The sequence below is a fragment of the Hyperoodon ampullatus genome (genome assembly GCF_949752795.1).
Source record: "Hyperoodon ampullatus genome assembly, chromosome: 9".
NCBI classification, from domain to species: Eukaryota; Metazoa; Chordata; class Mammalia; order Artiodactyla; family Ziphiidae; genus Hyperoodon; species Hyperoodon ampullatus.
The window spans coordinates 22,405,549-22,527,444 of NC_136922.1; the positions used below are offsets into that span (position 1 = coordinate 22,405,549).

Genomic DNA, 121,896 nt, shown 5'->3' on the forward strand with positions numbered 1-121,896 from the left:
CTCCATTTATCAGAACTCATGGAATACAGACATTTCCTCTAAATCTGGAGGCTGGAGAGTTCTTTGTTTTACCACCAGAGAAGGTATATTTGCCTGTGCCAGACTGAATGGAACCTAAAATAATGAAAATTAAATTACTTTTCAATTTAATTTCTGCGTAAGAGTTGTTGGCTTTGTGGCACAGCTTAAAAATATGTACATTAGAAAATACCACAGGAAACAGCCATCAATGTACCTAACATGAACTCCTTATTAAACCTATTTAGTTAATACAACATTTTTTTCAATATATATCAATACATACATAAATGTGGTAGGCCATTTAATACTGTTGAGATTTTTTTAAACTATCAAAAAATTTCAAAAGGATGTATGCTAAATTATTTAACAGTAGTTACCTTTAAGAAGTGGGTTTGGAGAAAGAGCACATTCACTTTTGTTTACAGTGATTCTCTTCTGTTCACATTTGTTAAAATAAGTATGCATTAATTTTTTGAAAAATATTTATTTATTTGACTGCGCTGGGTCTTAGTTGCGGCACACGGGCTCTTCGTTGTGCATGTGGACTCCTTAGTTGTGGCATGCGGGAATCTAGCTCACCGACCAGGGATTGAACCCGGCCGCCCTCCGTTGGGAGTGTGGAGTCTTACCCTCTTGACCACCAGGGAAGTCCCTCTTCATCTCTTTTTTTTTTTTTTAGACAATTTTTAAATTTTTTTATTTATTTATTTTTGCGTTGGGTCTTTGCTGCTGCGCGTGGGCTTTCTCGAGTTGAGGCGAGTGGGGGCTACTCTTCGTTGCGGTGTGCGGGCTTCTCATTGCCGTGGCTTCTCTTGTTGTGGAGCACGGGCTCTAGGTGTGCGGGCTTCAGTAGTTGTGGCGCGTGGGCTTAGTTGCTCTGCGGCATGTGGGATCTTCCCGGACCAGGGCTCGAACCCGTGTCCCCTGCATTGGCAGGTGGATTCTTAACCACTGCACCACCAGGGAAGCCCCTCTTCATCTCTTCTTGATGGAAGCACGAGCAAGGAGGAGCACCTACTGGACCTGGTCAAAGCCCAGTGCTAGTGCTCACTATCCGTGTGAGCCTGGAGCCCATGCCCTGGCGATGGAACCTCGCCCCTCCCAGGTCCTAACTGTATGATGAGAACATGGACCAGGGCTCTGAGTTGATTCTCCTACTCCTTCCTTCCTCTGTCCACCTACGCTGGGCCCACTTCCTCCCTGGAGTCTGGGGAAGCGACTTCTCAGGATTTGAGATTGCACAGAGGTGTTTTACTGAGGAGGGAGATGTCTAGTAAATTTGAGCTGCAACCCATCCTAGCCTCCTGGAGACCCAGGGTCACGTAAACCAGGACTTTTGAACCCTAAATATACCTCAGCCCAATGTGACTTAGTTCCTTCTAGTTCTTCCTAAAGGCTTTCTATTCTTTCTCCGGACAAAACTGTAAGTTCCACTCGGACCGTGGACCATATTTTCTACACCTAGTATAATACATGGCATATAGTTGCTACCTAATAATGAACTGAATGAATGAATTTAAAAAGGGTATGACCTCACAAAGGTTATTTAAAAAGATTTCATCACTGACCACCAGGTGGCTCTCATTTTCTTGAGAACCAAAGGCTTGGCTTGTCTGGGGAAACTAGACACTGTTGTAGGACCTTAGGATTTTTAAGTGTTAAAGATACTAGCTCAGTCACGCTATTAGTTTATGACAGATTCGGGGATAGAACCTAGCTTACAACATCCACAATACCGAAACTATGAAGTAAAACCCCTATTCCTTGAGGCGCTGGCTCCAGTAGAACTCTTCAGGTTATAGCCTGGCTACATCTAGTCCTTAAATTTGTTAGGTGACAACTTCATTCCAAGCTAAAAAATTCAGCGGGGCTATGGCAGAACTGATGCATCAGGGTAAAGGCTTCCTGACCTCTGTCGGTTGGTGGCAAGTGAGGTAATTTTTACCAGAACTTTTGTGATTTCTGCAGCGAGTCTCAAAGAGTGATCCTCATGTGGGTGGGGGAAGCCGAGCCCTGCCCCCTTTTCCTTGGCGATGCTGCAGCCTTGAGGGATGGACTTGGCTGTGGTACCGCATGCCTACCCCTGCCTTCTTTTCTCCCCTCTTCTTTCCCTGATTGGCTGATCCCCAGTTGCTGCCAGCCTAGCCTGGGGACAGCGTCTTTACAAAATAAAAGTGATCCTCAACTAGCAGCATCAGCATCACCTGGGAACTTGTTAGAAATGTAGCTTCTCAGGTTCCACCCAGATCTGCGTACTCAGAAACTTGGCAGGGTGGGTGGGTGGGTGGGTGTAGGTGGCTCAGTAATCAGTTCTCCAGGTGACTCCAGTGCACACTAACGGGTTCTCTGTGCTAGTAAAAGCCCCAGATTTCCCCAGTGAGGGGGCTACCAATACAATGCTCCATAATTCCATTTGCAAACTTTCCCCATGATTAGTTATTTGGGGGTTTAAGTGGTAGTGCGGGTAACGTGGGCAACAGGAGTCACAAGGGGAAAGCCATATGTTCAGGGAATGCTCTGCCATCCTGAGTTTCCTTTTTTTCCCCTCTAGCAGAGATTCCCAGCCTTTCATCCCTTTCTCTTCGTACCACAGGCCACTGGTTCTCATCTCTGACTGACTAGACTCCCTTGGGGGAGCTCAGGAATTAAAAAAGGTAGAACAGAACACACAAAACACTGGGCTTAGGTCCCCCAAATTCTGATCCAGTTGGTCTGGATGGTGCCTGGGCATGAGTATTCAAGGCTCTCCAAGTGATTCTGCAGGCAGCATTGAGCACTGCCAGGTCAAAGAAGTGGACAGTCACAGGAAAATTACTTATGTGTGTGGGCTGGAATGGTGATAGGAGTAATTTACATAAGACCCTCTAATACAAAGAGATCATAGGGAGAACTAAAGGATTAAGCTATCTTAGGTCTTTTCCAACCCCACCCCTTATCTTCAGAAAAGCATGATTTACATACCAGTCTACTTCACTGGTTCTCAGAGGGTGATCCAGAAACCTCCAGAGGCCCAAGACTTTTAGGGAGTCCAGAAGTCTAATCTACTTTCCTAACAACATTGTTAGCTGCCTTGTTCACTCTCTCACAAGTTTTTAAGTTTTCCAGAGGCTAAATGATGTGAGGTCATTGCTCTATAGCAGATGGAACACGTACTTATGTTGTTTTTGTCTCGAAAACAATTCAGTTTCTAATATGATAGGTATCAATTGATAAAGCCCTGAAAGATAGAAGCTCCTTGAAGGTCTTCAGTAAATTTTAAGGACGTAAAGGGGTTCGTGAGACCAAAAAATTTGGAACTACAGCCAGGATGTATGGACATAAAGTTTTTATTTTTCCTTTAGCTTGGGGTATAGGAGACTGGCCTAATCTACTCTCTAAGCAGTCAGTTATGATAAATGAGTGAACACATGGGGTAGCAGTTTCTTCACAGCCATTGGAAATGATAGGGCCTAAAAGCAGGTAGAATAGAAAGAAATTAGGGGAAGCAACAAGTGGCCCGTCTGGAATATGAACCAAAGCATGAAACTATGTGCAACTTTGATTTACTCCATAGATTGCTTACTAACTAGAAAAGGGTTATGGGAACCCAGAGGGTCTAGAACTGACTGGTATTTCAGATGAAATGTGCAACAGCTTTTAAGTCATTTCAAGTGGGAACTCACCCAATTCCAGACCCATTTACAAACCCCCGCAGATGGTGTGTGGTATTTCCCTCCTGGTCACCACGTAATCCCTTAAATTAGAGACACCAGCACAAGATTATCATTCACTTTTTCGCATACTTTATTTGTTACAAACATACAATTTTTTAAATATAGACTGTAAAACTCCATCTGCAAAAGTCTGCTATTGTAAGGAGTGCACACCAGCAGTAAGGATTCTTTTTCCTCTGTGAGTTTTTCTGTCAGTTTTGCTAGTTAGTGGTAAATACGGGACCCGCCATTTTACAGACCTGACTGAAGCTTCTGGTTGTATTCACATTGCTCTTTTGAAGCAGCCCTGCTCATCTCTAAATTGACCAGAATCTGAGCTTCAACCTCCAGGCAGTGAGATCAACAGCCCATCTACACTCTTTGAAGTTTCCAGGAAGTATGATTACTGAATGGGTACTGCATTTCACGGATTTGTTTGAATTGCCCATGCAGCTCTGTGTTTGTTAAAGTGCATTCTTCTTTTAAAAAATAAGAGGAATAATCTTTACTCTTTAACCAAGGTACTTAAAAAAATGAACTTTTTGGTCTCTCAGCAGATATTCCCAAATTGATCCTATCACTACAAATTTTAGTGTTCTATTTACAAATATTTATAGGGTAACAGGTGTAGGGGACCTTATAAAATTAAAGGTGCATCTTCTCTTGAAGCAGAAATCAGTTCTATAAATTCATACATAGGAGTACACACTTGGTTTACAATGCGCAAGCATGTGGATATTTACAGAGACTGAAGACATCCCCCAAAACCCCCTTTAAAGTAACTTCTAAAACTCTAGTTGTACATCTAGATCAGGAAGCTCTGTCTCCTGCTATCAGGATTTGGTTTTAATTCATTCAAATTACTTCTATAGATTCTCTACTGGCAGGACATCAGTCCCAACTTCGGAGTGAAGAAGAATCTAGTCTAAGGAAGCCCCTGGTAGATATGACTGGCAGTGAAGGTTACTATAGAAAGTGTGTCATCTGGAAATATATATCAAGATGGGTAGACTTCTAAAAATGGTCTTGGAAAAACATCTGCATGAAGGTGCAAAAGGAAGAATAAATTCCTACTAATCATTCTAGAACTTTAGAAAAAAGAAGTCCAAATACACTGATAACTTTAGTTATTATTCAAATATTGATAATCATCGGAAAAATACTCAAATTTACTTGCCTGCTACCGTAACATGCAAAATTCTTTTTAAGTGTGCCCTGTACTGATTTAATATCAGTTTCTGGACTTTTCCCAATGTGTTAGCGTCTAGGAATCCAGAGAGCTTTTGACACAGAGGTAACATGGGAGAAAAGGGTTTAACGCCTCATATCTGAACAGTTTAAAATGAAACTCTCAAATTCCTACGATACAAACGTACTTGTTTTTCAAGTTTCTTGGGACTCTCCCTGCAGTTGTATGTCCCTGAAAAAGGAATTTTAAAAGGGAAGAAATCTACTACTTGCCACTCTATTTCCAAGTATGTGTAAAGATTTTTCGAGCCAGCCTGATCTTGAAACATAGGGCAAGACTGGGGATAAGAGTTTGCCTTTAAGAAATAAGGGATGATCTAAATCAATTTTCTTGAAAGGTTTACCCACTGATGTCTTTGAAATAGGGAAGAAAAAAAAAGACAGACTCCTTCTTTTGCAATATGCTAGTGGACAATGAATAGGTCTATTGCTTTCTCTTCAATACTCTGGGCCCACATTTCATCATACTAAAGGTATGATCAGTCCTCTCTTATCCATGTCAATGGATATTTTACATATAACATAGGGAAAATGAAATATGTTCCTAGACGCAAAATCCCACGTTAATCAAAAGTACAGTCATAGTCTTTCATCAAATCATTTGTTAGAATCACCTGTGGAAAAAAATAACATTTTTGCATCAAATAAAGCTCTGCCCTCTTGTTATTAGAAGTCCTACTGAGCAGTGACACTATCAATTTGGCATTTGCTATTGTTTTAACATGGCTTTACCTATCCCCACTGGAATGTCTAATTTGAGAGGCGTGAGTTAGATTTTCAAATGAGAAGTAAAAGATTGCAAATAAAGGTGATTACATTGATGGCATATTCTCTATTTCATTAGGAAATATAAAATATATTCATAAAGGTCTTACTTAGATCAGGGGTACAGATATCAACTGGAAATTACTAGAGTAGTAAGTCTTCATGATGTAGTATTTTCCAAATTTAATTTTCATACTGACAATTGGACCACATTTACTGAAATAAGAGTCTGTTAAATTCATCAGTAATGAAACTAAGTTTTAAGACTGAGGGCTGGGAACAGCAACCTTAACTAAATAGCAGACAGATATTGATATATCATGAGAAGTCATCGTTCAGTCTATCTCTTGAAGCTTCTGGGGGCTAACACTTGAAAATTAATGACTTTGCTTTTCTAGATTAAAAACAGGGAAATGAGGTTATAATTTGCCATTTCCACCTTATGTCTGGAATTTCAAATGAGGCATTGTCATGTACTTCTTTCGTGTCTATATTTTTCTTTAGGTAAATCTGGTTTTTTTTTTCCTTTTTTTCTTTTCTACAAACAACCCCCCCCCGCCCCACCCACATACCCATTATCCAGTTTATTCAATGGGAATAGTAACTGTTTAGGAAGACAGCTAATTGATTTACAGTACTCTAAAACCAACCCTGAAAACTGGTAATCTCATTCATTTACTGTAACTTCAGTGCTGTTATTGACAGAAAAAAAAGTTACCTTAAGGCTCAAGGGAAAGTAACTTATTATATTGTGAATGCAGCATTATTTACTCTCCCATCCATTGGAAGCTAGCAAAATGCATTCTAGATCAATAATACAAACTTTCTAACATTAGCAAAGATTTCCACTTTTCTTACACAGTTAGAATGATATTTATAAGCAAATTACCTAGGGGAGCCTGAGAAACCATGATCCATATCACACAAAGATTCCATGTATTTCATGATCAAAAAGTGCTTTATCTTTGAGAAATATGTCAGGGTTAAAATGGAAATATACAATGTAAAATCACGCGACACTTTCTCAAGTGAAGTACAAAGTGGAAAAGGAGCAAAAAGATGGGAGGCTCTGCTCTCTGAACAGGCCTTATGCAGGTGACATTTAGGGTGTACTAAATTAAAATTGTTTTAAGAGTTAACAGTGGAATTTTACACCACTATATATATTCTAAAACCTGAGATTGGACATCAAAGCAGTCAACTTTTTTATCACAGCAATTCTGATACTTCCTAAAAACAGAAGACAACTCAATTGAATTAATAACTCCAGGGTCAAAAACATTAACTTTCCCCAATCAACAAGGAGACTGATCACAAACGCATTAGACACTAAGGGTGCTGCAGAATGACTCTCGGCAAACGAGTCATTTTACATAAGCAAAAAGTCACTTGTTTCCTTCCCCTTCTCACCGATCAAGGCCACACTATTTTCAAATGAATATCTACTGAGAGATCAGTTGTGCATTGGACAAAGTACCATAATTGGGTTAAAAATGAAAACAAAATTTACAGTGAAGAATACCTATGTGCATGGCTTACACACTCAAGCTTTTTAATTTCATCCACCTCAAGAGCAAGGTAGACTCAAATGAATAGTTACCTTTTAATACCTTGTATAGAGCACATTCTACCCCCTGTAAAGCCAGTCAAGGTCACATTTAACAAAGCATCCTCAGCAACTATAGTGCCTGAAGTGTGCAGCCATTTACAGACCACTCAATATGAGGGCATTATTATAACCAGCCTCTTTTGCCCACAACCCTGCATTTTCAGATAAGCCAGGAAAATTGTTTTGTTTTTTGAGAAAACTGAAGCTTGAATCTCTTAAAAGACCTGCAATTTATTGCAAAGTGATTGAGAGGTAACAAAGGAAGTAGAAGGTTAATAGGCTGCCTGCACCAAAGCCTCTCAATCATTTTGCAGTAAATAATTATGGAAAGTGACTTGACAAGTAGCCATGTGTGCATCACAGCTACAGTCATTTACACCACCTACATGCCTCCCATAGTAACATAGGGTGTCTGGGTTTTTGGTTTGGTTTTCACTTTGATTTTTTGGTGCCATACAGATTTACATTTTGTACTGTGCAACATATGCACTGAAAATTTTCTTTGCTGACTAGAACTGCCATTCTACTTGAATGATAGGTAGGGACAATAGAAACCAGAAGGGAAGAGGAGTATCTTGACACAGATTTTTGCTCTTTTGATTCTGTTCCTTAAGTTTGATTTCTCATGTCTGTAACTGCAGTAGTTTGAGAAACAAACATTCTACCAATTATCTGAAAAGGAATTTTAGTTCCCTACTTGTCTGGAATATGACTGTTTTGAACATGTGATTAGCTGGGATGTTTGCCAAAGCTGAAAAACAGCCCTAAATCACTGTTCATAATAGTGGTTGAAAGACAAGACAAAAAAATTGGTTTCCCATAGTCTGTACGAATGCCATTTTCTGACTGGAATTAACAAAGATCATTTCCTTTAATAAGCAATATTTTGAATGAGTTCTGAAAGCTAGCCTGTTACTATCACCTTGTTTAACAAACCACACACCAAAAGTGTAGTCTCTATGCTCTGCAGATTTCTATTGTCCCTAGTACTGGAATGAGGATCAGTGAATGCTACAATTAATCCACATCCTCCTGTAATCTTCCTGCAGTGAGAAGAGGCCATGAACCACCCCCTGCAGGAGAAACAAACCTTTGAGATTGGTTAAGACTTAAAAACCCACCACTATGACGTTTACCACTTAATCTTACATAGGCAGGTCAAAATTTTAATATAAATTACTTTTTCCAACACATAGCTTTATGCATTCTTTGCTCCTTTTTTTGGAGGATTCTCAAATTGATATCTAAAGATTTACATATGATATACTACTGTTATATGGTCTAATGACTAAGAAAATTTCTCTGGTAACCAAAGCTGATGCCATATATGGTAGTGTTCTTGGCATATACTCTATATGCCTCAGACCACTTCCACATTCTTTCTGTTCAGCTAATTATAGCTTAGTAGCCACTGGTGAAGGACTGTGAAGACCCTGTCATTTCTACAGAGTAGAAAGGGCAAGGCTAGTTACTGCAATTCAGCCAAACAAAAAGAAAAGAAAAAAGAATAAACCAACCCCTTAGAAGGAGAGGTACCGCACCTTTGCAAAACTGAACTGGCTCACGGCAGCTGAGCAACAGAACCACCACTGAAGCAGGAAAACAAGTTGGTCTCTACAGGAATTATACATGTTTTGAAAATGAAAAAGTTACAGCAATCAACTAAGAGCTGCAACCTTAATTTTCATTGCTGCCTCAGAGTTTGAAACTTAAACAGTTTCTGCAAACCTAATAACGCTAGCTTCTCAGCTCCTTTACTAAAACTATTTAGGGATTTGTTCTCCGCAGCAAAGAAATAAACACTCAAAACACATAGGTAAATACAGCAGGACATTATTGAAAACAGCTGCCTTGTAGTACAAAATACAGTACAAGTATACGGATGTCATTAAAACATCAAAAATACTATTGCTCCCATACAATTTAGGAAACATTCTTTGCAACGGAGAAAAATTTTAAAAAAAAAAATGCTTTAAAAAAATCTGTTTAAAAAGTCTACTGTGGATGATGAGAGTAGAGGAATAGTCTGAAAAGGGCACCAATGTTTGTGGCTCTTCCACTATTTTTTAAAAATCTAAAATGAGATATTCTGAATCAAATCTAATTTTTAAAAAAGCCTAATTTTATATACACAATTATTCCCTCCCTCTCAGCCACTAATTCATGAAAACGACCTTTTTGTATATTACTCATTTCCCAATAAATACAAAAAGATTGTATAGATTGAATACCAAAATAAGATAATAAAAAGGGTATGCAATAAATTAAAAGGCAGCTCAAATAAAGGGCAGGCATGCAGTTAAAAAAAAAATACTAAGATTGTGGAAGTGGGGTTACTTGCCTCCTGGTTGAGAAGGTGTTGCACAAAGTATACCTGAAAACTTTGGAAAGAACATTAGCTCCCATTCAATTCAGTTACCTAGGTTCTGACACTTCTAGGAATACCTTTTGATGGGGTGGGATTAACTTGATTAGTAAAGATCATACTGAAAATCCATTTAAAATATAGAAGAGGCGATCCTTGAAAACCCCAACTTTTATTCTTGAAAGACAGCTGGATAAACTGGCAAAAGGCAGTTTGTTGAAATTTCAAGATGGTATAAAAATGCTTCCAGGATAGTCAGCATATTCACGTTCACTTCAGCTCCATTCAGATGGATTTCAGCTTCCAAAGGGCACGCTGCCTGAATCACTCATCCATCGTTTGCCAACTTTGATTGTGAGGTACTGATACAATGGATCAAGTTCTTAAAAATTTATTTTAAAAGAATAAATGTTGCTGGAATTCTGGACCTGAGGATCTTTAGTGTTTAAACAAATCCACAGATTAAACTGAAGGTAGATGAAGACTTCAGTTTTGGTTATTTCGAACTTTTCTGTGAGGACTTATATTCCATTAAAGCTCAGGCTTGTAGCCACTGTTCCTTTTGTAGATATCTTCAAGTTTTACGGTTTAAAATCCAGCCAACCAGTGGCTGAAACTGCCGAATTAGCCATAATTCACTGGCTCACACGGTGGAGCCACGGGGATCTGGCTCTCATTCATATCTAAGACATGACCTCCATATTTGGAGATCGGGGAAGAACTTTAGTGAGCAGCAACCAATCCACTCAAACAGTTTTCCTTGTGCTTTATGCCTGATTTCTTCTTGTGCCTACCTCAGCAACCCCCAATGTAAAACTGCTTTTATCTTTGAAAAAATTTTGCCAACTTCCAAAATATTATAATAACGGATTCTAGTTCAAGGACTGACATCTGAATCCATCTGCATCCTGGAAAATAATTCTGCAAAGACAAGACATGGGCCTTGTTCCAGGTTCCATGCAAAACCATTTATAAAAAAATGGATCCGATTTGTTTCTGTATTCCCTGGTGGCTTCTTGAATTCTTATTTTGCCCTGTCTATGATTACTTAAAGTTGCATTCCTTTTCATAAAATTTGTACCCTCAGAACTGGGTAACTGCAAATGCCTCTCTTCACAAGAATTCCATGAAGATCTAGATCCAAAACGCTGATTTCAATGGAGGTGAAGGGATAGACACTATCTTAAGACCAGGTTACCCAGGTATAATACAAATTCAGCTGTCATCAGTGGGTCTGGGTAACTCAAGAGGTGTTAGTTGGCCAATGTGCAAGGATCTACCCCACCCAGGATTATCCTGATGGATTTAGAAACCTCAGCTGGGAAGCAATAGAAGCTGAGACTTTTGCTCAGGTGAGGAGGCGCTGTTGTCCTCTCTTTGTAGGTTGCTGTCAATTCCTTGGAACTTTACTGCTTTTCTCTAATTGTCCGTGACTGTTCTCTCTTATGGTTATTTCTCTTAATTAACTATATTATTTTAAATTTTGTTTTCTCCTTCTGGGGCCTCCCTTGCTCCCCCTCCACTAGCTCACTGGGATGAACAGGAAGGGGGGCTCTCTAGTGGTGGGGTGGGGAGGCCCGTAGGGGAAGCTAAGCGTTTCAATCCTCATCCACCTCCTCTCCCTCTGACTCGTCTCCGCCGCGTCGCTCATAAAGCTTATCCCTCTGCCGCTCCTGGATCTCTTTCATCTCATCCGCATACCGGCAAAAGGCGCCCCCGAACTTGCCCCAGGCCTTGAAGGGGACGGTAATGGCGTTGCGGTAGGACGGCTTCACCTCGCTCACGCGCAGGAACACTCCGTACTTGTTGCAGCCCACGTCGAAGAAGAAACGCTTAGAGTCCACCGTGATGGAGGTGCCTTCCGGGAGCTCCCCGTACAGGCCGCCCCCGGGGCCCCCGGCACCGCCGCCCGGGCCCCCAGCCAGCTCGTCGTCCTCGCCGCCGTAGTCGTCGATGAGCTTGGCCAGCGCGTCGCGGAACTCGATGAGGCCCTGCGCGGGCAACGCGATTGTCTGGCCGCTCTGCAGGCCGCCGGGCCCCGGGCCGCCGCCGCCGCGGTTGACCGTCTGGCGGATGCGCAGGAAACGGCCTCGCTGGTTCTCCTTGAGGTCCAGGTAGTACTTGCGGTTCTCGCGCACCAGAAACTCGCTCTTGAGCGCGCGCCGCGGCCCACCGCCCTCCTCGGCGCCCGCTGCCGCTGCCACCTGCTCGGGGCTGCTGGGGCCCAGCTGCGCGTAGTGTTCGATGAAGTCGCCCAGGTAGTCGCGGAACTCGGCGGCCACCGCCATGGACAGCGTGAGGCGGCTCTTGGAGCCGCCCGCGCCCACCTCGGCGATCTTGAGGAAGCGGCCCTTGGCGTTCTGCTTCACGTCCAGGTAGAAGCGTTTGTTCTGGATGTCCAGCCGCTTCGAGGCCAGCTCCTGCGTCTCCTGCTCGCCGCCGCCGCGGGACGCGGGCTGGAAGCCGCCGGGCCCGCCACCGCCGCCGCGCTCGCTGCCGCTGTCGCCGTCCGCCATCTTCTCGGCCGCCGCCGCGCCCAGGCCGCCGCCCGCCGCCCGCCGCGCTCGCGCCCCCGCCCTCCGCCCTGCGGCTCGTTCTCCGGGGCCCCCCAGCCTCGCCCGCCGGCCCGCTCACGCACTCCCGCTGCTCATCGCCGGCCGCCGCCGCCACCCCCCATCGCCCCCGCGCCCCGCCCCGCCACTTCCGCCGGGCCCGCTTCCGGCGCACGCCTCCGTGACGCCATCCCGCCCCGCCCCCCATGTCCTCGCTGCCGGAAGCGCCGCGCACAGCGGCGGCGGGGCGCAAGGCAGTGACGTCACGGGCCCGCGGGGGCACGGGGTCAGGGCGGGCTAAGCTGGGAAGGAGCTCGGGAAGTTTATGAGCGCGGGAACAGTCTGCGTCCTGTTTGTGGTGGTGGTTTCACAAGTATGTCAAAACTCACTGAAATGTACGCTTTAAATAAGTGCGGTTTATTCTAGGGAAATGATACAGTTATTATTTTTATAAGCAAAGAGGAATTAAAGGAGGGAGGATATGGGGGTCATCTGTACTCAAAACAAAACTAACTTATAGGATTGCTGGATGATAAGCCGTGAGTGATATTTAGCGTAATACCTGAGTTATAGTGAGTGCTAAATAAATGTGCACTCTTATTTTTAGTTCGTGGAATACCGTACATAGTGCTTGGAGCATGCATGATAACATCGTCACCGTCACAGCAGCATAAGAAAAAATGATGGCCTGAACTAAGCAGTGGTAGTGGCGATGGAGCGCTTAGGAAAGGAGTTAACTTTTAGCAAACACCTATGTACAGGGACTGACAGCCATTTCACAAGAAGAATACGTGTTTCATGTGTTACATTGTGTGAAGAAACTGGAATGGATTTTAAAAGTAAAAAAGTATGTCTTTCGGTGGGAGGAGGTGTGTGCTGAGAGTCACTCTGCCTGGATCTGAATCCCATACTAGCTGTGAAGTCTTGAGCACTTCAGTTAATCTCTTAGTTGCCTCACGTTTAAAATGGGAATAATAGTACCTATTTTGTAGGGCTGCTGTAAGAATTAAATGAGATAATGCACATAAAGCACATAAACTGGCACAGAAGAAGCATGCCCCGAGGTTTTTTGGGGGGGGCAGGTTTTTTGGCCGGGTTCGGCCACGGTGCAGGGGTCGATCCCGGGCCCCCTGCAGTGGAAGCCCGGAGTCCTAACCACTGGACCACCAATGAAGTCCCTCCCCAAGTATTTAATCACCCTTTCTCCTGTTTCATAAAAAAGACCCAATCAAACAAAATTATATAATAGCTATCAACCAAACACAGGAGAGTCCAGGGGAAAACATCACATCTGGGGCCTTGACCATTTCAATCCTGGAGAGGATTTGGACATTTCAAATCCCTAGGGAAGGAATGTGATGTCAGGCATCACTTGGCCTTCGTAAAAGGTGTCCATGAAGCTCCTTCTCTAATTTCTTGCTAACCAGACCACTTCCCTGAATAGGGGACCCCAACAGTCAGTTCATGTGAAGGACTCTCTACCCCTCTGTTCATTTCTTTTTTTTTCTTTTTTTTTAATGAGCCTGCCCACCCATTCCTTTGTGAGCCTTTTTTTTTTTAAATTTATGTATTTTATTTATTTACTTTTGGCTGCATTGGGTCTTCGTTGCTGCGTGTAGGCTTTCTCTAGTTGCAGCGAGCAGGGGCTACTCTTCGTTGTGGTGCTCAGGCTTCTCATTGCAGTGGCTTCTCTTGTTGCAGAGCAGGGCTCTAGGTGCGTGGGCTTCAGTAGTTGTGGCAGGTGGGCTCATTAGTTGTGGCTCGCGGGCTCTAGAGCTCAGGTTCAGTAGTCGTGGTGCATGGGCTTAGTTGCTCCGTGGCATGTGGGATCTTCCCGGACCAGGGCTCGAACCTGTGTCCTCTGCTTGGCAGGTGGATTCTTAACCACCTCGCCACCAGGGAAGTCCCCCCGCTGTTCATTTCTTATCAGTTTGGTTTTAATGAGTCCGGTTCTATTTAATGAGTTAAATCTATTGCTTTGTTTCCTTTGAAATTTCATTCTTGGCTTTTAAGCGGAGCATCTTCTCCCTTTTCATCTATTCGACAATCATACTTTTTCAGACTTTTTACAGTTCAATTTGTTTAATACATGTGATTATATCATATATTTCTATTGAATATATGATACTCGATATTTTATGTTTAAGTCTAGTTTATCTAGAATACATTTTGGTGGATAGTATGAGGTAAGGAATCTAAAAAATTTCCTCCCAGTGACCAATTGTCCCAGTCCTATTTATTGAATAACGCTTCAAGGACAGATCTCGACAGGTGGAGATGAATGTAGGTTATTTTGGGCAGAGGGAACATGTGTTCCCAGATGGCGAGAAGTCTAGTTTGGCTGGAGCCCAGGGTGTGTGAGGAGGGGGTGGTGAACAAAGGAGTGGGAGGCAGCTAAACCCGGGCCCGGTGGGGAGACCTTCACCTGGGGGCAGGGGACTGGGCTGGAGTCGAGGGCGAGCCCCTGGAGCCATGTGAACAGGAGCGTGACGCCTCCCCTCTGTGCTTGGACGAGGTGACCATGGCAGAGGACAGCATGGGTGGGCTTGGTCAGGAGGCAAAGACCACACTGCCCACCCAAGCCAGAGGGGACTGGACGCAGCTGGTGGAGCGGCAAGGAGCCAGTGGGGCTTTTTGGGGCACGAGAAGGATCCAGCTTTAAAAACCGAACGTGGGGGGACTTCCCTGGTGGTCCAGTGGTTAAGACTCCGTGCTCCCCATGCAGGGGGCCCAGGTTCGATCCCTGGTCAGGGAGCTAGATCCTGCATGCCGCAGCTAAGAGCCCGTGCAGCCAAATAAATAAATATTAAAAAAAATAAAACATTAAAAACCGGACGTGGGGATGTGAGAGAGGAGTGAAGAGTGGTTTCAGAGTGTGTGCTCTGAGTGACTAGAGCCGAGGCCGTTGTTGGAGATGACAGGGGCACTGATGTGAGACTGCAGAGATCCAGATGCTGCAGACGTTAGGTGCTCCTCCCCTCCGTAATTCACAAGAAACAGTACCCAACAGGAAGAGCTGCTCTGATGCATTTTGGGAATATCAGCTTCTTCCCCCGGAAATTTATTACTTCTTGGTGGCTTTAAGCACTTGCTGTGACTGCCTTTTGGCAAATCCAGCACGAGTGAGTGTGAATCTTAAGTACCGGCATCTTAAGTTTGAGGAGCCAGCTGGGTGCCGGAGGAGGGGTGTCTAAGCCGCTGTGGGACCCAGAGAAGTGGAGTTGAGAAGAGGGGCCACAGCGGAGACGCAGGTTTGGGAGCCACCAGCAGACAGCGTGGACTTGACAGCAGCTCCCAGGAGGCTGCATAGAGAAAACAGGGACAGGTGAACAAATGGGCAGGGAATGAGGCCAGGGGTTGGGTGTCACAGTTCATAGGGAACCTACACAAACGCTTCCCACCGTCCTGGAAACGTGCCTAGAATCGCAAAGCTCTGAAGGGGTGGAGCAGAGACTGCAGCTCAGATCTCCAATTCTGAACTCTGTCTTTGACGCTGCCACCTTGGGGGGAGCATGGAAGCCATTTGTCACAGTTTGAATGAGGGCAGGAGTATGGGTTGAGGGGCTGCCCCGGTGACAGAGGGGCTGGTAACTGGCAAAGAGAAGCACGAAGCTGCCTTGCCCAGAGATACCTGAGGCAGCTCCGAGGCTGGGGGAGCTTTGAGGGGGACAGGTTGTTGAGTGAGGTCCTGGAGGTGGGTACGGCGTTGGGGGGAGTTGGGGGCTGGCCCTGGGAGGCGAGAAGGCATCCTTTGGCTTGTGATACCAGGGAGAGTGGAGGAGGGGCACAGGAGCTTCTGGTGGAGAGGAGAGCCGTTGGAGCCATTCCTGCGTCTGCTCCAGGGCCCAAGAGTGAGGCCACGTGCTGAGAAGGAGGCCGTGAAGACTTGGAAAGCTTGCACAGGGACGAGACTCCCTGAATAGCCCAGGATCCCGCTAAGGCCGGGAAGAAGCACACTTTCTCGAGTCACTTAGAACAGCTTGGAGGCTGAGCAGGAGGCAGCAGATGGGAGCAGGCCTTGCCAGGGCTGGGGAGACCCCTGAGGTAGTGGGGGACAGGGGCCAGTGTCCTCAGATGACCAGAGCCTTCTCCTGGTTTCAGGCCAGGAGAAGGAGGAAGCGGTCAGACATTGTAAGGCGCACCTTTGTTTTCCTGTTATTTTTCCTATTAAGCTTAAAATTGAAACTCAGGACAATTGAAGAACAATCCTTCTCACCCAGATCCCCCAAATGTTAATATTTTACCATATTTGCTTCATCATCTCTCTGTATAGTTTTTCTTCCTCCTGAACCATTTGAGAATAAGTTGCAGACATGATGCCCCTTTACTCTTCAGCATCCTTCTCCCAAAACAAGGGCATTCTCTTGCCTAACCAGAGCACAGTGATCAAAATCAAGCAATTAACAGAGATCTGATACTCTTCTCTACTCGACAGACTTGAGTTAGATTTTGCCAAATGTCCCAATTATGTCCTTTGTAGCAACAGAAGGTCCCGTTGCATCCAGTGGGCCCTCATCCTTCTTTGCTTTACTCTGGAGCCGCTTCTCTCTCAACCTGTCTGTGTCTTTCCCAGAGTTGACATACCCGAGGGGTGAAGGGGCGTTATTTTGTAGACTGTCTCTCACTTTGGATCTGGAGAAACTTCTTGACTTCAGTCTGAAAACCCGCCCTGCCCTGGCTAGCTCAACTCCCCACAGCAAGCGAAATGCTTCCTGCCACCCAGATGAGCCTTGGTGCCAGAGCAGGGGGGAAGACGAGGTGGTAGAAGGTTCCAGAGTCAGCAGGGAAGGCAGGAGTGGCAGGCGAGATTCGGTGGGGGTGGGGAATCAAAGTGTGTTCGTGACCAAATCTGCAGTGGAAACTGCCCGCAAGCCTTCCTGCCACGCTGCTCGGAAGCTGCATGACCTCCTCGCCTGCTCCGTCTTTTCCCATCCAGAAGGAAACTGCACTTAAGGGAGGAAGGCGGTCTGGTGGCTTAGGAGAAACTGGTATTGAGGGGTGCCATCCCCGAGGGCACTGGCACTGGGATTCCCGGGCCGGGAACCCAGCCCTGCAGATGCATCTCAGCTTGACGCACTGGGGCCAGTATCCAGCTGGCGTGCGTTGAAACCTCCAGTGACATTTTCTTGGGTTTGCTGGAAGCAAGTATGTTCTTCTTGCACAGTCTAAAGAGATTGCCTCATTTGGCCTGGGCAGAAGGCCTGCACCTGCTGTTTGTTCTAGGGATTTTTGTCTTCCAAGAGGTAGAAAATCAATTCCTTGCATTGGTGTTGGGGTCCAGGGGGCACAGTTTCTCAGCCTTGGGACTTAACTCAGTAGCCCTACCTCCCTGCCCCCCGCCATAATTCATAGCTCCTCTTGGCCTTAAAAAATAAAACTCTTGGGACACTCCCAGAGGCTGGGTGGCGGCTTTAAGCACACCCATCAAGCCCTCTTTACCCCACATTCACCACCTCCCACATGGCCCCCAATTCCCTGGAAGGGGTACGTGTTCCTTGGAACATTCCATGCCTCCACTGCTTCACTCCAGTTTCCCAGCTGTGAAATGTGTGCAGACCACTCGGTGGGTGCAGGTGGCACGCGAGAGCCCCAGACAGCATTGCCCCGTAGCTGTAATTCATGGGTGTGGCTGAGCTTCCTGTGGACGTTTCCCTCAGGCTCCATGTTCTGCAAAGACCCAGTGTTGAGTTGAGAGAACATGAACACAAAACCCAGGAGGACTTCTGTCTTTCTTTGGGAGGCACATTTGTTGGACAAGAGAGTTGAAGCCCCAACACAACAATCTTAAAAGGAACAGGATCCCTAGAAATAGGACAGTTGGAAAACGTATCAGCTGATAATGGATAAGAAGGCCTGAGGAGGCTGTAACTCAGGTCACTAGTGTTTGAACCCACTCACGTCTTAAACAGCAGGGGGCCGGCCTCCACCCCCATGGTCTCTCCTCAGTGACAGGGGCGTGTGAGGGGCCTCCTCCCAGCTGCCCTGGCGGCTCAGTCAGAGCCAGCTGTGCCCACAAAGCCTCTAGTCAGGCCTCTCCTCCCAGCTGCCGTGGTGAACAGGTTTGCCCTTTCCAAGCGCCTTTAGGTCACTTGTGGTCTTTCCATGGACTGGACAACAGCCATCTGTTCTGCTTCTTATTTCGTCCAGAAAATCCCAGTGTTCTGCCCCCCGCCTCCTCCTAGGGGTTCTGTTTCAGCTCCCCTGTCCAGCCTTCCAGAAGGCTGTCTGGCTCTGAACCGGGCCCCTGCTGGGTTCCTCCGTCTGCCCTTTGTCCAATTAGACAAAGACTGGTGATGCCCAAGTCCATGCTGAGCACAGGCAAGGCCATATGGTCTGGAGATGAAGGTTTCTGGGGCAAGTGGTAATGAGGATGACCTGAACTGAATCCGTAGCTTTTAAAGAACCTTTACCTGGTAGAAGTTAGGAACATGGCCTGGGGAAGATGAGAACAAGCCCTATGGGACTGGATTAGAATTGGAGGTATCAACATGAGCTGGTGGTTTCACTACACAGACTTGTGTGTGTGTACATGCATACACACACAGGCAAATAAACATAGAAACACACACACTCACATATAGATGTAGAAATATATACACACACACAGACATATAGGTATGTCTAGCACCCAGACCTTGGTTTCTTAATACCATTCACTACTAAAATGATTCATGATTCACCCATGATTCATGGGTGTCATGAAATGACACCCATGGAGAAATGGCTGGTTTCAGGGCTGGAGGACAGAAAGCACAAGCTGAGCCTGGAATATCTTGTGTCAGAAAGTAAATAAATGCTCAAAAAATAAGGGGGACATGTCAAAGGACACCCCTGTTGGCCAAATCTGAGACAATTTAAGCATCAAGTAAAGAATGATAGTAACAGACTATAAGCCACTGAATAAAATAAGGTTCCATGTATACATGCTGATATAAATGACTAACTGAGAGAAAGGAAAGCTCTTCTTTTTCTTTAATATTTATCTTTTTTTATTTCATTGCACTGGGCCTTCATTGCGGCTGGTGGGCTCCTTAGTTGTGGCATGCAAACTCTTAGTTGCGGCATGCATGTGGGATCTAGTTCCCTGACCAGGGATCAAGCCCGGGCCCCCTACATTGGAAGCATGGAGTCTTAACCGTGGCGCCACCAGGGAATTCCCAAGAAAAGCTCTTTTCAGTAGAAAGCAAAGTGACAAGTATAGAAGAAATGATGGAATCTGACAAGCATCAATAACAATTATCATAGTAATAATTGATTCCGGCAAGAATCAACAGTGGATATTAAAAACAGTGGGTGAGGGCTTCCCTGGTGGCGCAGTGGTTGAGAGTCTGCCTGCCGATGCAGGGGACACGGGTTCGTGCCCCGGTCCGGGAAGATCCCACATCCTGTGGAGCGGCTGGGCCCGTGAGCCATGGCCGCTGAGCCAGCGCGTCCGGAGCCTGTGCTCCACAACGGGAGAGGCCACAACAGTGAGAGACCCGCGTACCGCAAAAAAAAAAAAAAAAAAAAAAAACAGTGGGTGAAAATTTGCTGGGTAAACTGAATATTGACCTAGTCTCAAAGAATCTCACTGTAAGTACATGTTAATTACAAAAAGAAAAACAGTGACTCTGCAGTGGAGAAACCTGGCAGCCACCACCCTAAGCTGAGTGATCGCGGGTAACATCACCAGGAATGAGACAAATCGACCTCAGGTGTCTCCTGATATGATCACAGAGAGGGACACATGTCACCTCTGTAGTATTCCTACCAAAAATGCAGAACCTTCATCTAGTGTTGAGGAAACAGCTGACAAACCTACACTGAAGGAACATCCACAGAATCACAGACAACAAACTAACTTCAAAAATGCCAATGCCGTGAAAGGCGAAGACTGCAGAACCGCTTCAGGTTAAAGGAGAATGAAGAGATGTGACGACCACGCTATTTCTTCGCCATAAAGAACATTATTGGTGAGATCTGAATAAGGTCTGTAGGTCAGAAAATAATGTGGTGTTAATTTCCTGATTTTGATAATTGTGCTTGTGGTTGTGTAAGAGGTTATCCTTGTTTTTAGGAAATACACCCTGAAATACTTAGAATTAAAACAGGCATCATGGCTGCAATTTACACTCAAAGGATTCAGAAAAAGACGCACCTGTACAGAGAGCAACAAAGCAGATGTGGGAAAACTTTAGCAGTTGGAGGATGGGTGAAGGGTATACAGGAGTTCTTTGTGCTAGCCTTGCAGCTTTTCTATAAGTCTGAAATTATGTCCCCCGAAGTTAAAAATACATCTTCAAGTTGTCAAAATGTTTTAAAAATCATCCAAAATAAATTGTGTTGGCCCTCCTTGTCCCATTGTACCCTTTTCATATTCACTGCCTACTTCAGCATGCAGTCCTCTGGGACTGGTCACTTGCCCATTTAGAATCTACGTAAAGGTTTTCAAAGCCTTTCTGGGCAGCAGGGAGTCCTCTCTAGGCTGAAACACACAGCTCACGGGGTATTCTCACAGCTCCTACATGCTCTGCCCTGTGGTCAGTTATTTCCCAAGGCTTATTTTACTGCTGGTCTGCAAACTCCTTAAGGGCAGGGACTATGTCTTATCTTTGTGTCTCCTTTACAGTGAATACTTAGTAAATATCTAATGGAATTAAGTTGAAAGGAAGTATGCATCTTCCGACTCTCCGTGTCTTTGACCACTCGGTAAAGCATGAAAATAGCACACAGTGAGCAATTACAATTGAGTTACAACTGGGCATCCTGGTGATGTTACTGTGTTTTCCCTCCTATTAGAAAATGTGTTCTTTTGAAAAATGTCTTTATTGTAGAAAATTTGGAAAATACAGAAAAGCAAAAGTAAGAATGTAAATGATTGAGAGATGGCAGCATCCGCTCTTCCCTGATGAAGAGCCACCCACTACCCGAAGATATCAGTGTCTGTCCTTTCGAGCGTTTGCTATGCAAAATTTTAAATGCGAACTTACACATAGGTGTGTATATACATATATTCATATTATGCATACTGATGTCTGACATTAAGTTTTTGGGTTTTTTTGGCCATACCACACGGCATGTGGGAATCTAGTTCCCTGACCAGGGATTGAACCTGCGCTGCCTGCATTGGAAGCGTGGAGTCTTAACCACTGGACTGCCAGGAAAGTCCTGACATTAAGTTTTTATTTTATGCACAGAATTAGATTGATCAAAATCTGGTTACCATGTATTTTTATTTAGTCCATGCGTCACAGCTCTCTTTTATCATTCATTCATCAATTCATTCAATAATAATATTGTAATAAAACTCAAGAATTAGAACACTGACAATAATTGAAATCTGCCCTATGTATTCCTCCCAGGGTTTATCCCCCCACCTCTCAGAGGTGACTGAAATCCTAAAGTATAAAAAATACATTGTTTATTTTTATTTTTTTAACTTTACAAAAAGGGAATTATACTGTAAGTTGTATAAGTCAGGGTTCTCAAGATAAACAGAACCAAAAGGATATATATATTCCTAAAAACAAGGGGGTTAGGGGTGCCAAGCTTCCCCGTAGTTGAAAATCCAAGTATAATTTAGTCTGCCCTCTGTATCTGTGGGTTCAACAAATCATAGACAGTGTAGTACTGTAGTATTTACTATTGACAAAAATCTGTGTATAAGTGGATCCATGCTGTTCAAGAGCCAATTATATATATACATGGAGAGAGAGAGAGGAGAGATTTTAAGGAATTGGCTCACGCTACTGTGAAGCCAGCAAGTCTGAAATCTGTAGGGCAGGCAGTGGGCTGGAGAGCCAGGGAAGAGCTTGAGTCCAAAGGTCATCTGGAGGCAGCATTCCCCCTTACTCAAGGGAATCCAGTCTTTTTTCTTAAGGCCTTCAACTGATTGGATGAGACCCACCCACATTATGGATGGTAATCTGCTTTATTCAAAGTTGACTGACTTAAACGTTAATCTCACCTAAATAATACCATCACAGCATTTAGACTGGTATTTGACCAAATATCTGGGTACTGTGCCCTGGCCAAGTTGGCACATAAAATTAGCCATCACATAAATAGCCTCCTGGACTTGATCTTTTTCACTCCACATTATGTTATGAAGATTCACACACTTTTTTGGGTTTGCTTGCTTAGCTGGAGTTGATTCATGTTCACTGCTGTATAATATTCTGTCGTGGGGAAATGCTCTCACCCTGTTCCATCTTCTGCTGGTGGGCATCAGGGTCATGGCTGCTGTCACAAACAGCCTAGGGGACCCTCTGGCACTTGTTTCCTGGGGTAGATGTGCAGGACTTTGTCTTGGGTATATACCCAGGTGCGATTTCCTGAGCTGTCAGGCACGTGAATGTCCAAGTTCATAAGGAAAAGCCAGATGGTTTTCCCAAGTTGTTACACTGGTTTCACTCTCCTCGGCCGTGCTTAAGAGGCCTCTGGTTCACAGCCTCTCCAGACCGTGGCATTGTCAGATTCTTCATTTTTGTCATGAAATGGATGCAAAACTCTTCTTTTTTACCACCTTGGTTTATGTTTCCCTGATTAACAAGGCCAGGCATCTCTGTGTGTGCTTCTTGGCTGTAGGCGTTTCCTCATTGGTGAAATGCCTATTCATGGCTTTTGTCCATGTTTCTATTGGGCTAGGAGTTCTGTATATGTTTTTAACACAATTATTTGTGCTTCTGCCCTGCTCACCTCCCACTGCCACCCTTTTGGGGTCCCAGTGGTCCCTCACGCCTTGCCCTTGAGTGTTGAGGGACTCTGAGCTCTCACTGCTTCCCAACGGGTCATGTCCTCACCACAGCCCTCGACCTTCTGTCTCCTTTGGGTTCTCTCACTCGCTCTCCATACGGGCAGCTCTAGCTGGCCATCTTGCCTGCATCCTGGACTCCATGTGGCTGACACCAGCCCTGGCCCCGGCTGTCCCCACTGTTGGAGTCTCAGCCACACCATCTGCCTCCAAGTCACCGGCTCTAGCTGAAATTACCCTGCAGTGGAACCCGACACTGAGAGTCAGAGCCATGGGTCAGAGCCTTGACTACGCTTCTATTTCCAAAGTCTGGATCCTCCTGTTTTCAGAGTACAAAAGGGTAAACTTGAGGTCCAGGGAGGGGGTTATAACTCTCTCTCTCTCTCTCTTTCCAAACAATTCGTGTTTTCCTGCCTGCCTAGTGGGTTAAGCAATGAGACATCCCCTTTCTTGTCCTCGGATTGAGTTGCTTCTTTGTTTAACACAAGCTTTAGTTCAAGAGATAGAAATACTTATAAAGTATCATTTATTAAAACTTTACTAAAATATTAAAGGAAGTTTAAAATGAAAAAAATGTCATACATAATCCTACCAATTCCCTCCATTTTCATTCTTCTGGTTCCCTTCTAGTTTCTATCCACATACGTATCTATTTTTATGTTGTAATTACTGTGTGTAGTTATATATAGTATATTGAAAATGAAATAGTTTCTCCTCCCCCCCCCCCGCACTTTACATTACTTTTACATGGCTTGAACATGTCGCCATATTTTTATTGTTATCTTAGTGATCACCAGTTTAAATGAGCCGGTAGAATTAAGTGTCCTGTGATGGGGCCTCTAGGTTGTTTCCAGTTTCGTGTTTGTTATAAGCAATGCTCCTATGAATAGTTATTTTTACTTGGGAAATCTGCAGGGCTGGCCCACTGGGTCAGAGGTGGCACTCGGACGTCTGCATTTCCAAATCGGTTTCCTCCACATCGGTGGCTTACAGTGTAGATTTCTGAAGCTGCTTCCCCACAATTTGTTTTATCGTTTTCGTCTAAATATGGCTTTTAAGAGACTGGAAACTAATCACTTCAAATGGGAAAACTTAAGAAGAATGAAGTACACGCAGGACCAAGAGTCTGTGACATTGGCTCACCAGTGCCCCTGGCCCACTCCTCTTAACCTCCTGGATGGAGCTCGAATTGCCTCCTCCCTCCGTGGGGGGCTCCGCGCCTTGGGGGTCCATGTGCCAGGCTGGGTTACCTATGTCTGGTGGTTGAGGACCAGCCAGGGCTCCCAGGAACTTCAGTGGCCTCTGGGAAACTGGGATAGTGGCTGTGGCTGGACACAAGTCAGAAGGAAAGGGCCACCTCCCACGGGCGGGCCAGGCAGTTTGAATGGAGTGTGGGACGCTGGGTGTGCGTCTGCAGAACGCCGACCCCGGTGCAAGTGGGCTGATGTACTGCCTCCATCACAAGCTGGAAAGAGGCAAAGAAGAGACGCGTCCACACATGCATGCTGGGGAAGGCGGAGGCTTCAGGGAACAGAGGGCGGCCGTGTATTAAGCAGCTCCGGCCGCTGTCATGAATACCACAGACCGGGGGCAGGGGGTTTAAACAACAGACCTTTAATTCCCTCAGAATTCTTAAGGCTGGAAGTCCAAGATCAAAGTGTCGGCAGGGCTGGTTTCTCCCGAGGCCTCTCTCCTTGGCGTGTAGATGGAGGCCCTCTCCCTGTGTCCTCCCATGGTCATCCCTCTGTGCGTATCTGTGTCCTCATCTCTTCTTATAAGGACACAGGTATGGTTGAATTAGGGTCCACCTATATGACCTCATTTTACCTTAATCACCACTTTGGAGACCCTATCTCCAAATACTGTTATGTTCTGAGGTCCTGGGGGTTAGGGCATCAACATGGGGGTTTGGGGGTCAGGGTTCAGCTTAGCAGCAGCTGTAAGTCTGGGTGCTCAGTGTAGTTCTGAGCCTATGCCCCCCGGGGCAGGGACTCCACTGGCTGCAGAAGCCACACAGCAGCCTCCCACCAGCCTGGAGCTTCTGCCATTGGCTTACACAGGTGCGGTGGTGGGTAGGGGCCTCCCTGGCCTACATCTGTCCTAACTCACCTCTGATTTGACCAGCCAGCAGCCTCCCAAGCTCCCACGCAGGGTCACTGCTCCTTCTCCCACCTGGGAAGGCTCATCAAGGGTGAGCCCCGCCCCTGGGGTTTTGGGGATGAGAAACGAGCCTCACCAAAGAGATTTTCAACCAGGTTCCTCCAAAAAGCCAGGGCTGCACCTGCAGGAGTCTTGGAGCCAGGCTGTGGGAAGCATGACTTGAGCATGACTGCGTGGGGCTCACAGCAGCAATTTCAGGACGCTCCAGTGGGAGGGAGGGTTGGCCTTCCCTTCAGCGCACCTCCCCCAGCCTTGGCCGTGTTGGGGAGGAATCTTGGACCAGAGATGCCCCAATGAGAGCCCCTCTGGGACTGAACCTCCAGAGCTCCCTACTCACGAGAGCCCCACTTCTCCGTGTCCTCACCCAGCATGGCCTGCCCCTTGGTCTCCAACCCACCTCGGTCCTGGAGCCGCCGTAATTGGGTTTATCCCCTGCAGTCCGGCCGGTGTCTGTCCTCCTGTACTGCTGGCCTGTGGCAGGGGTCTGCTCTTCATCTTGACATTCTTGCGCCAAAGCACGATGTTTGACACAGAGCAGTTTCTTAATAAATGTTTGCTGAAGGAATGACGGAATGCGGGAAGATAGTAGCCAAGTAGCCTTCAGAGCGCACAACTCTTCATGAAGGAGAGGGTCACTGAGAGGGAGAAAAGGACAAGTTGCCAGGGCCACCTTTTTGGGTTAGGAAGACGACAGTCACTGGCCTGGGACCCACCATCTGAGCTGTAGGCTGCCTGCTGCAGCCAGGACTTAAATGAAACACTACTATAAAATGTGCCGGTGAACTAAAACCAGCAGGAACGGCTAATAGGAGAAAATAAAATCAGGATTGGAAAAGACCTCTGTGTGTGGTTCACCTGCACCCTCACAATGGTTGCCAGAGTTCATCTATGAACATGGATAAGACTTGAAGGCAGCACAGAACATGAACAATTTTATTTCATTGAATTCAGGTGTAGCGGGTGACTTTTCCCTGTTATTTAAAATTTCCATAGTTCTTTCCCAATATATCTACTCTGCAAATACTAATAATAGAAGGATCCTTTGCAGAGGGCAAGACTGGAGAAGCTAGCTTGACAGCAGCTCATCAGAGGGAGGTTCAGAGTGGCCTGTGCTCAGTCCAGCAATATTCTGCTAAAGAAGTCAGCCGGGCCTTGGCTCCATCCCTGTGGGCAGGGTGAGCAGAGCAAACTCAGAAAGATAAGAGCCTGCACACAGGAGAAAAAATAAACCAGTTGGCCTTTGTTAACGTTAAACCTTCTGTGCACCAAAGGATACTGTCAAGTGAATGAAAAGACAACTCACAGAATGGGAGAAAATATTTGCAAATCATGTATCAATAAGGGATGAATATCCAGAAAATATAAAGAACTAACATTCAACAGCAAAAACCTCAAGCCAACCCAATTTAAAAATAAGCAAAGAGTTCCCTGGCGGTCCAGTGGTTAGGATTCAGCGCTTTCACTGCTGTGGCCCGGGTTCAATCCCTGGTGGAGGAACGAAGATCCCGCAAGCTGCACAGTGCGGCCAAAAATAATAAATAAATAAATAAATAAATAATAAAAATGCTCAAAGGACTTGAAGAATAGATGTTTCTCCAAAGAAAAAAAATATATATATGGCCAATAAGCACATGAAAAGATGCTCAAAGTCACTAATCATTAGGGAAATGCAAAACAAAGCCACAAAGAGATACCACTTCACACCCATTAGGATGGTTATTACAGAAAAAAAGGAAGGAAAATAAGTGTTGGCAGGATGTGGAGAAATTGGAACCCTGTTCTTTGATGGTGGGAATGTAAAATGGTGCAGCCCTTGTGGAAAACAATCTGGTAGTTCCTCAAAAAACTAAACCATAGAGTTACCATATGACCCAACAATTCCACTTCTAGGTATATCCCCAAAAGAATTGAACGCAAGGTCATGCAGAGATATTTGCACACCTATGTTCATAGCATCATTATTCACAATAGCCAAGAGGTAGAACCAACCCAAGTGTCCATGGACAGATGAATGGATAAACAAAATGTGGTATATACACACAATGGGATATTATTCAGCCTTAAAAAAGAAAGGAAATTTTGCTACATTCTACAACGTGGATGAAATGTGAAGATATTATGCTGAGTGAAATAAGCCAGTTACGAGTATAAGTAAGGACAAATACTGAGTGTTTCCAATTACATGGGGTCCCTAGAGAAGTCAAACTCATAGAGATGAAAAGTAGTATGGTGGGTGCTAGGGGCTGCGGGAGGAGGGATGGGGAATTAGTGTTTAATGGGTAGAGTTTCAGTTTGGTTGGATGAAAACGTTCTAGAGATGAATGGTGGTGATGGCTGCACAACAGCGTGAGTGTATTTAACGCCACTGAACTGTGTACTTAAAAATGGTCCAAATGGTAAATTTTATGTTATTTGTATTTTACCGTAGTTAAAAAATATTTTATAAAAAGAGGAAAAAGAAAGAGAGATAAGAGCCCATGAGCTGTGCTGGTGAGACCACGTGTATGTGTTGGTTGGACAGAGCCCCGAGGCCACATTTTCAATGGTTTAGTGACAGGTAAACCCTTGAAGGAGCTTGATGAGGCTGGAGAAGGGCCTAGAACTTTGAAGGAAATAGGTTAGGAGTTTTGGCCCAAATTTGGAGCTGGGTAGGGGTGGGAGGGTGGAGAGGATGACCGGCCAAGGTAGTCCCAGACATGGAAGGACAAACAGAAAGGGGCTTCTGTGTTGGGTGAGGTGTGCATTAGCCCAAGAAAGGCTGATTTCAGCTCAGTAGGAAGGAAGACTTCTTCACAATCTTGAGCTCTGAGTCATGAGAGAGTTGCTTTGTGGCACAATGACCCTCCCGATGTGGTCTAAATAGGACCCGGTGACCAGCTGAAAGCCCCACCCCACCAGAGAGTAACCCCCTGCCAACCACGAACACCTCTGCGGGGCCTGCCAGACGAGTCGCACCTCCAGTCCCTGCAGGGCTCTTGTTCAGCAGGGCTAGAATTCCCTTAGTGATCCCAGGGCCTCGGCACCTCTCAGAGGCTGAACTACAGCCAAGCAGCTGTTTTCACCAGGCCCTGTGTTTGTTTGTTGGTTTTTTTTTTTTTTTTTTTTTTTTGCGGTACGTGGGCCTCTCACTGTTGTGGCCTCTCCCGTTGCGGAGCACAGGCTCCGGACGCGCAGGCCCAGCGGCCATGGCTCACGGGCCCAGCCGCCCCGCGGCATGTGGGATCCTCCCAGACCGGGGCACGAACCCGCGTCCCCTGCATCAGCAGGCGGACTCTCAACCACTGCGCCACCAGGGAAGCCCCCTGTGTTTGTTTTTTTCTGACATCAACCAATTCTCCGACACCAGGTGGGTGTCAAAGGATTCAATTCATTTCTCACATTCACCTCCCGAGTGAGCACAGACCCCACAGGTGGAGGGCTCAGTCCCACAAGGCTACCCACACCCTGAAAGCAGTTGCTGCAGGCTGCCCACACTTCTGCCCAGCTGACTACAAATTCAGGGGCTCCTACAACCCTTCCTTTCATGTTCCACATATTGCTAGAATGACTCACAGAACTAGAAAAGCACTGTACTTGCAGTTGTAAAGGAAATAAATGAACAGCCGTATGAAGAAGAACATAAGGGAGGTTTGGATCCTCTGCGGGGGGGGGTGGGGGGTGGCAGAGTGCACCACCCTCCCAGCACGTGGGAGTGTTCACCAACCCGGAAGCCTGCACCTCACTGTCCAAGAGCACTATGGACATTTCATTACGTGGGCCTCAGTGATGAAGTCACTGCCATAGACTGAACTCCAGCTCCAGCCCCCGTGCCCCCGGGTGGGAGCTGATAGTTCCAGGTCTTTCTGGTGACCAGCCCCCCATCCTGAGGCGAAGTGAATAACAGTAGACACTCCCACCACTCAGGCAATTCCAAGGGTCTTAGGAGCTCCATGCTGGGACAGAAAGTATACACCGAATACATATTTTTACTATGTTACACTGTGGGTTCAGATCCACTGAGCGCACCTGGTGGAAAGTGGATTGAGGCAGGCAGGTGGTCTCAGGGGGGTGGCTCATCTCCCTTCCTGTCTCCCCAGGGTCCGCAGGCAGACAGATCCCCACTTCCCTCAGTTGAGAAATGAGGTCATTCACTTTAAGGTTAGCTGTGAAGATCAAATGAGGTGTGTGTCAGAGTGCTTTAGAAATGTCAGAACTAGTGTCTGAGGCTGCCTTCGGGCCATTTCTGCACTTGTGCTCAAATACTGAGATTGGGCTTAACGGCAGATGTGGAAATCATTCATTCATTCCATCAGTGCCTTTGATGAGAATCATTCATTCATCCCACCAGAGCCTTTGGTGAGAATCGTTCATTCATCCCATGTGGCCTCCCACTGAGCATGGCCTTCTGTTAGGTTATGAATACCTGCCCACCACCTGCTGAGTGTGGCCTTCTGGAAGGGTCCTCAACTTTAAGAAGGGGAGTTCAGAGCGGGCAGACCACCTCCAGATGTCTGGGAGTTTTTCTTCGGGTGGAGATGCCACCAGGGTATTTGCATAAGAGCTCCCCAGCCCGGCAGAGCGCCCGCGCCCCCTGGTGGCCTCCGGCTGCACCTCGCTCCTTCCCGGATAGGATCTGCGGCCCGGCAACCTGGCTCTGGGTTCCCTCCCTGGTCCGTCCATTCACTGGTTGTTCTTGAATGGCTTGCGAGTGCCTGCGGGCCTCCAGAACTCTCGGGCTGTGCTGTGCGCCACCAGCCACAGGGCTCTGAGCACTTGCAGCGGGGCGAGTCCAAAGTGAGGTGTGCAGCCAGTGGCAAACACACCCTGGGTGTCAAAGACAGTACCCCAAAAGTAAAATGTGATGTTGATAATTTTATATTGGATGCCTGTTGAAATAATAATATTTTCAATAAATTGTGTTAAATAAAATACGATTAAAATGTATTGTGGCTGTTAGAAAGCTTAAAATTCCATATGTGGGGTGGATAGTGCCGTTCTAGACCCTTGGTTCCCAGGCTTTGGGATTTCACGGGTGAGCAAAAGCCCCCGCCCCCCCGCCCCACCCCAGGTCTGACTACCAGTTTGATACTTTGCTAAGTGATGGTGTTTTAAAAAGTACTACCGCCGCTATTCCCGTGAGGATGGGCGTTCTTTTACCAGAGAGGCAGGATGCCACGGTCAGAGTAGAGAGCCCGCTGAACTGCCCATTCATGGCCCATTGATTCGTCTTCTCACTGAGTGGGGAGAGCTCTGTCAGGCCCAGAGTGCAGGGCGGCTCTCCGAGGGGCCTCTCTTGTGAATGCGCACACGGTCTTGCCCTCTCCCTTCTCGGCGTCCACGCCTTCTGCAGCCCGATACCTGCAGGAGCCCTGCGAGGCGCGGGGACCCGGGAAAGGTGAGGAGGCAGGGGACTGCCCAGCCTCGGTCTGTGGGTGTCACGTGGTCCTAAGAGCCACGACCACTGTGCGAAGCTGAGCGAGACCCGGGCAGCTGCAATCAATCCCCAGAAGAAAGGGCAGGCTCAGTCCCTAGACCTGGCCCTTGGAATCCCATCACTGTCCCCTGATCCCTGCTGCCCACCCTGCTCTGCTGAGGGATGGAGAGAAATATGCTAGGGAAGGCCGCATTCCAGGCCCACATCCTTAGGCTCACTGGCGTAGTTCCTTGTCAAGGGTGTGATTTGGGCTCAAAATATTTTTTTTTCTTACTGCAACATAAAATACGTTCAGAGCATAAACTTCAGAAGATAGAGTTGACTAAAAGGAGATAAAGACACACAGTGACATCATACAAAAGATAGCACCGTTAGCAGTAAGATCTCTCCTGTCCTGCCCCCTCTAATACACACCCATATATTTTTCAAAACTGTAATTAGGGACTTCCCTGGTGTCACAGTGGTTAAGAATCCGCCTGCCAGTGCAGGGGACATGGGTTTGAGCCCTGGTCTGGGAAGATCCCACATTCCGTGCAGCAACTAAGCCCATGTGCCACAACTACTGAGCCCGAGCCTGTGCTCCACAACAAGAGAAGCCACTGCAATGAGAAGCCTGCACACAACAACCAAGAGTAGCCCCTGGCCGCAACTAGAGAAAGCCCGCACGCAGCAACGAAGACCCAACGCAGCCAAAAATAAATAAATAAAATTTTAAGATAAAACAAAAATAAAAATAAAAAAATTAATCAGCAATCATATTAGGTACAATTGTATTTTTTTTAAAAAGGGGAAAAAAGGACTTTCCTGGCAGCTCACTGGTTAAGACTTTACGCTTCCATTGCAGGTGGCGCGGGTTCAATCCTTGGTTGGGGAACTAAGATCCCACATGCCTTACGGTACGTCCAAAAAAAAAATGGGCAAAATACTTGAATAAACATTTCTCCAAAGGAGAGACACGAATGGCCAATGAGCACATGAAAAGTTGCCCAATGTCATCAGTCATCAGGGAAATGCAAATCTAAACCTCAATGAGATACCACTTCACACTCTTTATGATGGCCATTAAAAAAAAAATAAAAGAAAGAAATAGGGCTTCCCTGGTGGCACATTGGTTGAGAGTCCGCCTGCCGATGCAGGGGATGCGGGTTCGTGCCCCGGTCCGGGAGGATCCCACATGCCGCGGAGTGGCTGGGCCTGTGAGCCATGGCCGCTGAGCCTGCGCATCCGGAGCCTGTGCTCCGCAACGGGAGAGGCCACAACAATGAGAGGCCCGCGTACCGCAAAATAAATAAATAAATAAATAAAAAATAAACAAAAAACAGAAAATAACAAAAGGTTGGCAAGGATGAGGAGAAATTGGAACCCTTATACACTGGTGGTGGGAATGTAAACTGGTGCAGCCACTTTGGAGCCATCTGGTGGTTCCTCAAGAAAGTTAAACTTAGAGTTACCATTTGACCCGGCAATTCCACTCCTAGGTATATACGAAGAGAATCGAAAACTTACATCCATGCAAAAACTTGTGCACAAATGTTCACAGCACCATTATTCATAGTAGTCCACCAAATGTCCATCAACTGATTAATGGATCAACAAAATGTGGTATATGCAAACAATAGAATATTATTTGTCTGTAAAAGAATGAAGTTCTGACATGTGCTACAATATGGTTGAACTCTGAAGACATTATGCTAAGTGAAAGAAGCCAAACGAATGAGATCACACATTGTATGATTCCATTTATGCTAGGGGTCCCCAGGCTGCGGACCGCTGGTGGTCCGCGGCCTGTTAGGAACTGGGCTGCACAGCAGGAGGTGAGCCGCGGGCTAGCGAGTGAAGCTTCATCCGATGCTCCCCATCACTCCCCATCGTTTGCATTACCGCCTGAACCATTCCCCCCATCCCTGTCCATGGAAAAATTGTCTTCCATGAAACCGGTCCCTGGTGCCAAAAAGGTTGGGGACTGCTGCTTTATGTGAACTGTCGGAATAGGCAAATCCATAGACACAGAAAGTAGGTTAGTGGTTGCCAGAGGCTGGGGAGAGGGGAACGGGCGTGACTGCTAGTGGGCGCCAGCTTCTCTTTGGGACGATGAAAAGTTCTAATATTAGATAATGGTGCTGGCTTGTTGCACAACCTTGTTAATGTACTAAAAACTACCGAATTGCCCATGTTAAAATGGTGAATTGGGGGGACTTCCCTGGTGGCGCGGTGGTTAAGACTCCACGCTCCCAATGCAGGAGGCCTGCGTTCGATCCTTGATCGGGGAACTAGATCTCATATGCCACAGCTAAGGAGCCCACCTGCCACAACTAAGACACAGTGCTACCAAATAAATAGCGTTTAAAAAAAAAAGTTACTTTCTTCTTAAAAAAAAAGTGGTGAACTTTGTGTTGTGTGAATTATACCTCAATAAAAAGTGGCAGGAGTGTACGCAAGGATAATTGAAAGAATTAATTAAGTCTACGCATTTTTTGAGGGGAGACCAGTATAACTTTACTTTTTTTTTTTTTTTTTTTGCAGTACGCGGGCCTCTCACTGTTGTGGCCTCTCCCGTTGCAGAGCACAGGCTCCGGACGTGCAGGCTCAGCGGCCATGGCTCACAGGCCCAGCCACTCCGCGGCATGTGGGATTTTCCCGGACTGGGGCACGAACCTGTGTCCCCTGCATTGGCAGGCGGACTCTCAACCACTGCGCCACCAGGGAAGCCCTACATTAAAAAAAAAAGGTAAAAAGGCCACCTTTAGGGTTCTGTTTCCTCATCTGCCAAATGGAGACGGCTTTTCCTGCTCCTGTGTTTCTGGAGGGACCAGACATGCTGAGGGAGCCACCGACTAAGGCACACATGGAATTTTCATGTCCCTGCATCTGGATAAGGCTCACCCCGGCATGCTAGACATCTTCCCTAGGGCCTCATGTAGTCCTCGAAACAACTTTAGGAGGATGTTCTAGCAGACTTGTTCTGTTGATAGGAAGCTGAGAGGAGGGCCCGTGTCTGGGTTACCCGATCCTAACAGGAAGAGCTGGACTTTTTGTTTTTAAGAAATAGACCTCACATATACAGTCAATTGATTTTTAAAAATTAAGTAATTAATTAATTAGTTTTTGGCTGTGTTGGGTCTTCGTTGCTGTGCGTGGGCTTTTCTCTGGTTGCCGCAAGCGGGGGCTACTCTTCGTTGCGGTGCATGGGCTTCTCATTGTGGTGGCTTCTCTTGTTGTGGAGCACGGGCTCTAGGCGCGCGAGCTTCAGTAGTTGTGGCATACAGGCTCAGTAGTTGCGGCTTGCGGGCTCTAGAACACAGACTCAGTGGTTGTGGCTCGCGGGCTCTAGAGCGCAGGCTCAGTAGTTGTGGTGCACAGGCTTAGTTGCTCTGTGGCATGTGGGATCTTCCCGGACCAGGGCTCGAACCTGTGTCCCCTGCATTGGCAGGTGGATTCTTAACCACTGCGCCACCAGGGAAGTCCAGAAGAGCTGGAGTTGAACCCAGTCTGTGGAGCTTCGGGGTGGGTGCTCCAAACCCTCACCTCAGCTTCATTGTAGTGAATGGCCGCAGTCTGACATGCTCAGAGCTGGCAGGTTTGCCTTGTGGGTACATGGCCCTTCTGGGGGGAGTGTGTATTTTTGGCATGGAAACTCTCTCTGTGTGAACACTTCCCATCCTCAGTGGGAAACCTCAGCAGGTCAAAACACAAGACTGCAAAAGTGGCCCCTTCTGTGGAAGGCGGCCCTCCTGAGAGACAAACCCTTGACAAACCCTCTCTAGACCCAAGCCTGTTTGCTTTTGCTTTCTCACTGACGGGAGCTTTCTCTGCCAAGCTGCCACTCAGCAAACACCTCCTGTCGTTGGTCAGTGAGTGTCCACCAGGGCCAGCCCCGCACTGGAGCCAGCAGCTGCGGTGGTGAGCAGAGCAGCGTCCATCAAGGCCGCCATGACTGGCAGTGAGGACTGACGCAAACAATGACAGAAACCAATGAAATGTTTGCAGGTGACCTGCGTGCTTCAAGAGAGAAGTACTGTGTGTCTTACTAGCTCAGGACAAGGTGCTCCGCAGAAGGGGGCCATGAGGGTGGGGTGGGAGGGGAATTCAAGGAATAAAGAGCATGTAGGAGAGGACCTGAGGAAGGAGGCTCAAGCAGGTGAAGAGGGGCAACGGGGACACTCCTCCCAGAGGTAGAAGCATGTGCAAAGGTCCTGAGGATGGAAGGCACTGGGGTCCTGTCACCTGAAAGCGCTCTGAGCTTGTGTGTGGGGATGATTCTGGAAGGCCAGCAGGCCCATCTGATTGGGATGTTGGCGTCTTCCTAAGTGCGGTGAGAAGGGGGTGTTAAGCCGGGTGGCATTCTCCACGGACGACTGGTAGCCACAGGGAATTAGACCGCAGCAGGTTAGGATTTGTGAGAAGGCGCAAGTCCAGGGTGAGAAGTGTGCTGATCCCACAGTTACTCAGGGGTAGAGCCAGCTTGCCTCGGCAGGGGCCCCAAATAATGGATGGAGGTGAAGGGAGGCAGCAGGGACAGGAACACCGGGAGGAAGGGCTTGTCCCAAAGCCACCAGAGTCACCAGAGCCGGGGAGAGATGCCGGAGTAGGCCATCTGGGGGCTTTGGGGGCCTCAAGGCCGGGCTTAGTCAAGCTGCTCTTCCAGGGCAGGAGCAGCCAGACACAGACCTGCATGGCGGGAGGTGATCCCCCCACCACCGCCAGGAGAGGAGAGGTGACAGTGACAAGGGGAAGCCTCAGTAAGTTCTCAGCCCTTCCATGACACACCCAAAGGCCACGGCAAACAGACAGCGACCTCTCTCCACACCAACAGGGCACAATCAAACAATGATGCCCCCAAACTTATGGTGCCCCAGGAAGAGGAAGAGAGCAGCTGTGGGGGCAGAGAAGCCACCTACTGAGAGAGGAGAGGAGAGGGCCTGGGGCTGGAGGGGGTCGGGGCAGGGGCAGGGGCTGGGGAGAGGCTCTGCTAGCCTGAGCGGGGGCGGGTGTGCTCACTCTGGCCTTCCTTGGGTTGGCTTCCTGGAGAAACCCCAGGCACGGGAAGGGCTCCCAGAGTCTGGGGCGTCCTGGCTACCGGTGTCCCAGAGGTAGGGTTCCCAGGCCGTGGGATGCCCATACCCAGCACCGACACAGACAGCAGCTGGGACAGTGTGTGCCCCCAGTGTGTCCTCTGCCCAAGGCCCGTCCCAAGACGGCCCTGGGACCCCCAAGCTTCCCCAATGGCCCAACAGGAACAATGGAGTCCTACAGGAGGGGAGGAGAGAGAAAGAGACCAAGGCTCTGGGGACATTCAGAAACCCAAGAGGGGCAGCCTTGGATGCAGGGGTCAGCAGAGGACACTGGGGTGACATTTGCCAAATCGGCGGTGGCTGGAGACTGTCCACCCCCGGACACAAGCCTACGCCCATCACAGACTCAGCGTCCTTTATTGCACAGCGAGACTGCGATCTTTCCCCGGTGTGGGCGCGGGTGGAGAACCCCTCGGCCAGGCCCCGGTGCGGGCGGGTAGGCCGGCTCAGCAGCCCGGCCACAGGAGGGTGAAGGCACCGCGGCTGCAGCGGAAATCTGGCTCTGGCTGCTCCGGCTTGGGCTCCACGGAGACCAGGCGCCGAGCCCCGCGCTGGATCAGCGGGATGCAGTCGGAGACGCGGACCTCCAGGGTCCGGCCCTCCCTGAAGGAGGGAGGTCAGGGTCAGGACGGGCAGGGCTCCGCAGCCCCGCAGCCGCCCCCGCGCCCCGAGACTCACCCCTGGCAGTGCGCGGCCAGCACGCCCACCAGCTCCCCGACGCGGTTGTCCAGCGGCGGCCGGGAGCGGTGCAGACACACCACCAGGTCGTCGTAGCCCCGCGCGTGCAGCACCACCAGCTGGTCCCGCCCGCTGGTCACGCTCAGCCCGGTCACCTGAAGGGGGCGGGGTCTCAGGGTCAGGGGCGCGGCAGGCCCTCCTCCCCAAACCCTCACCTCGGCCCAGCAGCCCAGGAGCACAGGCCCGCCCGCCCGCCCGCATGCATCTTCCCCTCCCCAGCACCCCGCCCGCCCCCCTCGGCCTCTCCCGAGCTCCCCTCCTCTCCCCCAGGCCCCAAAGCCCTGCTGTCCCGTCTAGGTCCCCTTCCTCCCTCTCTGGTCCTGCCCATAAAGGGGAGGGTCGGGCAGGACGCACCGCCCACGAGGGCTTTTTGCCCTGATGGAATGTTCTAGATCTGCACAGTCTAACGTGGCACCACTGCTAACCTGTGGCTCTCCAGCACCTGAATGTGCTGGTGCCACTGAGGAGCTGAACTTTTACTTTTCTTTCCTTTTCATTGCATTTAAATAGCCGCAGGGGTCGTGGCCACCATACCAGATGGTCCCCCACCCTGACAGTTACAGGGACCCCCAGCCTCAGTCCCTGCCCTGGGTCGCCCCTTGGCCTGTGGGAATATGAGCTGCGACTCCAGGGAGCAAGTGGGTCACAGAACTGGACAGAGGGGTGAAAGGGGGACAGGGTCCCACGGGTGGCAGCCACACACTGCAGCCAGCTCCATGCAGTCCAGTGGTGGAGACCCCCGGGCAGGCACTGGCACAGATGTGGGGAAGAGGGGCCATTTGGCATTTCGGCCCCTGCAGGCTGTTCAGCAGGGGCACATGGGGTGGGGGAGGAGTTGCCATCCTGAGCTGATGCTGAGTTCTAGAAAGCTCCAGCCATCCCAGGTAGGCATGAGGGGAGGGGCCCGGCAGTGCCCAGCAGGACACCGGGCTAGCTGGGGCCGCATGGATGCCCCCGCCCCCGCCCAGGGCTCACCACATCCAGGGGCACGGCCCGCATCACCCGGTACTGCCGGCCCGGCTCCAGCTTGTAGAGGTGCCGGTCTGTGAGCAGCAGCGCCCGGTCCCGGCTTTTGTTGAAGCGATTCACCTGCGGGAGAGGTGCTCTCAGGGTCACTTGCCTGCCTCAGGGGGCTCCCCAGCAGGTGTGGCCGGTGGCCTCGCCTCCCTGAGGCCACTCTCTCACTGACTGGGCCGGAGCTGACTACTTTTGAAGTTTCAGGCTCAGCTGTGAAACCTCTAAGCTAGGCCTGGGCCGGGGCTGCCACGGGCCTGCAGCCCTGCATCCACTGCTCACCTTTCGGACATGGCTGGAGAAGAGAACGGCCCCGAAGCCGTCCTTTTCCCGAAGCGTCTTCAGTCGCTGAGCGAACAGGCCTGAGGCTGTGGGGTTGTCTGTGGCCTGAGGACAGATGGGGGCTGCTTGGGATGGGGTCTTGGGACCATGCTTGACTGACAGCAACTCTCAGGGAATTGGCACAGTTATCCTTGACCTCAGAGAACCTCGTCAGGCCATGCGCCAGCCTCCTGGTGGGTCCACCTGCCACGCTGGCTTCCCTGAAGGCCCACCGCACAGACCCCCTGCAGCCCTGAGGTTCTAGGCACACATGTCTGTGCGCCCCACACCCACCCCCCAGCCCAGCTCCCCACGCCAGGCCTGGGCAGGCTGAGAGATGGAAGGGGCTGGGTGGGACCTCGCTCCTCCATGCCAAGCCACCCACCTGGGCAAACCTCGCACCCCTGAGGCTTCATCCCCTGCAGAATAGGGCCGGGGGGCGCTCACAGCACCCGTGTGGGCCAAGGGGGGCCAAGGCATGGAGTCAGGGGGCTGTGCCTAAGAAGGGGGGTCTGTGCCAGAGAATGGGGGGGCTGACCTGAAAACACAGGAAGGCAAGTGGAAGTAGGGCAGAGGGGGAGGTGCTGAGTAAAGCCCCGGCTAGCTGGTTCTGGGTGAAAACCCTTGAACTTCAGAGGCCAGGGGCAGGAACAGAGGGGTACAGCCCACAGGACAGCCAGGATCAGGGAGAGGACAGCTGAGGCGGACATGGGCAAGGTTTCAGCCTTGAGCCCCTCCTTGGCCCCCAGACCCCACAGCCCTGACACTTACGGAGGACAAGTAGTCCCGGGCCCAGGCCCGCCGGCAGCCCCAGTCCTGTCGCAGCTCCTGCAGGGCCGCCATGGCGGCCACCTTGGCCTTGATCTGAGCCATGTCTGAAGGGGGGATGTTCTTCACCAGCTGCCGGGCCCGCCACCTGGAGAGGGCCAGGTGGTCAGACAGACCCCCGTGCAGGTCTCACCCTTCCCTACTCCTGGTTGTGCCCCTTTTCCTGAGAACACACGTTAGTGCCTTTTCATGTCCCTTCCCCCACAGGATAAGGCCAGGCCCCTCAGCCAGGCACTAGCCACCCTCTGTGTCCCAGCCTCCCTGGTCTCAGTGGAAGGTGGCCTCTCCTGCGCTGAGCATGCTGGTTGCCCTTCCCACCTCTCCTAAAGAACTCCTACTCAGCCTTCAAAGCCCTGCTCAGTTGCAGTTTCCCCCACTTCTAGCTCTGACCCACCACCCTCCCTGCAAGCCTCTAGCAAGGAGATGGAGGCCTGCATCCCCTCCAGATGTCCAGAATGGTGCTGGGGACATTAGGAATCTTCCACCGGCTGTGGGGTGTGGGCAGCCAGTTGATGTGCACAGCCCCCTGTTTTCCTGCTTATCCAATGGGACCACCTGTCTCCTGGCTAGCACCAAGGGGTTCAGATGGCCCGGTCCGGGTGTTCAGTGGGCTCTAGCTGAGTGGAAAAGAGTGAGGGGCGGTGACAGAGGGCGAGTACCTGCAGAAGAGTGCCTGGCAGGTGTCCTGGAAAGGCTGCAGCACGGCAGGGGGCAGCGGCCACACAAGGTCACGGCCGTAGAGCGGGGGCTGCCGTGCAGCCTGGAATCGCCGCTGCATCTCTGCCAGGTGAGCGCGCACCTTGTGCCTCCGGAACCAGCGCATGATGGTGTAGACGGCCCTCAGTCGCCGGCAGTGCCGCCTGGCCAGCGTGCCCCGCCATGCCTGGGGGCCAGTGGGAGGTGGTGCTCCGTTAGGCCCTGCCAGGCCCCACCTCCCTCACCTTAGGAGACCCCAAAATGGAGGGGCACCCGAGAATGTAACCATCAAAACCCAGACTGAAGATCCTACAAGGCAAGCGGCCCGGCGAACCCACAGATTAAAACAGACTTAAGCAACGTATAGACCCTGAGTTGAACAGACTGAGGACACAACTGGGGACGTGTGGTTATTGACTGGACAGGACAGCAGCAAGTCAGTGTGAACTTTCTAAATCCTGTTTCTGTGATGGTATTAGGTCATGTTCTTAAAAAAACCCTGTGTGTTACAGGAGATAACAGAGGTAACAATGAAATGCAGTGTGTCATCCTTAGTTGGATTCTGGGTTTTTAAAAGATGTAACGGGGGACTTCCCTGGTGGCGCAGGGGTTAAGAATCCTCCTGCCAATGCAGGGGACACGGGTTCGATCCCCGGCTCAAGAAGGTCCACATTCTGTGGAGCAACTAAGCCCGCATGCCACACCTACTGAAGCCCGCGTGCCTAGAGCCCGTGCTCCGCAACAAGAGAAGCCACCGCGATGAGAAGCCCGTGCACCGCAATGAAGAGTAGCCCCCGTTCGCCGCAACTAGAGAAAGCCTGTATGCAGCAGCAAAGAGCCAACGCAGCGAAAAAAAAAAAGACTACTCTACCATACCATTTAAAAGTTAAAAAAATTAAAAAATAAAAGATGTAATGGGTCATAGTGGTACCCTTTCAGAAATTTAAATATGGCCTACATATTAGACATTCAGATGTGTAGAATATATTTTATCAGTGTTAGGTTTCTTTTTTTTTTTTTTTGGCCATGCCCTGCAGCATGCGGGATCTTAGTTCCCACACCAGAGATGGAACCCGTGCCCCCTGCAGTGGAAGCGCAGAGCCCTAACCACTGAACCGCCAGGGAACTCCCAGTGTTAGGCTTCTTGAATGTGCTAATGTCAGTGTGGTTATAAAGGTGGATGACCTTGTTCTTAGGATATGCCTGCTGAAGGATTTAGGGGTGTCATTACTTTATATGGTTTGGGAAAAAATACAAATATATGCATATGTGGGTATCTGTATGTGCGTATGGAGAAAGAGAGATAGAGACAGAGACAGAGACAGGGTGTGCGGGGAGGGGAGAACATAATTGGAGCAATCCAGGTGAATAGTAATCATTGTACGAATCTTTCCACTTTTCTGTAGGTTTGAAATGTTAGAAATAAAAAGTTATGGGGAGAGGTGGGAGAATCCTTATCCTTTGGGAAGACATACTGAAATGATTATAAATGAAATGATTTGCTTCAGAATAACTGGGATAGAGGTGCGATGTCTACCCAAAACCACGTTGGTCATGTAACATGGTTGACACAGGGCAGTAGGCGTGTGGGAATATAGCACACCATTCTGCACGCTTTTTTCCAGGCCTGAAATCTTTCAGAATAAGTGGAAGAAAAGAAGGAAAAAAGAAAGGAAGGAAGGAAGCCAGATTCCTGAATGTCTTGTTTTGAGCACCTGGGCCTGAGGCTGGTGGCCACAGAACAGAGGTGACCCGAACAACATCCACACTTTTTGCTTAAGTCAATTTCCGTGTCGGTTTGTCACCTGCGAGCGGGGGCTCCCCCGGTACTTGGAAGTGTGCCTGTGCTCCCCTCAGTGCACGCACATCCCCCAACTCCGAGTGGTACACATCCATCTCTCCCCTCCCCCCAGGTAACGCACACAGCTCTCTCCTTCCCATCCTCCCACACCCTCCCTGGTGGCCGTCCAGCCCCGCCGCACCTTCTGTAGCAGCAGCACGATGATGGGGATGAGACACGCGCGGCTCTGCTCCAGCGTGACCAGCGTCCGGGGCGAACGGATGAAGAGTTTGCTGTGGCCGAAGGCCACGTCCCCCTGCAGCCCGTGCTGTTCCAGGAGGGCGCTCACGGCCGCCCTATCGGAGCCCAGCAGGTGGTTTGGCCACGTGTACTCACAGGTCATCTTGTACCTGTCACAGAAGGACCGGGCAGTGGGCGCCAGACCCTGGGGAGGAGTGCGGACCCGTCCCGCCTTGACTCGCCCCGCCCCCATGCCCCCCGCCCCGCCCCGCACTCCAGCGCCGCGCCCACACCCTCCCTGCCGATCCCACGCAGCCCATCCCCGCCCCGTCCCACCCCGTGTGTCACAGCAGCGTGCAGGCTCCCGCCTTGAAGTCTGAAAAGCGCCCGCTGCTTTGGGCACCCGCGCGGCCCGCTGCTGGAGCCCCTCAAGGACACGCCCCCGGGGGAGGGGCCGTACCTGAGCAGGAATCGAGAATAGGGCTGGCGGGAAGCGAAGCCGGCCCTGCGGACCCTCACGTTCTCCAGCAGCCCCAGGTATGCGACCTGGTGGCGACAGTGGCCCTCGTCCAGCTTCGCGGCCACCTTGTCCTCATTGGGCTTGATGCAGCGGACGTAGAAGGGCTCCTGTGGGGACAAAGGACACTCGGAGAGGCCAGTGTCATGGCCCTACAGTCACCCGGCAGGGGCAGCAAGCGAGCTGTCTCCATCCTGCCGTCTCCATCCTCCCAAGCTGCCGTCCCGTCTGCGTGGGGAAGAGGCTCTCGGGGGAGGGGGAGGCTGAGGGCCCAAGGGCAGGCCGAAGGCTGAGTCCAGGAGGAGACTGGGGATGAGGGGTGGCGGGCAGCATGGGACCTGGGAGCCCAGTGCTGGGTGCGGGCAGGAGGCTGGCCCAGAGCCAGGTTCTGACCGGGCAGCAAAGCCCCTTAGCTTTTCCTTTCGCTTCCCAGAGGCGCTGCTGAGTCTCTGGATATTCTGTCCTTCCACTGCCCCCTCTGACTTTGGGCCCCAAGCTCTGCGAGGTGCTCGTGCCACTTTCCTGTCCCTGTGGCCCCAGCTTCCAGAAGCTAACCCCGTATCTGGGCAGGACCAGGGCTGGGCCAACCCAAGCTCTGAGCAAGGTCTCCCCCAGCCCATCCCCAAGAGGCAACGAGGCCAGGGGAAGGCTGCTGGGACCCCGCATTTACTCAAGCCTCGGCCTGGTCCAGGGCATCTTAACCTGTGCAGCGGTCGGTCCCTCCCTGCTGGAGGGGGTGTGGCTCGCAGCAGACAGGAAACAGAAGGATCCGGAAGGATCCAGACTCAGGGTGGGGTTGGGGGGGGTGCCGTACCTTGGAGGCCAGGTTTTCCACCAGGGCCACCATGGAGTTCTTGAAGAGCGTGCCGGCCGTCAGGGGGCGCTTGGTCACCTCTGTGATGTCCTGCTGCCCATCTGGCCACATGGCCCGCAGGGTGGGGTCCGTGCTGTGGACACAGGCTGCATGGCCAGCCGCCCTCCAGGACAGCCCACACCCCAGCCTGGCCATTTGTAAGCTTCATGGCCTCAGCTGTGACCCTCAGGCTGTCTGTGAGGGTCAGACCGGAGTGTCTGAAGGCCCTTCCAGCCAGAGCCCCTGGGACCTCGCCCTCTGGTGCCCACACGCATGCCCACAGAGCCTGCTCACCTGTTGTACAGCAGCCGCTTGAAGTCCTGGAAGAGGGAGTCTCTGTTCTTGTCAATGAAGCCCTCCGCCGAGTACCTGGTCGGGGGGGACACGGCCATTGAGGAGACGGGGCCCTCGGACGGCCCCCAGCATGCCCCTCCCCTTCCTCCCACCTGGTCAGCCTCCCTTCCTTCCTCCTCACGTGCTCCTCTTCCTTCCCCTCTCCTTTCTGTCTTCCCTCTCATCACATAAGCCCTCCTCCCTCAGCAGTTTCTCTCCTGAGAGATGCCACATGTCGCATCACTGAACCCTGGCCCTAGCACATACATGCGGTGTGACCTGACCTAGGACAAGTTACTTAAACTCTCTGTGCCTCAGCAGAGACCACGAGCTCAGAACAGTGCCTACTGAGTTTCCAAAAACATCGGCGATTGCAGTTACAACCAGGAACTCCTGAGTCCTTGGTCTATTTTGTTCCGGTGGCCCTGAGAACCTCAGATTCATCGTCTCGTCCTTTGACTGTTAGAAAGCTCAGCGCTAAAATCTTGGCTTCCCTTGCAGCTCCTAGAAAGGCTCAAGGCCATGGGATCTGACTTCTGGTGGCTTCGTCTTTTGGACTCTTATTTCTTCACCTTGTGAAGGACACGTTGGACACTTGTGCCTCTCTCTGTGTCACCTCAGATCCACTTCCGGGTGAGGTGAGTGACAGGGAAATTAATAATAATCATGGCCACTCCTGGAAGACACCTGGGGCCTCGGTACTCGGTGTGTGGCCCGAGGACCCGCAGTGTCCGTCTGGCCTGGGAGCTCGTTAGGAACACAGCCTCTCGCCCCTCTGCCACTCCTCGCTGGCCCGCACCTTGATGTGCAGGCTTTGCTCAAAGCGTGACGAGAACTGGCCCTGGGCTAGGAGCAGAGGTCCACCCTGGCTGCACCTCGGAATCTCCAGCCCCTCTCCCAGGAATGGGCATTTTTTAAAAAGCTTCCCAGGAGATTCTATGATGCAGCCAGGGCTGAGAATCGCTCTCTTTTTTTTTTTTGCAGTACGCGGGCCTCTCACTGTTGTGGCCTTTCCCGTTGCGGAGCACAGGCTCCGGACGTGCAGGCTCAGCGGCCATGGCTCACGGGCCCAGCCGCTCCGCGGCATGTGGGATCTTCCCGGACCGGGGCACGAACCCGTGTCCCCTGCATCGGCAGGCGGACTCTCAACCACTGCGCCACCAGGGAAGCCTGAGAATCGCTATCTTAAAAGCCCCATTGTATGCCTGTGAATCTGGTGAAGGGCCTATTTTCAGTGCCTTAAAAAGGGGAGGGGGCAGACGCTCAGTGGGGGGCCCTTACATGACATCCCCTGCATAGTGCTTGATCCGGAAGTCTCGGCCAAACTCCATGGTCTTGTCTGTGGGGCAGAGCTATGGGCGGGGGCAGGCCCGGTCAAGGCACAGAAGGTGTGGGGGGGATCTGGGGGAGGGGGGACAGTCCTGCAGAGAAGGCTGAGCCACCGCCAAGGACCCCCCCCCCCAAGACAGGCAGCGTGGCACCTGTGGCACCCTTTCCAGTGCTGGGACCAGCCGGGGGTGCACAGGGCGGGGGCGACCGCAGGGGCGGAGGGGCACCTGGCGGCTGGTGTAGTGCGGGTGGTGGCGGTGGTGCGTGTCCAGGGTCTGCAGGAAGATCCGGTCAGTGATGGGGCCCGCGCTGCTGCAGGCCTCATCCAGCACAGCCAGGATGCCCCGGTGAGGCCGCTCCACCAGGTCCACGATGGTGGCGTTGTTGAAGTACTCCACCTGCGGGAGGGCAGGCAGGGCAGCTCCGGAGCCCCGTCGGCCGGCCTCGCGCCCAAGTGCCTGCCTGGCGCCCGCTCCCCCGTGCCCTCCTCTGCACACACCCGCCCGCCCAGCGCCATGCCTCTCCCTCCGGGGCCCGCGGTGTGCAGGACGGGCCCGGCACTCACGCTCTGCCAGGCGATGCCCTCCCGCTCGTATTCCTCCTGCTCCTGCTTCAGGATGAGCTGGATGAAGAGCTGCTGCAGCTTCTCGTTGCAGTAATTGATGCAGAACTGCTCGAAGCTGAAGGCGGAGGGGCCGTTGAGAGTCACGCCTCGACCACCCACCTCAGGGCTTTGGCTCCATGGGGAGCGAGCGCAACATATGGCAGACTTCCCCGCAAATAGATCCCCTGAAGTTTGCCTGAGGGGGCTGGTGCCCGGTGCCCCAAGTGGCCTCTCTGTCGGGGAGCATCTCCCTCTCCCAGGCCACCCTTTTACCCGCCTGCCCCCAAGTCCAGCACGCACGCCCTGGAGTGGATCTGGGAGTCCCAGCGAGGGGAAGTGAGCCGAGATCTTGCCTTCCCAGGCACCAGTGGACGGCGGCACAGCTGAGGCCGGCTTGAAGGCACGAGCCTGGGGCCAGGGACCAACCGGCACCGACGCCAGACCGCCTGCTCCCCAGCCCAGCCGAGCTCCCCAGGACTAAGGCGGCCTTAGAGGGTGGGCGGGGTCAGGGTGTGGTGGCAGGGCTACCCACCTGTTGACAGGGAACACCTCGAAGCCGTAGATGTCCAGCACGCCGATGACTGTGTCCTTGCCGTCGCGCCGGGGGTCCCGGTCCCGGGGTTCCATGACACGGTTGATCCGGTCCACCACCCACTCAAACAGCCGCTGGTACACTGCCTGGGAAGAGGCCAGGAGCCAGCTGCCTCTGACTGCCTCTGGCCTCGTCTCCTCTGGGAAGGCCTCCGGGTTGCCTCCCCCACCTCCAGAGCACCTTGGCACAGGCGTCCCGGGCATAGCTGGCCTCGGCCGCAGTGTGGCCCTTCTCGATGAGTTCCCTGCCTCCTGAGGCCACGGTGCGAGCCAGCAGGCAGCGCAGCGCCATCGCCCGGGGTGTGGCCGTCAGCTCAGCCACGTGGTCCACCAGCACCTCATCCGTCACCGCCAGGCGCCTCTGCTCCAGACTGCCTTCCTCCAGCTCCACAAACTCGATGTTTCCCTGGTGACGCGGGAACCATGAAGTCAGGCTCCGCGTCTCAGAGGAGCCTGCTGCATGCACCCCTCTGCCCCCGGCGGGGCGGGGGGAGGCAGGGGCGCAGGGTACAGTAGAGCTTGGCTTCTACCACATACACAGCCAGAGAGAGGGAGGGGAGCGCTTCCTGGAGCACGCCAGAGCCTTCCCCAAGGCTTCCCACCCGAACGTCATGTGAATGGTCCCCCTGCATCCTTCTGCAGCTGGCTACGTGCTACCCATTCCTCATGCTTCCTCAGAGAGAACTAAGGCTGAGGCGCTGAGTAACCTGCCCAAGGCCACACAGCTCTTAGGTGACGGAAGCAAAAGGCCGGTCTGCATGTGCTCAGCTTTACTGAGCCCAGACTGCCCTTGCCTGCTAAGTCTGGGCTGATCTACCAGACAAGGACCAGGCCCATACTGGGCATGCAGGGCCCACTGCTCAGGGTCCGGCCTGTGGGAACCCATAGCCAAAGCAACTCAGTTTCAGCAGAGGGAGAAGTGGGCCAGTTACATGGCTGGGTTGTCAGAGGCCAGTCTTCTCCTCCAGGGGAGGTGCCCGGCCAGGGCACCCCATGGGGAAATGGCCGCAGAGCCCACAGCCAGGCTCACCAGGTGCAGAATGGCGGCCAGGATCCGGTGCACGGAGGCCACCTCCTCAGGACTGAAGCCGATCACCCGCATGGCCTCCGTCACCGCCTGGTGGTGGCTCTTCTCGTCGCTGTCCAAGACCTGGGGGAGAAAGGGCTCAGCACCCCGGTGCCACCCTGAGCCTCGAGTCCTCTGTCCCGGGGCGCGTGCTCACCCACTGCACCCCCATCCCGGCGCTGAGCCCCGATTCCTCCAACTGAAAGCCTGCCGAGTCAGGGCCCCACCAGTCCCTCTGAGCCGTGCACACCGCCCTGGGCCCTGCTGAAGTCACTGGCCACCAGCACCAGGGTCCTGGGACTAAGCATGATTAGAGCCTGGGCTCCCTGCCCCACTCACACTGAGCCCCGCCCCCTGGCGGGTGAAATTATAGAGCGCAGCGTTTCTCTGCAGGTGCAGTTCTTGCAGCTCCTTGTCCTCACAGCCCCGCAGCACCTGGAGGACCCGACACCCCTCCGTTAGGCCCCTGAGCTCCAAAGACCCCACCCACGTACGCAGGACAAACAGACGCGTCCTTCAACCACCGCTGACCCAACAGATTCATGGTGTGGGTCAGCACAGTGATGGTATAGACACCGCCTGAGCCCAGGGAGAACCTACTTCTAGGTCAGATACTGTGTAGACACCACGCCTATCCAGGGAAAGACCACTTCAGTGGTCAGACATGGTGTAGATACCACCTGAGTCCACAGAGACCCACTTCAGAGGTCAGACACATTGCAGACATTGCCTGTTTCCTGGGAGGACCTGCTTCAGTGATCAGACACGACGTAGACACTGCCAGTGTCCAGGCAGAGGCACTTCGGTGAGTCAGAAAGAATGTAGATACCACCCAAGTCCAGGGAGACACCACCTCAGTGGGTCTGACCCAGTGTAGACACTATCAGTGTCCAGAATCCACCTCAGTGTCAGACATGGTGTGGACACTGCCCTGCCCGCATCCAGGGGGACCCCACGTCAGAGTCAGCTGAGGTGCACACACAGCCGTGTCCAGGGAGCTCCCACCGCAGTAGGGGTGGGGCCGGGGCGATGGCATGGGGGGAGAGGGGAGGGCAAGGGACTGTGGGTGGGGCAGTCAGAAGGCCCCCTCCCTGCAGGTCTCCCCCTGCCGGCTTCGGCTCACCTGGTAGAAGGCGTGGAAGTTCCTCTCGCCCACGTGCTGCTTGAGGACCCGAGACTGAGGAGAGAGGAGCAGCTGGACCGAGGCCTGGATGCCGGCCCCACCCCAGGGGACCCGTCCCAGAGCCCCCGGGGCAGTGCAGGTGGGGGTGGTGGCTGACCTGGCTACAGGGGGAGCCCCGCCCGGTGAAGCTGGGACATCTGAGAAGGTAGGTTCCTGCCCCCAGGGTGCCAGGCCTGGGGGGCTCAGCGTGGTGGGGCAGCTCTGCCTGGTCCCCCCGAGGGAGGCCTTTGTGTGGCCCACCTGCCCAGGGTCTCGGTAGTAAGGCCCACCTTCTCCAGCAGGTAGCTGTGGATGTGTCCCCCTACGGGGTCTCCTTTGAAGTCAAAGTTGATGTCCATGTACTTGCCGAAGCGGCTGGAGTTGTGGTTGCGGTTGGTGCGAGCGTTGCCGAAGGCCTCCAGCACGCAGGTGGACTTGAGCAGCACGTCCTTGACTCTGCGTGGGGCAGAGGGGCCGAGGGGCTATAACGCAAAGACCTCGCGCTGGGGACTGTGCCCAGGTCCAGCATCCCTGTCTGAGGCTTCCCCATCACAGGAGGAGAGGGAGCCTGAGGGCCTGGCCTCACCCTGCGCTGCCCCTTGCAGGCCTTTGACTCTGAGATGCTGGGAAAGGCACCTGCAGGGGGCTCACGCCGGTTGTGCTGTAAAGCCTTGAGCCTAGAAAGGCATTAGCCCTGCCTTCCCCGACCAAAGCTGCAGCCCAGTGAGGAGCTGGGTCTGGACGCTCGGCGCTGCCAGCCATGTGTGCTTGGGAACTTCCATCGCTGTTCCCACCCCACTCCTGCCCCAAACCCCACCTTACCCCACCTCAACAGGAAGCGCCGGGGCTCCCACACAGGAAGCTGCTCCTACAAATCCCCCCTGGTGAGCAGCTGGCAGGCAGGTGGGCCCTGGGTTCCGGGTTCCCGACGCAAACCCTGACACCCGGCCTGGCATCCTGGGCCTTCCTGACGGGCCAGCCAACTTCTCCACTTCCATCAGGTCCCGGTGAGGGCCCAGCACCCGTCTGTCGGCCCGCTGCACCTCACTCCCTTCCTGTCCCTAGAGGAAGGGCACCCACACGCTGGGCCTCACCTCTCCTTGGGTCGAGAGGTCCGGGCTGCGGCTCACCTGGGGGCTTGCTGACAGCCACTGAACTTGGCCTGAGCCGGGCTGCATTGTGTCTCTTGCCCCCCATCAGGCATGAGGCCCCTCCCCACGCCCTCCCCGCCCTCACCTCTCCACCTCGGCCCTCTGGCTAGGGTTGGTGACGGCAGCGATGTATTGCATGATGTGCTTGCTGGCTTCCGTCTTCCCTGCCCCGCTCTCCCCTGCCGGAAAGAAGGACAGTCAGACCGTTTCTGGCTGTTCCCCCTTAACCAGCTCCCGGTGCCCATCTCCACTCCCAGGCGCTCCAGTCACCTCCCCATCTTTGACAAATGAAAACACTGGGGCCCAGGGAGGCTGTGAGCCAGAGCCTGGGCCCTTGGCTGCAGGGCAGGTACCTGAGATAACAATGCAGGTATCCCTGGACCGGCGCTTCATCGCCCTGTAGGCAGCGTTGGCCACGGCGTACAGGTGGGGCGGCCGCTCATAGAGCTCGCGGCCCTGGTACCTGGCGATGGCCTCGGGCCCGTACAGGGGCAGCTCCTGGTAGGGGTTCACGGACACCAGCACCTCACCGATGTATGTGTAGATGCGGCCCTTCTCGAACCTGGCACAGGCAGGGCCAGTCCTCAGTGCTCGGGGCCTCGGGGACACACACCTAGGTCCCGGGGCGCTGGGCCCAGGCGGGAAGCCTTGGGGCCCTGGCCCACCCACAGGGCTGAGAGTATAGACGAGGGTGTTGGGGTGAGAGGGGGTGCCGGCTGACTTGAGCCTTCCTGGTGCTGTTTGCCGGGAGTCGCACCCCACACAAGGCAGTGGTGGCATCTAAGCTGCTCTCCACGGGGATCCTGATGTCCCGGGAATCACGACTACCCACTTTATTAAGGGACTGACTTGCCCGAGGCCTTGCTGGCCAAGGCAGAGCTGGCAGTGTGGGAAGCTGGGTTGAGGACCGGGAGCAGATGGGGGCAGGAGGCGGAGGGAGGGGCCTCCAGCTGTTTCCGTCTCAAGACCTGGGCGGGGACCCAGAAGCAGAAGCAGCCCAGCCCAGCCCCACCCAGACAGCAGGGACTGGGAGGGGTGCCACCACCCTCCCCCCGGGCACTTCCTCAGACTTCTGGACCCTTCCCTTCAGGAACCTAGTCACCCAGAAGGGTGCCTGTGTCCATCGTCCCTCTCTTGACTCTTCTGCCCTGGGAGGAGCACCAGCCCGCCTGCTGCCCTGACGGACCCGCCCTGCCCCTGACAGCCTGTCTTCTTCCTCAGCTGCCTCGGACGCGGGAGTTCCCTGGCCTGGCTCCCTGCACACCCGGGACCTGCTGGAGACAGACTCTCCCATCCACAAGCTGTGTGGCCCGAGGCTCAGGGTTCCATCGTTAATACGGAGATGGTAATACCTCTCTCAGAAGTTACTTTATAGGAATGAAGTGAAATCATGCTTAGCTCTCTGCCCCATACAAAAGAGAAGCTCATTTCCTGTCTGACTCTCCATCCCACAGCCCTGGCCTTGGCTCAGGGCCCGCCCGTGCCTGACTTCAGCAATCTGGGGTCAGTGGGACCTGTCCCCAAGCTCTGCACAGTCACCTTCTGCTCCCCCTGGCTGTCCAGGGATGAAGCCAGCTCCTGGTGCCACCCCATGTCACCACCAACTCGTCCCTGCCCTCTGCCCTCTGGCAAATAGGGCCCCGTGTCACTTCTACCAGCCACGCCCTGAAGCACCCCACATGCCCCCCTGAGAGTGTCATCTCAGCTTGTCCACCTGCACCCCCCAGGGTGTGCCCTGACCACTTCCCTTGGAGCCCCCAGGGCCCAGCACGGCCCCACAAGGGGGATGGAGCATCCACCCAGCCCGGGGGCCTGGCACCTGCCAGGAGGAGGGGTCAGGAGGCACCTGGGCTGTGTGGGAGGCCCGGGTCTGGGAAGCCTGCTCTAGCACTGGCTGGTTGCCCTGGCCCTGAGGCGGGGATGGGGAGAAGGGGAGCCCCTGCCCCTACCTGAGCTTCAGGTTCTCCATGAAGTCCTCCATGGTCACTTGGTCCAAAAGCACGAAGTCGGGCTTGCCGCACTCAGGGCCTTCGTCCTCCATCCTGCCGGCGGGAAGCACCCAGGCCAGGTTGCCCCGACCTTCCTGTGCAGAGCAGCTCAGGGGAGAGGTGCTTTCGCACAGGCCCAGCCCTCCCTCCTGCAGCGGTGTGGTGAAGTAGGAAGTGGGTTCTTGTGGCCCCAGGGAGGGGTTGCCCTCCCTGCTTGCCGTCCCCTCCCAAGGGGCTCTGACCCCTGCTTCCTGGTTCCCCTCAGGGCGTGCCTCATGGTCGAGGCGGTCGAGGAAATGCCGGCCCTCTGTGATCTCACCCTCACCCCAAGCAGCCGCGTCTCTGCAGTCCCCGGCCCTGCTGCATCCGAGCCACGGGGGGGACCGTGAGCAGGGTTTTCTTGACGTGGCGGTGGCCACAGAAGCCGTCAGCTCTCAGACCTCAACACTAGGCGGATTTTCGGGTAGGTACATTGCACCTTGACAAAAGGTGAACAAATGCCGATACCCAGGCCCTTGGGGCGGGAGCCTAGGCAGTACTCCTTCCAAGTGTGACCACGCTGCGATGTGAACCACAAAGCCAGCTTCCAGGCTTAGCCCGCCACAGCCACGGGGCTGGTGGTCTGGGTTCGTCATGCTGAGACCCAGTCTTGCCACTGGTCCAGGCTTCCGGTGTTTCCCGGAAGGGCTCTTTGTGTCCTCGGGGCCCACCTGCCTGTCCCTCTAGTAGTGAGGACCAGGAGCTGCACCAGGGGCCCTCCTGTCCCACCTTGGTCCTCACCTCCCAGAGGTGTGGCCTCACTCCTCTCCCTGGAGCAGGCGGGCCCTTTACAAGTGGCCAGACGGGCCAGCTCAGACTTGGACCACACGGGTTGGGGACATGGGGCAGTTCTCTCTCATCCCTCCCCTCGCACAGGGAGGACAGCGCATTTCCCAAGTTTGAGGCATCCGTGTACTACCTTTGGGATTCTCTACTCAAAAAGCTACTTTATTTAAGAACTGTCTTTCAGTCAAGTCACTTTTTTTTTTTTTAACCTGAATGAATAAAAGAATTTATTCTGTGACATTTAGGGTCTAGACTAGAATAAAATTTTTGGTTCATTTTAGCTCGAGACTAGAATAAAATTTCTAACCAAGCGTGATCAAAAGTCTCTTTTTTTAATTAAGTTTTATTGGAGTATAGTTGCTTTATAATGTGCTAGTTTCTACTGTACAGCAAAGTGAATCAGCTACACATATACATATATCCCCTTTTTTGGATTTCCTTCCCATTTAGGTCACCACAGAGCATTGAGTGGAGTTCCCTGTGCTATACAGTAGGTCCTCATCAATCAACTCACTTTTTAAACTCTGAAACATTGTTTGATATGCAAGGGTTTTTTTCCTTCAAATACTTTAAAACGAATACATATCTAATGAAATTGTAAACTGCTTATTTTCAAATGCCTGATAAAACCAAGCCTCACAGCACTGCACCCCTTGTTCTGAGGGGACCCTCCCTTCCGGACCAGGCTTTGGCTCCACCCTGCGCCAGGCCTGGGGCTTTTCTTGAGCAAGTTCTGGTCAAGTTTCATCCTCCCAGTCTCTGAAGACCCCCCCTTCACACCCCCTGCCTCTTTGGCTGGTGCTTTTGAAGGGTTTTCCAAACCAAAGCTCAGGAGTACCTGGGGAGTTCTCACGGAGCCTCAAAGTTTCACTTCCCCAACCTCTGGGCCCGGGGTTTGCATTAAATTAACAAGTGAAAAAAATGACGCGGCTGTTCCAGTGAAGCTTGAGACATTGAAACCTGAACTCGATAAAATTTTCACGTCATGGGACTTCCCTGGTGGCACAGTGGTTAAGAATCCGCCTGCAGGGGACACGGGTTCGAGCCCTGGTCCGGGAAGATCCCACATGTGACGGAGCAACTAAGCCTGTGCACCACAACTACTGAGCCTGCGCTCTAGAGCCCACAATCCACAACTACTGAAGCTCACAAGCCTAGAGCCCGTGCTCTGCAACAAGAGGAACCACCGCAGTGAGAAGCCCGCGCACCACAACGAAGAGAAGTCCCCACTCACCACAACTAGAAAAAGCCTGCATGCAGCAATGCAAAAACCCAACACAGCCAAAGCCAAAAAAAAAAAAAAAAAAAAAAAAAGCTTAAAAAAAAGAATTCATGTCACAAAATAGTTTTCTTTGGGTTTTTTTTTTTTTTCCATGTAAAGATGTCAAGACTGTTCTTAGGTTGGGGGTTGGCCCGTGGGTTAACCAGTCCCAGCTTTAGACCCTGCTACTGTGTGGCCCTGCACGTAACTGCAGTCAGGACTGTGCTCTCCACTGACAGCTGGCACAAAGGATTTGCCACCCAGTGCCTCATTTGTCTATGAGGCCAATGACAGCTCACCAGAAATCCTTCCCCGTCCTGGGTCTGGCTGGACCTCTGGGTCCGCTGGTCTCAGGCAGGACAAATGGTGGCCCTAAATGCAGCTTCCCCAGGGTAGCGTCTGACAAGTTGGGGCACAGTGACAGGTGGAACAAACAGGTGGTCAACTGAGGACGGGACAGCAGGGAGGTGCCCCTGGGCGCTGAGGGTAGCAGTTTCACTCTCATCATCTGACCTAGGTCGATTTCAAGATGCCGCCCTCTGTCCAGTCCCTTCGATGGCCCCTCACTCTGGCTCCCCTTGCTGGTGCCATTGCCCTCTGAAGCAGGTCCCCAGTCCCTTTGTTTCTCAGTTCCCCTACACAACTGTACCCACCTTAGGATTTGCTCTTACTTCACCTCACCTCAGAGCATACATACTGTTGGGTTAGTTGCAGGGAAGGGCCCTGCCAAGGTGCCCTGGAGCGGCATGTACCCAGAGGCCACACAGCTCATCCTCTGACGCTCGGGAGGCTGCCAGGAGTGTTTTCCCTGGTACCTGGTGCGGAGCTGTGAGGCTTTCGGCCCCCGCCCCCTCAGGGTGTAGCTGCAGTGACTCGCGGGGCAGGGACCTTTGGCTATGTTTCCACTCACACCATCACTAACAAACTGAATGTAAACGCGGCTCACTGAATCTTTTCTAGCTCAGTTGGCCTTGGCCTAACCTGCTGACATTCCTTGAAAAGGTCACAGCGTTGAGCTCAATGGGCTTTTATTGTGAAGTTATTTATCACATGAAATAGATCACGAGGGTGCATCACTCATCCTACAAGTATCAATCCACACACTGTGGACTCAGCACTTTGGTGTGTATCCGAGTCTGACCCACACTGGTGAAGAGGACAAAAGGCAGAGAACGCCATCAAGCCAGTGGAAGCTACTCCAGGACTGGTGCCCTACCACCCACTCGGCAGTCTCAAAAGCAATGAGAGTGGGAGACACCCCAGGGGCCCCCTCAAACTTGGCTGAAACTCCTTCAAGGAGGAGAGGCCCTCCTCCTCTCTGTACCTAACGTATGGAAAACAGAAACAGAGGCTGGACTGAACTACAAAGTTTACACCGTTTTATTAAATCCATTGTTTCTCATTCAGGAGATGTCAGAGGGGCCTGGGTCCTGATGTACAGTGAAGATCCTTGTTCTGGAAGCAGACAACACAGCACCGAAACCTGGGGTCAGAGAAGGACAGTCAGACATGCAGACATGCACACCTGGCCCTGAGCCACCCACACCTCAGCTGGGCCAAGAACCAGAAATTCCTGACTCCTGGAAGGGGAGCAAGTGAGGACTTGAACCTGCTCAGAGAACTGTGGTGCAAAGGCTTGGGTTCAAATTCTGCTGCACCTTCACCAGGTGTTTCAGTGTGGGCACCTCAGTTCCCACTTCCTCATCTATAAAAAACGAGGAAGGGCTTCCCTCGTGGTGCAGTGGTTGAGAATCTGCCTGCTGATGCAGGGGACACAGGTTCGTGCCCTGGTCTGGGAGGATCCCACATGCTGCAGAGCGGCTGGGCCCGTGAGCCATGGCCGCTGAGCCTGCGCGTCTGGAGCCTGTACTCCGCGACGGGAGAGGCCACAGCAGTGAGAGGCCCGCGTACCGCAAAAAAAACAAAACAAAACCAAAAAAAACCCACAAGGAAACAACTTGGAGGCCTGCTGTTAAAATAAAGCGACGTGAGGATATAGCCAGGGATTGTTGTCATTGCCAACTGCTACTGAGTGGCAACAAACAGAAACGAACCTGAGTTCCCACTCCTGACTCCACCATGTGCCAAGAGGCCCTTGTGATGGAGAATTCATAGCTGCCCACCCTTTCCAGGCTGACACACCACTGACCTAGGAGATTCTTGGGGAAAAGGCTGCAGGTTGAATCCCAAACCACAGAGGCAATCACAATGCCATGCCGAAGAGTCAGAGCTCCACGAGTCTAGATAGTACACAACTATCTGTCCACAAAACAGTCTCGGGAGCTTAAAGACAATTCATCTTTCTGAGACTCAATCACCCGACTTACAATATGGGGAGGTAAGAATAAATGGATGGTTTTGAACCTCTTGACAAGGGGACTTAAGGAAAATTCACATATAAAATGGAAGTGAAGTGATTTGCTAGGCCAGACCCTGCATACTTACCACTGCAGAGTCTCCAGAAGAACCTGTCATCCACGGAAGGGATCATCTCTCCGGTGTCTCCTAGCTCTCACATCCTGGGATTTCTGCTGCTGAAGCTGGAGCAGGAACACAGGGCAGAGTCTGTTGGGGGTTGGGAGGCTGTGCTGTCAGGAACTGTGAATGGTCTGACATACCCCCCCAGCAATGGCACGTGACAAGGTAGCCCATCGGTTACATGGAAGCTGGTAGGAGACACAAAGCAAAGACAGTTGGTTATTCACCGCAGCAGTAGGTAGACAGAACACCAGCGTTCTCCACCAGCCCCATTTCCCATCGGGTGACACAAGGGGAGCCAGAAGGCACTCACAATGCAGTGGGCTGCATCACAGAAAAGGCACCCTGAGCACAGGAAAGCCAAATCTTTTACAGTCGACAGTGGGCAGCCCTGCTCTCTGCTCTGGAAGTACTAGCTCGTACATACCCAGGCTGTCTATTTGAACATCTTTGAAAAGAAAGTCAAAGGGCAGCCAGTGCCTCGCTCCTAGGATTGCAGAACCATGAGACTCACCGACAAGTGTCCCGACGGCAGCCCCAGGAGACTGGTGTGTTCAGCATTTGCACTTGGACTGAAGAGAGAGATCTGAATCTGCTAGAAGCCTTGACCTTCAAGGGAGAAGGTGTGGTGTGACCCCCGCTGTGCAGGAGCATAGGAGCTGTGCTGCCCTGCTATGACCATGCTGGCCATATCCCTGCCTGTACCCAACAGCCCTCACCCCAAGGCAAGGCCCAATGGCATTTCCCTAGAACCAAAACTTCCTACCCGCTTCTGGATTCCATTCCTCCCTCCCTCCATTCCACCGCTGCAGAATTTAGCCTTTGGTTCTCTTTGGTTTACCCGCAAATGGTAATGTCCCAAAGGGCAGGGCCCATCCCTATCATTCCTTTCTACTCTTTATTCCCTGTTGCTGGTCTAACTTCACCTTTACCACTCCCTCTGAGCTTCACTTTCAACTTCTGTAAGGCTTCTGTTTGAACAATATAATAAAATAATACAATAAAATTTACCACAAGCCTGGAACAGAGCAAACAACCGAAATCCAAAAGGACTTCGGCAAAGATATCAACGTTCTCTAATCTGCACGGTGCAATATAGTAGCCACTTGCCAAATGTGGCTACTGAGCATCTAAAAATGTAGGTAGTGGAAATGAAAAACTGAGTTTTAAATTTAACCATATGTGTCAAGTGGTCACCGCATCCGACAGTACAGATCTGTATGCTGCCCAGCACACCAGATAGGGAAGGCAGCAGGCAACTGTCTGAAATTTCTATAACCTTGCTCTGGATGCAGCAGGGCAAGGCCTCAAACCGTTTCAAAATTTTTCTTGCAAGCACTGTAGGAATGCACAGGGTCACTGCAGACCCAAGCACGCTGGAGGCTTGCAGCCCACATTCCTTCCAGCCCCTAAAGCTCTGGACAGACGGCCGTACTCCTGCTGAGCACCAGCCGGGACCAGAAACTGGGACAAGAGATCACGGGTTGAATTAGGCCTACTTGGGTTTACCCACTGGACACAGAGAACTGACAAATAGTAGGAAGGGAAGGACTCCAGACAGCAATCCCTTCTGGCTCAGGGAGTAAGGGAAGGAGCCTTGGGAGAGGCAGCTTTGTCAAGCAGTTGAAAGGACAGGAGTTAACTTTAACTTCATTCCTTAGGACCCCGTAAATATCCTTATCACCACCTCATTGCACAAAATCGCCTTTTCTTCCACAGTCTTCTCAGAACTGTAGACCATGACACAAAAGTTGACTCGATCCGCATTTTTTCCCATGAAATAATGGTGGAGAAGAACTGCGGGCCCAGTTCCGGGAACGGGAAGCTGGGGCCGGAGCAGTGTCATTTACCAGGCCATCTTACAGATCATCTGCTGCGGAGCAGTCAAGGGCCGTCCACCTGGAGGGGGCACGGGGTCAGCTCAAGCAAGGTCTCGTGTCGCCTCCTTAGATCTCGCCCCTTGGGAGGCTATACCCACGAGCCCATTCCTCCCGGCGCTGCCTGCCAAGGCCGCATGTGTACTCCGAACGGGACCCTCAGAAGCTCGGTTAGAACCACCCTCGCGTTTCCCCTCCAACCGCAGGACGGAACGGCCCGGGCCGAGCACCCGCAACGATCACTGGACCGACGGGGCCAAGCGCGGAATAACGTGGAGACGGCGCGCCCGCTCCAACTAGGCCCGGCGCCCCGCACCTCGCACCCCAGCAAGACCCGCACGCCCTACGACCCTCACCTGGCCTCAGTAGATGGCAGGCACCGCCTGGGACCCTTGATGGCACTGGATGGCCACGACCCCCAGGAGCACCCTCATTCCAACTGCCAGCCATAGGTGCAGCCGCGCACACTCCCGCCGCCCGCTGGCAGACGCACGTGGCGTCACGTGACCTGCGCGGCCCTGGGAGATGACGTCACGAGGGCGCCAGGGCGAGGCTGGGTGAGCGTTAGGTGCGTCCCTCGGTAGTCCCTTGTGAGGCCGAGAGCAGAAGTCTAGTAAACTGGTGGAGGCGGGGCGCGCGGCGTTCCTGTTACCCCCGGGAGGCGCTGGGGGACCCAGGAAGGCGGGGAAGCGGGCCTCGTAAAGGAACCGGAGGACGGCAGCCAGCGGGGAGCTGGGCGCGGCAGGCTGGTGCAGGCGGAAGGTCGCACAAGTGAGAAGCTGGACGCTTGGTCCCTGTTCAAAATAGGGGAAGACACCCCCTTTGCTTTTAGAATTGAATTCTCTGCCCTTTTCAAAGGAATGTCAATCCCTAATGGCTAAATATGCCCACGGCTAGTCTCACGACTCAGGATTGTTTCCCAAGGGCCTGGGAACACTCTTTCTGAAATGTTATTGTCAAGGGGGAGAAACTCTGATCTCCCAGTGTCCTGGGAGGCTAAGGGCCCACTTGTCACCTGACTCCAAATTGCCCTTAACTATATGGAAGAGTGGGGTTTCGTTCTGTGTTTGCGTCCCTTTTAACTGTGATGCGCATTCCACATTCTGGCTTTTTTTCTCTTCTGTCTTTGTGGAGAGGGTCTCTGGGTTGGGAGGAAATTTGGGGTTTAAATATACTTCTTCCACGCAGGCAGAGGAAAGCGCATTGGAAGGTACTGAGACGGGAAAGGGCGTGGCTTGTTGGAAACACAGCTAAGTATTAACAGGATTGTAGAGTCCTCTCCATGAGGAGCAATGGATAAGAACTACATAGTCAAAGGTCTTGAATATAAGGCTACGAAAGCAAGAACTTGGCTCTGTAAAGAAAAGCAGAGCAATACTTGAAACTCATATTTTATGTATAGCACCTAGTAAGTACATTCAAGCGGTTTATAGTATACAGATTCCATTATTTTGTTAAATGTCATGAGACAGATAGGGTGGGAACAGATTGCTCACATGGAGACTAACATTCACCCAAAGAGGTTAAGTGGCTTGCTCAAGATCTCATAGATGGCTAGGGCTTGTTTTATCTCAGATCACTGCTCTGTCCATTCTGTCACTCTGCCATGATGTAATCGAGAGAACCAGGAACGTAACTGGTTATGGAGGGTCAGAACATGGGTGACAGTGTGGGTGTCTATGTGTGATCAAAAAAGGTGGGCTTGCCAAGGACTAAAATAGGACAGCTTTTTTCTGAGATGATAACAAAATTCACTAGAAAGGGGAAGATGTTCCATGGAAACTTTTATCCAAGTAATAAAAAAGGATGCCAAAACATTAAAAACCACATAATCAAAGCTCAATTGCCTTATACTAGGAGGCTGCATGAGACTGGCACAAAGAGAGACAGACCTGTCAGCAATTTCTTAAGTACTCATCAGAATATTGAAAAGAACTTCTTCTAAAACCACATCTCCAAAGAGTAACTCCATTATTCTTCCAAGCCAATTGGGATGTATGCCTGGAAAGAAAATCAGAGATTTGGCTCTGAAAGAATACATAGAAAGCAATAGGAGCTTCCCCAGTGGCTCAGCGGTTGAGAATCCGCCTGCCAATACAGGGAACACGGGTTCGATCCCTGGTCCAGGAAGATCCCACATGCCACGGAGCAACTAAGCCCATGCACCACAACTACTGAGCCTGCGCTCTAGAGCCCGCAAGCCACAACTACTGAGCCCAGGTGCCACAACTACTGAAGCCCGTGCAGCTAGAGCTCCGCAACAAGAGAAGCCACCGCAGTGAGAAGCCCGTGCACCACAATGAAGAGGAGCCTCAGCTTGCTGCAACTAGAGAAAGCCTGCGTGCAGCAATGAAGACCCAACGCAGCCATAAATAAATAAATAAATAAAGAAGGTAATAAGCAAGGAGGTATCAAAGTAGGGCTTACAAGGTTTCTTTCACCGGAGGCACACAGGGTGGCTCTACTTCCAAGGGGTCATCATGATTTAGCGTTGGCTTGGTCTTTTATCATTTACAGGCCTGGAAACTGGATATTATAAATGCATTGAGAATTCGCTTGAATCAACTATAAAGAAATTCTTTTCTTCACTAATTAAGTCAATACTGGATTTGTCACATGCACAGCATGGTATGAAGTATTGCATGGCATATGTCGAAGAACAACTCAGCGACATCCAGGTAGTTATTTGCTAGCTATTCAGTTCTCGATGGGTGAGAGGGACAAAAAGGAAAAGGCTGCAGTCCGCCTTGGAAACAGTGAAAAGATTCACTTAAAAAGAATAAAGAGCTGGAATCTAGTAAAGATGTGAGTCCAGGAAACTGTCTTCGAACAGGTCAACTGAGGGTAAATTTTCAGTCGTTCAGGGATTTTTCGAAAACTCTAGCTCGGAAGCATCTGTACAAAGGTGTCTCCAGATGGTGTCGGTGCCTTTCCTTCTTAGTCTGGCCTGGTGCACATCATTCCTCTCATTGGAACTCTCAGATACAATGAGGAATCCCACACAGTCCCTATCTTTACAGGAACTTAACGATCTAGTACAGGAATGTCCTAACGTGGTTAACATCAGAGACATATGAATAAAGTGCTTTGGGAGCCGGGGAGGAAAAAATTTCATCCAGAGATTTAGTGGAAGAGGTGATACTTGAGTTGGGTGATAAAATCTAACAGGTAAGTCCATCAGGGACAAACCAGGTGTCCAACGAAGTTTGTTTTATTAATCTGCTGCAACAAGGGAGAATCCCAGGGAATTCTGGGCTGCCTCTCATTACAAGAGTAGAAAAGGGGTTTTGTAAGGTTTGGGATTGCACTGAATAATTTTGAGGAGAGGAGAGGGGAAGTGAGGATCAGCTCTAGATCGCGGCTTTCATGAAGTGCAGGCAGTTTAGTAACTGGGTCCCAGTCATTTTTGTTTATGGGATGGGGCCACAGAGCAGGCTAGGGAAGTAAGTGGTAAGAAAGCAGTAATCACGACAAAGAAGGAGGTTGTTGGGACACTTTACAGTTGAGGTGTGACCTTGGCAGAAATATTGTTCTCAAGTAACACTGCAGCTAGCCTTATGTCTGTTACGAGAGACTGACTACACAGACAATGGTCCGACCATTTACAAAAATAGCATTCTGACCCACAAACCGCAGCAACCAGCCCAGGGAACCAACCCCTTCTCTACAGTAGCCAGCCCAGGAAGCTGGCTGTTGTTAAGTCAGACTTGGGGGGAGTCAGACTGCTATCTCTAGTGACGATCCAGGAAAGCAAATGATAACCTCCAAGCAAGCCAAATGGCCAGAACTTGGCCAATAATTTACAGCTTCCCTAATTTTTGTTCCCACTTCTAAATTAGGACCAACCAGAGAAAGCCCTACACAGTCCTCCAGTCGATCGCATGGATACCCCACTTCTAGGTAGCCCACCTCCAGCCTCCCCAGGCCACACCCCCGACTTTTTCACTTGGAAGCTCTCCCACTCCTCTGCCTGCCTTTGGGTCTCTGCCAGATGCACGTGATGGTGGCTGACTCCTTCACTATAGCCAGCTCTGAACAAATAGGCTTTGCCTGTTCTCATTTAGTTGGTCCTCCTTTATTTCCAAAATTATCACCATCTGATTATTAGTAGGCAAAATTTTACTTGAAGCCTGGACTTGTGTGTGTGGAAATGAGGCAAAGGCGTTCTAATGGGTAGGAGCAGCCTGAGGAGAGTCAGCCTAGGATCAGGTTGTGAAAAAATAGCAAATACCTATATTAGCCTTTACCCCTGGTTCCTAGCACAGAGCTCCCACATCGCTTGAAATTTCCTGGGTGAAAGGAATGTCTTTGTTCTAACGAGGCAACTCTGGGTGGGCTCCTGGTTGGTTCCTGGATGGGAGCTGGTCACCAGAAAGACCATGATTAGGAGCTTGAAATTTTCAGCCCCACCTCCCCATCCTCCAGAGACAAAAGAGAGTTAATAATTGCTCATGCCTATATGATGAAGTCTCCATAAAATTCCAGTAGTATGGGGTTCGGAGATCTTCTAGGTTGGTGAACACGTGGGGGGTGGCTGGGAGAATGGTGTGTTCAGAAGACAGCTCTATACCCCTTCCCACATACCTTACCCTAAGCATCTCTTTTATTTGTCTGTTTATCTGTATCTTTATCATATCCTTTTATAATAAACTGGTAAACAGTAAGTAAAGTGTTTTCCTGAGTTCTGTGAGCCATTCTAGCATATTAATTGCACCCAAGGAGGGGGTCCTGGGAACCTCCAATTTATAGCTGGTCAGAAGCACAGGTAACAACCTGGACTTTCAGCTGTCATCTGAAGTGGGGGGCAGGGCAGTCTTATGGGACTGAGCCCTTATCCGGTGAGATCTGATGCTCTCTCCAGGTAGATTTTTGTCAGAATTGATTTAAAGTGTAGGACGGGACTTCCCTGGTGGCGCAGTGGTTAAGAATCCGCTTGCCAATGCAGGGGACATGGGTTCGATCCCTGGTCCGGGAAGATCCCACATGCCGTGGAGCAACTAAACCCGCGCACCGCAACTCCTGAAGCCCGTGTGCCTAGAGCCCATGCTCCGCAATAAGAGAAGCCACCACAATGAGAAGCCCGCGCACCGCAACTAGGGAAAGCCCACGCGCAGCAATGAAGGCCCAATGTAGCCTAAATAAATAAATAAATAAATAAATAAAATAAAAACAAATAGTAGGTGTAAGGAGCAGCTACTGTTCTGAGGGCTGAGTGTCTAGGGAAGACCCCCTCCCCCTCTGCCCAGGGCTGAGGGCCAGACTTTGTTGGAGAGAGAATAGCTCACCGAATGGCAGAGAAGTGCTGGCAGAACTGGCTGAAGTCCACCCTCTGGAAAACTGTTCATGGAGGTGTCTTGCTGACCACTCGGATATAAAACTTCCCATGGGCGCTGGAGGAATCTGCCAGCTGCTGGGTACTGGGTACTGCTGGCAGCCCCGCACTGCAGAGCCAGGTGCTTCGGAGAACCCAGAGCTGGAGAAGCTACCCTTGATGTAGGGAGGTAGGCGCTTCAGAGGCCTCTTTCTGCAGGTGCCTGCCGAGAAAGCTCACTGGAACCAGGTGGCAAAGCCCCTTCCTCCTGCACTGCCTCCCAGCAGTTTCTCCTGGCAAAGCTTCACACTGGGCCACCTGGCAAAGGAGGAATGCTCAAAGGGCCCAGCTCCATCCCGCGAAGAGAAATGAGAGTGAATGTGGAGCTGAGAGACAATATATTGACCACTGGCACAGGAGACAGTACTCTTAAAAAAAAAAATCAATTGAGACAAAAACTGGTTTGGTGTCAGTTTACATTCTAGCTGTGCTGCAAAGTTCTTACTGCCAGCTTAGTCTAGTGGCAAAATAGTGGGGCTGCTGCTGCTGACTCCAGTTTGCAGTGTGCTTTTGGGCGAACCAACCCATTGGGACCTCATCTGTAAAAGGTGGCAGTTATTTCTAAGTGACTGTTAAGGTTCCACGTTTTATTCTGATAGGGTCCGGACGGGCTCGCTGTTGTATTTAAACTTTCCTGACGGGTTTGCCTAAGGAAGTCTGACATTGGAACAGACGAAGTCTTAGAAAAAAGCTTCACTGTGGCCGCAGGAACGGAAGGCAAAGGGAGAAAAGAAAAGGGAGTGGGTCCTACGCCCCTTCCCCAAGGCCCCGCTCCTCCAGGAGGCCCCGCCTTCGGTTTCTCGCAGGCCACGCCCTTCTATTCTCGCCGGCCACTCCCATCCACGGCCCCGCCCCTTTTGTCACCCCGCCTTCCCCTCCCACAGGCCCCCTCCTATAGACCCACACCCCACCCTCTTCCCGTCCAGTCCTTCCCCACAGGTTCCACCTCTCCCACCGGCCCCGTCCTCCGCTTCCTGTCGGCCTGAGCTCCCTCTCCCTGAGCGCCAAAGTTGGCTGCCGTAAAGATGGCGGCAGAATTGAAAAGCTGGAGCAGCTCCCTTGGCCCTGAGGGGACGGGAGGGTGGGCTGAAGGCGGGGCAGGCGCGCTCGGGCCCTCCCTGAAGGGCGTGGGGCGGGATAGGGGCGCGACAGGCGCGCTCCCGCGGCCCTGAAGGGGTGGGGAGGGCAGGCGCTTTCTCGGTCGCTCACAAGGGTTGGGGGCGGGGCGTGTGGGCCGAAGGGGCGTGCGCACGCGGGGAGGGGCATGCTCGCGGGGGCGGGGCCGCCCCCTCGGCCCGGAAGTGCGGGGTGAGGGGTGCGGGTGCAGGGCGCGGACGGCCCCTGGCGGCCGCGGGCGGAGACTGCGGCCAGGCAAGCGGCGCAGGAGCGGCAGCAGCCGCGGGGCCCGGGCGAGCATGTAGCGGCAGCGGGCGGCGCGGGGCTCCCGGGGCGGGCCGGGCCGCGGGGGCCGCTCGCGGCGACATGGAGGAAGAGGGCAAGAAGGGCAAGAAGGTGAGCCTGCGGGGCGCGTCCTCCAGAAGGCCGGGTGGGGGGCGGGCTGGACCCCAGACCGAGGCAGGCGGAAGGCGGAGGGGCTGGGGTTCGGGGGGCGAGGGGAAGACGGGAGGGTCCCCCGGGGCCGCCCGTCGGTCTGCCGGTGCGGGGCGTGGGAAAGCCTGGCTTGGGGAGGTCCGTGGAGGGGAGTTCTGATTTGGGAGGTTCGGCTTGGGGAGGCTAGGCGTGGGGAGGTCCGGGACAGGAGTCTGGTGGGACTCCAGCGTGGAGAGGTCCCGGGCGGGAGTCCGGCGTAGGGAGGCCCGGCAAGGGGAGTTCCGAGGTGGGAGTCCGGCGAGGGGAGGCCCCAGGTTGGAAGTCTGGCGTGGGGAGGCCCGGGGGCGCACACTGTTGGAGGTGAGCGTGGCGGGCAGACCGGGGCCCCCGGGTGGACGGCGCACGGTCAGGCCCGGGACAGGGTCGCTGGAGTCGGTCTCCGCGCGATGGAGTAGGAGGCGAGCCCCTGGACAATGGGGTTAGGTGGTCCTTTGCCGGCCGGGCGCGCGGGGGAGGAAGGAGCCACGCCTTTCCGCCCCTTCCGGTCAGTGACTCTCCCCCAAACCCAGGCTCTGCACATGGCCTTCCCCGCGGGTCAGTGACCAGGGGCTGCAGAGGAGCTGGACCCCGTTATGGACCAGAAAGTTTTCCAGGGTTAGCATCTTGAGAAAATGGGGTGTAAGATTAATGTAGAAACATTTGCTGCTTAGTTGACTTCAATATTGGGGTACCAAGTAGAAGCAAAAACTTCATGGTACAGCCCGTTCACGGTCCGGTCCGGCCGGCGCGGGCTGAGTAATACCAGCTGAGTGATTTCAGTGACGTTACATTTGGCAGTTGGATTTAGGACACAGTTCAAGAGGCTCCTTAGTCTTTGTAATTTTTAAAATGTGGCTTTAATTACAAGCTACAGTAATTGATAAAGAAACTCAGCATTTTAAGGAGACAAATAACCATGTGAGATAAGCTATCATTAAAATGTAGAATGGATTTCAATGAAATCCATTTCAAATAGAGGCTTTATAATCGAAGTGTCTTACCTGTTATTTTCGTTTTAATGAATGTGAGTGCACTTTTATGTGCAAGTTTAAAACAGACCTTGATAAATCCTCTGATCTGCTCTTCAGAGCCAGCTGTGTCCTTCAGTTGACGATTACTCATCACAAGGTGTCCCATTTTACAAAGGTATTTGAAATGAAGTGTAGCCAGGTGGTCTTCGGGGGATTGTGCAGTGCTTCTTCTGTCACTTTCTTTATTCATTGTTTTGTTAGGTTATTAATACACATGTGTAATTTAAGTGCAGTATCAGTTGCAGTTACCTACAAAGATGGTTTAAGTCTGGAAAACAGCTCAAGAAAGTGATTCAGCCTGCAAGCATTAGACCACAGAGGGATGCTGCCCACCAAAAAGGGGGAAAGCTGAGTTCAGTGTTTCTACCAAAGCTGGTAGATGCCTTCACAAGAAATGTAGTCAGTTGCATCCTTTCCTGTCACAGATAAGCAGGTGGGCCAGGGCCCTTATAGGAGAAGCCCTGTCACCAGTGCTCTTGGCTGCCAGCATTCTGTAGATAAGCTGGCTCAGTCCTAGCAGAGGACCAATCCTAGCCACACGGTATCTTCCACAATCAGTCCAAATGATGCCTGCTAAGGAGAGTTATTCCCTTCAAGTGGCTACTAGCCTATCTGATGGGGAGGGATGAGAATGAATTTTTCCCAGAACTTTCAACCAGCTCTGGAAGAAACATTTGAACATTCAGCATATTGAGTGAGACAGAGAAGTGGTAAGACATTCCTGAGCTTTTGGAATAGAACCAGTACATCTCTCAAGAATTTTATAGTGGGGGCAATGGAAAGATTCAGCCATAGAGAAGATTAATACATTTCATTGTCTCTATTAGAGGAGATAACCAGTTAATTCCACAGTTGCCTAAGCCAGGAGGTTTGTGTTTTCTGTGTACTCTGCCGCTGCCGTATCTCATTTTCCTACAGGCAGGCTAGACAGAGAGCTCTGGGGCATAGATTTCTATCCAGGCCACGACTTAGCACACTTTACCTCTTGCTCTCAGCCAATCACAAGCCAGTAGAACCTTCCTGCTCTTCTCCCCCATTCAATGTGAGGTCACCTCCAACTCAGTCAATTTGATGCTTAAGTTGTTCTCATTATCGTAAATTAACTAGAGCTATCGATTTTAAAACTTACACACAAATTCAAGTTGAAGCGGCGAGTAATGACTTAATAGTTTTATGAAAGTACCATTTGGACATTTAAATTCTCTTTCCAAGTTAGCTTCCTCAAAAAGTGCAGATTTAAGCCTTTAAAAATGTAGATCGATAGGCTCTTCAGGTCTTCAGATGCTTGTCTTGGTGTTCTGTCAAGCAGTTATTCAGGCTTGTTCTAACGTGGCCTATTTCCTCAGGACAGGACTCATCGAGCTGCCAGAGAACCAGTAGACCAGAGTGGATTTCATATAAAGTGCACAGGTACAGCCCTGTCCTTTCTCAGGCTACCTTGGCACATACGATGAGGGTGACAGGAGCCAGTAATGTCCCGTGGAAGGTGCTGGGTGATGGGGTGTGGGAGGAGCTGATGAGGAGATGGGGAGGTCTGGGGTATGGACGTGTGGACAGAGAAGTCCACTAGCTGCCAGAGGCCTGGGACCTGGGGAGTAGGAATGACCATGGAGGTCACTCTCCTGCCTGAACATCCCCAGAGTGACTGGTACCTTTCAGGCCACCATTCCTGCTTGGGGGTTTGGAGAATGAGGCTTCCTCCTTACAGAGCAGACCCAAGTTCCATGCATTTTGATACTCTTCTGTTAGGATGTAATTCCTTTTTGTAGGAAGCTTAGGTGTACACTTGAGTTGGATTATGTGCATTTTTATAAAAACACTTGACTCAGATGCGGATCACAGCCTTTGCGAAGACACAGTTGTGGGAAGTCACCCTTGGCCCTCAGCCTTGTTCAGGTCCCGGTTTCTGCTGCTTCTGCTGCTCTCGGGGCATAGGTCGCACCACAGGTAGCCATGATTTCAGCCTGAACAAAGTTAAATAGTTTTACATTGGTCGTTTTATTTGTATTCTTTAAATGAAAAAAAACAAAGGTTATAAAGTACCCTAGAAATGTAGGACTTGGTGTAAATGATAATGAGGCATTATTATTAATTTTGTTGGGTGTAATATTTGTAATGTTTTGTCAAGTTCTGATCTGATAGACATATACACTGGGGTATTTATAGGTGAAACAATATGATTTTGGAGATTTGCTTTACTCAGACTAGAAAAAAAGGGGGAGATAGCTGAATGCTTTGGCAGTGGTTATTCATTATTCATTATTCTGCTTACTTTTGTGAATTTTTGAAGTTTCCGTAAGAAAAGAGGGGAGAAAAAAATTCCTCTAGGTTATGGGTCCCCAGTTATCAGCCCATGTACTTGCCAAATCATCCCTTAGCTAGTGTCTGTGAGGAAGTGGGAGTTTGAGCTAGACCAGCCCTCAGGCAGCCATACCTTCTCTACAGGTATGTGTGCATATGTGTAAGTATTTGTATAGCTGAAATGAAAGTTTAAAGAAATGATTATTACTACAAGCAGTGCACTCTGATTTTTTTATTCTGTTCTTTTTTTGTTTTTTGTTTTTTTTAAACTGTTGGTCATGACCTACTAAATTGCTTTTATAACTATATTGATTCTGTAGGTGTCACAGCCATAATATAGGTTAACAAAGTGAATTTGGGCCCCTACACCTTGTTTTCTTTCCTCTCGGATAGTTGTCACAGTGATTCTTCGGTGGCAGTGTTGCACCCTGGGGTGAGGAGGCCGGAAGACCACTGCAGGAGGTATCTGGTGGAGACCAGACGTCAGGCCGTCAGTAGATGAGTCCAGAATAACTGGCAAACATGAGGCTCATTCCTCTTCTGGTTTGGAGAATTACCGTTTACATAGTATCATGTATTTATTAATTTTCTGCATTAGGAACTGTAAATTCCCTGGTCTTCTTCAGTCAGATTGATAACCCACTGATCCTGATAATTTAGGTTCAGAAAGCACATCAGAATCTTCTAGTACTTTTCTGTTTCTGCTCTGAGCATCGTTTGAGAGGAAGACTTTTTTTTTTTTTTTTTTTGCGGTACGCGGGCCTTTCACTGTTGTGGCCTCTCCCGTTGCGGAGCACAGGCTCCGGACCTGCAGGCTCAGCGGCCATGGCTCACGGGCCCAGCCACTCTGCGGCATGTGGGATCTTCCCGGACCGAGGCACGAACCCATGTCCCCTACATTGGCAGGCGGACTCTCAGCCACTGCGCCCCGAGGGAAGCCCTGAGAGGAAGACGTTTTTATGACCAATAGTACTGCAATAGGGGGCTGCTCTGGAATGGGAAGGGCTGTCAGTGTTCTGCCCTATGAGGTCAAGGACAAGTGCCTTCTGTACCCAGTAGATTTGGTCACTGCAGTTACTGTTAGTCTTTTATTTCTTCATTTCTGTCAGCAAGAATGACCCACCTGCTCCATCCTCATCACCACTCTGTGGTGTGATGCAGTTAAGTACTGTAGATTTAGCCGATTGGTGTGAAATCATCCTATTTATTTATTTGGGTGCCTGTTACATGCTTAGTACAGTGAGAAGGGCTGAGGCCATCTCATTTTATTTGGAGAGTAAGCTGCTCACACCATGTTAGAGAATGAGAGAAGGCCCGTGCCCTCATATCAGGAGAGACAGGTAGGCATCAGCCTTTTCCACCTGGGAGACCATGCATGTGATGTACAGAAGCAGGCCAGGTGGGGACTGAGGCCCTGAAGTGCTGGGAGGGCTTGGAGCCCAGGGTGTGTGTGTGTGTGTAGGGTTGGTTTTGGTCCCGGGTGCAGCTGAAGCCATTGGAGGTTTTCATTCATTGCTTTAAGAACTGTTCATTGGCACTGACTGTGCGCCAGGTGCAGATGCTGGGGAGACAGATGAGGTCTGTGGCCACAGAGCTTGAAGCGGAGCTTAGAGGACAGACGAGGATGGATCTTAGGAAGTGTGATTTGATAAGAGTGAATAAGGAAACCTTTTTGTTATGAAGACATCAAGTACAAGTGTAGAGAAAATCTTCTAATGCAGATTCAAATGCCACAATGTCAAATATCATCAATGCATGGGCAGGTTGTTTCAGGTACACTTTTTCCTCATCCACTCCTGCTCCCCAGGTGTTATGGGCTGAACTATGCCCCGTGCCCCCAACTCATATGTTGAAGCCCTGACCGCCCCCAGCACCTCAGAATGGGTCTGCATTTGGAGATAGGGCATTTAAAGAGGTGATGAAGGATAAGTGAGGTTGGGCTTCCCTGGTGGCACAGTGGTTAAGAATCCGCCTGCCAATGCAAGGGACACGGGTTCAAGCCCTGGCCTGGGAAGATCCCACATGCCGTGGAGCAACTAAGCCTGTGCGCCACAACTACTGAGCCTGTGCGCCACAACTACTGAGCCCGCGTGCCACAACTACTGAAGCCTGTGCGCCTAGAGCCTGTGCTCCGCAACAAGAGAAGCCACTGCAATGAGAAGCCTGTGCACTGCAACAAAGAGTAGCCCCCTGCTTGCTGCAACTAGAGAAAGCCTGCATGCAGACCCAGTACAGCCAAAAATAAATAAATAAATAAATTTATTTAAAAAAAAAAAAATGGGTAAGTGAGGTCACTAGGGTGGGCCCTAATCCCATATGACTGATGTCCTTATAAGAAGAGGAAGTTTGGACAAAGAAACACCGGGGATGTGCATCCAGTAGAAAGATGATGTGAAGATCAGGGAGAAGATGGCTGTTTCCAAACTGAGGAAGCGCCCTCAGGAGAAACCAGCCCTGCTGACCCCTTGGTCTCGGACACCCAGCCTCCGGGACTGCGAGAGAATAAATAACTGTTGTTGAAGCTGCCAGGTCTGTGGTGCTTTGTTCAGGCAGATTAAGGCAGTGGGTTATTTTGAAGCATACCCTAGACATCATGCTGATGTGACAAGAGTCTAATGCAGTCAGTCCTCTGCTAGGACTGGTTCGGTGGGACCTGGTCTCATTCTAGCCTGGAGGTTCTGAGGACCTGGTCTCCACTGTCGCCCTAGACGTGGATGAGCTACTCAGAGTGGCGGGACCACCTGCATGTGCTCTGTGTGGGCCGCAAACCACACACTCAGTGTGGTCATGTGACCTAGGGTCTGTAGCAGGGGATTGGGCTGAGCCACATTTGCCCAGCCTCCGTGCCATTGTCCTGCCCCGTGTTCTTTGTGGGCACTTTGACTGCTCCGTTCGCCCTTTCTTATCCCTCAGTCCAAGGCCAGTGGCCGTTCTTCAGATGTGACACTCAGCATTAATGGTTATGCAGTTGCGACAGAGTTTAGATTTGGATTTGTCGATTTAGTAGAAATAAAAAGGACATTTTTTCTTAGCTGTGTGCTGGTCCCAAAAATGTTACAGGTTTTCCTCTGAAGTGTGCCTGAACAGTAGCAGTTTTCTGCTGGATTGCATTAAGAATTAGGGCATTTGATCACAGGCATTAGATGTGTTCAGTGCCATGAAAAGAAATCCTCTTTAATGAGTGCAGTAGGAAGTTGGAATTTGGGCTTTTGTTTGAGGCTTAGGATGGCGAACTGCGGTGTGTATCTTGTAACCCAGGAGGCGGAAAGAATATTTGAATTCTGAAAGTGAGAAAAATGGTCAGTCTGACCCTGTTGTGTTACGTGGTGTGGGAGATGCTGGCTCACCTGTGTTGTTACTTGTGACTCTGAGAAGAAGAAACTTTTATTTGTTTGAATCTTTATTATTCATTCTATAGTTTGAAATGACATGCAGTTTTTTCCCCAGATCTCTAATATGCTTCCTGTGTGTCGTTACCATTAACTCTACAGTCAGGTGTGGTTTAGAATATTCCATTTTCCCCTTGCCGTTTACACGATGGGGATACAGTTTTATTAGTTTAAGGCCTTGGACAGACCTACGTGTCAAGTATGTTATCCTACTTGTCAATGTCAGGAAATGTTCTGGGTCAGACTGTGTCTAAGTGTTTTATTACTGCAGGTAGAGGTGTCGCTCTAAATAGCTCTTACATTTTATGTTCTGAAACATGCATAGTAGCTGAAGCAGACCTGCCCATGGTACATCCAATGTCAGACCTATTTCAGGCTGTGTTCTAAGCCTCCACATAGAACATGTGCATCTTCAGTGCCACTTCTCGGAAGAGGAGTCTACAGCCACAGTCTGCTTCCTCCGCCCCCCCATGCCCCAAGCATTTTATTATGAAAAGTTTTGAATACACCAAAGTTGGAAGAATTTTATGGCAAATACCCATATACCCACTGCCTAGATTCTACCATTAACGTTTGGTATATTTGTTTTATCTCATGTCTACCCATCTCTTCATCCTTCTACCTATCGGGTAGAAGGATGGGTCTATCCTTCTACCAATGGGTCTATCCATCGACCCATTTTATTTTTCTGATGCATTTCAAAGTAAATTGCAGACATCAGTTCACTTTGATCTAAACACTTCAGCATGCGTATCATTAACTAGAGTTCAGTATTTGTTTACAGTTTTCTTTCGCTGTAAAATTTATGGTGAAATGGACACATCTTAAATGTGCATTAGCTCAATTTTGACAAAAGCGTACACCTGTGTAACCCAAACCCCCTGCCAAGAAATAGACCATAATCCTCAATCAGAAAGGTCCCTTCCTGCCTCTTAGGAAGTCCCTTTCCCAGGCAACCACTGTTCTGTATTTCCACTATAGATTATTGCTGTTTGGATTAATTTCCAATATACATTAGTGCTGTCTGAATTAGTTTTATCTGCTCTAGAACTTGATACAAATGGATTCACACAGTCCACTTGTGTGCAGAACCTCTTTACTCAGCATAATGTTTTTGAGATCCATCCATAATGTTGTGTGTATCAGATATTACTGGGTAGTCATCTATGGTACGTATGTACCACGATTTGTTTATCTGTCACCTCTTGTCGGACATTTGGGTTCTTTTTAGTTTTGTATTATAATGAAAAGCTGCTGTGAACATCTGTGAATGACCCATTGTGTGGACATATGTTATCATTTCTTTTGGACAATAACTAGTAACGGAATTGCCCAGTTACATAGGAACTATATATTTAACTTTGTAAAACACTGCCAAACTGTTTCCCACTGAATTTTTGTATGCTAATTCTGTCAGTTATTGAGAAGGGGGGTGTTAAAGTCTCCAGTTACTGTTTTAGATTTGCTTGTTTCTCCCTGTAGTTCAGCTCATTTTGGCTTTGTGTATTTTTTTAAAATAAATTTATTTATTTTTTAAATTTATTTTTGGCTGCGTTGGGTCTTTGTTGCTGCACGTGGGCTTTCTCTAGTTGTGTTGAGCGGGGGCTGCTCTTCGTTCCGGTGCACGGGCTTCTCACTGCGGTGGCTTCTCTTGTTGCGGAGCATGGGCTCTAGGCTTGTGGGCTTCAATAGTTGTGGCTCACGGGCTCTAGAGCACAGGCTCAGTAGTTGTAGCACGTGGGCTGAGTAGTTGTGGCTCGCGGGCTTTAGAGCGCAGGCTCAGTAATTGTGGCACGTGGGCTCAGTAGTTGTGGCTCGCGGGCTCTAGAGCGCAGGCTCAGTAGTTGTGGCACGTGGGCTCAGTAGTTGTGGCTCGCGGGCTCCAGAGCGCAGGCTCAGTAGTTGTGGTGCACGGGCTTAGTTGCTCCACGGCATGTGGGATCTTCCCAGACCAGGTCTCGAACCTGTGTCCCCTGCACTGTCAGGCAGATTCTTAACCGCTGCGCCACCAGGGAAGCCCCCCAGTACTCTCTGAGTTCTTGCTTACGTTTGCCACAACAAGATGCTCCAGGTTCATCTGATACTTTCTTGTCCAGCCCTGAGCTTGACGTTTGTCCAAGGAGCACTGGTTGCGCTTGGTGGAAATGATATTTAGCAACCAAGATCTGGTCAGTAGATGTGCTTATTGCTACTGGGGTGCTATTACTTCTGCATCCTAGAGTTCATAACCCTGATTGGTGAGAAAGTTATTCTGATACAATCTACTCCTCTCTTTTGCAAATAGGAACCTCTTCGGTGTTATTTTTTCTTGACAGTATTTTCTGGAGCTCTTTCATTATGGGTATGTAGTTTCTTTATTCTTTTTTAGAGCTGAATGGCATTTTCTCCTGTGGATTAATATAATTCATTTAAACAGTAGCCTGTTTATGGACTTTTAGGTTGTCATTTTGCTCTAACAAAAAATGCAGATATTAGCTTTCTACCAACCTTTCACATGTGTGTAAATGTATTTATAGGATTAATTCCTGAAAATGCAATTATCAGGAAAGCATACGTACATGTGTAATTTTATAGATATTGACACATTGTTCCCCATAGTGATTGTTCCAGGTTTTCTTTTTCTTTATTTTTAAAAAAAATATATTTGTTTATTTGGCTGCTCGGGGTCTTAGTTGTGGCATGCGGCATCTTTAGTTGTGGCATGTGGGATCTTTAGTTGTGGCACGTGGGATCTAGTTCCCTGACCAGGGATCGAACCCAGGCCCTCTGCACTGGGAGTGTGGAAGAGTCTTAGACACTGGACCACTAGGGAAGTTCCTAGTTTTTATTCTTAACGGCAATTTATGATGTTTTTTTAATTTATTTAATAAATTTATTTATTTATTTATTTATTTATTTATGGCTGTATTGGGTCTTCGTTTCTGTGTGAGGGCTTTCTCTAGTTGTGGCAAGTGGGGGCCGCTCTTCATCACGGTGTGCGGGCCTCTCACTGTCATGGCCTCTCTTGTTGCGGAGCACAGGCTCCAGACGCGCAGGCTCAGCAGTTGTGGCTCACGGGCCCAGTTGCTCCGCGGCATGTGGGATCTTCCCAGGCCAGGGCTCGAACCCGTATCCCCTGCATTGGCAGGCAGATTCTCAACCACTGCGCCACCAGGGAAGCCCTATGATGTTTTTTAATATCTTGTTTTTTAATATCTTTGCCCACATGGCATGTTTCCAAGCTGTTGAATATTTGCCAAGCTGGTAGATGAAAATGGCATTTGCTAATAATTTTGGATTTTATTTTCCAAAGTGCACTTAAAAGTTGGTTTTTAAAAAATTAATTAATTAATTAATTAATTAATTAATTTTTGGCTGCATTGGGTCTTTGTTGCTGTGTGCGGGCTTTCTCTAGTTGTGGTGAGCGGGGGCTACTCTTTGTTGCAGTGCGCAGGCTTCTCATTGTCGTGGCTTCTCTTGTTGCGGAGCATGGGCTCTAGGCACGCAGGTTTCAGTAGTTATAGCACGTGGGCTCAGTAGTTGTGGCGCACGGGCTTAGTTGCTCTGTGGCATGTGGGATCTTCCCGGACCAGGGCTCGAACCCATGTCCCATGCATTGGCAGGCGGATTCTTAACCACTGCGCCACCAGGGAAGTCCTGGTGCTTTCTGTTGGTTTTATTTATTCACTTATCCATTTTCTTTGATTCCCCAGTCCTCACTCTTTCATGCCTCTCCTTCATTGGCAACCATCCTTAACCTATTTGATGCAGGTCCTTTTGTTTGTGTGCCCTTGTAAAATGTTTATTCTTTTAATGTGTGGTGTTTTTGTTTGTTTGTTTTCTTTCTTTTGTGATATGCGAGCCTCTCACTGCTGTGGCCTCTCCCATTGCAGAGCACAGGCTCCAGACGCGCAGGCTCAGCGGCCATGGCTCACGGGCCTAGCTGCTCCGCGGCATGTGGGATCTTCCCGGACCGGGGCATGAACCTGTGTCCCCTGCATCGGCAGGCGGACTCTCAACCACTGCGCCACCAGGGAAGCCCTGATGTGTGTTTTTAAGAATCTTTTTATTTTGAAATAATTTCAAACTTAAGAGAAATTTCAAAACTGGCCCAGGAACTCCCACTAATTCCTTAGCAGAATTAGCGCTGAGGTGGTGGCCTCTATGGAGGTGGAGTTGCATTTGCACTGCCCATCCCTTACGCTCAGCAGGTGCTCGGTGTCCGTGTACGCATCTCCTGTGTTGCTTCCATCACATTCCTGACTACGTGCTCACCAAGGATGCGGATAGGTTTCCAAAGCCCGTCCTCTTGGCTGCACCAGTCTCTTCTGGTCGCCCATCACCAGGGGGTCAGGCTCTAGTGGAGATGCTTGTTGGCTTTGCCCATGGCAGCGCTTCCTTTGTGGGTGCTTACGTGGGGTCCATGAAGATTCGATGCATGGATAGGTTGTCACATCTGTCCTGCAGCCGGGAACCTGGATGTTTGCCCCTTGGTCAGTGTGTCCAGTGCGTTGGACTGTGGGACACTCATGATCAGTCATGCAGGCAGCTGCAGCCTTCCATGGATCATGCACCTCAGAAGTGAGGCAGGCTTTACCCTCCGTGACCTGGGTCCAGTCTGGTGGGCGAGGCTCTACCTGAGTCAGCAGTGTGGGTTAGGTAGTGGACCTTGCTTCCTCTGGGCCCAGACCACGTGCAGCCTCCTGTTTATGGAAGTGCATGGGTTTTACCTTTAAGTGGAGGTGTTCTTTCTGTTGGGCATGTCTGGGCCGGGTCTCACCTTATGAGAATGCAGTTGGGAGAGAACTTGTTCGAATTGTGGTCGAGCTGTCATCATTTTTCCTTCAGTGAGTGTTCCTCCCCATCCCATTCCCACCTTGGGTGCTCCTGTCCTTACAGGAGAAGCGCCTTCTGTATCCCAAGGGGCCATCAGGGATTGGCATCCTCTCTGTTAGTGGCTGTGGGGTCAGAGTGTGACGTGCTGTCCGTGAGGCTGTCCAGATGGCCCACAGGTGACCCGGGGAAGCCAGGCCTTGGGCTTTGCTCTCCTCATGACCTGCCCCTTTAGACAGAGGTGGGTGGGTGGCACGTAACCCTCGCAGGTGGTTCTCTCTGGGAGCCATCAGTCTGCTGCGACTCCCACAAGAGTGAAGTCCCACCATCACTTGGCCGGTGCTGGCTGGGCAGCGATGGAGAGTTCAGGCAGTAAAGTCTGCTGTTCACTTTGCCAGGTGTAGGCAGACTGACTTGTTTTCTTCCCAGAGGACACAGCTTTCTTTCAGAAGGCACTGGTGGTGTCTGAGATGGCACATGGGGAGCCATCAGTGGCAGCAGCATATTCAGGCCCGGTTGCCATGCCGGGTGGTATGGGGACAGCGGCCCTGCTGTTTGAGGGCTCCATGCACCAGTGGCTTCTATTACCCTGACTGGGTGGAACCTCGGGCCCAGACATGGATTCAGTAGTGCGTCTTGGCCCCTTTAGGGGTGGCAGCACCTCTTGCCGTGCATTTGGCAAAACTTGCCGTGCAGGGTCACCTACACCAGCCTCCAGGCCCTCCCACCAGTGCCTCTGTAGCTTCTCGCCCAGTTACACGGGCCGATGGAAACAGCTGGTGCAGCTCAAATGCAGAAACCACAGTCAGCGTTCAAGTCAACAACACAGGAATATGTGGGGCCTGGGGGTCCTCGTCCTCCTCCCCACGTACCCCAGCTCCCCAGTTCCCGCACCCCAGGCTGGGCTCTTGTATCAGTTGCCGTCTCCTCCCGCCCAGTTGCTCTACAGCCCCTCCAGCCAGCTTGGCTTTTCCCTTCGTCCTGTTGGAACGCCAGCGTATAATAGAAGATCCTGTTTACGATTACAAGTACCTACCTTAGGGTTAAAATGAACAGAAATATCCAAAATCTCTATAAGAAAAACTCCTGCAACACACAAACATGGACTTGAAGAAGTGGAAGACACCTGTGTTCGGGTGGGATAGTGGCATCATGACTGTGTCTGCTCTCCCTGAATTAATTTTTTTTTTTTTTTTTTTGCGGTATGCGGGCCTCTCACTGCTGTGGCCTCTCCCGTTGCGGAGCACAGGCTCCTGACGCGCAGGCTCAGCGGCCGTGGCTCATGGGCCCAGCCGCTCCGCGGCATGAGGGATCTTCCCGGACCGGGGCACGAACCCGTGTCCCCTGCATCGGCAGGCGGAATCTCAACTGCTGCGCCACCAGGGAAGCCCCTGAATTAATTTTTAACGTGATCCCAATAACAATACCGTCAGGCTTCTTAATGGAGTGAGACCACTTGACTTAAAGCTCATTTTTTGTTACGAACAAGCAAGGACAATCTCTGAAGAAGAAGAACAATGAGGGAACAACCCCAGATCGGGTCGTGCTGTGTCGCCCCCGATTGAAGCGGTGGGGTTGTCCCGGGGTGAGCTGCAGGAACAGAGGAGAAAATACAGAAACAGACCGCCCTCCATGGGGAAACTTGAGTGCCAGTAAAATGGTGGTTCATAGCAGTGGGGACATCTGAGTAATGGGTGATATTGGGGTAACTGGACAAACGTGTGGAAAAGGATGAAATCAGATCCATCCTTCCTAGTGTACACAAGGGTGAACAACAGGTGGTTCAGAGATTTAAATAAAAGCAAAAATAATGAAGCCATAGAGGTACTAGGCAAAAACATGGGTGAATCCTTCAATGATCTGGGAGATGAGGAAACTTTTTTTTTTTTTTTTTTTTTTGCCGCATCGCGTGGCTTGTGGGATCTTAGTTTTCCGACCGGGGATCAAACCCGGGCCCTCAGCAGTGAAAGCATGGAGTTTTAATCACTGGACCACCAGGGAATTCCTGAGGAAAGTTTCTTAACTATTATTCAAAATTCAGAGCAAGGAGGGGAAAGACCAGATCTGACAACATAAACATAAACAAAGTAAAAAGACAACAAATTGAGAAAAAAATATTTACAACTTATAAAACAAAAAGTAAATATCCCATATATAAGGTGCTTCTAAAAATAGGGAAGACAAAGGCTGAGGACCTGAGAGGAAAAAACAAGTCAAGAGATGGGAACAGACAGTTCACTGAAAAAGAAACTCAAATGGCTTTTAAATGTGTGAAAAGGCAACTCAGACTCTTGCATAATAAGAGAAATGCAAATTAAGAGCACACTGAGCTACCTTTTCTCACCTTTCAGGCCAGCAGACCATCCCTACTTGGTCGGGCATGAGGAACCGGCCAGCATAGCTCCTGACAGGGCATAAGGGGCTATGTCTGGCTGAACTCTGGTTCCGTGACTGACCCAGCATCCCACTTCCCGAAACCTCCCCCAAGGAAACATTGGCAAAAACACGAGGCAGTTTGTGCACCAGGCTGTTCATTTTGGCCTCATTCCATCCCTGGGGTGCAGGCTCGCTAAACCGTGCTGCAGCCTCACAGCGGGCCAGGGTGGGAGGGTGAAGCGTGGAGCCCTATCTTAGATGATTATCTAGAGGGGAGGGGCTCACCTCTCAGCATGGGCCTTGTGAGTTTGGATTACAATTGAATCCAAACATTAAAAAAAAAAATTACTTAAAAAGATCAAAAGCAAAGGATTAGTAAAAATGGCAAAAACAAACAAAAGACATAACCCCACAGAAAAGAGTTATTTCAGGTAATGAAATCATAGAAATTCGACAGCAGGCCGGCAGTGGGACATGCACTAAGGACAAGAAAAGCAACAAAAAAACTTGAAGCAAATTGTTTTCAGTAATCATTTTATTAGTAACAATACTGGTATTATTGTCACTGTTCCGTATGTTTTAGGATGAAGTGGAGCTGTAGTTACATTAACAACATGACACACTGGCTTTCACCGTAGGAGGAGTGGGTGGGTGCAGATAATACCAAAGTATGTGATCAATAACCCTGTCATCCTACTTTGGATTGGAAATACCACTGTGAATTCATGAGGTTTTTCTCTTAAACACAAAGTGCTTATTTCCTCACTCTCTCTGGTGCCAAGTCCCAGGCGCAGTGAACGCCCTCGGTGAGTGGTAGTGGGCCTGAAACAGCACTTTTCTCTAGAAGCAGCAGTGGCCAATTCCAGGTCTGAGGAGCCCTCAGCAGCTGCCAGGGTCCACTGAAGAGGCCGCCGCTGGCCGGGGCGGGACAATTGGATCGTCCATAAGATGATGACTAATGGATTGTTTAGCTCCGGCGATTCCAAGGAAGCAGCATTGCTGAAGAGGAAGGATGATGCATTTAACTTGACTTTTCTGAATGATCTGTACCTCAGGGTGACCAAGTAGTCGAGGTGGGAAAAGGTCTCTTTATGTAAATGTTTCCACTAATAAATGATGAAGGAATTGTGGAACCAGACTGTTGAAAAATATCCAACTGTGAGACAAAGGGGCCAGGCCACAGCCGTCAGTGACAGGTCACTGCCCAATATTATGTGCCCCCTGATGGAAGCATTCTTTTTTTTTTTTTTTTTTTTTTTTTTTTTTTTTTTTTTTTTGCGGTACGCGGGCTTCTCACTGCTGTGGCCTCTCCCGTTGCGGAGCACAGGCTCCGGATGCGCAGGCTCAGCGGCCATGGCTCACGGGCCCAGCCGCTCCGCGGCATGTGGGATCTTCCCAGACCGGGGCACGAACCCACATCCCCTGCATCGGCAGGCGGACTCGCAACCACTGCGCCACCAGGGAAGCCCGGAAGCATTCTTGAAAAAACATCACACTTGAGTTAAATAAAGCCTCACGATCTAACCACTGGTCTACAAGAAATGCAGGGGCTGAGAAGCATCCTCAAAGTTCTGACAGAGATACAGCCTGAAGGAGCCAGAAAGTGGGATATTATACAGGACAACCTGCCCTGGCTATTTAACAAATGCATCAAGAGACTTAAGAATTGTGTCGGCTCAGGGCAGTCTATTGATGGACCTGATTTGCATCTTGATTTGAACAAACTATTAAAAAAAAAAAAGTGAGTCTGTTGGTGAAAAATTTGAACACCAATTGGATAGTTGAAGATTAAAAAAAATTCCTGTCAAGTTTTAAAGCAAAATAATGCCACTGTGGCTGTTTTTTAATCTTTATTATTATTTTTTAATTTTTAAAGAAATTTATTTATTTATTTATTTTTGGCTGCATGGGGTCTTTGTTGCTGCACGGGGCTTTCTCTAGTTGTGGGGAGCGGGGACTACTTTTCGTTGCGGTGCATGGGCTTCTCATTGCGGTGGCTTCTCTTGTCGCAGAGCACGGGCTCTAGGCGGTGGGCTTCAGTAGTTGTGGCACGTGGGCTCAGTAGTTGTGGCTCACAGGCTCTAGAGCGCAGGCTCAGTAGTCGTGGCGCACGGGCTTAGTTGCTCCGCGGCATTGGTATCTTCCCGGACCAGGGCTCGAACCCGTGTCCCCTGCGTTGGCAGGCGGATTCTTAACCACTGCACCACCAAGGAAGTCCCAATATTTTCTTATTTTTCATCTTTCGCTTTATGTTCTAGGATAGAGTTGGCAAGTTTTTAATGTAAAGGACCAGATAGTAAATGTTTTAGGCTTTATGGGCCAAGAGGTAACATTCAGGGTTTTAAGTAGGTATCACATCAGAAGAGAGAAAACAAATTTCCACATTTTCATTGATGAAATTCAAAGTATGATCATCACTAAGTACAATTTTTTTGTGACTCAATCCTAATAGGAATGGAATTCTTTTGGGGGCGCTAACATTTTGCTTAATTGGGGTTCAGAGTTAGTGCTGTCGATCATCAAGTTGATTGGAATGTTCATTTGTAAAAGTGCCACCGTATTCCAGGTCACTAATTTGGCTTTCAGTTACACCCATTTTATTATTCAGCCCTTCTATTGAACTCTTTATTCTGGCGATCATATATGTAATTTCTAAGATACCTTTCTTGTTTGCTCTGTCTGTCTCTGTCTCTCTCTCTTGGCTGTATTTGTGGATGCTGTTCTCCTCAAATGCCTCTAAACCCTCTAGAATTTAAGCCCCCATCCAGTCTCTCCTTTGCCCCCTGTGCTCCCTGCCCTTTCTCTTCCATGCTGACCCTGTTAATCATTGTATCTGTGAAAGCAGGACAGGTTGGCTTGTATGTGCAGCTGGTGGGCTTCCTTTCGTTTCCTGTGTTTCCCCGGGAGGGGCAGCTCTGGGACTTTGGAAGGGTGGGCTGTGTGTTGCATGCAGGGGGACCTGATGGGGAGCAGGCAGTGGACTCAGGCCCCACAGTCACCAAGATACGTCCTGGGGGCTGCTCCACCTCCTGAGGCCTCTGAATCTCACTCCTGGTTCCCTTTCCCTCAGGGCTACCTGATCCTGCTCTGCAGGGGCAGCTTTTAGAAAGAAGGAGGAAGCGGAGTCCAGACAGTACCCACGGTGCCCTGTGTGTCTAAAGAGATAAAGGGATAGTCCAGTCAATACCAGATGTTTATTCACACAAATCTAGTGCAGTACTCCTTACCCGGTTTACTGTGCTTTCTACATCTGCGGCATGTGTAGTAACTGAGGCATGAAATTATTGGTCTGAACCAGTCTTTTCTGAATCAAGAAATACTAAACTTTGTTACAGTTTCAATTGAACCATATGAAATAGCCATTTTTATGGGCAGAGAACTGTTGAAAATTAACACTTTGATCAAATCAAATCTAATATTAATCTAATATTAATAAATCTAATGTCAGTAAAATTGTATTATATTTGTTATGTTTTGAGCTGTGAATATGGTCACTCTAAATCATCACTCTAATTAACCAGAACAGTTAATTAAGTAGCCTCTCCTATTTGCAGCCATTCTGGAACATCTAGAGAGTGTAAGGGTCTTCAACGTCAACAAACCCAACTTCTCCTTTTCAGGATCAGATTTGACCCTGAAGAAGTTAAAGTGAGCTTGCTCAAGGACATACTCTTTAGTTTCAAAGTTGCATCTCAAACGCAGGAGTCCTGGAGGCAGGTAGAGGCTTTTGTAGGCTGACGGTCATGGAGAAGGTGTGCTCTGCACAGGCCCCCTGGACTGCTGTGCCCTGAAGCAGGCAACAGCCGGCCGGAAACAGCCAGGTCGGTGGGTCCCACCACACAGGTGACAACGCACGTCGGGAGGGGGAGCCCCAGCAGTGCTCTCAGCTTGCTTGCTTACTCTTTCTAACTTTGTCGTTTGGATTTGCAGAATGGTCGGACTTGCAAAACAATGTCCTTCAACTGACTACACAGTATTGGCTAGAAATGTGGGGAGGCCACCCATGGGCTCTGCGTACTAGAGGTAGTAAGGAAGATGCACTGGTTTAGTAAGAAGATGGGCTGGTTTAGTAAGAAGATGCACTGGTTTAATAAGTCTGTGCACTGGTTTAGTAAGAAGATGCACTGGTTTAGTAAGTCTGTGCACTGGTTTAGTAAGAAGATGGGCTGGCTTAGTAAGAATATGGGCTGGTTTAGTAAGAAGATGTGCTGATTTAATTAGAAGATGTGCTGGTTCATTAAGAAGATGGGCTGGTTTGCTAAGAAGATCTGCTGACTTGGTAAGAAGATGGGCTGGTTTAGTAAGAAGATGGGCTGGTTTAGTAAGAAGACGTGTTGGTTTAATTAGAAGATGTGCTGGTTCAGTAAGATGTGGAGGTTTAGTTAGAAGATGTGCTGGTTCAGTAAGGAGGTGTGCAAGCTTAATTAGAAGATGGGCTGGTTCAGTAAGGAGATGCGGAGGTTTAGGTAGAAGACGTGCTGGTTTAGTATGAAGATGTGTGGGTTTACTTTACGTCTTTTCGTGCATGCAGCCTGTTTGGATTTTGCCAGCAGTTTTAGGGTGTTGCCTGCCTGAAACTTTTTTTAAAAACTGTAAACAGCTTCAGTGGGGTTTGCAGAAGGAAGCTGTGGTTTCTGGTCTTCCTGTTCATTCACATGTTTTTTTCAGAGGGAGGGCTAACATCTGACCATATTTTTCAACAAGCTCAGAAGTGAACAGAGGAGAATGCACAGTAACTGTCGGCAGAGGGGGAGGAAGCAGAATTCCTCCAGAGAAATTCCTCCTCACGCAGCCTTTCCAGCGGGGTGGTCCATGGAGAGCGAGGTAGGTGCAAACCCAGCGTGGAAAGAGCCATCTAGGATGACTGTTTGGGTCTTGTGACCTTTGCTTTGGGAAGGTGGGGTGGAGGGTTCCTGCTGGCTTCCGGGTCTGAGAACGGGCAGCCCTAGTGGCCAGCGAAGTGAGCAAGATGAGGAGCTGTTTGTAGGTTGCTGGGTTCGTCCATCTTCACTTAAGGAGTCAGAGGCTGCGGATGTCAGGGCTGCTGAGGAAGAGTGACGTTCATGTAGATTTGTAGTCAGGACCCAAGGTCTGAGTTGGAAAATGATTTAGGGAAGAGGTCAAAAAAGAGCACGCTCACAGTGCAGACTCGCGCCTGGAATTTCACCCGGGACGCCTGAGGCAGGAGGAGGGGCGCCGCGTGCCCGGCAGGAGTGGCCTCGGCCGCCGTGTGGACGGTCAGGCGCAGTGTGTGTCACCGGAGCAGACCGCTGCAGTGGGGGAGGTCAGGTTCACGCCTAGTCCTGAGATGGGGAACTTGAGGTCTGTAGGAGGTCCTGGGGCGCGGGCTGTGTCGTACTCCTTATTTGGGCCTCTGCGGCACCTAAGAAAGGCTCTTTTTCTGTTGGTAGGCGCTTAAGTGCTTAACTTTCTTTTTAAAAAGATAGTGAATCTGTTGACTTGCGTTACAGGGAGTTGGAGTTAAGATAGGCAACATTGAGATGCAGTTTTAAACAGTGGTGCTTATAGGAGAGGATTTGTCGGGGTGCCTCGTGCACCTGGGCAGGGGTGAATCTGGGGAGTAGCCGCTGCCTTGCCCAGCTGGACAGTTGGACAGTGGCTCTGCCCAGCCCACGCTTTGGCCTGGATGTCTCTCCCTGGTGTTGTCCCGCAGCCCTCCAGAGCCTGATCCCCGCCGAGCAGTCCCCCTCTCTCTCCCTCAGCAGAAGGGGCCCTGGGGCAGGGAAGGGGGTCCCTCGAGGTGCAGCCCCAGTGCCGGGTACATGCCAAGTGCCCATTAGACGTTTGCTGAATGCCGAACTGAAGGACCCCAGGGCATTGCACTTGAAGCCTTTGTTCTGGGGCAGTCTTGTGTTATTAACTAAAGGAGTAGGTAAGGGTGCCTGAACACCATACTGAGGCATTCGAGGTGCCCAGTGCGTATTTCCTTCCTTCACTGCCACACGCTTTCTCTAGAACGCGCTGGGCTGAGCGTTGTGCACATGGAGTGACTTGGTGTATGTCACCTTATTATTCACTTTGGTCCGCAAGTAGAGGCCACTGTCCCGTGAGCAGTTGTGCTGGTTCCTTCAGCACACGCATTTCTTATTGTAAATTAATAAACAGACACTCTGACGGAGAAGTTAGCCTCTGTGAATTTGTTTAGGAGATGCAGTTACTCGGAGCCTGGTCACCCCAAGTGAGATGCTAAGTCAGGCTTTAATCTAACAATACCCAAGGCCAGCCTGGCCCCTGCTCCCTCCTCTAGGAAAGCGCTAAGTGGGCCAGAGTTTGTGTGTGTGTGTGTGTGTGTGTTGAAGAGCTGCATTTGAGGTTTCCAACTTCAAAAGTTGTTTCAAGCATAAGATGGAACGTATATTGGAAGAATACTGTAAGCCTCTAGGGATCACTTCTGAGGCAGTTCAGAAGTTCTGCTCAGTTCTAGGAAGCAGCGTGTGTTCCGTGTGAGAAGTCTGCAGATGCCGGACAGCGCCGCCGGGGCCCCGCATCCCCTCCCTGGATCTGTGCCTCGGACCCTCGGCTGGTTCCTTCAACACTCAGGGCCCCCGTTTCTTCACGAGAGATTCGGGCACAGGTGGATGCCGGGTGGCACTCGGTGCCAGGGCTCCATTCACGAAGAGAACCCGTGCTTGGCATTGTGCTCCTTCCAGGGGCTAAATTGCTCCTTTTGTCTTTTGGGGTCAAAGATGGCAAGATCATTTCGGTGATGATGAACATGGGCGCTCAGTGAAAATACCTGTTGAGTGAAGGATGAACAATTGCACGGGTTAAAACCACTTTTTAAAACTCTGTATTGATTTGGAGGCTATTCCAGTGAATTAAAGAATCCACAGTCGTTTAATGGAATCCTGATTCTGTGCATCAGAATATTCTTTTTCTAAAATTAATTAATTAATTAATTAATTTTTGGCTGCGTTGGGTCTTTGTTGCTGCACGTGGGCTTTCCCTAGTTGTGGCGAGTGGGGGCTACTCTTTCTTGTGGTGCGTGGGCTTCTCACTGTGGTGGCTTCTCTTGCTGCGGAGCATGGGCTCTAGGCACGTGGGCTTCAGTAGTTGTGGCACGTGGGCTCAGTAATTGTGGCTCGCGGGCTCTAGAGCGCAGGCTCAGTAGTTGTGGCGCACGGGCTTAGTTGCTCCGCGGCATGTGGGATCTTCCTGGACCAGGGCTCGAACCCGTGTCCCCTGCATTGGCAGGTATATTCTTAACCCCGCTGCACCACCAGGGAAGTCCCAGAATATTCTTAATTGTTCTCAGTTTATTTTTTTCAAGCAGAACTTTCTTTTACATTTTCATGTTTAAAAGCAACATAGGCTCCAAAATCCTGAGGTGCCCTCTTGTTCATTGTGTTTCTGGAAAAGCTGAGGGGCCCCCACTGTGCCTGCCATCCCCCAGCTCCCAGCCGTGTCTACTTTCCAGCTCCTGCAGCGGGAGTGGGGCGCGCACCTCCTGTGTCACACGCCTGCTGTCCTCGGGTGGAGCAGCCGCCCCCGTTCTGCGCTGAAACAGGGCGAGGCGACAGAGGAAAGCTGCAGGTTTGCTGGGGTGCATCTCTTTACATAATGGTTTCAATATTCCACTTTCTAGGGAGGCTCATCCACCGGTTGAACTTATTTGGGATGTTAAAAAAAAGCACATGATGCCTGGGGTATGCAACACTGAGGACTGAGGTAGGGAAGCTGTGTCTGATGCCAAGTTCATGCTTGGCCAGGTGGTCTCGTGTGCAGCCTGGGTTCTGGGGCGGCTCCTCTCGCCTCCGCCAGCCTGTGAGCAGTGGAGGGCAGGCGCCATTATTCGTCACGGGGCCTCACGGGGCCGTGCCTTGTTGCCAGGGTAGCTCCTTTAAAAACAGGGCATTTGGGCCCTAAAGTACACCTTCGAGGCACCTGGCTGGCAGTTCTCATCATGGATTCAGTCCCTGTTCATCTGCTCTGGGCTTATCTCCCCCTGCTCGATGGTGACCACCTTGAGGGTGGGAATTCCGTCTCACCCCCCCACAGGGCCTTCCTTCCTGATGCTGGCTGGCACAGGCATCCCCTGTAGGGTGCTGACTCCCAAGAGGTAAAGGCAGCAGAAGGCGGAGTGGGGCTCAGCATAGGGAAAGCTGATCCTTGAGCAGTAGGAGGCGTCTGCAGTGGGCGTCCTGGTTTCCTTGTGCAGGGGCCAGACATGAGGCATATGGGCTGGCGGAGGGTCTCTCCTTAAGGTGGGTTGCAGGACTCGGGCTCTGGGTCCTTGCCACACAGACTGATTCTGTGTGCGGACTGTGACTTTACGACCCGTCCCTCAACAGTAAAATAACGGCATGGGTTGCATGTGGTCTGTGGACCTGGCGATTTGGCACGGGCTTCTTGGTAAGAGGCTGACCTTGGCAAACCCCTCGTCTCAGAACTGGTTTCCTGTTGCTCCCAGGTGTAGAGGGGTAGCGAGGTAGAGCAGCAAACAGGTCGAGCTGGGCTGTTGTCGTGCGCCGTCAGGCCCAGGATCAACCGTGGGCTGCGCCCGTGCTGGTTATGATTTGGGAGAGTGAACTTTGTGAGGTTACCAGGTAGACATGGTGTAGGGACAGAGGTTTACTCCGGCCACTTTGGGACGTTGCACCGCGCATCTCAGTACTTGCACAGCCCTGGGGCAGTGCCTTGCGCGTCACAGGGGCTCGGAGGTTCTCAGTGCAGATACACAGTCCAGCAGAACAGGACCGAAGAGGCGTCTGTGTGCCCTTGACCGCCTCGGACGCCAGCCAGCGTGGCAGTCACGGTTCAGGGCCGGGCCTGACCTGCCTGCGTCACGCTGGCGAAACGTGATGTTTACGTTACTCAGCTCTCAGTGTCAACTTTACCCTCGGTGCTTGTCTGGCGAATGGCGGGTGACAGTGTCCCACCGTTTGCACGTGAGTCCTACATCGTGGTCACCTGGTCCAGACCCCCCCGCCCCCGGATTTCACCTGAAATGCCTCACCCTCTCTTCCACTCCCCGAATCTGTGCTGGGGCCGACAGCTCCTGTGGGATGGAGGAGAAAGAAGCCTGAGCAGGCCCGGGGGCGGGCTGTCTGAGGGCTGGGATCAGCCGTCTCGGGCTCCTCCAAGGAGCCGCCTCTCTCCTCTGTAGTTCATCTGAGACGGTGGAGATGATGCTCTCCTTATGATGGTGGGCTTGATTATCTTGTCTCCCTTAACCTTTCGTGCTGTTATCTTGTCTCAGCTTAAGTGTAAGCAGTTGTAGGCAGGAACTGTACTCATCCTTCAAAAACAAAATCTTACGGATGATTTCAAATGTAAACAGGAGCAGAGAGAAGTAAACGAAGCCCCACACGCACGTCCTCTAGCTTTGATCCTCCCCAGCCCCGAGGGTCTCACATCAGCATTATTCCCCCAGCCCCCCATGCAGCACGAAGTGCTGAGGGGCTGCAGTGGGATGGGCAGTGGGAACTTGGTGGGTGTCCAGCGCGAGGAGGGGCGCTCCGGTAGTAGTTGTGGTGGATCAGTGGGGTAAAAGGCAGCTATCCAAGGCCAGGTGCTCAGGGATAAGGAGTGCAAGCCGAGAAGCAGAGGAGGAAAGCCGGGCTCCGGCTGTAGAAGGAGCAGGAGGAATGCTGGGGTCCACGTGGCTAAGGGCATGTTTTGTGTGGGGCGGGCCCTGCAGGACCTCCTGGAGACCCACGAGGCCTCACCTGCCTTTGTGAGGGAGTTAGGGCCCCTCTCCATCCTCCATCTGTGAGATTGACGGGCTGCCGAGGCGCCTCACAGGCATAGTTTTGGGTGGGATATGGCATGTGGCTGAATTTCCCCCTTGCAGAGGAGAAACAGGAACAAGAGCTTTTGGTACGTGTTTGGTGACATAGGCATTTGTTTCTTGTAAGTGTTGGTCAGAGCTAGGCCTGCCCTAGGTCCCGGCCGCTGTCTGGCGTTGGGTCCTGCCCAGGCAGGCGAGCTGCAGAATCACAGACAAGACGATGGAAGGTGACTTCTCGGTTTGGTGTGGGTCACCACCTTTGGGTTTCGCTGCTGTGTTCGGTGATGTTTCCCTGCCCAGGCTGCACATTGGCATCTTGTGTTCTCTGGTTTTACGTTCCTTTGCGTGACTGGAGGCGGTCACCTTTGGCCTCTGTGTGCAGGTGCCCAGTGCTCATGCCTGACTCTCTGAACATCTGTGCCCACGGAGGGCCTGGAGGGCTCTTACAGACCTGCAGGGAGGGAATCCTGGGCCTTTTCCTGGGGCCCGCAGGCGAGGTTGACTTTATTCTCCCCGCTGTCCCTGGCTCTCCCTCTGCAGGTTTACTTTGATCGCAGGGTTGGCCTCCAGGCCCCTCTAGACACTGACCACGGGGTGAGGCCACCCAGGTGCTGGTCAGCGCCCTGAGCCCCCGAGGCCCCGGCGGAGGGAGGGGAAAGCAGAGCGCGTGCTGCGTTCCTACGGGAGAGGGAAGAGGCGGGCCTCGCGGCCGTCGAGCTGAGTTTCCTGTTGATGCCACAGCCCTGGCCGCGCCTCCCCGCCTTCTCCGAGGACCCTGCAGGGAAGTGACCCAGCGGACCCGGGAGATCACTTGAGAGCAACGCTGCATTTTTGTCTCTGAGGGAACCTCCCCCTTCCTGCCCCTTCGCGCCTCCTGAGTTTACTCACCTTGAGAATTGGCCCTTGACCTTGTAAGTGTCCATGATCATGGGCCAGCCCCTCGGTGCCCGAGGCAGCACTGGGCCCGGCCCACCCCGGCTGGCAGTAGCCGGCCCGTCTGCACGGGGACCGTGATGGTGCTTCTGGCCACTTCCGCTTGTTAGCCATGGGTACAGCGCAAAGCCTTTGTGAATAATGAACTCCAATCATTGCCGTTTCTGCCTGCAGCCTGGAATTGTGTCGCCGTTTAAACGAGTATTCCTAAAAGGTGAAAAGAGTAGAGATAAGAAAGCCCATGAGAAGGTGACAGAGAGGCGCCCTCTGCACACTGTGGTGCTGTCCCTGCCTGAGCGCGTCGAGCCCGACAGACTGCTGAGCGACTATATCGAGAAGGAGGTGAAGGTAAGTCCACGGCCGCAGGACCCGCCTGCCCGTCGCCAGCAAAGGCCCCCTGATGCACTAAACGCCGCGGTTCTGGGACCCGTCCCCACTCACACCTCGGGTGACTCTCACCCGGTGGTGCCCCTGCGGTGGTGTGTCCGATAACTGGGTGCCCAAACCCCAGGTCTCTGTCTTCTGGCCCCATTTCTGGCTTTCTCTCCAGTAGCAAGCTGCCTCCTTTCTTGTAAAGGCTGGCCGTGTGTTTTGGTTCTTTGGTCAAGGCTGAGAGCTAATCCGTGTGCCGTTGTCACAGCCTAGGACACGGACCCCTGAACCCTGTCAAAGCCCGTGCCCACTTGTGGGTAAACATGACGCGCACTAGTGTATCGTCAGCGCTTCCCCTAAACACTACATGAAAAGAAATGAATAAAACTGCGCAGTCAGAGAGAATGGGAAGGGGGACTGTGGTGATGAGAGAGGCCCATGAACTTGCAGAGGGAGCCGACGAAGGTTGGGTGACGAGTTCACAGAGCCCACGGAGCTGGACCTGTGTCCCTCAGAGGACGCAGAGCTGTCCAGCTGGACCCGGGGGCTGGGGGGGCGTGAAGCACAGTGTGGGCTTTTTGGAGGGGTTTGCTCTCACCTGCCACAGGGGGAGGTGGGAGGTCTCCCTGGTAGAGACATGACACTAGGGGGGCTTTAGACGTGGGGACACCTGGCCCGGAGGAGGGTGGGGAGAGACCCAGTGCGAAGATGAGCAGATTAAGTCAAAGCCTGTGTCCGGAGCGGTGAGAATTGCCCACCCCCTGTCCCTCAAGCTTCCAGATAGGCCTGCAACCAGGCCTCTCCCACAAGGGGATCCTCGGAGGGGTGCTTTCATGTGGAAGCCACGCAACCCGCAGAAGTGCTGCCTCGAATGACGCTGGGGTGACCCCCCAGCCGGCCTGAGAGAAGCTGACAGTCTGCACCTCTGCCCGTGCACGCGGCCTCTTTCGTGGGCAGTCAGGGAGACGTGCACGTTTGAGGAAGACGTTTAATCTAAAGATAGAGCCCAGGACAAACACAAGACATAAACGTGAATGCAACAGCAGCAGTGCGGAAACTGGGGGAAAAATAAAAATACAGAATGTTGTCAGAAAGATAAGAGGAAATACCATTAACTGTGAGACAGCAGGATAACAGGTGGAGACGAGCTTTTGGAATGAAAGGATCTTAATTATATGTCGTAAAAGATTCATTAGAGGGGTCAAAAGACAAGGAGATCAAACATCAGTAAACAAAAGATGAGAGAGAGAAAAAAATGATAGGATCCATCCAGAAGGTTCAACCTCTGACTCATAAGAAGAAAGAATGGAGGAGAGTGGGAGGAAGTTGTTAAGACAGTAATGGAAGAACATTTTGCAGAAAATTCACCAACAGACATGATTCTCAGAACGAGAGGGTCCCTTTCTGGTCATGATGACCAGACAGTCAGGTTTCTAAAACGTGAGCCCTCAGAGCCCGTTCTGATGAGGTTCCTGGGAGACGTGCTGCCTCAGAGCACAAGGACGCACCAGGAAGGTGGGAGATGCAGATCCAGAACCGGGGCTCTAAGCACGGAAAAGAACAGAGGGAATTCCCAAGATGGGACTCTGAGGAACAGGCTAGGGCAGCTCTGGGAGAAGAGAACACAGATGGTTTTATATGTTGGAGTCGAGGCTGCTGAAGAATTGGGAAGATAGAAGTGTACATTGAAAACCAAGTGGAGGGAAGGGTAGGCCCATATTACACCAGGAAAATTTAAAGGTTGGGGACTTCCGCTTCCAGGAAGAGGAAGTCGACATATTTTTCCCTATTCCTCTCACTAAGTACACCTAAAACTCCTGGACGTTATATATACAACGACCGTAAGAAGACTCTGAAAGGTAGAGTGACGGCAGACCATCCAGGGGCCTTGGGACCCAAGGGGCGACCCCTTTGGTGAGTGCCCCGGTTCTCTTTTTCCTCATGTATCCCAAGCTTGGAACTGAAGAAGCTGGCAACCCAGAGCAGCCAACAGGTGCACACAAAATCCCAACAAAATTCACTCTCTCTGGCCAAAGGACCAGGAAAGAGATAGCTTAGCAGGACAGAAAATGTTTTACAGTACCTGCTCAGTTCCAACCAAATGTGACTGAAAAATCTGTGGCCCCGCTGCTGCCTCTACCAGCAAAGACTGTGTAGGGGCCAGCACCCACCCCAGAGAAGGCGGAGTGGGGAGCGGGGGCTTTATCCCTGATGAACCCCCAGTGGAACTGCGGTGTCAGTGGAGACCATGTGGGGAGCCTGGAATTCTGCCCTCAGACAGCAGCAGTGTGACACACACCACCCCTCATGTCATTGGGCCACTTGGGGAGCCAGAACGCCAACCATGTCCAGCAGGGAAGAGGAGCCCCCCAACTCAGGTGGCAGCGGAGGCCAGTGGGGAGTCAGCCCTTCCACCTGGTAACAGAGTGTGCTCCCCTCCCCCTGTGGGACTAGAGCAGATTTCTGACACTTGTGTCCTCAGAGTCCTGGAGGGAGAAGAGACGGGGTGGGGTGGGCCTGAAAAGCTGATCAAAGGAATCATGGCTGAAACTGCTGTGATTTGGTAAAAGACAGACTCAGAGATTCAAGAAGCTCACCACAGACAGGATAAACCCAAAGCAGTCCACACCAAGACACGTCGTAGTGAAACTTCCGAAAATTAAGACAAAGACAGAGTCTTGAAAGCAGTGAGAAAGAACACTTTACCTGTAGGGAAAGCGGAATGATAGATTTCGTGTCAGAAACCACGGGGCCAGAAGGAAGTGACGACATCCTTCAAGTGCTAAGAGACCCTGAAGAATCAAAGTCTGATGAAAGCACCACAGGCGACTGCACCCTCAGACAGCAGCCAGCAAACAGACCAGTCTCTTGAAGAGCACAGACTGCCACGGGTCACCAGTAAATAGATGATTTGAATAGTCCTGCAACTATTAAAGAAATTAAATATCTAATTTGAAAACTCCCATAAAAAAGTCTCCAGGCCCAGGTGGTTTCTGGAAAATTCTATCATATGTTTAAAGAGTTAACACTAATTCTACACAGTCTCTTCCAGAAAAACAGAAGGGGAGGGAACACTTTTTAACTCATTTGTGAGGTTAGTATTTCCCTGATACCAAAATCAGGCAGTACGAAGCAAAAAATATATTACAGTTGTGAATACAGATGCTTAGGTATAAACGTAACAAAACGTATAGGATTTGTACGCTGAAAACTACACAACACGGATGAAAGGATCAAAGATCTGAATAAGTGGAGAAACATACCACGTACATGGATTGGAAGATTCAACCTAGTTAACATGTCAGTTTTCCCCAAATCGATATACAGGTTTGATGCATTTCCTATCAAAATCCCGGCAAGATATTTTGTAGATATAGACAAGTGTTCTAAAATTTATATGGAAAGGCACAAGAAGTAGAATAGCTGGAATGGTATGAAAAAGAAAAGTTAAAAGAGAGGAATCAGTCCGCCTGATTTCAAGATGTACTTTAGAGCTACAGCAATGAAGACTGTGAGGTAGCAGCAGAGGGACTGACACAGTAATCAGTGGAAAAGCATCATGAACCCAGAAACAGACCCAGACAAATACACCCAACTGATTTTTGACAGAGGTGCAAAAAGCAAGTCAGTGGAAGGACCGTCTTCTTAGCAAATGGCGCTGGAGCCGTGGGACACCCATTGGGACAAAAATGAACCTCACGCTAAATCTCACACCTTATACAAAAATTAACTCAGAATGGATCATGGAATTAAAGGGAAAAGGTAAAACTCTAACACTCTTAGAAAAAAACCTAAGAGAAAATCTCCAGGACCCAGGGTAGGCAGAGTCCTTAGACCTGACATCAAAAAGGGAATGATTGGTAAACTGAACTTCATCAAATTTAAAAACTTCTGTTCTGCAGAGGACTCCGTTAGGAGGATGAAAACACAGGCTACAGACTGGGAGAAGATATCTGCAAACCACCTACCTGCCAAAGGTCTTTTATCTAGAAAATATAAAGAACTGTCAAAGCCCAATAGTAGAAAAGCCAACAATCTGATTAGAACATGGGCAAAAGTCATGAAGAGACATTTAGTTCACCAAAGCAGACAGTCAGATGGGAATAAGCACGTGAAGATGTTCAACCTCACTAGCCGTTAGGGAAGTGCAAATTACAACCACAGGGAGACATCACTACACACCACACAGGAGGACTGACGTTAAATAAGTAGTGAGAACAGCAGATGCTGGCGAGGATGCAGAAGGTCACTCATGCATGGCTGGTGGACGTGTAGAATGGTGCAGCCGCTCTGGAACACAAGTGGGCAGTTCCTTAAAAACTAAACATGCAACTACCGTCTGACCTGGCAGTTGCACTCTGAGTATTTATCCCAGGGAAATGAAAATCTGTGTTGACACAAAAACCTATACATGAATATTAAAAGCAGCTTTATTCATAATGGGCAAAAACTGGAAATACCCCAGATGTCCTCCAGTGGGTAGATGGTTAAACAAATGATGTGCATCCATACCGTGGAACCCTACTCAGCTGTAAAAAGGCATGATTTACTGATTGCTTCAGCACCCTCCAGGAATCTGCAGAGAATTATGCTGAGTGAAAAAAGCCAATCCCCAAAGCTACATACTGCATGATTCCCTTTGTATAACATTCTTGATATGACAGAATTATTGAAATGCAGAACCGATAGGGCTTGCTAGGGGTTAAGGAGGAGACCAGGTGGGTGGGAAGTGGGTGCGCCTGTAAAAGAGAAGTGAGAGGGACCTTGTATTGGAATGTTCTGTAACCTGACCTTGTAGTCACTCTCCTGGTTGTGATGCTGGGTGATCACGAGATGTTACCTTGGGTATAACAGGGTGCGGGGTACAGTGGACTTCTGTGTATTATTTCTTACAACTGCATGCCATTTACAATTATCTTAGAGTTAAAGGTTAAAAAAAATTAAAGACTCTGCTTAAAGAAAATTGTGATTTCACTACCTCTTGGCACAGTGGTGAAATAGAATGTACCTAACAGGAGGATATAAGCACCAAGTAATGATTAAGTAATAATTATCTAAATTGTAAGAAAAAAGGAAGAAATGGGGGTGGTGATGTAAGGGAGTTAACTCTTTCTCTGCCGTAACTGGAAATCAACAGCTAATGTCTTAGATTGATGAATCAGGCAGTAGCAATGTAAAACCATTACTTAGAAAGTTGGTCCTAGATCCAGAAGACCCTGGAGTTGCTGCCTCTGGGAAGCAGTTTATAGGGTTGCCTGGGTTGGGACCAGATGGTTGTTTTTTGTTACACACTTCTGGGGACTATTTACGTTTTTAAACTTCCTACATGTATCACTTTGATAAAAATAAAAACAGCGACGACAACACAATGCACTAGTGGTGAGACTTTTCCTCCCGCATACTCGAGTGTAGTTCTTTATGGAAAGTAGTTTGTATTCAGACTGAACATTACTAACACGAAGGTGAGGGGCATTTCACAGTAGCTTCTCGTTTCTGAATGCTTACCTGTACGGCAACACTTTAACATTTTAAATACATTTTCTCATTGAATCCTCACCCGGCTTTTTTAAAGCAGAAGCATCCTTCCCAGGGTTTCGACCCCATGAGGCCCAGGGTGGTGCAGGGGTGCAGGCTCAGGACCTGTGAACGACACTCTGGCTTTTAATTCGGGGGGCAGCAGCGGGTAATTAATCACATGTGTGATACCAAACCCAAGATGCTTCTTGATAAGCTTTGTTATTTCTTATTTATTGTATTTTTGAAAGTTGAATAGGTAAGTTATGGACATGGTACAAAATTCAGATAGTTGAATAGGTAAGTTATGGACATGGTACAAAATTCAGATGGTAAGGAGATGCCTGGTGAGGAGAGGTCCCCAGTCCCCCCACCCCCCTGCCCCTGGAAAGAACCATTGGCATCAGTTTCTCGTGTGTCCCTGCATGGGCGGTCTGTCCATATCTGAGCACACACATGCATTTGTTCCCAAACGATTATCTAGTGCACACTTTGCACCTCGTTGTTTACACGCAACAGTATATCTCGACATATCTTGGTTGGTTGGGGCACATAAAGCTGCCTCGTCCATTTCCCTCCTGTTATAATGGCTGTACCGTATTTTATGTAACCAGTGATCTATTCATACATATTTAATTTGTCTCTGTTACACATTTTACTAACCCTCTAGGATAAATTGCAGAAGTAGAATTGCTGGGTGTAGGGCTTGGCTATTTTTGTCTTGACAGACATTTCCAGGTTGCCCTTCATGCGGGATTTAAGCTGGTGTACACCACGGGCAGTCTGGGCGAATGCCTGTTCATCCACACTCTAAGGGGCCACACAGTGTACATGCGGGCTTCTTGATCTTTGCCAGTCTGATGGTCATAGTCTGTTACCTCGCAGTTTGTACTTACGAGTGAGGTTGTGTATCTTTTCGTATGGTCGAGTCAGATCTCTTAAGTGTCTTTCTACAGCCATTTTTCTGTCGGGTGGTTGGTGGTTTTCCCATACGTTTTCCCTAGCGCTCAGTGTGGTAGGTGAGTTTGCCCTTCGCGGTGAAGTTAGTGTTAAGGTTTTCCCTGTTTGTCGCTTGTCTTTGTTCAGAGATGTCTCGGTTCTCTAGAAGCAGGGCCTGAAACTGGAGATTGTGTTTGATGATTCAGGGTGTGTTCTCAGGAGAAGGGGAGGGAAGGAAGCAGGATGGAGGAGAGGAAAAAGATGTGTATCTGCCCACTTACGGGCATGTAAGGGGCCCCTAAAGGCCACACAGGCGCCTCTTTGTCCCCAGTATGTAGCAGCTTCCCCACCTCCTCATCACGATCCGGGCCGGTTGCCCCTGCAGCACAGTACCACCTTTCTCTGCTTGCTTGTCTGCTTGTCTCCTGGCATCAGGAGGTGACTGCGGTTTTAAGTTTAGATCCCTTTTGTGTCCCCTGGTAGAAGCATTTTACCCCTAGAGCCAGGCTCTCAAAACACATGGAGCCAAAAGTTTCAGGGCTGGGAGCACACGTTCCCCAAGTGGGTCTCTTGGATTGATGGTGATCAGAGCCACTCCTGCTGCCGTACCTTGGAGCCCAGAGCCATGCGTTCTGTCCACTGCGGACCAGGCGTGGTGTAATGACTGTTGGTTCCAGATGTGCCCTGCGTTCTGAGGAGGTGTGGCATCCTTGCAGGTGTCCCCTCCTGGATGTGCCCCGACCCTGTAGAGGACCTTGCCGGTGGTCTGGGCCCCTGCCTTTCAGCATTGTCTCAGACCCTCTCTTCCAAGCCTCGAACAGTTTCCTTCCCCCGTGTACTGTTACTCAAGTGAGTGGCTGTGAGTCACTTCGGAGGGAACTGGGGGCGTTGCTGCAGCGCACACTCGTGTGGGTGTTACAGATTCCTTCTCCTGGGCTTGGCCTTTCCCTCAGGCACTTCCTGGGACTGGAAACCGGGTCAGAGACGGCGCTCAGTGGTGTCCTTGTTTGTGTACATGGCTCCCAGCAGCTCCCTTGCCCCTGGGAACGCCTCTGCTCTAGTTGCATCTCTGTGGGGCCTGCATACCAGCCCCCGCCCCGCCATTTGGCCATTTACAGTCGCCGCCCGCTGCAGTGAGCACGCCTGCCTGCCCTGCTCCTGGTGGCTGAGGGCTGCCCCCGGGCTTCTGCTCTCGCAGGGTCCTGTCGTCCCCCTCACTCCAGGAAGCCTAGTGCTAAAGCATCTCCCTCATTAGCTCTCCCCCTGAGAACAGCCACCGCCGAGCCGCTGGGTGGTGCCAGCACCCCTGCCAGCCCATTCGTTCCAGCTCATCCTTGAGGGTGGGGTGTCCTCCCAGCCCTCCCAAGTAGCAGGGGCAGTCGTGGGGTTCCAGGTCTTACACGGTATACCCCGTCCAGCGGGCCCACCTCTCTGCATCTTTTGGAACCTTTATCCACAGTTGGCTCGGCAGTTCTGCAATCTCCACTGAGTTTAACATGGGCCTTGTGTTTGCTGAGCTTCTAAGCTGTGCTTGCAGTGCATGAGAGCCGTGTCCGGGCCCCTGACCAGGGTTAAGTGCAGAGCCCCATAGACACGCTCATCCAGCTGGCGGTCCATCCACCTCCATCCGGCACCTGCTGCTCCATCAGTGTTCAGTCTCTCTTCCCAGCGGGTCCCGATCGTGCTATGTTGAGATTTGATCCCAGGAACAGGTCTTATGGCCAGGAGGGGCGGAAGGGGCAGACCCTGAGGAGAACAGCATCGTCATGAAAGGTGCCCATCCCAGTGAGGCCCGTGTGTCGTTTTTGAGCAAGGGGTGTGTGTGTGTGCGTATGTGTGTATGGGGGTCCTGTGGCTTCTAACAAGTGGGATTGGGCCACTTCTGCAGGCCTAGAGTGCTGAGAAGAATATGAGATTGAGGTTCTCAAGTGCATCTACCTAGGTGTCCCCATCCCACGTCTCATAGAGTCCTGCCCTTCCATCAGGGCCCACGCTCTGCCGTGGAAAACTTGTTGATCAAGGTCAAATAGGTGGATGTTATAGGGAGGCTGACTTCGGCTCAGTATAAAAATGGACTTCTCTTGTATCTCATCAGCAATTATTTTTGGAAATACTTTCCTCTGTTTAGAACCGAAGTGACGAGCTCACCAGCACGTTCCTGTGTTGGCTGCAGTCTCTATAAGGGCAACAGGAACGGCAGTGGGGTTAGCGGGTGCCCAAGACAGTCCAGCTTTTGCTGCCAGGGCTGATGGGGCTGATGTGACCGCTAGTCAGATGTCCCCTTGGTCTGTGTTGCTCCATCACGTTCATCCCTCTGCAGCTGTGACCTGAATGTGCTATGATCAGTTAATCGGCACAGCACGCCGCGCCATGTCATCTCACGGCGGGTGTGGGCTGGTCCCTGACGTCGCTGAAGGGGGCGCTGCACATTGGTCAGGACCGGCAGGGGACTGCCCAGGACGGTGGGGAAGGCTTCTGTAAGAACTGCCCAGGACGCACACTTTGTCCCATCTGGAGTTACAGCAGGAATGAGAGCTGCAATTTTCCTTTTTGACAAAACATGTTTTACTAATACATATGTTACAGCAAAAAAAATCTCCAATGAGTGAGGACTCACCTCTGTGAAGAAAGTAGAATCCTTCTTGGTGATCTGTGAGCCTGAGTTTGAAGTGTGGTGGCACTTTGAGAAAGGCAAGACGGTGGTGGTGACCTTTTGTCCCCCAGGCCATGTGGAGGCGGGGCAATCCTTGTACAGTCCTGCAGACATGATAACACCAGGGCACTTTTATATGACCCCAACGTAGTCAATATATTTTTTATTACTATTTGAATTTAAGCAAAATTAATAATTTGGGATGATACACATCTAGAAGTGGTAACTAATATACAGTATAATACTGATTATGATTCAAAAGGTTTTTAGCAAATGCAATTATTGAGTGAAGCTAGGATACGATTTTTTTATTGTGGTGAAATATGTATAACATAAAATTAACTGTTTAAGTGTATATTTCATGGTATTAAGTACACTCACATAGTTGTGCAGCCATCACCACCATCCATTTCCAGAACTTTTTCTTTTCAGAACTTTTCAGTGCAATATATATATACACACACCACATATTATTTATCCATTCATCTATCAATGGGCGTTGGGTTGTTTCCAACTTTTTTCTTTTTTTTTTTTTTTTGCGGTATGCAGGCCTCTCACTGTTGTGGCCTCTCCCGTTGCGGAGCACAGGCTCCGGACGCGCAGGCTCAGCAGCCATGGCTCACGGGCCCAGCCGCTCCGTGGCACGTGGGATCTTCCTGGACCGGGGCACGAACCCGTGTGCCCTGCATCGGCAGGCGGACTCCCAATCACTGTGCTACCAGGGAAGCCCTGTTTCCAACTTTTGACTATTGTGAATAATACTGTTATGAACATGGATGTACAGATGTCTCTGCTTTCAGTTTTTTCTTTCTTTTTTTAATCGTGTTAAAATATAGCATAAAATGTACCATCTTAAACATTTTTAAGGGCGCAGTTCAGTAGTATGAGATACATTCACGTGGTTGTGCAGCCATCACCACCATCCATTACCTTAACTCTTTTCATCTTGTGACTCTGAAACTATACCTATTAAACAAAAACTCCGCATTCTTTCCTCCCCACAGCCCCTGGCAACCATCGTTCTGTCTCTATGGATTTGACTTCTCTAGGAAGTTCATATGAGTGGAATCATACACTGTTAGTCTTTTTGTGACTGGCTTATTTCACTTAGCATAATATTCTCAAGTTTTACCCGTGTTGTAATGTACTGCAGAATTTCCTTCCTTTTTAAGGCTGAACAATATACTATTGTATGGATACACCACATCTCGCTTATCCGTTCATCCATCAGTGGACACTTGGGTTGCTTCCATGTTGTAGTTATTGTGAACGATGCTGCTATGAACATGGGAATACAGAAATCTCTTTTGAGACCTTGCTTTTAATTCTTTTGGGTTTATCTATACCCAGAAGTGGAATTGCTGGGTCATATGGTAATTCTATTTTTAATTTTTTGAGGAACCTCCATACTGTTTTCTACAGCAGCTGCGCCATTTTGTATTCCCACCAACAGTGCACAGGTATTCCAGTGTCTCTACATCCTCGCTAGCACTCGTTATTTTCTGTTTTTGTTTTGTTTTTCACTAGCCATCCTAATGAGTTTGAGGTGGTATCTCATTGTAGTTTCGATTGTATTTCTCTAATGATTAGTGATCTCAAGCATCTTTACATGTTCTTATTGGACATTTGTGTATCTTCTTTGGAGAAAAGTCTATTCAAATCTTTTGCCCATTTTGGCATCAGGTGTTTTTTGTTGAGTTTTAGGAGTTCTCAGTATATTCTAGATATTAATCCCTTGTCAGATATATGATTTGCAAATATTTTCTCCCATTCCGTGGATTGCTCTTTTACTCTGTGGATAGTGTCTCTTAATGTACAAAATTTTAAAATCTTGTTGCACTCCAGTTTGTCTGTCTGTTTTTTTTGCCTTTGTCGCCTGTGCCTTTGGTGTCAAATCCAAGAAATCATTGCCAAATCCAATATCATGAAGCTTTTGTCCTATGTTTTCTTCTAAGAGTTTTTTTTTTTTGTTTGTTTGTTTGTTTTTGCGTTAACGCGGGCCTCTCACTGCTGTGGCCTCTCCCGTTGCGGAGCACAGGCTCCGGACGCGCAGGCTCAGCGGCCATGGCTCACGGGCCCAGCCGCTCCGCGGCACGTAGGATCCTCCTGGGCCGGGGCACGAACCCGCGTCCCCTGCATCGGCAGGCGGACTCTCAACCACTGCGCCACCAGGGAAGCCCTCTTATTCTAAGAGTTTTATTATCTGCTTGCAGTTCTTTTATGTAGATATCCAGAAGTGGAATTGCTGGATCATATGCTAATTCTATGTTTTATTTCTTAAGGAATGACCATAGTGTTTTCCATAGTGGCTGTACCATTTTACAGTCCCACCAGCAGTGCACAAGGGTTCCAATTTCTCCATGTCCTCACCAACACATTATTTTCTGTTTCAATGGTAGCCGTCCAGATGGGTGTGAAGTAGTATCTCACTGTGGTTTTGATTTGCATTTCGCTAGTTACTAGTGATATTGAGAATCTTTTCATGTGCTTATTGGCCATCTATACACCTTCTTTGGAGAAATATCTATTTAAGTCTGTTGCATATTTCTTAATCAGGTTGTTTGTTTTTTTGTTGTGGAGTTATAGGAGTTCTTTGTGTATTCTGGGTATTAACTTCTTGTCAGATATATGATTGCAAATATTTTCTCCCATTCGGTAGGTTGTCTTTGCACTCTATTGATGGTGTCCTTTGATGTACAAAGTTTAAAAATTTTTTTTTCCACTATTTTTTTTTAATTAGCTTCTGCTTTATAACTAAGTGAATCAGTCATACATATACATCTGTTCCCACATCCCTTCCCTCTTGCATCTCCCTGCCTCCCACCCTCCCTATCCCACCCCTCCAGGCGGTCACAAAGCACCGAGCTGATCTCCCTGTGCTATGCGGCTGCTTCCCACTATCTATCTACCTTACGTTTGGTAGTGTATATATGTCCATGCCTCTCTTTCGCTTTGTCACAGCTTACCCTTCCCCCTCCCCATATCCTGAAGTATATATGATTTGCAAATATCCTCTTCTGCATCTATTGATACCATATGATTTTTCTCTTTAGCCTGTTAAAGTGGTGGATCACATTTAATAATTTTTGAACATAGAGTCAACTTTGCCTGCCTGGGATAAATCCCACTTGCTTTTGGTTTATGATTCTTTTTATCCATTGTTGGATTTGATTTGCTAATATTTTGTTGAGGATTTTTGTATCTATGTTTATGAGAAATATTGGTCTTTCCTTTCTTGTAGTATCTTTGGTTTTGATACTAAGGTAATGCTGCCTCAAAAAATGGGTTAGGAAGTGTTTTCTCTTTTCATTTTCTGGAAGAGATTATAGAGAATTGGTATAGTTTCTTTGTTAAATGTTGAGTAGAATTAACCAGTGAATCTGTCTGGGCCTGATACTTGCTGTTTTAGAAAGTTATTATTGATTCAATTTCTTTAATAGCTTATATGCCTATTCACATTATCCATTTCTCCTTATGTGAATTTTGGTAGATTGTGTCTTTCAAGGAATTCCACTGGTGGTCCAGTGGTTAGGACTCTGCGCTTCCACTGCAGGGGGCCTGGGTTCAATCCCTGGTCAGGGAACTAAGATCCTGCAAGCTGCACAGCGCGGCCAAAAAAGAAAGAATTCCGCTGGGATCTGAGGACATACTTTGTATGGTTTCTCTTCTTTTAAATTTGTTAAGGTGTGTTTTATGGCCCAGAATGTGCTCTATCGTGGTGAATGTTCATGTGAGCTTGAGAAGAATGTGTATTCTGTTGAATGCTGTTGTTGGATGAAGCAGTCTGTTGATGTTAGTTATATGCAGTTGGTGGAAGATGTTGAGTTCACCTTTCTCCTTAATCATTTTCTGCCTGCTGGATCTGTCATTTTCTGTCCATTTCTGAGAGGGGGGTGTTGAAGTCTTCAGCTGTAATAGTGGATTCATCTGTTTCTCCCCGTAGTTCTATCAGTTTTTTCCTCATGTGTTTTTGAAGCTCTCTTGTTAGGTGCATAAACATTAAGGATTGTTATGTTTTTATTATGTAATACCCCTCTTTAAAGTCGGTTTCTTGTAGACAGCATATACTTGTGTCTTGAATTTTTTATCCAGCCTGACAGTTTTTGTCTTTTAATTGGTATATTCAGATGATTCACATTTAAAGTGATTATTGACATAGTTGGATTAATATTTTCCATATTTGTAATTGTTTTCTATTTGTTGCTTTTGTTCTTTGTTTGTTTTGTTTTCTACTCAATTTCTGCTTTATCTGGTTTTATTTGAGCATTTTAATAATTCCATTGTTTCTCCGTTCTTAACATATCAGTTATACTTCTTGTTATTTTGTTTTGTATTATTTTATTCATTTTATTTTTGGCTCTGTTGGGTCTTCGTTGCTGCGTGCGGGCTTTTCTTTAGTTGTGGTGAGCAGGGGATACTCTTTGTTGCGGTGCGTGGGCGTCTCATTCTGGTGGCTTCTCTTTTATTTATTTATTTATTTATTTATTTATTATACAGCAGGTTTTATTAGTTCTCTATTTTTATACATATTAGTGCATATATGTCAATCCCAATCTCCCAATTCATCCCACCACCACCACCACCACCATCCATGCCCCCGCTTTCCCTGCTTGGTGTCCATATGTTTGTTTTCTACACCTGTGTCTATTTCTGCCTTGCAAACTGGTTCATCTGTACCATTTTTCTAGATTCCACATATGCGTATATGCGTTAATGTATGATATTTGTTTTTCTCTTTCTGACTTACTTCACTCTGTATCAGTCTCTAGGTCAATCCACGTCTCTGCAGATGACCCAATTTCGTTCCTTTTTATGGCTGGGTAGTATTCCTTTGTATATATATGTACCACATCTTCTTTACCCATTCATCTGTTGATGGGCATTTAGGTTGTTTCCATGACCTGGCTATTGTAAATAGTGTTGCAGTGAACACTGGGGTGCATATGTCCTTTTGAGTTATGGTTTTCTCTGGGTATATGCCCAGTAGTGGGATCGCTGGGTCATATGATAGTTCTATTTTTAGTTTTTTAAGGAACCTCCATACTGTTCTCCATAGTGGCTGTATCAATTTACATTCCCACCAGCAGTGCAAGAGGGTTCCCTGTTCTCCACACCCTCTTTAGCATTTGTTGTTTGTAGATTTTCTGATGATACCCCTTCTAACTGGTGTGAGATGATACCTTATTGTAGTTTTGATTTGCATTTCTCTAATGATTAGTGATGTTGAGCATCTTTTCATGTGTTTTTTGGCAATCTGTATGTCTTCTTTGGAGAAATGTCTATTTAGGTCTTCTGCCCACTTTTTTTTTTGCTGTTCGCGGGCCTCTCACTGTTGTGGCCTCTCCCGTTGCGGAGCACAGGCTCCGGACGCGCAGGCTCAGCGGCCATGGCTCACGGGCCCAGCTGCTCCGCAGCATGTGGGATCTTCCCGGACCGGGACACAAACCCGTGTCCCCTGCATCGGCAGGCGGACTCTCAACCGCTGCGCCACCAGGGAAGCCCTTCTGCCCACTTTTTGATTGGGTTGTTTTTTTTTTTTTAATATTGAGCTGCATGAGCTGTTTATATATTTTGGAGATTAATCCTTTGTCAGTTGCGTTGTTTGTACATATTTTCTCCCATTCTGAGGGTTGTCTTTTCATCTTGTTTACAGTTTCCTTTGCTGTGCAAAAGCTTTTAAGTCTCATTAGGTCCCATTTGTTTATTTTTGTTTTTATTTTCATTACTCTAAGAGGTGGATCAAAAAAGATCTTGCTGGGCTTCCCTGGTGGTGCAGTGGTTGCGAGTCCGCCTGCCGATGCAGGGGACGCGGGTTCGTGCCCCGGTCTGGGAAGATCCCACATGCCGCGGAGCGGCTGGGCCTGTGAGCCATGGCCGCTGAGCCTGCGCGTCCGGAGCCTGTGCTCCGCAACGGGAGAGGCCACAACAGTGAGAGGCCCCCGTAACGCAAAAAAAAAAAAAAAAAAAAAAAAAAAAAAAAAAAAGATCTTGCTGTGATTTATGTCAGAGAGTGTTCTTCCTATGTTTTCCTCTAGGAGTTTTATAGTGCCCGGTCTTACATTTAGGTCTCTAATCCATTTTGAGTTTATTTTTGTGTATGGTGTTAGGGAGTGTTCTGATTGCATTCTTTTACACGTAGCTGTCCAGTTTTCCCAGCACCACTTATTGAAGAGACTGTCTTTTTTCCATTGTATATCCTTGCCTCCTTTGTCGTAGATTAGTTGACCATAGGTGTGTGGGTTTATCTCTGGGCTTTCTATCCTGTTCCATTGTTCTATATTTCTGTTTTTGTGCCAGTACCGTATTGTCTTGATGACTGTAGCTTTGTAGTATAGTCTGAAGTCAGGGAGTCTGATTCCTCCAGCTCCGTTTTTTTTCCCCAAGACTGCTTTGGCTATTCAGGGTCTTTTGTGTCTCCATACAAATTTTAAGATTTTTTATTCTAGTTCAGTAAAAACTGCCGTTGGTAATTTGATAGGGATTGCATTGAATCTGTAGATTGCTTTGGGTAGTATGGTCATTTTGACAATGTTGATTCTTCCAGTCCACGAACATAATATATCTTTCCATCTGTTTGTGTCATCTTTGATTTCTTTCATCAGTGTCTTCTGGTTTTCTGAGTACAGGTCTCTTACCTCCTTAGGTAGGTTTATTCCTAGGTATTTTATTCTTTTTATTGCAGTGGTGAATGGGATTGTTTCCTTAATTTCTCTTTCTGATCTTTTGTTGTTAGTGTATAGGAATGCAAGAGATTTCTGTGCATTAATTTTGTATCCTGCAGCTTTACCAGATTCATTGATTAGCTCTAGTAGTTTTCTGATGGCATCTTTAGGATTATCTATGTATAGTATCATGGCATTTGCAGACAGTGACAGTTTTCCTTCTTCTTTTCCAATTAGTATTCTTTTTATTTCTTTTTCTTCTCTGATTGCCGTGGCTAGGACTTCCAAAGCCATGTTGAATACTAGTGGCGAGAGTGAACATCCTTGTCTTGTCCCTGATCTTAGAGGAAGTGCTTTTATTTATTTTTTATTTTTTTATTTTTATTTTTTTTTTCAGTATGCGGGCTTCTCACTGCTGTGGCCTCTCCCGTTGTGGAGCACAGGCTCCGGACGCGCAGGCTCAGTGGCCATGGCTCGGGCCCAGCCGCTCCGCGGCATGTGGGATCTTCCCGGACCGGGGCACGAACCCGTGTCCCCTGCATCGGCAGGCGGACTCTCAACCACTGCGCCACCAGGGAAGTCCCCCCTCTTTTTCTTGATGAGTCTGGCTAAAGGTTTATCAATTTTGTTTATCTTCTCAAAGAACCAGCTTTTAGTTTTATTAATCTTTGCTGTTGTTTTCTTTGTTTCTATTTCATTTATTTCTGCTCTGATCCTTATGATTTCCTTCCTTCTAATAACTTTGGGTTTTGTTTGTTCTTCTTTCTCTGGTTCCTTCAGGTGTAAGTTTAGAATGTTTATTTGAGATTTTTCTTGTTTCTTGAGGTAGGCTTGTATTGCTATAAACTTCCCTCTTAGAACCGCTTTTGCTGCATCCCATAGGTTTTGGATCATCATGTTTTCGTTGTAATTTGTCTCTAGGTATTTTTTGATTTCCTCTTTGATTTCTTCAGTGATCTCTTGGTTATTTAGTAATGTATTGTTTAGCCTCCATGTGTTTGTGTTTTTTACGTTTTTTCTCCTGTAATTGATTTCTACTCTCATAGCGTTGTGGTCAGAAAAGATGCTTGATATGATTTCAATTTTCCTAAATTTACTGAGGCTTGATTTGTGACCCAAGATGTGATCTGTCCTGGAGAATGTTCCGTGTGCACTTGAGAAGAAAGTGTAATCTACTGTTTTTGGATGGAGTGTCCTATAAATATCAATTAAATCTATCTGATCTATTGTGTCATTTAAAGCTTATGTTTCCTTATTAATTTTCTGTCTGGATGATCTTTCCATTGGTGTAAGTGAGGTGTTAAAGTCCCCCACTCTTACTGTGTTACTGTCGATTTCCTCTTTTATAGCAGTTAGCATTTGCCTTATGTATTGAGGTGCTCCTGTGTTGGGTGCATATATATTTATAATTGTTATATCTTCTTCTTGGATTGATCCCTTGGTCATTATGTAGTGTCCTTCCTTGTCTCTCTCTCTTTTTTTTTTTTTTTGCGGTACGTGGGCCTCTCACTGTTGTGGCCTCTCACGTTGCGGAGCACAGGCTCAGCGGCCATGGCTCACGGGCCCAGCCGCTCCACGGCATGTGGGATCTTCCCGGACCGGGGCACGAACCCATGTCCCCTGCATGGGCAGGCGGACTCTCAACCACTGCGCCACCAGGGAAGCCCTATTCCTTTTTTGTTTTTTTTTTCCCCCTTCTTTTCTTTTTTCTATTTCCTTTTAAGTTTGGGGAGTTTTTACTGACATATCTCCAAGCTGTGTCCATCTACTGGTGAATGAATCAAAAGCATTCTTCATTTCTGTTGTAATGTTTTTGGTTTTTAACATTTCCCATTGATTTTTTTCCTTAGAATTTCCATCTCTTTGCTTACATTGCCGATCAATTCTTGCATGATGTTCACTTTATTAGAGCCCTTAGCATGTTACTCATAGTTGTTTTAAATTCCTGGTCTGATAACTCCAAAATCTCTGCCATATCTGAGTCTGGTTCTGATGCTTGCCTGTGTGTTCAGTGTTCTTTGCCTATTACCATGCCTTATAATTTTTTGTTGAAAGCTGGGTATGGTGATTCAGGTAAAAGGAGCTGAGGTAAAGAGGCCTTCCTGCCTGGCCCCCAGAGCTTTGTCTCAAGCTTGTCTGTGCCCATGTCCAGCCCTTGGTCAGTCCCCTTCTGGTGTGCCTCCCAGGCCGGCTCCTGTGGCTTCTCCCCGGGGGCTGTGATTCTCTGTCCCCCGTTGCTCTCTCCAGTTTTGGGGGCAGCAGTTTGCCCTGTGACCTTGTTCTCTGATGGATCTGAGAAGACATGTTGATTTTTCAGTTTGTTCATCTCTTTTCTTGTGAGGACAGGAGTGATGATGAACTGGAGACAGGAAGTCTGTTGTCACCCTGTTAACAGCGACCTTAAACATTCGAGTTAGTGAGAGGATGAGAAATGTTGGCTGTAAGAGAAATCAGTAACCCATTAAATCACACTTAAAGACTGTGTTAATTGGTGGAGATGTGACGTGAACACAGCTGAAGCAGCACTGTGTCCGCACCGCACTCGGGGCCCTTTTCGTTGAGGTTTGTTAGGCAGGTGCTTCATGGCCTCGTGTCACTTCATTTCTCTGTGCTCACCACTCTGCTGCCTGGCCCTTCGTGAGTTAACACGTTTACTTTTAGCAGGTTGTGCAGAACCATTGTTTTCAGTTTCCAACCATGACCCGGACACACAAGCCATCCTTGTCTGTCCTTTTATTTATTTTTCTTTTTTCTTTTTATCTTTTGGTCACACCATGCGCCTTGTGGGATCTTAGTTCCCCATCAGAGATTGAACCAGGGCCCCCTGCAGTGGAAGCCTGGAGTCTTAACCACTGGCCCGCCAGGGAAGTCCCTTGTCTGTCCTTTTAGAATCCAGATTCCACCAAACTAATTTTGAGGTGTCCTTAAGACAGGACTTTGACGACAACATTGATGCAGTCTGGTGGGAAGTGTGGGAGTGTTCTCCTCAGCCGGTAGAGATTTTGCTAAAAATTTGGAGCACGCCACCTTGGGGAGTCCCCCACTGCGAGCTGGGACTGCAGCCAAGGGGCCTGGTGGTGGGGATGCGCGAGGCTCTCACGGTGCTCTGCTGGCCCGTGGTGGTGTTGGCTCATCTTCCCTTTCTCATGGCACTTTCTCTCTCCACTTTCTTTCAGTACTTAGGTCAGTTAACATCCATCCCAGGATACCTGAATCCCTCCAGTAGGACTGAAATCCTGCATTACATAGACAATGCAAAGGTAACCCCATCTGCCTGACTCTGTCCTCCTAACCCTCAGCCTGCTCCACCTCCCAACCCTGACCTCTGACCCTCAGCCTGCTCCACCTCCCAACCCTGACTTCTGGCCCTCAGCCTGTTCTACCTCCTAACGCTGACCTCTGACCCTCAGTTTGCTCCACCTCCTAACCCTGACTTCTGAGCCTCAGCCTGCACTACCTTCCAACCCTGACCTCTGACCCTCAGTTTGCTCCACCTCCCAGCCCTGACCTGTGACCCTCAGTGTGCTCCACCTCCTAACCCCAAGCTCTGACCCCCAGCCTGTTCCACCTCCTAACCCCAACCTCTGACCCTTGTTCTCTGACACCAGCTCTTGGCCCTCTGACCTTGGGCCTTCATGGCTGTGAGGGATGACCGAGTCCCATCATGTTAAGGGTGCACTTGGCCCTTGGCTATCAAGACTGTTCCTCAGTCTGAACATGAGCTTTATTCTCCAGACTCGCTCCTGATGGTTCTGGGCTGTTTCACAATTCACATTTTCGAGATATCCAAACCACATGCCACAGGTCTGAGTCTAAAGGCGGTTCCAGAAGGACCCCCCAACGTGGTTTGAACACAGCAGTGCCCTGGGGGCGAGCATGGCTGCTCTCAAGGGAGCAGCGCTCTGCTCATGAGTCAGCACTGGCTGTGTGGGCTGCATGTGCCACACACGGCGCGGGATCCCAGGGGAGCCCGTGGCCGGGCCCTGTGTTTCTGATGCTGTGTGGTTCCTTCCAGAGAGCCCACCAGCTCCCCGGACACCTGACCCAGGAGCATGACGCTGTGATCAGCCTGTCTGCCTACAACGTCAAGCTGGCCTGGAGGGACGGGGAGGACACCATCCTCAGGGTCCCCATCCATGACATCGCCGCCGTGTCCTACGTGCGGGATGACGCCTCACACCTGGTGGTCCTAAAGACAGGTATGGACCTGGGGAGCGGGGTCAGGAGGGTCCTTGGCAGAAGCCGACCACGCCTCTGTCCTAAGGAGTGAGTCCGCGGATTTCATGGAGCTCTGGAGACAGTTTCTACAGCGGTGGGTCAGCCACTGCTGCCCACTGTGCCTGAGAGAAGCCCTCTGTCCAGAGAAGGGCAGTGACCCAGGAGGCTGTGGGGAACAGGTGCTGAGCTCAGCCACTGTCGCTCAGCGCGGCCCCCGTCCAGGATGCTGATGTGGCTGCTGGCACCCAGGCCTGGTAGAGCCCCGGGCGCAGGTGGCTCCACAGGCTGAGGGTGGGCCTCAGCTCAGCCCAGCCAACATTCAGCCCCTGCCTTTGGCCAGGCAGTCTTCCCAACGCGGGGGAAGCAAAGACGAGACCAGACCAGCAGTGAGCTCTCTGTCTGCGAGACGTTCTGAGTGTGTCCATGTAGAAGAATCAGAGAGAACCTTAAACCAGCTGTCAGCTCCCCTCACGCAGCCCACTCCTCTCACCTGGTGATGAGGGTGCAGCGCCGCCTTACTTGGCACTGCCGGACTGGCTGCCTGGCAGGTCCAGAGCCCTGGCCTAAGTCCCCGAGAAATGGGGAGAGAAATCACGGTTTCGCACATGCCGTGCCCGTCCCGGTGGGCAGTTCTCAGGTTGTTGCTGCAGCACGGACGCCGTCCTGGGCTCCTTTAGGCACTGGCGGTGGCTGGGTTGAGCCCCGGAGCTGCTCATTTCCAAAGGGCTGGTGGCGGGGCGTGAGGGTGGCCCGCTGGACCGGCCTGGGTCGCACGCTGTGCTTCCGGCAGTGCAGAGTTGTATTTCTGCTTGAGGTCGTTAGTTCATGGGGATCCGAGGGCTTCTTAAGAGCCAGGGCCCTGGTGAGCTTTCCCATTACTGACTCCTCGAGCTTCAAGGAGGTTCCCGTGCAAGGGCCCGTGAATCCGCTGGGGATGCTGCGGGCCCGTGTGCACAGGTAACTGGAACGGTTTGCGCAGGTGGCTGCCGGGATTCCTACAGCCCCTCTCCTCCGTGTGGCTGTGGCTTAGCGTCCCCTCCGCAGCGTCACATGCAGCACGCACGCACGCACACAGACTCCCCACACATGCGTGTAACACCCATGTACATCCCCGCACTCACTCGCATGCACTCACACAGGCCCCACACACTCACACTCGCTAGTTCACACGCACACTCACACACACCCCGCTCTGTCGTGCTGCACTTGGGAGCGAGGGCCCCTCTGTGCTCTGCTCGTTCCTCACCTCCCCGTGTTGTGTTCAGTGAGCAGCTACCATTTAACGACAGGCATTATTTTAGGTTGAACCACATGAAGCTGCATTTCAAGCTACAAAAATGACAATTGAAGGTGGCTCAATAGTAGAAAGCGTGTGACGTGCATGATCTCGTTTAATCCCCACAGTAAACCTGTCAGGAGGATTGTGTTTACTTCCGCTGCTGCTGCTGGACTAACGGGGAGCAGATGGCCGCCCGGTGGGTGGGTGGTGGCGGCTCCTTGAGGAACTGGCTGTGTAGCTGCTTCCACCTGTGCTGCCCAGCGCCGTGGTAGCTGCCGTGCCCTGCCAGGGGACTGTCCCCGCAGGAGGCCCGAGGTCTGGGGCCTCCCTAGGGACCGAGCAATGAGGAGAGCGCTCTGGCTGCGGGCCTCCCGGCGTTTGGGCCGGTAGGAGGCGAGCTGGCCCCTGGGTTTCTTGTGTCCAGGACATTTCTCAGCGTTAAGCACAGAGCAGAGTCCTAGGAAGACAGGTAACCCAGTTACTTCTAAGAGAGGGGGTGAGCTCCATAGGAGAAACTTCCCCAAAGATGAAAACCAGGGCCCAGGGCGTTGAGAGCTTTCAAGTTAAAGGAAGAGAATGAATTCCGTGTCCTGGAGCGGCCTCCTCATTCTAGCGGACGGCCCAGAAGGGAAGCCTCCAGACCTGGGGCCTCCTGGTCTCTCAGAGGCTCCTGTGCCCATCACGCGCGCTGTGTGTGAAGTGAGGCACGTGGCCGTCCTCAGCACAGGTGCCGGCAGTGGTAGCTAACACTTACTAAGTGCCTACTACCCGCAGGCTGTCTGTGTGCCTCCTTCAGCCCGGGCTCTGCTGGCATTTGGGACAACACGGGGTCAGGGGTAGGGGTCAGGTCTGGCTGCAGGAGGTTCCGTGTGGCAGGCAGAGCTCGGAGAGCATGCAGACATCTCGTTAAAGGATGTTTCTGTGGATGTAGGAGAGTGGACAGTGGATCTGAACCGGCACCTGTGGGGACAGCCTGTAGGCCTGTGGCTGGATGCAGCTGGGGGACTGGAAGGGGGCTTGCTTTGCGTGGCTTTGGAGCCACATGTCTGCTTCCTTGAGAGCAGCCACGGGTGCGAGCCACAAAGCTACTAAAAATGTTCTAAAAAAGTAAAACGGAACAAGTGAAATCAACGTTACTAATGTATTTCATTTAGCTCTTTATGTCCAGACATCACGTCAGCGAGGTCAGGGTAACAGTTGCTAGTGAGTGCTCACGCAGTCTTCTTTGTCCTAACTGAGACCTTGTGGGTAGTTTCCACTTCGGGTACCGCTCAGCACCTGTGGCCCATGGGTCTGTGGGACGGTGCAGTCCGGGGTCTAACCGTGGGATTCATGGGGCTCAGCCTCCACACAGGGTGCGGCCAGCCCTGCCCTTCAGAGCCCTGGTCTTTGCAGGCCCATCCACCCCAAGCATGGCTGTTCCCGGTTGGGTTCCCGTCTCTCAGCCGTGTCTGAGCTTCGGGTGGTCTCCCTCCCGGGTGGGCTTGTGCTGAGCTACCCCGGCATCAGGGGAGCTCAAGCCTTCACCTCCATCCACTTCCTGCTCCCAGGTGTGTCTGAGCATCCGCTCAGACAGGCCTGGAGCCCTGTTCCTGTAGAAGCTTCCCTGGGCCCCAGGCCCCCCTTCCCACTTCAGGAATTCCCCCTCGCGTCCCACAAGACCTTGTGTGTGAGGGGGGCGGTGTGCAGCGTCAGGCCCACAGCGGGGGCTCTCACGTCCAGACCCCTACCTGGCTTCTGGCCCTCACGCACCCTCGGCCTGGCGCTCTGCCCCCTGTGCCTCGTTTCCCCATCTCTTGTCAGGACTGTGTATTAACCTTGTCACTAGAACCCTGTGGATGCTTTCTTTTGTGTAGATCAAAAGCAGCTGAACATTAGCAGTTTCATATGTCAGCCTAAGATATTCGCACTGTCTTTGGCAAAGATGCTAGAAGGTCATGTAAGGTGATGGCTTTGAGTGGGCAGTGGCAGGGGAGCGAGGATGGGAGGGTGCTCTCGTGAAGGGAAGGGGACGGTGGGGGTGTGCCTGGCTCGGCTTGTTCCCACCTGAGTCAGGTAGGGGCCGCCCAGAGCCTGCTGTTGAGCTCCCACACCTGCCCTAACCTGCCACGGTGTTGACTTCCCAGCCCAGGACCCCGGCATCTCCCCCAGCCAGAGTTTGTGTGCGGAAAGTTCCAGAGGCCTCACCGCAGGTTCCCTGTCGGAGAGCGGAGTGGGGCCTGTGGAGGCATGCTGCCTGGTGATCCTGGCCGTGGAGAGCAAGGTGAGCAGGGTTGGCAGCTGGTACCCAGGCCCTGCCCACGGCCTGCCCATCCCCCCCATATCCTGACCCAGCCCCACCTACAGCTTGCCCAGGCTCCACCCACACCAGAGCCAGCCCCGCCTATATCCTGATCCAGCCCCGTATACCACCTGACCCAGGTCCCACCCCAGGTCCCACTGGCTCCCAGTCTGCTGGTTTGTTCTTCTCTTGGTGGGCCTCACCCCTCCTTCCCCCACGCGGACGGGGGCTGTGGTCTGTACCCCAAGCTGTGCCCTTGGGGAAGATGCTTGGGAGTGGGGAGTTGGGGCTTGGGGCCCCACCTCGGCCACCCAAGAGCCACCAGCCTCGGGGAGCCCCTTGATACCCTTCTGTTAAGCTTTCACATTTGTGAGATCAAAGCAGGGCCGCCCCACCTTAGGTAGCCTCTGACCAGCATCCCTCCTCCCCAGCCCCGCCCACCTTCCAGCTGGGGAGTTGTTCCTCACGGGGTCGCCTCACTGGCCTGTCCCCGCTAGAAGCTCCTGCAGACACTGCCCCGTGTCCCAGGGGCAGAGCCGCCCCAGATGGGACCCTGCGTTAACGGCACACATGTGAAACACTTGTGCGGTGTCAGGAATGCCGTCCGTGTGACCTGGCCCGGGGGCTGTTCCCTCCCTGCCCCTTTCCCGTGGCTGGGACAGGAGTGGGCAGACGGTGCTGGCTGGAAGGGCAGTGGAGGAGGAGGGCCGGCAGCTGACCCTCTTGCGGGTCCAGCCAGCTTCCTGGGTGTGGGCTGGTGTCCTTGCGGCCCCGTTGGGCAGTGGGAAGCGTCAGGCCCTCGGTGCGGGCGTCCGTTCTGCATCTGAGGTGTCGAACGCCCGGAAGCGGCCCAGGAAGCCTCCGCATTGTCCTCCGTTGGCAGGTCGCCGCAGAAGAGCTGTGCTCCCTGCTTGGCCAGGTCTTCCAGATCGTGTACACGGAGTCCACCATCGACTTCCTGGACAGAGCCATATTTGACGGGGCCTCGACGCCCACCCACCACCTGTCCCTTCACAGTGGTACGTGAGCAAGAGGGCCCCGCCACCCCTTCCCGCCAGGGCTCACTGTGCCGCGAGCTCGTCCCAGGACAGCGCCGGGGCAGCCTTGTTGAGCGGTGACCCTGTGGCCACCGTCCCGGGGGACGTGAGCCGACGCCCTTTGTTCCCAGACTTCACTGTTCGCGTTAATCTGCAAGTGTAGTCAAGGCACACGTGTTCCCCCCCACTCCCTGCTTTAGGCCACCTGGTGGCTTCCTGCGTAACTTTGGGGGCCGGGAACACTTCTGGAACCACGCCTGGCCAAAGTCACTTTACCAAACTTAGAACCCAGGGCCGGGCGGGGCTCCCAGCGCTGGGGCTGAGAGTGGGTATGGGGCCCCTTCCAAGACGAGGCCTGCCCGGGGTGGGGTGGGGGGCAGTGGCAGGAAGAGCAAGGGGCCCAAAGGTGGTGTAGCTGGACCAGCGCTCGGAGCCACTTCCCCCGTGTGGGCATCTGGGGAGCGTTTTCCGGAATCTGTGAGCACGCACAAGATGCTTCAGTTGTGTAGCCCACTTGAGCTCAATCTTCTAAACACCAAGAGCATCCACTTTTCAAATGCTTAGTATACTGAGGACCCGTGGCTTCTGTCAGTCAGGTGAACAGAAAGAAAGGTATTGGAGACAGCGCAGCGGTAGCCTCCGTGGCAGGCAGCCTCTGGTCTCTCTGTGGAGAGTCCAGCCCTGCACGCGCCCCCGGCGGCTCACGTGTCTCCACGAGCAGCGCAGAGCCCTTTGCGCGCTGACGAAGCTGAGGGGGCTTTCTGAGGAAGGGCTGGCTCTCTCACCTCCTCCTCGTCTCGCTGTTCACGCTGGAGCTGCCACAGCACTGCAGAGATAGCCCGGCGAGGCCGGCAGCCTGTCCTCACGGGCAGGTGGGGAGGTTGAGGCCCAGAGGCCCGCGGCTTCCGCAGTGGGTAGCAGGTGGTTTATTGAGCTATATTTAAACGTTCAGCATTGAAATTTCCAGTAGTGGTTTTTTTTGAATAAGCTTTTTTACTAAAAAGTACACAGATCGTAATTATACCGTTAAATGAGTTTTCACGAAGTAAACACAGGATGTTCAGCCTGCCCACGTGGGCTTCCTTCCTGCCGGCCTCCTCTCTGCGTGGGTGTCCTTTGTCCCCCAGCCCTCAGGTCTCCCTCTGGGGTCCAGGCACACCTGCACTCACACCACGTGTGCACATGCACCCATCACATACATCACACACACGGCACACGTACGTACATCATCACATGCGTGCACACACTCCGCACAGCACACACGCTCACGTCCTCACAGACACTTCACGTACACGAGCGTGCACACCAGACGCTCGCAGCATACACACTCCCCATGCGCGCACACCCTCAGACACGCATCCTCTGCTGGTTTCCGCCTCGGGGCCTTCCTTGCCGGGTCAGTTCTCTCCTGCTGCTGTGACAGGTCACCACGACCGAGCAGCTTGAGCCACACAGACTTAGTCTCTCACGGTTCTGTAGGTTCGAGTCCACCGGGGGTCTCACTGGCTCCAATCAGGGTGCGGGCCAGCGGCCTTCCTCCTGAGACTCTGGGGAGAAGCTGTTTCCTGCCTTTTCCAGCTTCCTGTGGCCTTCCTCCCTCCACGGTCACAGCCATGGTGGCATCTCTGACCTCCTGTTGTTGCAGCTCCGTCCGGCCCCTCCCCCTCCACACCGAAGGGCCCGGGGCACACGTCGAGCCCCCTCAGATAGCCCAGGGCGTCTTCCTGTCTCAGGGTCAGCTGCCCAGCGACCTCCAGCCCCGTCGCCACGTCATCTGGCACGTGCACCTGGGGTTTGGACGGGGGCATCTTGGGGCCATTATTGCGCTCACGGCACACTCCCCTCCCACTGCCAGCAGTGTCCCTTTTCTCTCCCTGTCCCCTCCCCCCTCCCACGTTTTCGGATCCCTTTTCTCTTAAAGCTTCGCTTGCTGCGTGTGATGGTGCCTCGGCGTCCCTCCTCGTCTGTGTCACGCGGACCTTAGGTCATCTCTTTGGTGTTGCCCGAGTAGCTGCTGTGTACCAGGCCCTTTGCTGGTCTGAGGGGCTCAGGCACCCTGAGGCCCCGTGTCTGTCCTCGGGGAGCAGCCGTCCACCTATGGAGCCTGGCTGGGTCCAGGCTGGGGCTCAGACCTGCCGGCTCTGATCGTGGCTTCTGCCCTCACCAGCTGTGTGGCATGGGGCAAGTTGCATAACCTCTCTGATTCAGTTCCTCGTCTAAAAGTTGGAGCAGTGGTGATACCTGCTGGAATCAGAGAAGACAAAGTAGCACAGCCCCTAGGACGCTGCCGGGCGTGGTGCCCACGTCTGCCAGTGGTGCTTCTCTTGTCCTGGCCATTGGGAAGCCCTCTCCAGCCCTGCCACCTGGCACATCCTCCGAGAGCCAGAGAGCATTGTCCTGCCTCCTGCCCAGCCCTGCAGCAGGTGGTGCATCTCACAAGACTCCCAGGAGGAGCAGGCGCGGGTGCACCCCAGGGGCCTGGCCGGCTCTGCCCATGAAGGCCTGCAGGCTCCCCACCGCCAGGGCTCTGCGTCTCCTGCTTAGAGCTTGGACACTGCACTCAGTGCCCCCTCCCTCACGTAACCAGAAGCTTCTGTGTTCTGCACTTTCTGCACAGACGACTCTTCCACAAAGGTGGACATGAAGGAGTCCTATGAGACGGAAGCCAGCACTTTGTGAGTACCCCACCCTGGTGGTGCCAGTATGGCTGCCTGGCTCCACCCTCCTCGTCGGGATCCCTCCCCCTGACCCCGCCCCCTTCAGGAGCCTTCCAGTGAGTGGGCTCCCCAGGGTCACACCAGTGACATCATCGCTCCACTGAGACCCTGCTAGGCTGAGGGCCCCTTCTGGGTCCTTCCCTGCACGTGTCTTTCTCTGTCCGGCCCGAGCCCCTCCCTCCATGACGGGCCCCCTCATCCTCTCAGACCCTGGCCCTAACTGGGCCCCCGTGGGGGGTCGAGGGTGCAGGCACGGGGCAGGGCTGGGGGGGCCGCCCACCCACGGCTCGGCTCGCGTCCTTGCAGCTCCTTCCCCGAGTGTGCGCATGCAGGCGGCGTGTCGCCCTTGTCCTTCTGCATGCAGACGGCGCCCCACGCCAAGACGGTCAGTGAGAGCGAGCTGAGCGCCACGGCCGCCGAGCTGCTGCAGGACTACATGCTCACGGTACGCTGCCCGCCGCCCGCCGCCGTCAGGAGGCCCCGGCCCCAGAGAGCCCACGTGCTCTAGCAGGCCTGTGCTGGGGCCGGCGGCGCCTTGGGGTTAGAATCTCCTTGCGGGGGTGGGGCAGGGTTGGGGGGAGGATGAAGGCGTGCTTCTCTGTGGGGCTGGGGGTGAGCGTGGGCGCCTTGCTTGCAACTGGGCCTCGCTGCCTTTCCCACCAGGTCAGTCTTTGGGGAGGGCGTGAGTTGGCCAAGGCCTGAGCATGGGGGCTGCTCTGGCCTCCAGGGCTGGACCACAGGCCTGTCCTTGGGTCTCTGGTGGCGGACGGTAGCGGAGGACCGGGTCACTCCCTGGAAGGGCCAGATGGGCCTTGTCATCCCCCACCCCCTGACTTCACGTGATGTTCTCATTAGAAACTCGGTCAACTGGCTGAGCATCACTGTGGGCTCCAGGGCGCTGGGCGCTGGTCGCTGCCCCCTGGCAGTGGTGTGCAGACACGCCCTCCGCCCACTTGCGGTCAGCCTGGTCAGTCGCGGCTGCAGGTTAGGGCGGACGGTACGGGCTCCTCTCTCTCCTGCCGGCCGGAGCTGTGGAGCTGCAGGTCCTCTGGGGTCGCGTGGGGTGTGGGCAGGGGCGCGGCAGCGCCGGTCACCACCCCGCCCCGGGCCCGGCTCTCTCGGCAGCTGCGCACCAAGCTGTCGTCGCAGGAGATCCAGCAGTTCGCGGCACTGCTGCACGAGTACCGCGATGGAGCCTCGGTGCACGAATTCTGCATCAACCTGCGGCAGCTCTACGGGGACAGCCGCAAGTTCCTGCTGCTCGGTGAGCGCTCGACAGCCGGGGGCGCCGTTAGGAATGGGGCCAGACAGCGAGGCCTGAGTGATGCGGCTGAGAGGGGCCGTCCCAGTGACGGGTGGGGACCTGCTCCCGGGGAAGCGGGAGGGGCCCCACGGGAGCCAGACTGAGGGTGAGGTGGGCGCCGTGCTGCCTGGAGAGGGCCGGGGAGGCTCTGCAAGGAGGTGGCGCTTGTGCAGGTTTGGGAGGCGGGGCAGGAGCTTGCTGGGCGGGGTGGGGGTGAAGACGCCACTCCCGGTGAAGGGCGGCCTTAGCCGAGGCCCCGAGAGCTTAGCACGCGGAGTCAGCGCGGCGGGCGGGGGTGCCTAGGGCCTGCCACGGACAGGGCCCTGGACGGCTGCCCAGGCGTGCGAGGCTGGTAGCGCCTCTGCTTTCCCCATGCTGACCCCGGAGAACACGGCTGGTTGAGGGTGGCTGGTGGAGGCTCCTGGGTCCTGGGCTCTGCCCCCAACGGTCCAATGAGGGCGCACCGCTCATGGGGGTGAAGGGCTGGAAGCGGACCTGCTGCGTCCAGTCCGAGCTCTTGCTGACCCCACTGCCCCCTGGAGTCAGTCGCCACCCGACGCTGGGGTCCATGGCCCCTGTTCGTATTGTCCTCACATAGGAGGGGGTCTCTGTCCAGGAAATGGGTGGTCAGCCGGGCGCCGGGAGCACAGCTGGGCGGCGGGGCCCAGTGCTCGGAGCCCAGCATCAGCCTCCCCTCCGCCCTCTCCTCTCCTCTCCTCTCCTCTCCTCCATCTGGAAACCTGTGCAGTGGGGCTTCTGTGAGGACTGAGGGGAGTGACGCAAGGGTGTGGCTCCAGGCTCACGCCTGCCCCGCTGCAGAGGCAGGGCGGGGCCAGACGCGGGGCGGGTGGTGGGCTGGCCCCCGCCCCGGGCCGTGGGCTTTGTGCGGGAGCCTCAGGGTCAGGTGTGCTATGTCTGTGCAGGTCTGCGGCCCTTCATCCCCGAGAAGGACAGCCAGCACTTCGAGAACTTCCTGGAGACCATCGGGGTGAAGGACGGCCGCGGGATCATCACTGACAGCTTCGGCAGGTACCGACGGGCCATGAGCTCCACCTCCACCTCCACCTCCAATGGGAACAGGGCCGCGGGCAGCTCTGACGACCAGTCCGCGCCCTCGGAGGGGGACGAGTGGGACCGCATGATCTCGGACATCAGCAACGACATTGAGGCGCTGGGCTGCAGCATGGACCAGGACTCGGCCTGATGGCGCTGGAACCCCTGCCCGCCGCCCTCCCCGCGCGGGGCCCCGGGCGCAGGTGGCTCTACTGTGAAGGAGGCACCCTGGTGCTGGGGCGGAAGGCCGCGCTGCGCCCCCCTGCATGCCACCCTGCCTCGGGAGGGGGTCTTGTCAGCCAGACCCCGGACAGCTGTCATTTTGCACATGACGTTTCTATTGAAACTCTCAGAGACCTTAAAAGAAGTTTACTGCAATGTGAATAATTTATCTCTGCTTGCTAGCGTGTTCCTGCTCCAGTGGGGTAGGAGCCGGGATGTGCGCTCTGGCCTCTGTCTCAGACCCGCATGCCCAGGCTGGGCACAGTGGGCTGGGCGCTCATGCCCGCTGCCTAAGGGGAGGGCCCGATTTGGGGTTGTGGACACAGGGCAGAGAGCAGGTGTCCTAAGCACACGTGGATGTGAACATCAGGCCCCCGCTGGGGGGACCTGGGCACTGGGCTGTCTGAGGGGCACTGGCTGTCCTCCCCCCTCCCCCAAGCCCCAGTCCCCGGCTCTCATCCGCTGTCATGGTGGTCTCCACAGCAGACCTGCACACCACCGCTTCACCGGAAGTGCAGTCCCCACCCTGAGAGTGCGTCGTCTTGCAGCCCAGGGTCCCCGGTCGTCAGGAAGGCCAGTGGGGGCACTGTGCCCACCTCTTCAAGGCCCTTTGCCTCGTTCCCCCCTGGGCTCAGCCCCTCCTGTGCCCTTAGGACATGGGGAGGCAGTGGTGGTGACCCCAGGGCAGGGCCGTTGGGTTGCAGGCTGGGGCCTGGGCACTGCTGTGTGGGCGCGGGAGGGCCCTGCTCCAGGACTGCTTCCTCGCCCGCAAGACACCTGCACTTTGCTGCGAGGCCCCTGACCGCGTGTGGGGGAAGCACCAGGCTCAGCAGGGTGGGTACTTGAGACCCCAGGACGGAGGGCAGGGCCGTGGGCTCGCGGTGAGGCCGTGTGGGAACCAGACGGGGGTCTGCAGCCCTCTGGGCTGCCCCCCTGCTGAGGGGCGGGGCAGGATGGGAGGAGGGGTCTCACACTTGGCTCTGGCCCCGGCTCTCCTGGAGCTGGTTGTGGGCCTGGGTTGGGCAAAGCTAAGGGAGACCGTTGGTAGGTGTTGTCTCTAGGCATGTGTGCAAATCGAACTGCCCTGGAAGCATCTGGAACAGCTAAAGATAGCCGCCTAGTCCAGGGGCCAGCGCCTCCACAGCCCACCCTGGGCTTGAGCACAGAGGGGACCTGGTGTCCCAGGAGTGTTCTGTGGCCAGTCAGGACCTGCTCCTCCTCTCCGGGGGCTCCACCCACATGTGGCCTCCCACTTTGTGGTCTCCCTCTTCTGTCCTGGGGCATGGCTCCCACCCTGCAGATCCCTGGCCTTTGTAGGAGAGAGGAGAGGACACGGGGAGGACAGTGACTCCTAGAGCTGGGCCGTGGTGAGGGGCCAGGAACTTCGGGGCATGAACTGCTGAGTCCCTGAGCAAACGCTGCCTTCCTGCAGCTGCTGCGGCTCAGGGGCCCTGCAGAAAATTCTGAGCCCCTGTGTCTGGGGAGTTCCTTCCGGAAACTGCAGTCCCCAGGCCCATACCTGGGGCCGCAGCCAGGTGACTGGACTGCCCGCAATCTCTGGGCAAGTTGGGCGCCCTGGGACACGGGGGAGGGACCACCACCCTCTGGGACTTGGGGGAAGGACCGCCACCCTCCTTGGGGCCTGCGTGGCTTCAGGAAGCCTCTTCACGCTTCCTCCGACCCGTTTAGCCAGAGCCTGTGCTGGGGGAGCCTTTGGAGGAGCAGAGAGGCGGTGAGGGGACACTGGTTTATTGAGCAGCAGAGCCGGGGGGCAGGGGTGGAGCCAGGTCCCTGGTCAGCAGCTACATTGTCAGCTCCTGCAGGAAGCGCACAAAGAGGGTCACATTATGTGAGGCCACAGCGGAGATGGCAGCAAGGCGCCTGCGAAGGGGCCGGCCACTCACCATGATGGCGTTGACGATATCGCTCTGGTTGTCCCTCAGGGCCCGCACGGCCTTGGCCCTTGACACGTTGGCCTGCGCCATCACCAGCTCAATATCCCGAAGCTCCAGCCCCGTCTCGTCCACCTGGAACGAGGCAAGCAGGGAGGGGCTGTAGCGGTCCCCTCCCCCGGGAAGAGGCCCCCAGCAAAGCTGCCCCCCTCGCGGGGCTGGGCCTGTGCCCCTGGGCCTCACCTCCTCGTCGTCGTCGTCCTCTTCCTCCTCCTTGCACTCTGGCCTCACCCTCGGCCCTGGCGCTGACTCGGGGACCAGGGCGGAGGGCTCTGAGGGTACCTTGAACTTCTCAGCCGCAGCTCTGTGCACCTGCTGGGACAGGTCCTCGATCTGCAGCACAGAGCACAGCTGTCAGCTGAGCCCACGCCCCCAGCCCCCGGCCCCCGGCCCCCAGCCCCCAGCCCCGCGCCCACGGCCGGCCAGTTGGACCTTGGCCTCGCCGAAGACCACGTAGGTGTCCGAGGCCGGGCTCTTAAAGACGTCAGGCTTGGCGATGACAAAGAGGATGTTCTTGGACTTCTGGATGGTGATCCTGGTGACCCCCTGGATCTGTCGTAAGCCCAGCTTGGACATCGCCTGGGGGCACAGCGGTCTCAGGCCCGGGCAGCAGCCCCAGAGGTCCCCGGTGGGGGCTGGGGGAGGGGAAGGTGGCACGCTGCCAGGGTCACAAGGGCTCTGCCACCGACTCCCGGGGACCCTCTGTGGACCCTCCCAGCTGGCCCCCAGTGTGTACAAGAGGGTGTCGGACCCGGGCTGAGAGGCCACGTCAGCTGACAGCCCAGGCCCAGTTACTTGCACGAGGTGTCCCGTTTCTGCCTTTACCCAACGGCCCCTGCCAATGGACTTCATCGGCCAT

General features: G+C 51.4%; 3 protein-coding genes and 1 long non-coding RNA gene across 6 annotated transcripts; 1 reads left to right on the plus strand and 3 right to left on the minus strand.

The window, feature by feature from the left end:
- Positions 1-11,131: 11,131 nt before the first annotated feature.
- PURB (purine rich element binding protein B) lies at positions 11,132-12,216 on the minus strand (the record flags this gene model as incomplete). Its single annotated transcript, XM_079711732.1, has 1 exon — positions 11,132-12,216. The coding sequence occupies one exon, from the start codon at positions 12,214-12,216 to the stop codon at positions 11,299-11,301; it is 918 nt and encodes a 305-aa protein (XP_079567858.1). The 3' UTR covers positions 11,132-11,298.
- A 23,780-nt stretch (positions 12,217-35,996) lies between these two features.
- On the minus strand, positions 35,997-50,893 carry MYO1G (myosin IG; the record flags this gene model as incomplete). Of its 2 annotated transcripts, none has more annotated exons than XM_079710950.1 (22): positions 35,997-36,232; positions 36,308-36,462; positions 37,343-37,456; positions 37,664-37,768; positions 38,474-38,618; positions 39,190-39,413; positions 41,209-41,416; positions 41,707-41,873; positions 42,578-42,710; positions 42,911-42,985; positions 44,231-44,301; positions 44,506-44,676; positions 44,844-44,958; positions 45,415-45,560; positions 45,655-45,879; positions 46,504-46,638; positions 46,879-46,974; positions 47,663-47,716; positions 47,992-48,157; positions 48,938-49,031; positions 49,206-49,414; positions 50,802-50,893. In XM_079710950.1, 22 exons carry the CDS (start codon positions 50,891-50,893, stop codon positions 36,076-36,078), a joined length of 3,057 nt encoding a protein of 1,018 aa, XP_079567076.1. In that variant the 3' UTR covers positions 35,997-36,075. The 2 variants fall into 2 exon arrangements, with proteins under 2 accessions (XP_079567076.1, XP_079567075.1); XM_079710949.1 differs by having other exon boundaries at positions 46,504-46,658; positions 46,875-46,974.
- A 3,390-nt stretch (positions 50,894-54,283) lies between these two features.
- LOC307058511 lies at positions 54,284-57,775 on the minus strand. 2 transcript variants are annotated; one of them, XR_013811095.1, is made up of 4 exons: positions 57,638-57,775; positions 55,919-56,013; positions 55,372-55,592; positions 54,284-54,409 (listed from the first exon to the last, which is right to left on the minus strand). It is a non-coding gene; the product is annotated as an uncharacterized lncRNA (long non-coding RNA). The 2 variants fall into 2 exon arrangements; XR_013811096.1 differs by lacking the exon at positions 57,638-57,775 and adding an exon at positions 57,092-57,125.
- A 6,359-nt stretch (positions 57,776-64,134) lies between these two features.
- CCM2 (CCM2 scaffold protein) lies at positions 64,135-119,241 on the plus strand (the record flags this gene model as incomplete). Its single annotated transcript, XM_079711783.1, is given in 12 exon segments — positions 64,135-64,164; positions 82,820-82,828; positions 82,832-82,975; positions 89,010-89,183; positions 108,152-108,235; positions 108,991-109,174; positions 112,599-112,735; positions 113,637-113,772; positions 116,408-116,465; positions 116,814-116,952; positions 117,633-117,771; positions 118,734-119,241. Coding segments are annotated over 12 exon segments (1,515 nt in total). The 3' UTR covers positions 119,015-119,241.
- Between the last annotated feature and the right edge of the window lie 2,655 nt (positions 119,242-121,896).